The sequence below is a fragment of the Hermetia illucens genome, chromosome 4, assembly GCF_905115235.1.
Source record: "Hermetia illucens chromosome 4, iHerIll2.2.curated.20191125, whole genome shotgun sequence".
Lineage (NCBI taxonomy): Eukaryota > Metazoa > Arthropoda > Insecta > Diptera > Stratiomyidae > Hermetia > Hermetia illucens.
Genome location: NC_051852.1, coordinates 2,907,584 through 3,051,762, shown reverse-complemented (window position 1 = coordinate 3,051,762; position 144,179 = coordinate 2,907,584). Strand labels below are relative to the sequence as shown.

At 46.2% G+C, this 144,179-nt stretch overlaps 1 protein-coding gene across 1 annotated transcript; it reads left to right on the top strand.

Moving 5' to 3' along the window:
• Positions 1 to 24,240: 24,240 nt before the first annotated feature.
• Positions 24,241 to 141,462, top strand: LOC119655136 (UNC93-like protein). Its single transcript, XM_038060872.1, has 6 exons — positions 24,241 to 24,954; positions 127,962 to 128,427; positions 128,667 to 128,861; positions 139,302 to 140,576; positions 140,636 to 140,765; positions 140,831 to 141,462. Exons 2-6 carry the CDS (start codon positions 128,263 to 128,265, stop codon positions 141,190 to 141,192), a joined length of 2,127 nt encoding a protein of 708 aa, XP_037916800.1. The 5' UTR covers positions 24,241 to 24,954; positions 127,962 to 128,262; the 3' UTR covers positions 141,193 to 141,462.
• Positions 141,463 to 144,179: the final 2,717 nt, after the last annotated feature.

Below are 144,179 nucleotides of genomic sequence, written 5' to 3'. Positions count from 1 at the left end.
GATATTGTCAATTGTGCTTCCAAAATATCTGGTTTTATCCTACGTTCTTTCTCCGATATTACCTTACTCGATCTTTGAATATTACTAAATAATTTGGTCTTCCTTCGGTGAAATAAGGGTTGGTAAGTATAAGCGGCATCTCCGAAGATCACAATTTGCACAGTTGCGCGCTACTGTGATTCCAAAATTTTGTAGTATCGTGACTGCTGCACAACCAGGAGAATTCAGGAGATCTCAAAACAATTGTTTACCTGGTGTCCGGAGCCTAGATCTAGCTAAAGATTCGCAAATACAAAGAAACTGCTTAAGAGGTCGCTTGAGACGTATACAGTTCCATTCGGTTCGGCTCGTTTTCGGCTGTGTTTCGGTCGCTATCCACAAGTGTTAGACGGTATTTCGGCTTCTATTCAGTATTAATCCTAATATTTAAGCCAAATTGTATCGAATAATCTCCCGACACGAATAGCTTTCATCAGGTTTCAATACGGTTCGAATTCTTATCAAGAGCACGGAAAGCAATCAAGGCTTTCCAAAATGGACAGTTCAGTTTCGGTTTTGATTTCATAGGGAATCCATTTCTTCCATAAAGAACATCAAGGCAACGAATTGACTTATCTTCTGACTCCTGCCCACTGTTCACTGTTGGCCGGGAATCCAGAGGATGGTGGTTTTGAGTGTATAGCTGACACTGTTGCTTATCTAGACTGCCTCAGCAGCTTTTAAGATCTCAAACTTTAATGTACACTTGGTTCATTGTTCATGTCCGAGCCATGGATAGGTTTCTAGTGTCGCTAGTTCTTACGTTTCGAATATAATGGCGTACCTAAGACGAACGTAAGATTCGGTTGCATGTGCGTATCCAGAATCATTCCGCAATGACTGACTGACAGACCATCTTTGATTCATCAGTAAAGAGTACTTTGCCGTAACATCGAAACAAATCACTGGTTTTCTACACTGCCCTGGTTGGAAGTGCACACCGAAATTGTTTAGCCCGGCTTGTGTGTGACGTAGTCCCTTGAGAATGCTCAGAGTTCCTACGGTACTAAGATGTAACTATGTAACTAACCACAGACTTCACTGTCAGCATCCAAGCTAATAGGGTGCACTGCACGATAAACCGTATTTAATATGTAGATAGAGGAGGAGGGGGTATGCTGAGCCAGCGCTGATATATTCAAGGTCGCTAGTTTGGTTCTTAAACCCCAAACATTCTGACGGAACACGGATCCTGTTACATTGCTCGGCGAGGCAGGCGGGCTGTCCTGAAATTTACCCACGAATTGGGGCACTTGCGTGGCTTGATGGATACAACTTCAAACCAGAAAGAGGGGTTGCCGAGGACGTCAAATTCGTTAGGATAAGTGACCTTGAAAGACGCAATCACCCGGGCGATGCTGTTGTCTTTGACAGTTTGGCACTGGACAGAGGAGAAAGTAAACCAACTTTGTTCTTGATGTACCCCAGTATATTAGTCTGTAGAAGTTCTAGTTTTAGCCTGGAACTAAATAGCTGTTTGAATGGGGACGCCACCTTCAGCCCGGGGTCGCTGGTGTGGGTGGGTGAAGTGCCAGGGTATATAGTAGCGGCGTGAAGTGGAGCTTCGTTGGCGACGGGAACCTCTCAAAAAGTGGTGTGAATAAGTTCCGATTCGTGACCTGTTAAGGAGGTTGCAGGTATTGTCCCGTTGAAGGTGCGATGGAGCGAGACAGGATCGGAAGCTCGGTGAACCGCAACTCGTCGTAGAGGGGCCGCTGAATTAGGGATGTAAATTGTAGCCCGCAGTCATCCCTTTTCCAATGCATTCTCCATAATTTCACTCAGAATCGCTGAAAACGTCCCTGACACCAATATCACTAAGTCGCTAGCAATCAGAGCACCGGAGAGGTGATGTCACATTGGCGTGTTAATTTTCTCTTAGCTCTAGTCAAGTGGCTACATTCAAATTGAATTATACCGGTTGTTAGCACTATGTAAGACACCCCCCAGTCCTATTCTTTATTGAATGCTGACTTTGTATCCAACAAGAGAATTAAGGTATGCTGCTTGTGATATAACGGCTTTGAAGGTACAGAAGTGAGAAGGCTTTTGTGTCTCCCTTCTGCACCAACCAAAGTTTGCTCAAAATATTCTGCAGTGACTTTATGCCCTTAGGAAGATTTGATACAACAAAAAAGAGAGTTAATACTCACGTGGTCACAGGCAAGCTGAACTTCACGAGAAACTTTGCTGTGGACCTTCCAACCAGGGCAAAGTGGAAGACCGGCGGCGTGTTACAAGACTATAACACGGTATTCTTTACGGACGGATCAAAGATGGCCTATGGAGTCGGCGCGGGGGTTTTCTCGAATACACACGGTGTATCCAAGTCGTATGGTCTCCCAGGTTTCGCCAGTGTATTCCAGGTGGAAGTACTGGCGATATTGGAAGTCTGTCGATGGCTGGAGCGTGATTCGAGCCCCAAGCGTAACATAGCCATTCTGACCGACAGCCAAGTGGCCATCAAGGCCTTGCACTCAACGACGACATCTTCTCGGCTGATGGGACAGTGCAGAGACGCATTCAACCATCTGGGCGGCACGCTCAAAGTCACTCTCCTCTGAGTTCCCGGGCATAGGAACATAGAGGGGAATGAGCGAGCTGACGGATTGGCCAGGCAAGGCTCAGCTCTTGGCAGTCCCACGGCGAATACAGTCGGTGTTCCGCTGGCGGCTGTCGGGGGCCGAGTCTACTCACACTACCTAGCAGCCGCGGGCCTGAGATGGCGAAGGCTTACAAGCTGCGCCAAGTCATGGAGAATTTGGCCTGCTTATAACATAGCCCGATCATGAGAGCTCCTGTGCCAGACGCGTGCAATTCATTCAAGATTATGGGGATCTGCACGGGGCACTGGCATTGCCGAAGCTGTGGAGAAGGAAGGGAAACCCTCATGCACTTTCTCTGCGATTGCCCAGCTCTGGCTAGAGTCAGGCTGCGGACACTGGGTAAACCATTCTTTGGGGACCTCAGAGAGATTTCTAGCTGCAGATCCGAGCCGGCTGAACTCTGCCTCCCTGCTCCCATAACAACAGTCACGGTCTTGGGAGTTTGTGGCATCAAGACGGCGCACCAAAGCGCTAATTGGGCTCCTCGGAGCGGCCACTGATACCTACCTACTTACCCTACTCACGTGGAATTATACTGTTTAGATCGTGACATTTATTTCACCGAAACGTCCGAAAACTGTTAAGGATTCCAGAATAAGAACAAGTAAGGAACTCATTTAAACTTTCTCAAATTTCATTTGAAAGAAACAATTTACAAAACATTTTGAGGATTCATAGTAACCTCAAGGACCTTCTCCGTTTTAGAAACAATAACTACCCTGAATAATCCCAAGAAATTTCAAATACAATTACCGCGAAAGTGCTTTTGTCTACTCCTGTAATGATATCCTTCCCATTCACTTCCTGTCGAGAATTTAAACAGTTTCATGAAATTCTCAACTCTCACCAGTGTACACTTGCCAACAATTACTCCAACCAAAGCTCTATCCTCCATTGTTCCATTTCTCCGGTAATACCTTGCAATCGTTTCGCGTACTTTCCTGAATGTTATCATAAAATTTTAATTGAAACTTCTCGACAGTGTGATGCTCACCAACTACCCTGGACTGGATCGCCCCCGTGGTGCTCTGAATTTCAAATGTGATTGCTACATAAATGAATTGGAATTCGCGGAACATTGGTTTTCCATGATTCTCCTCATATCCATCAAGTGCTTTTCATTAAAATTATACAACCTCATATTGGCCAGTATGAAAACTTCGTCCCAGAACGGAAGTGCCCTGGAAACGGGGACTATAAAAAGTTGAACGCTCATAACGAAATCGTTTTGAACCCTCTAAATCATGCATATCTCTAGAAACCTTTTTTAAAAAGAGCGCTCAGGAATGAACGAGCGAATAAATGAATTTACATAAGAGGAGGGTGATCCCTTCATTCAACCGAAAATCCTCCCGTTAAAATCGGTTTTTCATCTCTGCCCGCATTTTTTTCCTTTCGAATTTTGAGCCCTGCTGTATAAGTTTTTCTTGTCGTCCTTGTATTTTCCTTGGGTAACGAGTCACTACTGCTCCTTTCGCTCAGTTGGTCTGCCTTAGCTCCAATACCGTTCGCTGAATGCTGGTCTCGTGGCGGAGGGGACAACAAAGGAGCGAATCCTTTAAACCACGTAAATACTTAATAGAGGAAAAACTACCTCTGTTTTCCTGTTGGCTTGCTCTGTGATTTTACATCGCCGATTCGTATAAATAAATGAATTTGTAACGTGGTAAAAATTTGATTACAAGCATTCGTTCCTGCCTGAGAAGGCTGATTGTCGAAGGGGCGGTGGGACTGGGGGGATGTAAAGGTTTCATCTCAGGTCGGCCTGGATCGAAATAAAGCTTTTAAGCAAATTGCAGGTTTGGCGCGACGGCGATTTAACATTTTCCTTTTTCAATTCTCATCGGCTTGATTCGAGCGCAAAAATGCGTACTTCTGTCAGCCCCAAAAATAGCAGGGTCGAACCCGGTCTATGAACAAACGGAAAGAAAGGACTAACCAGTTGGAGTTCCCGAGTTGAACAAAAATAATTACCGCCTTCGTGACGAATAACTCTCCAAAATGGGGTCAAACGTAGGCGAACAAAGCGGTGTCTGTAATCATTATTCCAAAAAGTCCTTTCGAGGGGGTGGTCCTTTTCCAATTATTTTATTTTCTTAAGCAATTATGAAAGCTGCAGGAGCTCGAATGTATGCTACTCAATTCAACTTGGAAATCCAAGTACTGATTTTCAGTCACGTTACCTCATAAACCCTCACTTCTTCACTTAATTTTCTCTCAACTCCAAACGACAACCCGTCTGTCAACCCCCTCCCAGGCCGCAATGTTGTTCATTCGGATAGTGCACGCTTATTTCTATTTGAACTGAGAAAAAAAAACATCCCTACCATGACTCGGCTGATTTATGTCGCACCAAGACCTAAACTCGAAGCAAGAAGATGGTTTACGTCTGAGAAATGGCAAAGGGACTTTAACCTCTGTCGCACACTTTCCTGGACTTGAAGATATTTAAGAAAATACCAGAAAGAGAAAGTTTCAATTTCTACTTTATCACCGAAAATGAGTTTTTCTTTCCATTTTTCCATCGGGAACGAGAGAATCCTTAGAAACTCCCTCTATTCTTTGTGGGACCGACAAACAATAAGGATCCGGTTCACTACCTCGACGTGGGGTCGCTAGCCCCGGACTCCTCTACAAATTTATATTATGAGAAGCATCACCAGAAAGTGATTTCAGTTTTTATTACATTGTTTCTAGTTGTTCCTGAGAACCATTTCTATAATTTATGATATGATTATGGAGGTATGTATTCTGTTATTCATCATTGAAGGACGTGGTGAAATGGTGGATTCGTCCGAGACTTTTCCACGAATACCTGACATTCTAGTGAATTCGCAAAAAGACGCTTCTCGGGACCTTTTCAAATTTTTTTGTCGAAATGTTGAATCTCTTCCGCGTCTTCCAGATACAACTGGAGCTTTCTATATTTATTGCTAAGATTGTTTCACGGACATTCGTCCTTTTTTATGAGTCGTAACTTCGATAAGATATTTTTGAATTCTGGCCTAATTTTTCGGTAAGAGTTTCCTTCCTAAAATGATGTAGCAACATTAGAGAGAAATGAAAGTGATTAATGCCTGGAAAATGAAAATGTCCCAGTATAGCACCCACTTCAAGCAGGAAAATAGAGCAGTTATTAATTGATATTTGTTATTTAGGTTGGGGAGGAAAATTGTTAAGTGTTTTTGTTCAATTGGCCTACCCTAAACAAAGTTGATGAGCAGAGACTCAATATAAATCCTCTAAATTGAAAAGCGTTCGAAGAGAGTGACTGATGTCTACGAAGGGACAATTTCGGAATTCGGTGATTAGAGAATCAAACGCTTTCTCCTTCTCAACGTACGCTGAATGCATCCCATCCTTGAGTTGACCGAATCTCAATCCTATTCCTCCTCGCAAAGGAGCACCTTTTACATTAGACTTTCGGGTACCCATATTTTATCGTGTCTGCCATACTAGGGTAATGAAGTTCGCATAGAATAGCCAGTCAGGGAGTTGCATAGGATAGCCAGTCAGGAAGTTGTCCTCCCTTCTAAAAGTGGTGGTCCGAGAAGGAGGAGGAAGACAGGACAATAACACTGTTAGTTCAATACCAAATGGCAAAAAAAAAAACCTCTTGCAATGAAACCTCACTAGAAATTATCTGGTACCATGGGAACCGGGATGGCCTTTTAGGAAAATATGTCTCAGGAGAATTCTTGGCAGCTGTGTTCTCGGCCCGGTTATTTGCGGTTGGCCCCTTGGAGGAGTTTCATGAAGGTTGTGGTTGTTCCCATATCGCAGGTAAATATCCTTGTGGGCTCAAGCATGGAGTTGCGTTACACAACTCAGGCGCTGTGTCCCTCAGTTTCAGTAAAGTGTTAGCTACACTTCGCATCGTTGAGCCTCACCTAGTATACACCGGTAGTGCTGCGCCAGTCACAGCAGGGCTCTGATTGTAGTTTGCAAATCAATCCGTGTCAGAAGAGAACCTCCTGGTACGGCAGGTATTCACCTAAAGCCACCATGGCTTAGCTCCCTTCTATAATAAAATGTGACCTATTCACATCGCAATTCCGATACTTAATCAACTTCTTAACTGGTACCTGACCCGTATGTCGCAGCACATCTTCATTTGGGCCAAAATATCCCGTTAATACCATGGATGCAGATGTTAACGGCGGCTTAGAGTTTCTAGATAACACGCAGAGGGGGGGGGGGGGGGGGGGGGGTGAACTACGATGTTCGGTAACGTTTTCGATATCGCTTTGCCCGGAAGACGTGGAAAACTTCAATGGACGGAAAGATGCCATTTCCTCAATCACAGTGGATATAATGATGAAATCTGTTTGCTCTCCCCATCATGGACTTCGTCCAAATAACTTTTGTAGTACTCATAAGCTAAAAGCCTTCGCTAGCGGGTGTCTAAGACGTATTGTCCAGGAACCGGTAGATGTTTTAATTAAAGTTGATGTGGCAGTTGATAGGTCACATTTTAAGATGATTAATTAGATTTGGGATGACAGTTAGTTGGTTTAATTTTAAGAAAGGGTGGCGTTTGCGAGACAAGTTAACCTGCTGAAACAAATAGTGTTGCTACGCATTAGCGAAGTCAACGACGTTCGTGACTGTCTTCGAAAATTTATTGAGGCTGTTTATAGAGGTTGTGATGCGAGAGTGTCAATACCGGATGGTCTGCTGTTGATATTGCTCTATAGAGGGGCATCCTACACAATGCACCTGAGCAACAACATTGCCCACCTTCAAGGGAGCGGTGACATCAGGAGCGAATTAGAATTAGAAACGGTGGTGGAAGACCTCAACACAATCGTCATTGACGCATACGAGGCCATCTGTCCGGCCAAGACAGTCAAGTCATCAAGGGATGTACCATGGTGGAACAGAAACTTAGCCAGAATGAGAACGGAGGTACGAAAACTCTTTAACCGGGCAAAACGAACCGGGGACTGGCGGAGGTATAAAAATGCACTGACTGCGTATAGCAACGCCATCAGGGAAGCGAAACGGAACAGCTTTAGGGAATTCTGTGAAGGGATTGAACAGATCACAGAAGCAACCAGGCTGTACAAGGCTGTAGCGAAAGACGGGAGAATATCCTCTGTCTGCTTGAAAAAGGAAGATGGGACATTCACTGAGAATGAGGAGGACAGGGTACACCTGCTTCTCAGAACTCATTTCCCAGGGTCCTACCCCTCGGCGGCAGGTGACAATAATCTGCCTGACACCCCAGCAACGAATAAAAGGGGAAGGAAAGAGAGCTGGAAACTAGCAAAAGAGGTATGCTCAGAAGCTAGGCTAAGATGGGCAGTGGGAACCTTTCAACCAATGAAATCTCCCGGAGCAGATGGCATTTTCCCAGCACTTATCCAGAGAGGCCTAGGAATTATCTTAGAGTCTCTTCTGAGGGTGATAAGGGGGAGCATAGCACTGGGTTACATACCAAGGGCATGGAGACGGACAAAAGTGGTCTTTATTCCGAAAGCGGAAAGCACTCTAAATCTTTCAGACCAATCTGCCTAACATCGTTCGTACTCAAAACGGTGGAAAAGGTTATAGACAACTATATTAGAACTAACGTTCTAAAGCGTAATCCCCTACATCACTGTCAACACGCTTACCGGACAGGACGGTCAACTGAAACTGCTCTGTATCAGCTGACAGAGGTACTACGGGATGCCACAGAAACAAAAGAAATTGCACTGTGCGCGTTTTTGGATATCGAAGGAGCATTCGACAACACATCGCACACAGAGATACAGGATGCCCTGAGGCGCAAAGGAGTGGGAAGCACCCTGGCACTCTGGTTGGGCAAAATGCTAGAAAGCAGACAAATAGAGGTACAAACAGGTACAAATTCTATTATCATGAACACCACTCAAGGCTGTCCACAGGGTGGAGTACTATCGCCGCTGATGTGGAGTATGGTAGTGGATGAACTCCTGGACGTGTTAACTAATACTGGAATACAAGTCCAGGGCTACGCGGACGACATTGTTCTAATCTGTAGGGGCAAATATGAAGATACCCTATGTGATAGAATTCAAACGGGATTAAGGGTTACTAGTGCCTGGTGCAGGAAGGTGGGACTGCGGATCAACCCAACCAAAACCACCATAGTACCATTCACTAGGAGGCGTAAGCTAGATCACCTGAAAGCCATAACATTACATGATATGGAGGTGAAACGAGAAACAGAGGTCAAATACTTGGGAATCACGCTAGACCAAAAATTACTCTGGAAGACACATGTCGGAAACACTTGTCGGAAAGCCACGAGGGCTCTGATGACTTGCAGATCCATAGCAGGAAAAAAATGGGGTTGTAGCCCGAAGATACTACTTTGGATATATACTGCAATAGTAAGACCAATGATTACCTATGGAGCGGTAATCTGGGCAGAAAGAACCCAACTCAGCACACAAGCCAGGGAATTACATAAGCTCCAAAGGCTGGCTTGCGTGTGTATCAGTGGGGCAATGAGGACATGCCCAACGGCATCCCTGGAGGTCCTTCTGGGATTAACCCCTCTCCATCTGCACATACAGATGCAGGCAAGGAGATCAATATTCAGGATGGCCGGTAGCATGAGTGAGGCGGGGAGCTGCCTAAATCGAAGGAAGATTGATATCCTTTCTAGGCGGTATCCCGAATTACTGATACCGAGGGATAACATGACAACGAGGTTTCACTTCGATAAGAAGTTTGAAACACGTTGGAGTAACAAGGCAAACTGGGAGAGCGTGGCTGCGACATACGGCTTAAACCAGCAACTGATTACTTGGTACACTGACGGATCCCTCAAAGCAGAGGGAGCGGGTGCCGGTGTCATTGGTCCAAGGAAAATGTACTTTGAGCCAATGGGCAGGTACACTAGCATATTCCAGGCGGAAATTTACGCCATAGACAAATGTGCCTCCTTTAATCTGCAAAGGAACTACAGGGGGCAGAACATAGCTATTCTCACCGATAGCCAAGCAGCGATCAAGGCACTTAGGTCCAACCAGGTGAACTCTAAACTGATATGGGAATGCCTTGAGAGACTGAATACACTCGGCTCATCCAACAAGGTCTGGATACTTTGGGTTCCAGGCCATGCTGGGCTGGAAGGCAATGAGGCAGCGGATGAATTAGCCAAGAAGGGAGCAGGGATGCCTTTATACGGGCCAGAACCCTTCTGTGGAATCGGAAACGGTTTCATGGCTATGAATCTAAGAAACGAAGAAAAACGGTTGAGGGAACTGTATTGGGCGGGCCTACCAGGGATGGAGCAGTCCAGGGTGCTTATTGGGGGATACGAACCCATGCGCACAAAGGATTGCTTAAACCTCACCAAAAAGAACCTCCGAATCATAGTGGGAATTCTCACTGGTCATTGTCGGCTGAACTACCACCTAGGAAAGCTAGGGATATCTACGGACACTGCCTGCAGGTTCTGTGAGGAGGAGGATGAAACCTCTATGCACGTCCTGGGACAGTGTCCAGCACTTGTGCAAAGTAGGTCGATACATCTGGGAGAACACTTAATACCAGATGCAAAGCTGAAACTTCTGGAAGTGGGGAACATACTAAAGTTCCTAACGGTTACTGGCCTGCTTGAGATACTATGATCAACAGGTACACTATAACCAGTAAAAGGGGCACAATAGTTCTTCAAGAACGCGGTGCGACTTTCCCTTAACAGAATAATAATAATAATCGAGGGGCATCGACAATTTTCGTATCAATGGAATACGGTTCGATTTCTACGGTGAATTCCAGGAGCTAAAAAACAGTGGTCAAGACGCAAAATAGCAAAAAGGAAGGGAATATGTCAACGTTAGATTTGATCACAAGCTAAGAAGACTGACGATCCCCAATGACCTGAGCGAAAAACCGCACCTTATTTGAAATAACCCAGTGTCTATTGATCCACTTTAGGCTCCTTCTTTTGAGTATAAACCACATCAGAATGCTTGTTTTCGAGTATTTTAAGCCAAAAATAGCGAAATTACATGGTATTAGTCCACTGAGGGTCGTAATAAAAGTTCTCCAACTGCGGGACGTGTACTGACTCCAATTTTTATCTGAAATTAAAAAAAGTTTTAGCATTCCTTGACGAACTTATTTTTCAAGGATATAAATCAAAATTAGAAATTTTTCCGGGGATTCTAAAAATCTTTGAATTTTCAACATTTTTTCACTAATTATGCAAGAAGAAGGCTCCTTAAAAATATTATATCGTCCCAAAATATTGGTTCATAATCGTAATCTTGCAAGGAATCGTACCCCCAAATTTCATAATGATCAGTTCATCACTTTTTGATTTAGAATTCCCGCAAACGGGGAAAAGCGTCATTTTGAGAAAAACGCATTTGAAAAAGAAAATGTTTTGAAAAGTTCCCTTTCTTATATGAAGACATTCCTCACTCCTGATTACGAACAAAATACAGTTGCAGTAAATACAAATGAACTCGTAGATGGGCGTGTCACCAAGTATTCATAAATACACTATTTACATAGCACAACAGGATTGCATATCTTCTAGGTGCTCTAGCCCGAGCCTTCCGCTTTGAAATCTCTATAGCGTATTCTGGGGTGCTTTGTTGACGATCGGCCAACTGTACACGACGATGAGAGAATTCGGTATCCCGACGAAACTAATAAGACTGACTAGGCTGACTCTGACCAATGTGCGAGGCCAGATAAAAGCAGCAGGATCACTCTCAACACCATTCGACATCAACAACGGTCTACGACAAGTGGATGCCCTATCATGCGTCCTCTTTAACCTGGCCCTCGAGAAAGTGATCCGTGATGCTGAGGTAAATGCAAGAGGTACGATCCTCTTTAAGTCCACCCAACTACTGGCCTATGCTGACGATATCGACATCATAGGAAGAACCACCCGAGACGTACAAACTGCCTGCATCCAGATCGAGCAGGCGGCGCGAGATCTTGGGCTGCACATCAATGAAGGCAAGACAAATTATGGTGGCAACGTCAGCACCGAAGACGAATCAACCAACAACATCAAACCGCACTGGTCAAACACAAACACGAACAAGAATAAGGATAGGAGAATACAACTTTGAGACCGTTGACAATTTCTCCTATCTAGGGTCGAAAACCACAACCGATAACAGCTACGATGATGAAATCCGCACACGGTTGTTGTCAGCCAACAGAGCCTATTTCGGCTTACAAAGACTGTTCCGCTCGAAACGTCTCACCATAGGGTCAAAGCTCTTACTGTACAAGACTATGATCTTGCCAGTCCTCATGTATTCCTCGGAAACTTGGATTGTTAGCAAGAAAAATTGCGAACTCTTGGCCGCGTTCGAGAGAAGAATCCTCCGAAGAATTTTTGGCCCCCTACATGAGGATGGACGATTCCGTAGCCTACACAATGACGAAATCTATGAGCGATACCATGATCGTCCGATTGTGGATAAAATCCGGCTCAATAGGTTACGGTGGGCGGGTCACTTAATCCGTATGGACGAGGATGATCCCACCCGGAAAGTCTATAAGGGCATTATTTATGGTAGAAAAAGAAGACGAGGCAGACCCTGCCTAAGATGGAGCGATCGCGTAGGCCAGGACGCCAGACAGCTTTTAGGGATATCGAATTGGTGGACCTCGGCGCAAAACCGGGATGTCTGGAGTTCAGGCAGGCTTAGACCGGATACCGGTTGTTGCACCGTTGATGATGATGATAATGATGAGTTGACGATCGACCTAATATAAAAAAACAAATTCTGGAAAGTTATTTTTCGTATAGTGCAACTGTGGGAGTTAGCACGCGTGGAATTTCTAAGTGGTTTGTACCATTACCAGTGTTAGTGAGAAGGCGTGTCTTACTATTATGTCGAAGCGCAATGTGGACGATAGGTCCCTGTCACCCCTGAAATTGGATCCTGGCCCTAAAAGGATCCACCCTATTGGGAACAGTGCGGATGACGCTCGTTGAAGCGTTACGAGGAGCTCTGGTACGGTCTTCTACAGAAACGGTTCTAAAATCGAACCTGACCTCTCGGAGGAAGAAGAAGAAGTCGGTGCGTTGAAGGGATAAGTCCACGACTTCACTAGAGTCCTAAAGAAAAAGTTGGCCTGAAAGGCCGTCGACGGCGAACGCGGAAAGAAAGAGCGGTGCGAAGCGACGAAAATAAACGGCAATTGCCAAAAAATAGAACGACTTGCCGAGGCGAATACCCATCATTCAAATGGACCAACAGCCCACCTCGTTCATCAAAACTCATCCGCTAAACAATCTACAATTCACCTCCGTCAACCATTACCAATATCCATTCATTCAATCACTTTCTTCCTACACCCCCAATTAACAACCAATCACACCTCAAATATCCAGTCAAAGCCAACAAAAAAAAAAAAATTCAAACGGGGCAAGTCAGTAAAAAATTCTTATAACCGCATTTGAGATTTCTAGAAAACTTAATTACCCCTGAAGGCATCCAACTAGACCCGATCAAAGTGGAAGTGATTCCGAGCTTCCCGCTTCAAAAAACAGTTAAAGACCTGCTTTTAGCGTCGTTACTTGCTTAAGGACTCCCACAATTAATCAACCCTTAACACTTACCTCTCTGGGCCAAAGACCAAAGATTACCGCCTGATTGCACTGCAAGGGAAATTGAAGAAGCCATTTTATCCATGTGGAACAAAAAAGTACTTGGAGTGGAAATGGTTTTAGAGCGGGGTAATCCAAAATTGATGCGGTTGAAGATGTGAGGCACCAGCGCCATATTCCTGGATATCTTCCGAATATAGAGGAATTATTTAAAGGACTGCACCCTGGTGTGTGAGACCCGGAAAGAACAGCGTAGAATGGAGGTTACAGTCCTAGTCTAAACCTTTAGAATACCTGGTACAATTGTCTGCTACGACTCGCGATGCCTGATGAATTGCATCTTGTCAGATACGCGGATGTTGTTCCGGCACTGGTTGCCGCACTTATGGTCAAACCAGGTTAGGTCCCCCCTGGGAATTGTAATGCAGTTAACAACCAGATAGATGACTGAGAATGGATTTACTCTGGCTCCGGAGAAAAGTGATGTGGTGGACCGGTCACCGTTGTTTTGGCAGCCCTTTTGGTCGCTTACCATCGACTTCGATGATCAGACCATACTTGATGAATGAATTCCTGTTGGCGCGAATTAAGTGACCATACCATCGACGACGCCCCTTTCGCAATTATTCCACGGTCAGTGCAAAACCATATCGACCACGGGTGTGACCAAGAAATTTACGGGGGAGTTATGATCATAAATTATAAGCCACGCATCTTGCAATAAAATATTTCCGGCATTCCCTTGAAGGCTCATGGACCCTGTACCACTCACCTTCGCTTTGAAACAGAAGTCCGACAAAACATCCTCTCGCCAACTTCGGCCCTTGAGCTTTATCAACTAGCACACTTCCGACATTCAGCATGCATCTGAAAAGGATAACAAAGTTGCCGACGCTTTGCTACGCATTCCAGAGTTGAAGATCCCCGGATCCGTCAATTTTCCGGCAAATGTGGAAGCGCAGGAAGACGACGCAGTTCTTCACAGCCTCGGGACCAATTTCACATACATATTCATGGATTTTTCTATGTTTGGCTCAACGTCCAGTTTATACTACGACACTTCAAGGAATAAGGGATCAAGGCAACATATTCTGCACCCAACTCATGCCCTAGCACACCCAGGCATCCGAAAAACGAATCGGTTAAACTCTGCAAAATATTTCTGGCCGTGCATGATCAAGGATATTAATTCTTAGGTCAGACAAGGTAGGGATGTTCTCAACGGTACACCAAACGTTTTCACACGATCCACCTCCAAATAATCAGCCCTTTGCAAGGCTTGTACGGTTTGAGACATTGCCTGACAATCATCGATAGGTTCACTCGGTAGCCTGAGGCGATACTTCTGAAAGACATTACTGTACAAGCTCAAGTCGAGAATGCACTCTACCCTTTTTTGTGCCCGCCAGTATAATCAGCGACCAGTGAATGCAGTTGAAGGTGTCGCTTCAAATATCACCGGACAACCGGATACCACCCGCAGTCCAATGGAAGACAGGACGCTGGAAGTCGCTACAATGACACAAAATTATCCTTCTACGCCACAAGTCCAGCCAGTTTTCTTACTTGACCTGCAGGCAGCCACTCAAGAGGAAGTTTCCGCATGTCCCCGCGAAGCTGGTATTATAGAGCTCACCACTCTAGCTATAAGCAGTCAGTCTCATCTTTGGCCCCGCCAGCAACTTGGACGTTGAGGACATCATTTTACATGATGTTCCACAATAGCAGTCTTAGAACAGAGCCCTGTGCAACACCGACGGAGACAATGTATTCTTTGGTTCCATTGTCTGTGTCGTACCAGAGCCTTCTATCTATTAAATAGCTGTCGACTAACCCAGTTAAGTAACTGGGTACAACAATCGCCACTAATGACCTCCTTATACGCTTCCAATTGGCCGAGTTGAATGTATTTTGCACATCAAAGATAATTACAGGCCAGGACTTGCTAGTGCTACACCTTCCGTGCATTGCATTTTCATCTTAACCAGTGACCAGTTGAAAGGCGTCGTCGGTTGATTTGGCTGTACGAAGCCAAATTGTCGGTCTGATAAGCATCCCAGACCATTTGTAACCGGGAGCAATGTATTGTAGATTACCCGCTCCAACATTTCCCCATAGTGTCCATATAGGTCTGTAGGAATATGGTTCACCAGGAGGCTTACCAAAATTAGGTAACAACATAAACCTTCATAACGTCTGAATTTAGCGTCTTTTTAAATTTAGGACACTTGCCGCTTTCGAGTATATGTCCACTGTTTAGGTCCCCTTTTTCATCACAAAATGTACATCTGTGGTCCTTGTTACATTCCTGAGCATTTCTCTCTCCCCACAACGTATGCATCGTTCAGGCTGATCAACCACACTTGTGTCCAAGCAAGAGACCAAGTGTCCCTAAGACGAAATTTGCTCTCTAAGGCGATAGACTATCTATCCTATGCGGACGTCCAGCAGTTTGCTCCTTGCCTCAGCTGGTAACCATATGGTCGCCGTCTGTGTATTTCCCTACGCCTTCCTGAAGCTTACAATGGATGCCTCTAAGAAGTCGTGCAGCTTGAATTGCTCCGCTAAGCAGTGCAGATATCTGCCTTAGAAATGACCTCATCAAGGTCCTTGCACTGTATAGCGACCTCACGCTTTTAAACACACACAGTAGCACTTTCTTTGGTATGTAGCTTGAAATGATGATACCTCGGGACGGATCCTTCTTGCTTTTGGCCTTTTTTTGGTCAAACCTTAGTCCAACCGTCGTTTATCTTTTGAGACTTGGGTTTCCGTGGTAGCACTAGTGCTTTAGGCACTATTTTCCCACCTACCGAGATTTCAGGCCTTTTCCTCAAAGGGCGATGATACGTCCTTTTGCTTTTTGGGAACCTGCTCATCTCCTAAATGTTCAACTTCCTTTTCTCGAACTCTCTTTATCCTCTGCCCATCCACCATTGTACGGGTGGGTGTCGCCTGCGTTTAGGGCTGTCCTTCGATTCCCTCGCATCTTCTCGCGATTTGATATATAGAAACCACCCCCCCCCCCTCTCAATTTGCTTAATTGCTTGGTGAACGTTGTGTTTATCTTTGATAAATTCCGACAACTCAACAATTTTTGCTCCAAGTAAAATGAAGCATGACTCTTCCAGCTCGGACTTCTGTTCCACAGCATCCATTTTTCTTTCCGCAAATTTTCTGGCCAGAAAGGGATTCCTTTGGCTCAGGTCTTTTTCCGCCTTGGATATTGGACGAGATCTCATAATCGTTGAGCATCTCCTAAACAGATACGGATCTCGATACTGAGGAGCCTCCCCTAACTCGTTACACTCGGATACGGTTGGTGTCCTTGCGGCTTTTGACGACCACGGTTCCCCTTTGAGCATATCATTCTGTGCTGGCTGGCGACCCTCGACGTTTACGCACGTCGCAACAAAATACTTCCGGCATTCTCTTGAAGGCAGATTGTTCAATAGGTCCACGGATCATAAGCCCGATAAAACGTGGTTACGTCAACTTCGGCCCCTGAGCTTTATCAGCTAGTAAACTTCTAACATTCAGCATGTGCATGGAAGGGATAGCGTAGTTGCTGGCGCTTTGCTAAGAATTTCAGAGGTCAAGATCCCCGGAACCGTTGACTTTCCAGCAATCACGGAAGCGCAGAAAGACGACGCAGTTCTTCAGAGCATCGTGACCAACTCCAAATGTATATTCAGAGATTTTCCTATGTTTGGGTCAACGTCCAGTTTATACCACGTCACTTCAAAGAATAAGGGATCAAGGCAATATATTCCGCTCGATTTTCAAAAAGGAATATTACACTCAACTCAAGATTTAGCACACCCAGGCATCCGAACAACGAATCGGTTAAAGACCGCAAAATATTTCTGGCCGTCCACGAGCAAGGATATTAATTTTTAGGTCAGACAAGGTAGGGATGTTCTCAATGGTACACCAAACGTTTTCACACGACCCATCTCGAAATAATCAGCCCGTTGCAAGGCTTGTACGGTTTCTGGCATTGCCTGACAATCATCGATAGGTTCACCCGGTGGTCTGAGGCGACACTTCTGAAAGACATTACTGCACAAGCTCAAGTCAAGAATGCACTCTATGCTTTGGTGTGCCGGCAAGTATAATCAGCGACCAATGAAGGCAGTTGAAGTTGTCGCTTTTCTCGGGGTTTGGCTTCAAATATCACTGAACAACCGGATACCACCCGCAGTCTAATGGAAGACAGGACGCTGGAAGTCGCTACAATGACATAAAATGACTCTTTTACGTCACAAGTCCTGCGAATAGTCTGACATAGCCTATAAACAACCACTGAAGAGGAATTTTTCTCAAGTCCCGCGAAGCTGGTATTCAAGGAGAACCAGAGACTCACCAGCGACCCCGTAATTACGGTCATTACGTCGGGGTTTTTTTTTTTGGGAGTAGGGTAGTCGAATGCGTTTACGCACAGAGTGTTGGACTCCCGCAACAGCACGCTGGCAGACTACCAACTAAACACCTCCCTGTCATCAGAGAACTAGCCTGGAACCGTTTGATACATTACTTCGGGCTAGCCCTCCCGCTCTCCCGGCTTTGGGAGCCTTCAAGTCAGGGAATTCCTTTCACCAACGAGAGGGGAGGGGAAGAAGGGAGTTGTTGTTAATTCAGGGAATCCCTTACCGTCCGATCCCTCTGCCGGTCGAGTTCAATCTTCTTCGTAGTAAGAAGAGCCCGAACATAATGCGCAATACGATTCCAGCTGCCAGCGCTCTTCAGCATCTTTCTGACAATGTTGTCTGGAGAGAGCTCCCCTGTGTCTGCATAAAGCTGCTGGCGGAGGCCGTCCCACCTCTCGCAAGAGAAAAAGGTGTGTTCAGCGTCATCTGCCACTCTATTGCAGAACACACAATCAGGAGATCGCGCCTTCCCAACCCTGTGCAGGTAAAACTGAAAACCTCCATGCCCACTTAGAAGTTGGGTAAGGAAGTAATCAATCTCACCGTGCGTTCTGTTCAACCATGGGTCTAATTTGTCGATGAGCCACGCAGTCCACTTGCCGCTTGGCTCATTTTGCCACGAAAGTTCCCACTAGCTAAGGGTGCGTTGACGTTCTTCACGGGCAAGGTATTTAATCGCTGGTTTTGACTCTGTAGTCAACTCGCTGATCGATATGGGACGCAAGGTAGGGATTCTCCTTCTGGTCAAGATGACTACTTCGGTTTTTTCCAGCGCAAGGTTGAAACCGTGAGCAGTCAGCCATCCGCTTACCCGTCGCATCAATATGCCAAGTCTGCTTTGCGCCTGTTCAACAGTGCGTCCGGCAACAAGTGCCGCAACGTCGTCTGAATAACCGACCAGGCGCGACTCTTCGGGCATATCGAATCTGAGCAGACTATCGTAGGAAGCGTTCCAGAGGTCTGGCCCTAGGATGGATTCCTGCGCTACTCCCGACGTGATTTCCATCCTCCTCTGGCCCTTTAGCGTCTCATAGAGCAAGGAACGGTCTTTCAGATAATCCCTCAATATTCGCAAGAGATAGCTTGGCTCGTGAAAGGAGTTCTCTAGTCTGCCTAGCATATCTGTCCATCTTACGGAATTGAAGGCATTTCTGACATCAAGCGTTATGAGGAGCACTATCCGTCGAGATCGACGGCTGTGTGCCCCGGCTCGATTAAACGCATCTACGACCTCCATAACAGCATCCACTGTAGATTTCCCTGTTCTAAACCCGAACTGCTTTGCGGATAAGTCCCCGGCAGCACGGATCGCTTCAGCGAGTCTACCTCTGATGAGCTTCTCGAGCACTTTTCCGGTCGTGTCAAGCATACACAGCGGTCGGTATGCAGACGGGAGCTCCGGGTCTCCTTTACCCTTACTGATCAACGCGAGTCTGGCCACTTTCCAGCGACAAGGAAAAATGCCCTCCTTCAAGCACGCGTTGAACGCTTCGAGCAGCAATTCTGGCCGTTGGCGGAACACCAGTTTGTGAACTTCCCCCTTCCTGTTTTTCATAGTGAGAACCGCTTCTTCGAGTTCTCCTATTGTGAAAAGGGGGCAATCTACGACGCTTTCCGCGCTATTTATAATACATCAACCCGTACAGGGTGTCTGGGGAAATATGTCCATCTGGTCGGTGCTCAATATGCAGGGCTTCCGCAGAGCCCCGATTTTCCGAGTGACAAGCTTATAGCCAAGTCCCCACGGGTCATCATTCACCTCATTAACAAGATTTTGCCAGCCGCGAGATTTGCTTTTATTTATAGCGCTGCTGAGTCTCCTTTTTGCTGATCTATATTGTGCCTTTATGGCACATGCCTCCTCGTTGGCGTACAAACGTTGTGCCAAACAGCGGAGCTTATGACACTCCTTCCGTAGGTCGGCAATTTCTGCCGTCGACCAGTACATAGAAGGCTTGTCGCGCCTGGGGCCTCTCCGGGGCATGGAAGCCTCACACGCCGTCGTTATCAGATTCATGACTGAATTTACGACGGTGTCAGCTGCGACACCACCACCCCCCGAAGTGCCCCCCAGCGCGGCCCTACCTGTTCCAAGAGCTTCGACGAACTTTCCGATGTTCACCCTCGGGACATTCCACACGCAGGAGGAACGTCGTGTTGCTGCTCGCCGGTAAGTAGCGTCAAACACTCCGAACGCAATGTACTGATGATCACTTGCCGGGAAGTCTTCTAGGACTCGCCACCCGTCCACCGATGATGCCAGAGATTCCGACGCAAAAGTGATGTCAGGAATGCTTCCTTCACAACCTGGGCGCCGAAAAGTTGGCGTGGATCCGGTGTTTAAAACTACGAGCCCGGTTCTCGCCGCCATTTCCAGAATCCGTTTCCTTCTGGAGTCTGATTGAGGCATGCCCCATTCAAGAGCCCTGACATTAAAATCACCGCCAACCAGGATTCGTCCCTGCGTGCTCGAAACGGCGTCCTCCAGAGCATCAAGCCGGCGCTGAAAGTCCGGAATCGACTCATTCGGCGTCAGGTAAACGCTAAAAAACGTTATCCCTAAACACCGGATCCAGACAAACCCGTCCCCTCGGGCTTCGGCAAGAACACGAAGTCGAACGTCTTCCCGAACCCAGATGGCAGTGGTGCCCGATAAGTCGAGATACCATGAGGACGGGTCCTTGTTTCGGTATTGCTCGCTAATCAGCATTAGATCAGCATTTACTTCCGCAGCGAACTGTGCTAGCAATTGGTGAGCGATTGCACTCCGGTGCATGTTAATTTGCAAAATGCGGATCATGGCGTTCGCACCCTAGCCCTCTCCAATTCCGCCCTGAAGATCGGACACCATCCCGAGCCCGCAGTGTGTGCGACGCTTTCGCCAGACGCGCCACGATACCTGCAGAGAACACAACTCTCGCTTTTCTTGCAAGTCTTCGCTTGATGACCCACTTGGCCGCATCTCCGGCATGCTGTCCTCCTGTCCGGACCCTTGCAAGCTGCTGACGTGTGTCCATAGTCCAGACATCTGTAGCACTTGGTGGGGACTATCCGCATTCGTACCCTGCGCCTTTAGCGCCTCCTCTACTTCGGCCTTTTCTGTGAGGCAGTCAAGATCCCGTATTTCTAGAGAGCACATGGGTTCTAGGCTGGAAACAAGAGCTTTCTCCTCAATAGCCCCTTGACCGCTTCGCAGAACGTGCTCTTGTTGGTCGTCTTTGGGCCCAGTTCGACAAGAACTCCACCACTCCTCGTTTTCCATATCGAAGACACCTCTGCTCCGTTCTCCTCGGGTTTCATCCTGTAGCGGATTTCACTAAGGACTTCCGCAAATGTCTTGCATTCCGTCGGCTTAATGAGCAGAGCTGACGGTCTAGTCCTTCTTCGTTTCCTCGTTTTTTCCGTTACTGGCTTTTGGTTGGCAGCCTCCTTGTTTTTGGACAGATGTGTCTCTGGCGAAGGAGTCCGTTGTTTCTTTTTATCCCTTTTTGCCTTCTTTTTTTGGGTCTTGGAGGCTACTTCGATAAAGTTTCCTTCAGGTACGTCGTCTTCTTTCCGCTTTTTCCTCAGTTCACTTTGCAGAGGGTTATCTGCGGTCCGTTTGACGCAAGCAGCATTCTCAGCGGGGAGTGCGACTGTTTCTGCTCTACAATCGTCTTCCGCTGTTCTCCACGTTCGTCTATAAAAGGAAATGCGGTCCAGTAGTTCCTCCAGTTCCATCAGCCCGTTTTTGACGCCTTTGCTGACGTTCCTTTGAAGGAACGTTGCTGACCGCATACGTTTCACCACTGCTGCGCACTTTCTGATGAGCTTTTCCTCTTCGGCTCTAGCGAGGACGGTCAAATGCACTTCCACTCGATTTGTGTCCAAATTCATCTGCTCAGGACTAGCGTTTCTCACTGAGCTTACTTCCAGAACAGGGGCACTGCAAGGTAATGGAGTTGCCATCTCCGCACGGTCAGTCGCGCCACTTGATGAGGCTTCCTCTTTATTTGGGCACCGCGGTGTCTCATCGGGTATGTCAGCCCTCGTTGGCTCTTTCACTGATCGCTGCGGTGAACGACGCATTTTTATGCTCCGCCCAAACGCACTCAGCTCTTCCTCCTTGTCTGTAGTTTCGTCGTTTTTTTATAAGTTTCTGAATATTCTCCATGAAAAAGTAATCAGCGCATCGTATGCAAGGGAGCAGGCCGCAATAGTCAAGAGCGGGTATACCCTCGGGGACACAGCCCCTACCCCAGTTCCCTGAGGCCTGACCTACGCTTAGCTAATCCCGGAATTCACGGACGGATCAGCGCTCGCTCGGGGAAACGCGGTCTACTAACACCGGTTCAATGCACACTTCCCGACCAAGGTCATGAAGGGGCTGGCTCCTGATACACGTCGCAACTACCACCTTCGCAGAGCTACGCTCACATCACCCCGTCGACGTCGAAAGAGAGTTGTCGACGGCTCCGGAGACTCCCAGTGTGCCCCGACGTGTACTGGTCATTCGCGGTTCGCTCTTCACCGAGAAGTTTTCTCGAGGCTACTACCTAGGACGCAGGTATGCTGCCAGCTAGGGGACAGAACTACTTACTCGGGCACCTCCGGGACGTCACACCCCGTATCGTAAGCGACCCGTTAAAAGTCGCTAACGACCCCTGAGGGGGTTTAAAGGTCTCCGGATTGTATCGTCTGCTCAAGGAGACAGAGCTGAAGCCGCCACTACCCGCTAGCCACGTCAAAAACGTGGCCGAAGTGCAAAGGTAGTTCGAATGAATTCCTGGTTGTGTTGGAATAGAGGATCGTCAACTTTCCAAACTTTACATGACAAAGAGGCATTATTCCATCCATGCCAAGTCAATTATGTACCAAAGCGGTGCTTTCATTTTCTGTCATCAAGAGGCCAAAGCTTAATTGCAATCCACCTCTCTAATATCGCTTACCTCTTGAATGACAGGACCCTCTTGAAATTAATTTTAAAATTGCCTTTTTTTCGAAGGTGCAGTGCACCCCCAGTCAATACTATTGTCTCGTGGGCAACCCCATTCACCCCCACCATAAAAATGAAAAAAGTTATTTTCTCCCGACAGTGCATCAGTGAAAACTATTTCGGGAAAATGCACAGCTTGTCTGCTGCCAGTGAATTACGTGTGTAGGACGTAACATGCATCCGAACATATCTCCTGTTGAATGAGATGATACCTTAGCTGCCAAACACACTGAACCGCCTGATCCTGTAACTCCAGGAACAGCCGAGTTGAAGCATGCTCTCACCCATCCGATAATCAACCCCCTCCATTTATTAAGGACTTTCGTAATAAATCACAAAGACATATGTCCGCTCCGTCTTTTTTCGACATTGTGTATTAAACCGGAGTGCCAGGATGCTAAGAATGTAACAGACTCAACATGAAATAGTTGCGAAGCAGAATGACAATCTTTTTTCATATTTTTTTTTTTTTCAAGTCTCAATCATTCTATCTCCGTGTATAGCGACTATATCGAAGGTATCCTCTGCGGTTCAATTGGAGAGAAGGAAAAGAGGATAGCGACTCGGGAAAGAGGAAAATGAGAAGTCTGGTCTGAATGAAGATTTACGACATTTCATCGTCATGTCTACAGTGACGTCAGAAAGCATCGGGAACACGCAATCAGGATCCAGACCATCCAGGGGTTGTTATTGTCTTTATTTCCGTTTGTGACTATGAAAAATTAGTTCCACCGGTTAAAATTTTCTCAAGGAGAGAACGAAGGTTTCTGTGTTTTATGGGCGCCATTGGTCGTAATGGAAATGTGGATCTACATTGAGGCATCAGATGTGGAGGAGAATTGCTGGTAATTTGGTTAGCTTTTTGCTAAGACAAGCAGAGCATACCATATACAAAATGGGGTGTCATAACGCTTCTAGCCTAACACGAGTTCCTAACGCGTTCTTGAAGTTCTTTGAGGTCCAAATTTAACTTCGCTGCCGATGGGGGGAGAGAGAGAGCTACCGGCAAGGCAAAGACTCATCTTTAGCCGGAATCCTCGAAGAACCGTATATAAGGACATCTAATTTCTTTCACGCACTGTATATTCAAAGGCCTACATATCTCCAGCCATTCATTCCTTTCCACCTATTCATCCATTGCCAACAAGATCCACCAACGGCTACCTCGAATGACGACAAAAACCAAGTTTAACGTACGCAAGGAATGAAGAATGCGAAAGTGTGAAAAATAAAATCAAAAATTATCTGGATGTGATGAAAAGAAAAGAAAGGATAAGATCCTCATTCCCACCATGGACCGGAGCAGTCTCAGCCCTGGCGAGTGATGCAAGGAGCGTCTCCTATCAAACAGTGATACTACAGAATAGTGTAGTGTGCCGTCGTTGTTATCATCATCATGCTACCGTCACAAGTTCACCCCTGTTTCCGTCCGCCACCCCTTTCCATCCCAGATTGAATTCATTCTGTGTATCCCAAGATACAGGACATGCGCCTGCCTCTGTCACATACAATATCTCTCCCGATAGATTTTCGAATTCATATCCTTCTCCGAAATATGTATCCTGTAACCATATCTGGCGAGAGATTCAGTTTCAGTGCAAATATTGACGTTCTCCTGTTCGCGAGGGTGAATTCAAAATCGAGCTTTTCAGTTAGTTCTGCATAAGAAGCGACTCATCAGGATTCTGTCGTTGTTATCAGAAATCTCTGATCTCTAAAGAGAAAGACAATGAAAGAGGATTCTGAATGGTATATCCACCGGGCAAGTGCAGCAAATTGTTCCTGCCAATTTTCCAGACTAATTTTTCCATGCGTACGAAAGTCGGCCCGCAAACAATAGTTTCAGGTGGATAGGAAAATTCGTCAATTGATCAAGCGGATTCTGTGAAGGATAAAAACCCTCTGCTTCGCCCTTCGCGTCGTCTGTTTGGTGTTCGATGTGCGTGTGTCCTCTATTATCCTACCGACTGAATTTTAATCACTAGCTTCCTCTGCCCAATAATCCAGTGCCTAATTGTTAACGTAGTGACTAGTGGAATAAAATTAATTAAATGTCGTTAATTAACTCTAACCATGAGAACAGATTGTGTCCTTAGTTGTGCTCCTGTGAGAGTGTACGACCTGCTTTAGGAGGAAACTCTCATTATACCTCGGAACAAAGCTGAAAGCCGCTATTCAAAGAACCTATTATCTCAAGAGCATCGCCAGATCCATTGCTCTGATATTGTTTACTACAAAGGAATCAATCGCAGGACTCAATAAGCCAACGCTGATAGCAGCAGCAAGGTCGAGAGGACTTCAGAGAATCGCTTCAAGGATGACAAAGCTGTTACGTTCAAGGTAATGGACAAATTGCCAGTTCAATTCAATCCAGTTCGATAATTAAATCCGCCCTGCCGCTTTCCGTGTCGCATTGTCCTAGTCCTTGGTCGCGGGGCGGGAGGGAGGGTTTGCACTTTATCCTCCTGTAATTTATCGTTCAAGTGTTTACATGATATTTGTTGTGCTTTTCGGGCTTATTAAAAGCTAATCATTTGCCTCAGATACATGTGGTGACATCTGTCGATAAGATTGATTTGAGGGTGGTTTCGACGAGTTGATTTATGTTTTCGGGTGTATTGGACAAGTTTCGTGGTGTTTGCTTTTCGGCTTTGATTTAGTGTCTTTTGGAAATCGCTTATGCTTGCCGAACCATTTGACGTAATTCAAGATCAGAAACCATATTTGATGTAAGCATGAATAATGTGTGGGTACCATATCCACTTCAGGACTATAGATGGGAAGTAATAGACATACAGTCAGAGGGAGGTATTCAAACATGGTTCTGTTTTTAGAGCATCTGATAGAGTACTGACAACAAAATTAAAAACTGTAGCTCATCCCACTTTGATATTTTCCCTTTTTAGAATATCTTTATTATGAGAAAGGACATCTTCAAAAGATTCTGGCCTGGGTGCGTCAGAGTGTAGGAGTTTTACCCACTAAAACAACCACCGACTCCCCCCAACCCCGTAGAACTATCTTTAGGTAATACATCACAGGGCGAAGTTACCTACTATAGCTCCTCCTTCCGTCTACCCGCGAGGTTCGTAACCGCGCCTTCCTCACTTTTTTTGGTTTTCACAGCTTATCCTGGATTGCTACGATCATGGAATTGTTCCCATCCCAATCCTCTTGGCAAGGTACAATTCTCCAGACAAAATTTTCTGGTAATACCCCGTCACCTAGATTTTCCTCTAAGTTCCTCCTTTCTTCCACGAACCTGGGATATTGCAACAATACGTGCACTTGGTCCTCTGGGACCCCGTCATAGTTTGGACAATTCGCTGAGGTATCCAATTTAAACCTGCATAGGGATTGACGGTTTCCTCCATGGCCGGTGAGAAACTGGGTGAGATTATAGTTTATCTCCTCATGCTTTCCCTCCAGGCACTCCCCGATGGAAGGAATCAAACTATAAGTCGAATGGCCCTTTTCTGACTGGTCCCATTGCTGTTGGCATATGGTCAGGGACCTCTTTCTTTCGTCTTTTTTCATCTGCAATAAAGGAGAGATGGGCCTGGTGTTATATATTTTCATCATCTCAGATGCCAGGATGGAAATCGGCATCATTCCAGAGATGACGAATGCCGCATCACCCGCGACAGTCCTGAAAGCAGGACGCAGCCTTAAGATTGTTTTTCTGTGGACCGCACTTAGTTTATGTGCATTACCTAAAACATGCAGCGCTCTTCCCCAAACTGGGACTGCATACAGCAAGATAGAACTCACCACCCTGGGTATGAGCAGCCTGCATGTATGCCGACGTTCGGCATCATCCTTGCCAGGGCCACACTCCTGGTGGATGCTTTTACACAAGTATGCTCTATGTCTTGCCCAGAATTGAGTTTTCCGCTTATCATCATCATCATCATCAACGGCGCAACAACCGGTATCCGGTCTAGGCCTGCCTTAACAAGGAACTCCAGACATTCCGGTTTTGTGCCGAGGTCCACCAATTCGATATCCCTAAAAGCTGTCTGGCGTCCTGACCCACGCCATCGCTCCATCTTAGGCAGGGTCTGCCTCGTCTTCTTTTTCTTCCATAGATATTGCCCTTATAGACTTTCCGGGTGGGATCATCCTCTTCCATACGGATTAAGTGACCCGCCCACCGTAACCTATTGAGCCGAATTTTATCCACAACCGGACGGTCATGGTATCGTTCATAGATTTCATCATTGTGTAGGCTACGGAATCGTCCATCCTCATGTAGGGGGCCAAACATTCTTCGGAGGATTCTTCTCTCGAACGCGGCCAAGAGTTCGCAATTTTTCTTGCTAAGAACCCAAGTTTCCGAGGAATACATGAGGACTGGCAAGATCATAGTCTTGTACAGTAAGAGCTTTGACCCGATGGTGAGACGTTTCGAGCGGAACAGTCTTTGTAAGCTGAAATAGGCTCTGTTGGCTGACAACAACCGTGCGCGGATTTCATCATCGTAGCTGTTATCGGTTGTGATTTTCGACCCTAGATAGGAGAAACTGTCAACGGTCTAAAAGTTGTATTCTCCTATCCTTATTCTTGTTCGTGTTTGTCTTTGACCAGTGCGGTTTGATGTTGTTGGTTGATTCGTCTTCGGTGCTGACGTTGCCACCATATATTTTGTCTTGCCTTCATTGATGTGCAGCCCAAAATCTCGCGCCAATTGCCGCCTGCTCGATCTGGATGAAGGCAGTTTGTACGTCTCGGGTGGTTCTTCCCATGATGTCGATATCGTCAGCATAGGCCAGTAGTTGGGTGGACTTGAAGAGGATCGTACCTCTTGCATTCACCTCAGCATCACGGATCACTTTCTCCAGGGCCAGGTTAAAGAGGACGCATAATAGCGCATCCCCTTGTCGTAGACCGTTGTTGATGTTGAATGGCCTTGAGAGTGATCCTGCTGCTTTTATCTGGCCTCGCACATTGATCAGGGTCAGCCTAGTCAGTCTTATTAATTTCGTCGGGATACCGAATTCTCCCATGGCTGTGTACAGTTTTACCCTGGCTATGCTATCATAGGCGGCTTTAAAGTCGATGAACAGATGGTGCAACATATATTCCAACAGTTTTTCCATCGCTTGCCGCAGAGAGAAAATCTGATCTGTTGCTGATTTGCCTGGAGTAAAGCCTCTTTGGTATGGGCCAATGATGTTCTGGGCGTATGAGGCTATCCGGCCTAGCAAGATAGCGGAGAATATCTTATAGATGGTACTCAGCAACGTGATACCTCTATAGTTGCTGCACTGTGTGATATCTCCCTTTTTATGTATGAGACAGATAATGCCTCGTTGCCAATCGTCAGGCATTGATTCGCTGTCCCATACCTTGAGCACAAGTTGATGAACCACTTGGAGTTACTGGTTGCCTCCATATTAAACCAATTCGGCTGTAATTCCATCGGCTCCTGGGGACTTATGATTTGTAAGCCGATGAATTGCACGGACTGTTTCTCCTAAACTTGGTGGTGGCAGTATTTGTCCGTCGTCTTCAGTTGGCGGGACCTCCAACTCGCCGATGTTCTGGTTGTTCAGTAGCTCATCAAAGTACTCAACCCATCGCTCAAATATGCCCATTCTGTCGGAAATCAGATTTCCCTCTTTGTCTCGGCAGGATGAGCATCGAGGTGTATAAGGTTTCATCCTGCTGACTTGTTGGTAAAACTCCCGCGCCTGGTGCGGTTGCTCCCGATACTTTTCTAGTTGACAGACTTGTTGGTTCTCCCAGGCTTCCTTTTTCCGCCTGTAAAGTCGCTTCTCCACTCCTCGGAGTTCGTGATAAGTCTCTGCGCGTGCCCGCGTTCTTTGAGAATGCAACATTACTCGGTATGCGGCATTCTTCCGTTCCGTTGCTAGTTTACATTCATCGTCAAACCAGCCGTTCCGACTCTTTTTGCGGCTGGGGCCAAGTATGTTTGTGGCCGTATCCATGATAACGTTCTTCAGATGATTGTGAAGATCATTTGTTGATGCTTCATCTCCAGGTCCTCTGTTGATTGCGGTTATTGCGGCATCCATTTCCCTCTTATAGGTGTCGCGGAGGGTTGTGTTGTGGATGGCTTCAGTGTTCACTCTCACCTGATTGTCAGAGGGGGTTCTAGGTGGTATTGTTATTCGAGCTCGGAGCACCATGCCAACGAGATAGTGATCCGAGTCTATATTGGCCCCCCTATATGTTCTGACATTCATCAAGGCTGAGAGGTGGCGGCGTTCGATCAACACGTGGTCAATTTGGTTGAAAGTGGTCCCGTCTGGAGAGGCCCACGTATGTTTGTGGACCGCTTTCCGCGCAAACCAGGTACTTCCAACAACCATTTCGTGTGACCCTGCTAATTGAATAGTCCGCAGTCCGTTATCATTTGTTTTTTCGTGTAAGCTATGGGAGCCAACGTATCGCCTGAATACGGGCTCCTTCCCTACTTGGCTGTTAAAATCCCCAAGTATGATTTTGATATTATATCTGGGACAGGCTTCGAGGGTTCGTTCTACTGCCTCGTAGAAGGTATCCTTCTCCGACTCTGCAGTCTCCTCTGTAGGGGCGTGAACGTTTATGAGGCTTATATTTCTAAACTTGCCTCGCAAGCGCAGAGTGCATAGCCGTTCGCTTATGTTTTCAAAGCCGATAACAGCAGGTTTCATTTTTTGGCTGACTAAGAAACCTACTCCGAGCACATGGTTTACTGGATGACCGCTTTAATATATGGTGTAGTGGCTCTTCTCCAAGAAACCGGTCCCTGTCCATCGCATCTCTTGTAACGCTGTTATATCAGCCCTATATTGGGACAGGGTATCGGCTAGCTGCTCGTCAGCTTCATCTCTGTACAGGGAGCGCACGTTCCATGAGAAAATGCGCAAATCGTTATTCCGTGTTCGTTGCCGGGTCCGTCGTTTTAAAATCCGTCCTGTCCGAGGCTCCTGTTGTGGCTTCGTAACAAGTTGTTTTCCATGTAGGGTTGTCAGCCCTACCCAACCCCCAACCTGGAGGACCAGTTGGTACAATTTGTCCCGTTTTTAGGCGCGGGAGACTCGCCTTCATCCTTCTCCGTCTGCAGCTTTTCGTTAAGAAAGAGCTCCCAGCGGTCACCACGTGGAGGTGGAGATAGGGTTTGGTAGTAGAGCTGTTGGTGTTGGTTCAGCAGGCATTTCCCAGGTTTTATGCTCCATCGTGGGTACCAATCCGCGTTTCGCCCTGGGACCTATACTACCCTTTGACCACTTTCAGGACTATAGATGGGAATTAAATACATACAGGGAGGTATCCAAACATGATTGTCCTTTTGGAGCAACTTTACTGACGACAAAATTCAAAACCTTTGATATTCTCCCCTCCTAGAAAGAAGAACATCTTTTTTAATTTGCTAGACTACTTTTTATATATTGACGTGTAACAATACAGAAGCCTTAAAAATCTTGCTTTATAGGGTTTGTTTATCATACGATTATGTTCAGGGCATTAAACTGTGGCAACAGAAGGGCGCGATTCAAATCTCACTGGTAACTAGGGGTCGGTGAAACCAAATTAGATTGTTGTGTCATGCTCCCCATCAATCACAACGATCAAAAGCACCTTCAATTCTTTACATTCATTGATCTACTTTCATGATTGAGCGATCAGCCAGATCTTGGGTCTCCCCTTCGGGACGTGGCCGACGACCTAAGTAGAACCCGAGGAAAAAACGTTTTTAATAGTGACTCAACACTGAGAGAAGCAGTGGGCGCAATACGCAAGCAAAGGTACCCTGCGATTAGATGATGATTCCGCTGATATCAGTGCCTCTCTTGTTACGCAAATCCATTAATACCCCAGCTCTGGTAGTAGTAGCAGAGGTCTACCAAGTAATCCTCTATATCGCTAACTGCCTTGCCTGGGCGAAAATTAGAGGAGTAGACTAGTGTGTCGTCGGCATACTGCATAAGTTCTGTACCGACCTCAGAGGAGGGGACATCAGCAGTGAAAATGTTGTATAAAGTAGGACCAGAAATGGATCCCTGCGGCACCCCAGAAGTAACCGGCAAGAGATCGAAAATCTCATTTCTAACACTGACGTAAAAATGTCTATCCTCGAAGAAACCGATGGCAAGTCTGATCGTCGGGATTGGGAATTCGTATTTGATCAATTTATAGATTAGGCCGTTTATCCAGACGGAATCAAAGGCCTTTTCTAAATCCAGAGCGCAAGCTACCGTGGGTTTGTTATTGACGTTAAGTCTGCCGGCCACAGTATCGTGGAGGTAGCTCAGGGCGTGCTGTGTTCCGTGTTTAGCACGGAAACCGAACTGAGTGAGTGAGTGTTGGACCAGCCCTACGGTCCATGCTCTCTCAAAAAGCTTCCCTAGGTTAGATAGAAATGAAACGGGTCTGAAGTTACCAGGTTCACAGGAGACACCTCCTTTCCGAATGGCTATAATTGTTTTTTTTGGTGAGGACAGTTTGAGATTGACCGCAAAATGGTCGGACATGCCTGGTAAGGTATCGCATGATATTACCTGAAAGCTTTGCTTCATTTCCATAGACAGAAGGAAGTAGTCTAATATAGATTGACTACTGGGCCTTGACGGAGAATTCGGCAAGACCATCACGAGATTGGTAGGCGAGAAAGGGTCGTGGATCCATTTGAGCAGGGTTTTCCCATTACAGTTAATGGCCGTATCGCCCCAGTGAGTGTGCCTGCAGTTAAAGTCGCCTCCAAAGACAAGGTAATTAGATTTCAACTGGAGATCGCTCAAGACTTTTAAGTCATGGCCCAGTTCCTCATTTCTAGATTGGCACCTAATATAAACGTTTTAATGAAAGCCACCGCGGCGGTTAGCAGGTTGTCTATGGCGACTTCCTCGAATTTATAATCTTTTTGATTAATTGGGCGGAGCCGGTGTTGTTATCGTCCCGGATGGTATTATATTCGGTGAAGTTCACGTTATGCCTGCTTTTAAGATGGGTCTCCGAAACGCAATAAATGTCTGCTTTCAGTAGTCGATCAACACCTGGGCAGTGGCACGTTTGGCGTGAGATACAAGGGACGCGGAGTTAAAAGTAACGATACTTAACTCCATAAATTAAGAATAAGTTTAATGGCAGCGAATTGCCGTTGTTCATTCGTGCTGGCTGAGATGAGGGCTCCAACCAATTCACGGAATGCAGCCGGCTGGTTTGGAAGAGACTTTGTTGGAGGTGGAGGTGCAGGGGCCACCCGGGGCAGTGATTGTTTCATGGCTTGGGCGTAAGATATGCCTGGTTTGGCAAAACTTTGCGATAGTTGTGCTACTGCCTGTTTGGTCTGCTGTGCTTCTTTAGATTTGCGGACTTTGGCAGCTTCTTTTCGAGCCAGCATATCTTTATATGCTGGGCAACCGCGGAAGCTGGTGGGGTGTCCGACTTTGCCGCAGTTGCAGCATTGCAACACCTCCGTTGAGGGGCGTGGGCAATCGCCACGCGGATGTTTTGTGGTGCACTTAACGCACCGATGTACAATTGTACAATTTTGAGCAACGTGCCCGAAATTTTGACAATTGAAACATTGAATCTGTCCCAACGGTATTATTTTTTCTAAGGTAACCTTCTGGTGTAGAATATATTTCACCTTGAAGGCGTCGTTGAGCTCTTGAAAGGGCTCGAAGGTCACTATAAAAAGTCCCGATTGAGACTTCATTGGGAGAGAAGGATTCCCCTTATGTAGAGCTTTGTCCTGATTTGTCAGGAAGTTGGTTACAGACCGGAATTTGAGCTGCGGATGCTTATCTTTGAGCTCCGTCAGAATTTCTACAGCATCGGTTTCCCGATGTAATCCTCGAATAATGAGGGACTGCTTCCTCAGGGATTGAGGGGTCCTCGTTATGGCATTTAAGCCTGGCTTTTTGATGAGAGCGAAGATTTTACCGTGATCCTCGATGGATTCGGCGAAAATTAAGGAGTCTTATCCGCCCTCGTGTTCTTGAACGTTGCCTTTATCCCTTTTGCCTTAAGGGACTTTAGCAGAACAGGAACATTTAATGAATATGCAGTAATTACCGGTATCTTTTGCTTCTTTGGTTTCTGAGCGGGGGTTGGGGTAATATTTGCCTGGGGAGTACTTTCACTAATTTTAACACTTTTGGCACTAACCTTACTCCTTTTTGGCTTACGTCTTGTGACGAAGTTGAATAGGTCTTCGTCCTCCGATGTTGCAGCAGTGATGTTGCTCGTTACGGTCTTGTTGGCTCCAACGTTGTTGGCTTCAATATTACCGGCTACGATGTTGCTGGCTTCTAAGTTGGTCGGCTCTCCCGAGACATCTCCGGCGAAAGCAGACGCACATCCGACGATGTCGTCCACTTCAATCCATTGTCCGGCTTGCAGGTTTTCCTTCTCCTGCCGTTTTTCTCGTTCTGCTCTGAGCTCTGCCCGGAGCTCCGCGATCTCCTCTTTCAGCATCTTAATTATCTCGAGCAGATTTGCTCGATTCTCGTCTCCGGGGCTCGGGCCCCCTCTTCGTCAAAGGGGCCCCCGATCTTCGCCCTCTTGGCGGACATTTTGTCCCCAAGCCCGTCCTGCGTGGATGTCAGGAATTGGGTTCACTAAAAGAAAACAGAAAAAAACAATCGCATGTAAATTATACTTTAATATACGGTGTCTCAATAATATTGAGATCCACTGTATATTGTTAACAGAACGATACTTCCTTTGTTTAATTGCTCTACAGAGCACTCCGCTTAACACTTCCGTCACTTTTGCCACTTTTTAATTTTCCGTTCCTAGAAAACTTGGATTGCTCCGCAACACGCCCGTTCACTACGAGATCTCGAAGCGAACCCGATCTATAAGATCGTATTTCCCCATTACACCTCCGGGTAAGATGTTGTCAGAGCGCATCCTTTTTTTAAAGGAAGTGGACATCTTCAAAAACTCTGGTCTGGGAACGCCAGAGTGTAGGACTTTTACCCATTACAACCACCACCGACTTTCCCCTACTCCGTGGAAACTCCTTTAGGTATTACATCACGGGGCGGAGTTGCCTAATATAGCTCCTCTTTTCGTCTAGCCGCGAGGTTCGTAATCGCGCCTTCCACACTTTTTCTGGTTTTCACATGCCAATTCTCTTGGCAAGATACAATTCTCTGGACAACATTTTCTAGTGATAGCTCTTTACCTAGATTTTCCTCTAGGTTCCTGGTATTCTGGAAGAATACGTGCACTTGGTCCTTTGGGACCCCGTCATAGTTTGGACAATTGAGTGAGGTATCCAATTTAAACCTGTACAGGAATTGACGGTTTCCTCCATGACCGGTGAGAAATTGGGTGAGATTATAATTTATCTTCACATTCTTTCTCTTCAGCCACTCCCCGATGGAAGAAATCAACCTGTAAGCCCAACGACCCTTTTGTAACTGGTTCCATCGCTGTTGCCATATGGTCAAGGATCTCTCCCTTTCGTCTTTTTTCATCTGCAATAAAGGAGAGGTTTACCTGTTGTTATATATGTTCATCATCTCGGTTGCCAGGATGTAAATCGGCATCATTCAACAGATGTTGAACGCCGCATCATCTGAGACGGTCCTGAAGGCAGAACACAGCCTTAAGGTTGTTCTTTTGTGGACCGCACTTAGTTTATGTGCATTGCCTAAAACATGCAGCGTTTTTCCTCAAACTGGGACTGCATACAAGAAGATCGAACTCACCACCTTGGCCTGAAAGAATGCCGCAGTCCTCCTACTTTCGGCATCATCCTTGCCAGGGCCATACTCGTGGTGGATGCTTTCACGCAAGTATGTTTTATGTGTTTCTCAAAATTGAGTTTTCCACCTATCATCACTCCCACTCTGACTTGGAAGTGATTATACGATTCCAGATTCTAATGCAGGCGTAATTTCTCTTCCAGTGCTTAGTGATAAGGATCGCTTCAGTCTTCTCCTCCGCAAGTCTTAGTCCAGTAGTTTCTAACCAAGCCTTAACACCACTGATTGCTTGGCTTGAATACAACTTAACATCTTCGAGATGCTTTGCGATCACAACCAGTGCTATGTCGTCAGCGTAACCCACCATCGTGGCTGATGATGTCCTTTGCAGAGTTGTGCTTCGTTTGAACACCTCCTTCCCCAAATCTAAAACACTTGTGGCATTAGATGCCACTGTGGCCAATCTCTTCACCATCGAGGCACTGCGGTCGAGGGATATAGGCGGCCAGGAGCCCGCTTGCTCACCCATAAAAGCTGCCGGTACTGGGGTTCTGAATCCCTGCACCGAAACGTTCTTTTTTTTTTCTTTATTTCTTCTTCTTTTATTTTCTGGGTATCCTTCCCATAGCTATTTTGGTCCATGCACCAGAGATGAGCAAACACCAGCCCATGCACAGTCAGAAAAGAAAAGTGGATGAACACGTGTTTACGCATTAGTAGGAATGCTCCTATCCGCACCTAGGGTCGCGCCTGATAGGAGATCAGGCAAATCCTCACAGATTAGAGCACATCTTGACATTCAGATCAAAATATCATCTGTAGGAATCACCTCTTGAACTATGTTCAATTCTTCATACAAAGCCTTCAACTATTCTGCTATAGAAATCTTCGTTCGTGTTGCCCATTCTGGGTCGAATTTTGCAGTCAATATCCTGCCCAAAACCGGCTCCCAAGCAATTAGGGCAGAGAAAAGCAAATATTCTCGTGGCCCTCAATAGCGGGGGGCGTGTCCTGCTAGGCAAAAGTCGCTACTGGTGTGTCTGTCCTTATCCATATGAATGACAATTCTGTGTTGCGAAGCGACACTTTGTCCCACAGTATCCACTCCAGTTTCCTGTCCTGAGCTAATGACGGCTTGTCTTCGACCTCCCTCCTAGGATTTTGCCAATCCTAGCCTTGATATTAAAATCGGGGTCAGTTTGCTGTAGGCTTGCACTCTATATTGGTTTACGTAACAAAGCCCTTTAAGTTGATGCCTTTTCAAGCCCAACTTGTTAGTGACTTTCAATTTCATAAAAGATTTTTGGGGTTCTAAATCAATTAAGACCCCTTAAACTATGGAAAAGTTGATGTAAATGACTTGGATTCTTCAAAGTTGCGTAGGGTCTCGTTGTCGAACTTTCTCACGACACGCAACTTGAGTTACGCAGGCTCCGCAATTTAACAGACAATTGCGAATAGTACTGTAGATTGACACCTCGTCGTTTACAGACTTGTAGTCAACTTTTTAATGTCAATGATCGCGTCCAGATATTGCAATTCTGCTCGTCGAGTGCTTCCAAACCGCGCCCTAATATGGTCAAGGCTGCATCGCAGATAGTACTTCTTAGATCAAAGTGAACTACAGCATCCTTTGTGGCCCCTTTTAAATATCCTAGCAGGTACTATAATTTCTGAATATTGTCCAAGGACCGATTTTTTTTAATCATGGCCTGAACAATTCAATGGCTCCATTCTCTACATTTGCCAGTATAAACTGGTATTAGAACTGGTGGCAATTTTTTCAATTCCTGGCAGGTAGAAAATGGCATGTCGATGTCAATTGGACTCTCTGAAGTACAGGAAGATCCAAAATGGAAGGCCCCTCCCTTTTTACGTTCTTACTCCATCCATGTGGGTCAATTTCCCTTGACGCGCTTCAGCATGATTTCCCAATTCTAATCATTTCAATCAAGACAGGTGCCGTTTTTTTCGAATCTTAACGATCATCTTCTTCTTTCACCTATTGGGAAAAATTTCAGGTCTGGTGAGATTGTGCTTCAGCTTCATTAACATCGTACTTCATGCTCTGCAGGTGAGATCAGCACAATACACACACAGCATGACAACTGCTATTCGCGGCGAGATTGATAGGCTGACGTTTAACCTCCTCAATCATCGCGCCGTCAATCTATGGTGTCAGAATGAATGGTGCAAATAATTTCGCCTTTGTTGGAGAAGTCCAAATTTGCATATTACGTTGGGTTGCCATATCATCCACAAAATGTTCAACTTCATCAGATGTTCTACAGTTCAAAATTGTGATAAAATGGTGGTTCCACCTTTTCGATGACTCATTATTGTGGATGAGAAACCTAATGACCACCTGCAAGCTCCATCGTGGTGTGGTATAGAGCAGCGAAGTCGTTGCTATTTGTGGCAGTTTCCGCTTCCCCACCAATGCAATGGTAGAATTCTTCTTGGGACGGCGCAGCCTACGTTCCAGTTCTTGTATTTATTTTATGGTAGTGGAGCCCTGATACGCTGTGTTTAGCCCTGTTCACACCCATTACAAGAGTTGTCAGTTCCTAACGTTCACCGATCAGCATTCTTTGGCCTACAATATCGATGTGGAAGGGCCTGTACACATTCGGGAAACTAACCATTTTCCCTTTCTCGATAGGCAAAGGTTTGCAGAACATACCTCGTCTTAAAATATTTTCCTTTTATAGCCTCGTTTTTAAAATTGTTTCTTGCTATGAAACCAATTAATGTGCTAAGTCGAAATATTCCTGTATTATAGATATAACCTCAATGGATAGGGCCACATGCTTCTAGGCTCAAATCGGTGCAGTTCTAGTAGTCTTAGGTGCTTTCAGTTAAAGCAACCTGCTCTCTGAGGTGAGGCAGCGTCTGATTAGATTGCCTCTGCCATGAGGCCGAAGTCGTCAGACAGCAAAATACTTTTTAATAGCAAGAGCTTTTACCAAATATTTGGTTTCACTAAGGCAACAAAGAATTTTCCTTGAAGTCTAAGTACGAGGGCGGTCCGATAAGTACTTAGCCTTACCGCCTGTTAGCGCCACTATAGAAAAAAATTCACTATCGTGTAGTACATTCTCGTAGACGCCCACTGTCATTGTAGCCGAATCCGACTTCTAGTTTGGTTTAGACCGCGTATAGAAGCGGGTGTGTCCGCGGATTTTTGAAAAATGGAAAAAGAGCTAAATGGCGAAACCGATCGCGACGACCCGACCCCGCTTGTGAACGGGACAAAGGCTGAAGAAAAAGAAGAAGAAAGAAAAAAAGAGCAATATCGGGAGGCGATTCGATTCATGTTTTTGGAAGGGAAATTGGGCAGCGAAATCAAAGAGCGCTCGGATTCTGTGTACAGTGATTTTGCTCTTACGATAACGACCGTAGAAAATTGTCTTAAAGAGTTGCAACTTGGCCGCAGATCAGACACATCAGTGCCAAGAATATGCAAAAGTTCCTCTACGTCGGTCAAATTTTGAGATATGATGTTGATGTCAACTGCGTATGCTAACAATTGTATCGAGCGTCCTATTGGTGTTGCTATTGCTAGCGTATTCCAATGCTAGGTTGAAGAGCATCGGCGCCAATCCGTCGCTCTGCTTCAATAATTAGGGGATTGGAATGGGGAAGGGGTTGAGCGTGAAAAAAGTGGCGATCACTCCTTGTCTAAACATCTGAATGTTGTAGTCAGACCGCAAAACAGAAGATGGTAGTCTGTTCAACATTCATATAGTTCGAGATAAAAAGGGTTTGTGGCATTTTACGGTGCGGCTAGCACTGACCTTTAGAGTATGGGGAGAGGAGGGGCTACTTCGTCGTTTGTTGCGTTTGGGAGAGGCTCTACAAGGGATAAGACTTGATATTTCCTGGGAGCAGTGACCGTTACAATAATAATAGAGGAGAGAAAGACATGCAACATTTCGTCTGTGCTCAAAGCAGCAGCGAACAAGGCTGCAGCTATAGTTTCAGCATTAAGTGGGACTAATGGCAAATATTGACAGTCTTATGTCTAGCAGACGACGTCTCCCGATGAGTTCAAACCTAAGGAGCGTCAAGGGATATACAAGCGCAAGGGAGAAGAGCCAAGGGAGGTGGTTACTTGTGAAGAATGGCAACGCATCCTGGAGGAGTGGCAACTCTCCTTTTAAAATGAAACTAGAGGCTGAATCGGAAGTGCGGTGAGACTGACTATTTCCTAACCCAGTTCTTGAGTGACCATGGAAGTTTTCAGTCTTACTTGCCCAAGATTGGAAAAGCATGATCTACGGATTTTGTGTTTTGCAATGGAGTTGTAAACAAGGCCCAGCATATCTTTTTTTCTTATGGAAGATGGGATCGGATTCATCAGCAGCTCTATTTGAACATAGCGGATCTCTCCCCAGACAACATTGCGGAGTTGATGCTGAGGAGCACTGAAATTTGGAGCCATGTTGCCTATTACGTTCGAGTCCTACTCGTTGCAAAGAAGATAGAGTTTGAAGGCGATGGCCGGATGGCAGGGGGTTCCTTAAACTCACAGCTCCCTTCCTCCGTTCTCGTTCCGTTGGCGAGAAGGATTCCCTGATTTGAAGGTTCCGCAAGGCGGGAAAATTCGGGGACTAGCCCGAATTAATGTGACAAACGGTTCCAGGCTAGCTCTCTGACAATGGGGAGATATTTAGTTCGGAGCCCGGTGACGTATTGTTGAGGGTGTCTAACGCTCTGTGCGTAAATGCATTCACCTACCCTACCCCAACAAAAAATAAAGGCTGGTCGTCTTGCGAAGAAGCTGAAATCGACTCTCAAGTTAAGAGAGTAGAGAGAAAGTAGAGAGAGAGAGTAGTCATCAGCAACGGTCCGGGCGGGATTTTAAAATTGCTTCTTGCTGTAACTTTGGGCATTTTTGACATAAAACACGCTTTATTGAAACCAATTAATATGCTAAGTCGAAGTATTCCTGCATTTTAGATATAAGCTCAATGGATAGGGCCAAAATCCTTCTTGGCTAAATAGGTCAAATTATTAGATGACGTTTAGGTGCTTTCAGTTGATGAAATCTGCTCTCCGAGGTGAGACGGCATCTAATGAATTTGCCTCTACCATGCGATTAAAGGCGTCAGACACCAAAAAACCTTCTTTCTATAAGAAAAAAAATAAAGCAACAATGAATTTTCCTTCAAATTTAAAGGGCGCCACTGTCAAAAAAAAAACTATCTTGTAGTACATTCTGGTACACGCCCAGTGTCAAAATTGTCGTCGTTTTGCTTTGACTGCGTACGGAACCGAGTGTGTCCACAGGTTTTAGAAAAATGGAAAAAGGGCAATATCGGGAGGCGATTCGATTCATATTTTCGAAAGGAAATTGGGCAGCGAAATCAAAGAGCGCTTGGATTCTGTGTACGGTGACTTTGCTTCTAAGATGGCGACCGTAGAAAATTGGCTTAACGAGTTGATAAATTTTTTATCAGTCACACTCAGGTGTCCCGAAAATGGAAACCACGGGGGATAACGTGACAAAATACAGGATCTCGGATTGAGAGACCGCCGATTAAATCTGCGCGAAATAGCTGAGACAGTAGGCATCTCAGAAGACCGCGTGGGTCATATCCTGCATGAAATTTTATGGATAAGAAATCTGTCTGCACGAGTGGTACCGTATTTGCTCACTCCGGACAAGAAGCGTAACCCTGAAACCACTTGAGAGCAGCGTTTGACGCTATTTAAGCGCAATCCGAAGAAGTTTCTGCTCGGTTTCGTGACCGCCGGTACACCAGAGGCCAAGGAACAGTGGAAATAGTGGACTTCAGCCGGGGAATGTGCTCCGAAGGGGGGGAAGACTGTCCTATCGGCCGGAAAAGTGATGGCCATCGTTTCCTGGGATACACAAGGTGTGATCTGAATCGGCAACCTCTAGACGGGCAAATAGGCCACAGAGCTCAACTATGGTAAACTATTGGGCCGATTCTACGTGACATCTCTGTGCTTTGAGTTGAGACCTAATCCCACGGTCTTTTTAAGACACGGATTTATTTTGTGACCACAATCAGAGCCCCGCTGCAGCACCCTACAACGGTACCAGTCTATACCGAATGCATGGCTCAGCATTCATACTGGTGGACACAAGGCTTACCTAAATTTCTACCGAACTAAGGAGTACGCCACCCGTGTTCAAACGCAACACCACGCCGAGGCCCGAAGGTCTCTGTTCGCTTGAATGTAACTAACAACCCCCATGAAGCTCCCGCTAGGGGCCAACCGCAACAACCGAGCTGTACGCACATATAGTAGGAATTCTCCTGAAGTATGTGAATTAAGGGGTACCAGTATACCTGACCTATTGCCACTTCAGATGAGTTCCCGTGCAAACTCGGGTCTGATCGCCCTAATTAGGCCTTTGGAGTATACGCCCACTGCATCACGGCCTGCAAACCAATGTGATAGAGCGTCTCCCGGTGCCATCACTATGAAGGTTCTCTTCAGCCAAATGGTTTTGGTTCGGCCAGCAGGATTGCCGCCTCGTCTTCCTCACCGCCAATTCGACGCGGAATTGCAGAAAAAAAGCCCCATTTGGCAAAGAAGAAAATGTTCTTCCACCATGACCACGCACCTGCTTACACCTTCGTGGCCGCCACGTCCAAATTGGTCGAATTGGACTACAAACTGCTACCACGTCAACCGTATTCTTGAGATTTGGCTCCGTGCGATTTCTTTTTGTTTACAAACTTTGAAAATTAATGAGGAAGTCATGTCACCACGGAGGCCTATTTTACAGACCTCGAGAAAACATATTTTTCAGTCGGGTTAAAGAAGTTGAAGCATCGCTGGGTCAAGTGAATCGAGCTAAGAGGAGACTATTTTGAGAAATAAATCGCCACTGTTAAAAAATTCTCATTTTTCTTTTGTAGGCTAAGTACTTATCGGACCGCCCTCGTAGATAACAAGTCGGGATATGGGAAGCCGGGCGCTTTGGGTATAAAGGGTTTGTGTTGATCTGAGATGTGAGGAACTCTCTATGCACGATTTTTCATTTGTACATAGCTAAGAATATGAAATACTCCCTCATATTTTGCCAAACATACACATACACATATGTGCCTTGGTTACCATAAATTTACTTGTTAATAATATTCGGAGTGCCTTCAAACTTTCCACAATTATGTCCTATATTATCGTCTGTGCTGGTGTTTGTGCTCCTGGAATGGATTTTAGGAGGGGTTTCCCCGTAAAATTCTAAAACATGGTAATATGCTATTATTAAATTTATTTGTGCAGATATCAGAATGGGATGTATTTTGAGGCCTAAATTTCCTATAGCTGCATCACTGTGATTTTTTGGGATTTTTCGGTCGGGTAGGTTCTGAGAACGAGACCTGTTTCACTTTTTGGGGTTCAGATTTTGGGTCCTATCCCCCCTATTTGACACCCAGTAACAGATCAGTTTCGAAAAGTACGAATGGAGCCCTTTCATTTGTTACCTCAGATGACCATGTTCCGTGAAATAAAAAGGTACACCCTCTTTTCGCATATGTGGGGAGCCCTCTTAAAATTCAACACAAAATGGCTCCCCTCGCTGAATGTAAAAGGACATATTGACCACATGTTCTCCCCAAATTGTGCAAGAGTAGGTTTAGTCCTTTTCGTGCAAATCCGGTGTGACAGGCAGACAGACGGACACACAGTCATTGAAGCGATTATAATAAGGTTTTGTTTCACACAAAATCTTGATAAAGACGAGGACAACTAAAAGGATTGATCTGAATTCACAGGTGAATTTCTGGCTCGTGAAATATTCATTTCCTGGTCTAATTTTAGAAATCGTGAAACCTGAAGTCCTTAAAATCAAATAAAAAATATGTAGGAAGTACTTAGAACCCAGTAAACAGAAAAAGTAATCCGAATAAATTAACATTTCGAAATTAGAATTCGAAAATCCTATATTTAGCCTAATCCAATAAACGAATTCATTCTAATCTAAATTCCTTGGATCCGCCCCAAACCCTTTCCGTATTCATCGCTTATTCAAAAGGGAAGATCCCAATCATTGTTTTATATAAATAAACGAATCATCCCTCTACATGCTATTACTGCGATATTAAGTTAGTGACTATCCGTAAAGAAAGTTGAAGAACAGTCCGACTTGGTACTCCCCAGTCCGTGAGCACAGGCAAACAACCGAAAGGATTCCTTCGATGGATTGCTTTCATTTCTGATTTCCATATACAAATCTGTTTTGCTTTTTAATGTAAATATGCCTAAAGATTTTTCTGTTTGTTCTGTAATGGTCTTTTCTTCAATATTTCCGTTGTTGTTGCTGGTCTCCGTTTGCTCCGCTGTTGCTCGTGTTTTCGTAATAAATCTAACGAACCAGAAAAGGTCAGAATCCTTAGCTCCACCATAGTATGACCTTGCCGCCCAGTTTCGTTCCAGTGTTTTGCGTGAGATTTACGTAAATAAGCGGCGAAATTGTTCCTTTTTGTGAATGTGTTTTGCAAGTACAACTTCGGGTTTTTTTTCGGTGTTACGCACGTTTCCTAATTCATGAGTAAAGAGTGATTTACAGTGAACGCTTGTGGAAGGGAGGAAATTTTTGAATTGGTTTCAGCACAATTTAGGGTGGTGGCATCGACGCTCATGTACAATCGACCCGCATTGTCCTCCCTCAGCAATTCAAATCCTATTCGGGTTCATCCTCGCAGGACTTGTGTTTGCGCTGTTTTTGAAACCGCCTAAGGGAAGCAGGAGAAGCTGTGTTGGAACATTTTTGTCAGTATCCACATTACATTTTTAAGGTTTTGCGTGAAACAAAACCTTGTTAGAATCGAGCGGATGTCTGTTTTTTTTTTTTTTTTGAAGAGGTGGAAATCTTCAAAAGACACTAGTCTTGACACACCAGCGTCTGGGATTTTTACCCACTAAAACCACCCCCGACTCCCTCCCTGCCCCGCGGAAACACCATAAGGTATTACATCATTTCCCTCTGCGTTTATAGATATTCGGGCTAAATTTTCACCTAACGTTACCTATCGTTGTAACGCCTGCTACGGTACCACGCTATCGGATGCCATTCAGCTACTGCATCAACACACGGCGACTTTGGCGTCGATTCAACTTGCAGTTTCAATATCGCCGACAATTCTGCCCCCACAAGCTGCTGCTTTATGGAGTACCAGCGTAGTCTCAGCGACTGCAGCCAACAAAACTGGCGCCATACCTAAGTCGCCCCGGTCGACTAATTCTAATTCTCTGCCTCTGCCAGTGTGTCCATAAAAGATGGTATCAACCCGATGACGTCCGCTAGCCTACTGAAAAATCCTCCATCCGAGGGACAAGTTCCCTACGCAACATCGGATGCGCTACGAAGTTCTGGCATTTATCCTACAGTCGCTACATTAGCACCACCGCGCGCTTCTTCCTGTGTATCATCCACGCCCGCCACCGCTGAACCGCAGGCCTTTCCGACTTCATGTCGTCCGAGCGGCCTCCAATTGAACATTGCCTCGCCACCGAAACAGCTGTTCGTGTCAAGGCTAGCGTACTCCACTACGCCCGACGAAATTCTGGCCTATATCAGAAGCAAAACCAACTCAACTTTGTCACCTCTTTTCTGTGTGAAGCTGACTACAGATGGCTCTCCTGACCGAGTGATAGCTTCCTTCAAAGTGACATATCCCCATGACTTCGATGCTATTGTCCAATCCTCCTTTTGGCCACAGGAGGTCTTCGTTAAGCCTTATCAGAGGTCTAAGCTTCGTGAAAATTTCCGGCCCGCCCGCCTGCCTCGTCGAACTTGAATGATTCCAATAACTATACGCTATTTTATCAGAATGTAAGGGGTCTAAGGACCAAGCTGCCGGATTTCAAACTGTCTGCCTTAGCATTCCAACATCATATCATCTGCATTTCTGAAACCTGGCTGGTTGACAGGATTTTAGATTCTGAGCTCCTCGAAGGTTACTCTGTCTTTTGTTGTGACAGAGACTGCGTTGCGCCTTGGCAAGACAACTGGCGGAGGTGCCCTAATAGCTGTTAAGTCCCCTCTCCGTGCTGAAATCATCTTTTCCTCCTCCTCCTTCTCCTACGATTCTGTTACCATACGTGTTCTTCCGCCAAACGTATGTCCCTTTATCATATCGTGTGTATATTTTCCCTGCCTAAGCCCGCCTTCTCTGTACGAGGATTTCTTCGACAGTTTATCAGAGACCCTAACCATTTTGTTTCTGTCGCTTCCTTTCATCTTCTGTGGTGACTTTAATATTCCTATGCTCTCCTGGCCCGTTACTCCTGGCCTTCCATCCCTCCCTAATAACTCGACCCACCCTTCCGTTCCTCTATCCACTTTCATGTACACCTGTGGCGCCCTCCAATTTAACCTTTCTAGAAATCACTTAGATCGCACTCTTGACCTTGTTTTCTCTAACCTTCCTATACGTTATCTTTCCCAATCCCTTCATGCTCCGTCTTACGTTGCCCCTGACGCCCATCATCCTGCTCTCGAGTTCGATGTTCAGATATCCCGACTTCACTCTCCTGTCGCTCGCAAGCCTACCAAGTTCAACTTTCGTAAGGCGAACTTCGAAGGTCTGAACTCAGCCCTGGCGTCAATCAAATGGGTCCCCCTGCTCTCTCCATTTACATGTGACCAAGCACTCAACACTTCCTATACCATTTTATCTGATCTTCTTCCTTGTTACATTCCCTCCTCTCCTAAGTGCTTACGCTCTTACCCCGTCTGGTTCACCACTGAAATTCACAAAAAAACTACGTCAAAAACAGACTGTTAGAAAGAAGTTTTCTAGAAACGTTGTTGACTTAATTTTTTTCAAATCCCTTCGTTCCTCGGTTAAATCCTTAATATGTAAGTCCAGAAACGAATATTTGACCAGTGTGGAAGACTCACTAAAGCGCGGAAATCTGAAACCTTTCTGGTCCCACATTCGCAACTCCCGCTGCCCTGCCCAGTTATCCCCTCCGTCCATTAAATTCTCTGGCTTCTCAGCTAACTCCCCCCAATTATCTTGTGATTTACTCTGCCGCTACTTTTCGTCAGTCTATGTTCCTCCCCCTTCCTCCGAATCCCTCCCGATAGTAGATGTAGCCTGCCCCGCATCGCCGATCATTCCCTTTCTTACCCCTATCCTTGTCGAATACCTCATTGGCGAACTTGATGCCAAGGTCGGACCTGGCTACGATGGTCTTCGAAACCTCTTTTTGATCAAAACTGGTAAGTCCATCTCCCTTCCCCTATCTCTTATTTTCAACAAAAGCCAGTTTGTGGAAAAAGGCTGTCATTATCCCCATTCACAAAAGTGGCGATCGTTCGCTTGCCGAGAATTACCGTCCCATTTCCCTCCTCTCTTCCTGTTCCAAAATCCTGGAAAGATATGTCAGCGACTGGTTGTCCGCCCACTTTGGCCAACACATAGTGAAAGAACAACACGGCTTCGTTAAACGTAGGTCCACTGCCTCCAACCTGCTTGACTTTATCAACTTTATCGCCAAATGTCTAAATTCCCGGCAAGAAGTGCATACCATTTACACTGACTTCGCGAAAGCCTTCGACACTGTAAATCACAAGATACTTCTATCCAAACTCTCGTCCCTAAACGTTCCCATACCACTTGTTTTATGGCTTGCCTCTTACCTTTCCAACCGATCCTGCCGCGTCTCTTTTGACGGCTGTACTTCCCGCTCCTTCTCCCTCTTCTGGCGTCCCACAGGGGTCTATTCTGGGTCCTTTGCTATTTTTATTTTTTATTAACGACCTTCCTCCCCTCCTTACTTGTCCCCGTTTGCTCTATGCAGACGACCTTAAGCTGTTTTCCGCTATATCGTCGCCTATGGACTGTGTTTCCCTTCAGAATAACCTGGACACTCTGGTTCGTTGGTGCTCGGCTAATGGTTTAGCGCTAAACGTCAAAATGTGTCACTCTATGTGCTACTCCCTAAAATTAGTCACCCATTTCTTTCTCCTACTCTCTTAACGGACATTCCTTATCCTGTTTAAATTCCACTCAAGACCTCGGAGACACTTTCGACAATAAGCTCCGCTTTGACACCCATTGCCTCGATGTCATCAATCGAGCAGCAAAATTGTCAGGCTTTATTCTTCGCTCCTCCTCTGATTTTGACTCCATCCAACCCTATTTAGCTCTCTTCAATTCCCTCGTGAGGAGTACCCTCGAGTATTGCTCCGTGATCTGGTCTCCCTCCCGTAACTGTGATTGTCTTGTGATTGTCTTGCCCTTGAAAATGTGCGGCGCACGCGACCGCGCTTTTCTCCTCTCCTCTGCCTTTCGCAGTTTGGTTTGGATAGATGCAATCATGGAATTGACCGCATCCCAATTTTCTTGATGTGGTAGCATTTTCGGCACCAGATTTTCTGGTACCAGCACTTCTCCTAGAGTGTCCTCTAGTTTCCTCCTTTCTTCCACAAATCTCGGACAGTGGAAGAATACATGCTGTGGGTCCTCTGGGACTCCATCGCAATTTGGACAGTCGGGTGAGGTCTCCAATTTAAACCTGTGCAGGTATTGGCGATATCCACCATGCCCCGTGAGAAACTGGATGAGATTATAATTAATCTCACCGTGTCGTCTCTCCAACCACTCCTTGATGGCAGGAATGAGCCTGTAAGTCCACCGACCTTTTCCCGAGCGTTCCCACCGCTCTTGCCATCTATTTATGGATCTCTCCCGTTCAGCGTTCTTTGTCTGTAATAAGGAAGAAATTGGCTTCGCGTTGTATATATTCGCCATCTCATCTGCCAAGATGTCAACCGGCATCATTCTAGATATGACAGTCCTGAAGGCGGAGCATACCCTCCTGTATACTGCACTCAGTTTGTTAGTGTTAAGTGACATCTGCAATGCCCCCCTTCAAACTGGGGTTGCATAGAGCATGATTGAGGCCACCACCCTGGCTATAAGCAACCTAGAGGTATGCCATGGCCCTCCCACGTTCGGCATCACCCTCGCCAGGGCCATATTAGCAGTGGACGATCTATCGCAAACATACTGCACATGTTGCTTATAACTGAGCTTCCCGTCTATCACCACCTCCAAGTATTTGATGGTCGGCTTGGAAGTGATGATATGATTCCCGATTCTTATACAGGCGTAGTTTTTCTTCCGGCGTGATGAGGACCGCTCCTGTTTTTTCCTCAGCCAGTGTCAGACCTGAGCTCTCTAGCTTTTCTATCTTTTAACAGCACTGATTACCTCGCTTGAGTATAACTCAGCATCTTCGAGATGCTTTGCGACAACACCCTGTGCTATGTCGTCAGCGTAAACCACCACTATGGCTTCCTCCGGAAGGGGAAGATTAAGTACATCGTTGTACATGATGTTCCACAGTAGTGGGCCCAAAACGGAGCCCTGCGGAACACCGGCTGAAACGACGTACTCCTGCGGTCCGTCATCAGTGTCGTACCAGTGCCTCCTTTCAGTTAAATAACTATCGACAATTGCGGCGAGATAAGCGGGAATACCAACCTTCGCTGGGGATTTGCGTATTAGATTTCAATTGGCCGAATTGAATGTATTTTTCACATTCAGGGTTACTATCACGCAATATTTGCTGGTACTACCCTTTCCGTGGATTGCATCTTCGGCCAAGCCAGTAACCGATTTGATGGCATCAATGGTTGATCTGGCTTTACGGAACCCATACTGCCGATCTGAAAGGCCGCCTTGACTCTCAACGACCGGGAGTAATCTATTATAGATTACCCGCTCTAACATTTTCCCCACCGTGTCCAGAAGACATATGGGTCGGTATGAGGATGGTTCACTTGGAGGTTTACCAGGCTTAGGCAGAAGTACCAATTTCTGCCGCTTCCATAGCGCTGGAAATATTCCCTCGGACATGCACGCTTCGAATAATTCTGCGAACATGTCCGGTCTGGATTTCACGGCAAGCTTTAGGGCCCTATTCGGAACGCCATCCAGACCCGGTGCTTTATTGTTTCCTATTCTTGCGCAAATTTCCAGCAGGTCGTCTCTGGTGACTGGAGGTGTCGGTGCTCTCCTTTTGCTGTGGGAATAACCCCTGGATAATTTTCAGCAAGAGGGTGGGACACGTGATCTGCGGAGAGGAACGGCTTCTGAATCGTCCCATCACGATTCACAACCCCACGGGTTTATGTTGGCTTCTGAGCAGAGCTCCTTAAGCATTTTCTCTTGCTTCGCTGGATGGCGAGCTTGAGGGTTTTGCGGGTTGCCTTATAGGCGCACTCTTTTTGCCCCTGATCGACTCTACCTACCGCCCTCTGAGCCGCTCTTCTGGCTCGGTGGCAGGCTGATCGAAGGCCGGTCAGTTCATCATTCCACGAGTAGTTTGGTCTTCTACTGGAGAATGAGCACCTCCTAGGCATGGACGTGTCACATGCTTTGGCGATGCATTGAGCTAGATGGACGGCTCTTTCCGTTGAGGCGCCTGCTTTATCATGTTGATCCAACCACACGTCTATGAAGGTCTGCTCATCCAAAGATTTTGCAGACCAGCCTGAAATCTTTTTCGGTTTCAGGCATGACAGCTCTTTGCCCTGTGGCTCGACACATGTCTCAAAGAAGATTGTCTGGTGATCGCTGTGGGTGTAGCGTTCGCTGACGCACCAGGACATACCACGTGCCAACACAGAGCTCTACAACCGAGCCTGACTCCCCTTTCTGAAAGGTGTTTGCTGCACCTTCGTTAGCCAAAACCATGTCCATGTGCGCAAAAGCTTCTAATAAACTGCGCCCCCTAACATTTGATTATCTGCTGCCCCACTCTAGGGCCCAAGCATTGAAATCACCAGTAATCACCTTTGGACTTCGTCTCCTTGCGTCGAGAACAAGATTATCAAGCATTTCCTCGAATTCAGACAATGTTAAACTTGGTGGGGAGTAGCAGCTGTATATGTTACATATACACCACTTATTTTAGCCCACACAAAGCCACTGGCTGCCTGACTTGCAGTACATTGTATGGCCTGTCGACCGCAAGCCCATATCGCCGCTCCACCAGTCGAATCTGTGACCCGTATGCCACCATCACGGTTTCTATACGGTTCACTTATGATGGCAACTTCCATCTCAGATTCGAACGTGGTCTGCTCAAGTAAATCCTGATAGACCCTGCAATGATTCAGGTTTATTTGAATAAACCTCATTTTCTCATTGCAGTGAGCGCCTTCCTAAATTCCGGACATTTGCCACTTCCGGCACTGTGTCGGCCCTCTTTTGCTTCGCACAATAGGCATTTGGGCTCCCTATTGCACTCTCTGGCAATATGGTCTTTCTCTCCACACCTCCTGCATCGATCGGATCGATCAATGCTGCTGGTGCATGCCTCCGCGAAGTGCCCAAACATGAGGCATTTAAGGCACATCTTTAGTGAAGTTTGTTCTCTTAAACGGCAGACAACCCATCCAATCCGAACCCTTCCGGCAGCTAACAAAATCTGCGCTGCCTCCGCTGGTACTCGTATTGTGGCCGTTTGAGTGCCACCATAGGCTTTTCGTAGGCCCACAACAGACTCCTCTAAAAATTTCGCCTTTCGATGTGACTTATACCCGAAGCGCGAGCTTCCGGTATTCCGACTTGTTTTCGTATAAACAAACGATTCAAAATAACTTCCAGCAATTTACATTTAAACAAACCTTTCGAGGAGCACTAATCCTTTCCCCAAACTTCGGACTGTTTTAAGTTTCGCTTTAAACTGTATACAAGCGTAAAAAAGTGTCCCGTCCAGAATATCGATGCCCCGCGTGTTTTAGCCATTCATTGATCCTTGAAACTTTCCAAGGATTCGTGAACTACCATAAGATCTGTCAATAAAAGGATTGTGCTTCTTTTGTATTCTCAGCACCGTCTCTCAACATTCCCATGTACAGTATGTGTGTTCATACGAAAAAGGCACCCCCAATAAATCCTCCGCTTTGTTTCGTCCATCGGCTAGCGGAAACTTTTTATGCTCCTTTTAGTGTTCAAGTTTACGGTCAATAAGTATTATAGCAAAGTTTCAGCATAAAAGTTTGCTTGAGCTGCTCGAATGGGTTAATTCGATCGGGATATACATATGTATGGTTGCGTACTTGCTTCTCCTTGAAGGACAAAGGACAATGGCTGTATCGTGGTGAATGTGTTCAGGTCCATTGAAGATAGTTCCTCTACATCAACATCACTTCACACGAGTTATGAATAGAGAAAGGTCAAACCTGTCCATCCCTTCCCATTGTCCTACATTTCTTTCGGATCCTTGATGATTTCGGTCTGTTGGAGCATTTTCCACCCACTAAATTTCTGATTATATCAAATAGATTGTTGCCATCTACATAATTGCGGATCATCAAAATAGACAAAATGATGACGACAACGACACGGGAAACTACACAATACGAAAAATCCTTTTTAATGTAATTAAGTACCTGACGAGAATATGATTATGGCAGGAGTAAGGCATGTGGAAAAGAGTGGACTCAAGAGAAGATTGATGTATGTGCCAGAAAGCTGAGTGAAGGGATGATAAATCTGAGAGGAAAAGTGAACTTTAAGAGTTTTCCTAATTTCGTTAAATTCAGGGAAATATTGAAACTCTCCCGAAAAAGTTGAGAAATGTTCTTGTTCAGTACCAATAGTACGCTCACCCCTAAACGGGTCTTCAATCCTTCTAGTTGTCGACTAATATTACGAGAGCCGAGAGCACATAACACGCCTGCAGACATGAGTACCACTCTAACCCCGGTAAAGTGTGTTACAATATTTCTGGACTTCCATCCCGAGGAGCTCGAAATTTGGTTCGAAATAATGGAGGCAATCTTTCTGAGATGTAACACAACAGACCCACAACGGCAATATTTCCAAGTCATAGCAGGGCTACCACCGTGGTATGTCACCAAATTCCGCGACATAATTTTAGAGTCCGTGACAGATAACTCATATAGCCGCTTACGCCCACAATTAATAAAGCAGTTGAGTGCCACCCAGGAGGAAAAAATAAGGCAGCTCACGGAAAGCAGTTCCATGGATGACAAGGAACCGAGTTCCTCCGTCGACTGTAGTGCCTCGGCGGTACCAAAGTTCCTGAGCCGTCTTTGGGCTAGACGCCCACCATCTACTCTTCAACCTATTATGACCACGGTTGATAACCAGCCATTTCAAACCACAGCCGACGTAACTGACAAGGTATACGCCGCACTTTTTCCAACACCACGCCTCGCAGAAGCTATATAAGCACCATCACCTTCAGCAACAGAAACACGCTCAATGCAGCTAGTTCAGCCATTGTTAAGTCAACTCGCGGAGGTATGCGCAGTTAAAAAGCAAATTCACTCCATGAATTCATCCAGGCGCAAAGCTCGATGTTTTTAATCGCGTAAACAGCGTAGTTCCAAATATCATCCCCTTTCGCGTTGGTACCATTAGAGGTTCCATTTCGAGGCCACCAAATACGCGGAACCATGTAATTGGGCTTCAGAAAGTGCTAATGGCCTCATTTCATTCCCATCACAGGAACGGGGCCGACAGGAGCATTTATCCCCAAGGTAGCCACGCAACGATCACGTGACCAATTGCAAGCAGTGGTGTCAATATTTCAGCAAAAGATTTACCAAAGCATATTTCAAAATGAATGCAAAAACAGCGCTGCTATCTTGAGTTTGGTAAACAAGACTCCTACGGCAATGGCTTGCAACATCGATGGACTTGAATGTTCCTACGCGATGCCCAACAACATCCAAGGAAACCCGATCTCGAACTAACACCGGGTTCAAGGTTCTGTATTGGGACCGCTGCTGTGGAACATAATGTACGATGGAGTGCTTGGCCTTCGCGTGCCAGAGGAGACAACGCTGATTGGTTTTGCAGACGACCTGGCGGTAGTTGCAATTGCAAAGCATCCCGAAGACGTGGAGCTTTATGCAAATGAAGCCATTCATACCATCAAGTCATGGTTACAAATGGCCAAGCTGGACCTGGCGGACGAAAAGACGGAGGCGGTCCTCATTACCAACCGTAGGAAGAACAACACGGTTACCATCCGGGTTGGTAATCATGAGGTCGTCTCAAAATCGGTTGTCGGTGATGATCGATGCCAAGCTGAGTTTCAAGGGACACTTGGATTATGCGCGAGAGAAGGCAGCAAATGCCAGCTCATCCCTTGCAAGGATGATGCCTAACGTAGGAGGGCCGAAGTATAGTCGCAGGCTACTCATCGCAGGAGTGGTGAGGTCGATCCTGCTGTACGCGGCCCCTATCTGGGCGGGAGCGTTGAACCACGCTGTCAACCGGAGGAAGATAAGTTCGGCATACCGGCCAATTGCAGGGTGTGCAGCGCATTTAGGACGGCGTTGACGGAGGCACACTGGCTCTACGAAAAACGGAAGGCAAATCCAGCCAAGGTAAATGTGGATTTCCGAAAAGCCATCAGGAGAGAGTTGTGTGGCAACGGTGGAATAACTCCGACAAGGGCCGGTGGACCCATACATTGATCCCATGTATCGAGAAATGGGTCAACCGAAAGCACGGAGAATTGAATTACCACCTGACACAGTTCCTTACGGGACACGGTGGCTATAGGAAGTACTTGCATCGCTTCGAGTTGGACGAGTCTCCCAACTGTCCTGAATGCGGTGCTACACCCGACGACCCGGAGCACGTTATGTTCCATTGTCCCAGATTTCAGCAGCAGAAAAGGAGGTTGAACAGCATCTTAGGGGCGGACATCGAGCCCTCGAACCTGGTGGAAGAGATGCTGAAGTCGGAGGAACACTGGATGGCGGTAAATGAGGCAGTAGCCGTGGTGCAGACAAAACTCCAGGAGTTGGATCGAGCTCGGAAGGTGCCGCGACATGGACGAGCTGGTATAGCGGACCAGAGTCTCTCCCGCGAAGTAATACTTCACAGTGGTCCCGCGGGTAGGGGTGGAAGAGTGGGGGTGGTTTTAGTGGGTGCGAATTCCACACACTGCTGAAACTTGGCGCAGCAGCATCTTTCTAAGATTCCCACCTCCATCCATAAAAAAAAAAACAAAAAAAAAAACTAACACCGAGAAGCCATCGTGACAATACACGTTCCCGGGAGAGACATCCCGAAAACCGGCTATACCCCCGTTCAACAACCTACAGTGGCAAACCCATCGAAATTGAACAGACCAGTTAGATTTGCCGATTGTTACCCGTAAGGACTTCACTACTTTAGTAGCCAACCAGCAGTTAAACAATAACAACACCACAAATCGACAGCTGGCGTCACAACACGGCCAGTTAAATTATCGTAAATTCCTTGTACTTAATCACTGGCAGGGGAGTGCTGTGGCGGTGCTAATTACTTCCTAGAAGTTGCCTGGAGTTGGAATTTTTAATTACCTTTCTTTTCTATCCAAGTGATTTACTCCCTCAAACTTAACTAAATGCTAGAGGGTTAAGTAGAGGAGTCACTCGGTAGAAGAGGCAGTCTATTCACAGCTCTCACTTTGTGAACACCACAATGAGAATCATTTTTATGTCAAGAATATAAGCATAGCTTTCATTGAACTTAGGCTATCAACCACCAACCTCACCTCTCTTCTTCCGCTTCTAATTAGACGACCTCACACACCCTGTCCTTCGGAATTTGTCTTGGGTTTACGTGGATTTCTGCTTAGTTTTTGCAATTCGTTTTTAACTCCTTCAAAGCCATAGCTAGTCCGGATAGCTGAGTGGTTAGAGCATAAGGCTGTCGTACGGAAGGTCGCGGTTCAAATCTCGCTGGCGGCAGTGGGATTTGTATCGTGATTTGACGTCGGATACCAGTCGACTCAGCTGTGAATGAGTACCTGAGTCAAATCAGGGTAATAATCTCGGGCGGGCGTAATGCTGACCACATTGCCTCCTACAGTGCTCTGTAGTGTACCGTTACGGTCTTGAATGAAGTGCTCTAACACACTTCAAGGCCCTGATCCAATATGGATTGTTGTGCCAACGATTATTATTATAAAGCCATAAAGATCCTGGGAGGTTAGCGAGAATACTAGCCCCACAGGGATAATTCCACGGTACTCTTCAATCACGCATTAATTTGGCGACCAGAACCAGATCCTCACCATCACTGGGAAAACTCACATTATTGGATACTAGACCGCAATTAAGTGGTTTAGCTCTGAGTTGGAAAGTGTAGCCCCACGGACTGAGTCTGCCCACGGGGAGGGCGGAACCAAAACCGCCATGGAATTCCACACAAAGGTGCCGATCGCAAATAACCAGATGATGCCATTCCCGTGATATCTGGCAACTTCCGGTCAGGTTTCATGGTAAGAGCCACTTCAGATGAGCATCTTGCAAACTCGGGTTCTCCAAGAATACGTGGGAACGGCACTCCCACATGGCTTGACTAGCATCAGTCTCTTACGCAGAAGCGCTACGAAGCCGTCCCACCAATCATACACCGCTTCGCGTACAAAATAATACATAAAACATCCCAGGAAAACATTAACACAAAACCCATGGATCAGGTGGCTGTCCACGATGGCCAATAGCCCACGATACTGCAGATGAAGTAGCTTAAAAGACACTGGCTAACATCAAAGATATCGTTCACTACGTCAATACCCATGTCGACAAGATTACGGATGTCACAGGGAGTATGTAACCAGTCCTCCAAATCTTGTAGTATCCGTGGCTTAGCGATGGGAGCGGTGTTCCATTCGCCTTATCCTGGGCCAGTTTAACCAAATAATGCATTCAAAAATGTGCAATGTAATGTGTGTAGTCTCTTTATCCTCATTTTTTTTCTACCCCGTTAGCGGCCCGAATTATCCTTCTTTATTTTCCAGTTAACATCCCCACTTTCATTTAAATACAACACTTAAAACTTCAACTAATTAAATTTTCTTATTTTTTAAACAATTCAACAACTGGTCCCTTTCCCTTAAATTTTATAGTCCAATTTCAATTAAACCATTTCAAATTGTATTTTTTTGAAAACTTGCACATTATTGGATGCAGGGCGGCGATCGTGGCTGAGGGAAATGACCTGTTGTACACTTCGACAACAGCGTATGTTGCTGTTGACGCCGAGCCGGTATAGACTTTTAAGTTCAAGGCCTTGGACGGGGAACAAAATTAGCGGGACAAAGACCGGCTGATCGTTTGACAGCGGATTAGCTCAATCGGAGCGTTGTTTAAAGGCCACGGTGGAGATGAGCATTCAGTCCAAGTGGTTCGATTTTGTTTCTGGCTTTAGGACGACCTAGGATTTTAGTGTACTGCTGTCCTTTTGCATCGTGTGAGGCTGGGAGGTTTATCTGATAAGAACACTCCTTTCCTGTGAGAAAAGTCGAATTTGTGGGAAATTTGTCTGGGTGAAAGTTTCTGACGGATGATCTAAATTTGGGGTTTTGAACTGAAAATTTCGTGTGTGTTGTTACTGTGGGATCGCGACTGATCGACAGATGGATGCGTTTTCCTCCGCCCGGTGTCTTGTTTCGCTTGCTTGGTAAGAGAGTTGTTGACAATTCGTTGAAGTTCTCTATATCTGGTGTTCGCTGTGAAGCTAATTTTTGAATTGCCTCTAACTGAACGCTTGCATCGATCGGCAGGACTCCAGCAGCGCCCGCTCTTTTGTGACGGCCCAGGACGTCCTGGTGCTGCTATTTGCGCGGTAGATGTGATCCGTTGTGGATCCTCCCTTTCGGTCACAGCATTCAAGTCCGGAGTTACGCGGGTCCTCATACGCGGTCGAGCCCATCCCCATACTTGTATATTTTTTTGGATCTGATGCAGACCCACGCACCAGAAAATATACGCGAATTGTTGTGAAGCCTGGCCTGGCGGGCCTTCACGTTCAACTTCGCCACATTTTTAGGTTTTTGAGTTAGCTCTGCCCTTTTGTTCGTCTCCGGCTACTAAGCATCGTCTTTTGACCTAAGGTCCTAAGGACCTAAGAGAAATTCATACAAGCTACTATGCCCCATTAGGTGGAAATCCATCCCGAGCCCAAAGTCCACAACGTCCCTCTGGTAGACATACACTCATATGTGACTCTCTGCCACTTACATGTTACACCCCCTTCAAAAAACTTTCTGAGCACAAGTGGTTTCAAACTCTCCTCCTCACTATTCTAGGACTCCCTTGATTCTGCAGGGCGTGGCACGGAGAACTATCTATCAATCAAGAAGAGAAACATCCAACATACCTGCATAGAATCGGATGAAACCGTACGACAGGTAGGAAGACACGCTAACAACGTCGATCCTTGACAAGGGTAGAGCAGTTTGCTGCCCAGCACTGTCACCGGAAACTCCCTAAACATTCGACCTAACCAATGGCGGACGATATAAGTAAACTCTCAACAATATCACGACGGTTTTTTGGATGAGACTGAGCCACCGACCTTATGTATGCACTCAGTATCCCAATGCTCAAGCTCCAGCCGGATATTCCGCTCATTTTGGGACGAGGAGGTCATCAAGGGTCTACGCGGCACCACATTCAACCGCTGTTCTTCCATCATCGCCTTGCTAATGGACCTGTTGGAGATCCCTGTGGGCAGCCGCACTCGAAATTCATCCACCCATACTCATTGGCGCCTTGAATGAATGGTTTCCTAAGTGCAAAGATTTCAAGGATGTATTTCCTAACGCAAAGGACAACGAAGTTTTTCAAATAAATAAAGGTGTCGTCGGTAGACCTGCCAATTTGAAAACCGTACTCTCTTTCCGAAGTCAGATGGGATTATCGCATTTCAGAGCCTTGGCAAACCCTAGACGATCGAACAAATTAGGGAAAATTCCAACAAACTCCTTGATCCGTAGGCATGAAGTGCAGTGATGGCATAGAAACTCTTCGTCAATCAACTGCGCTCTTTTTTTGGCGAAGCACGTTTTGATAGAAATTCCCCCTTACCACATCGTCTTTGGGAGAAGTATGGTCACCGATGGGAGTACTTACCCTCTTTCACGACAACTGAACGCCTGCCTGATGTGAACTTAGTAGTCTGCCTTCAGAAAAACTGATCATGAAAGGACAGGAGGTCAAGGAGAAGGGTTTCAACTTGCGTCTCAAGCTCGTGAATTTTAACTCGGAGATATTGTGCAACGGTCGTAATTGGGTGATCTGCAGATATTCCCTCCCGATCACGGTTCTTGGGTCTCGAGTATTTTCTTATATGCCGTTTTAGTTCGGTTGTGTTTTTCGGTTCTCAGTGCCTTCCCATGCATCGGTTAAAGGACACGTAACTAACACATGAGTGACAAAACACATGAGTGACAGAAGTTTGCAAAAGAACCCTTCGGTTGTCGAGCCTAGTTAGCACAAAGGAGTGACACTTCAGTGAGACTTCAATATTTGCGGGTGGACCTTCACCACCAATTTCGCCAACTTTTTAAATTTTTGGTCGACTTCGTCTAACTAGAATAATTTACTGACTATCATCCTCCGTGGGGCCGGACAGCAGTCTGAAATTTCTACTCTTTTTCCTTGTCAAATGCGTTGGTGTTTTCAAATTCCACAAACACTGCAAAGTTCCTTAAAGTTCCTAAAGATATTCTTGATCAAAAAATATCTAGTCTGAATCAACATGTTATTGTCAATAACTTATGCAAGAGCCAATGCTTCTCCATTCAAAGATGCTTCTCGCTTTCCCGCCACCATCATATTACGTTTGTCTGCCCCATTAATAAAAAGCAAACAAACACTAGTCCTTGTCCGTGTTTATCTGACGTAGTTCCACCTTTGCTTCACATATTTTTCTGCTAAGAATTTACGAAACATGACACGATTGTGGGGGGGGGGGGGGGGGTGTCACGGGTCGTCCTGCACTATTCGCTCCACCGGATCCTCCTGCCTTGCAATGTCTTATTTGAATTCTAAACTTTCTCGCATTTATTTTCTGTTTTCCTTTTTCTGCTTCAAAGTATTTTGCCTTGATCTAAATTTTATATACTCAAACGATGCGACGGCGAAGTTCAAAGCCAAACAACAACAACCGAACCGAAGCGTGTATCCTTGCCATTTGTCCCTCTGAGACGTGCATACCAGTAGCCGACGAGCTCATTATGCATGACAACGGTAGCCTCTGTTTACCCGAATAATGCATGAAGAGACATCGCATGCATGCACTACTGCCTCAGATACAGAATTTATATCAACCCTGAGTATCTGGAAATCATTTATCCTGGACAGTAAAGTGTCACTTTCTCATCCACCCTTTCAGTCTCCTTTCAGTCTCCTTTCAGCCTGCGCGACCTCTTATCATAAGCTCCTTGGACGGTATTCTTCCACACATTCACACATGTAAAAAGTGTCCACTTAGTCATTTCAAGGATGCGACGACTTTCTTTATTATCTCCCCCCACCCCCCTTGCGCGATGTGTGTGTAACACTGAAATTTGAATTGCAGAATGAAATGATGGCATGTACTCGGGGCAGCAACCATGACAACGGAAATTTAATATAAAAGTTGAAAAGGATGCTTTATCTTGATGAAGGATATCACCACGTAGCGCACAGGTATACAGGCTTTCCAGATCGTATAGACACTCCCCGAAATCTCTCGCCTGGATGAGTTGGGCGCACGATGCTGTTCAGACAATGTAACTATCATACGTATCTGGATGTAACTTAATTTAAGAAAATTTCTATTCGGTCGTAATTTCGTGGAGACATTCGCGGCAAGTTCAAGTTTTGAATCCTTGCAGGCTTCAAAAGGACGACACTTGAGAAAATTATTGCTATCACATTCCACCTTGTCTTTGCTCAGGAGATGTGTAGAGTTGCCAAGTGGAAGATGGGTTGGTTTTTGGGGTATCCTGTCTTTACGCACTTATGATATGAAAGTGCAACCTGTTTGTGGGAAGTTTGACGCTAGTTAAAACAGATGCAAACCAATGGAGAAGTAAACTGTTAGCCATTAGTAAGTTTTGATACTGTCAAATATGAGTCTTACTTTACAGAACAATTTTTTTGCCCAACTGGGTAGGAGGAAGACTGAAGTCGAACTAAAGGGGGAATAATAAAAATGTTGTGCAGATGTTTGACTACAAAAGGCTTTATTATGAATTTGTGAAACATATACATATATGATTACCCTTCACTCCTTGGTGGGGTGCGTCATCACCATCGCTCGCGGTTACCTGGAATATCTTTCAACTTCCCCACGACTTCCTGCGACGCTAACACTCGTCCTCTGTTGTTCTGCGCTAAGTGCCCTTGGGGCCGAGGTGTTGAAAGAAAGATCTCATCGTCCATTGAATTCATCCCTGTCCTCTAGACAAGGCATCATAAGGAACGTCACCGATAACAAGAAGAAATAATATCTGTGACAGGACGCAACCCTAGCGGACTCCGCTTTGAACCTCAAATTCCTCCGAAATTTTACATCAGTACAGTACGTGACACTTTGTGCCACCATATCGTTTTGATAATAACTATTAGTTTCTTCGGAATGCCCCTCCTACGTAGAGTACTCTAGATACACAGATGCTGATGTCGTCAATGCATTAGGATCCGGGGCGGAAACCAGCAGGCTCTGTGTCGATCAAACCTTCGAGATGCTCTTTAATACGTTCCAGGATTACTTCAGCTATTATCCTTACAACGACAGAGAGCAAACATATACCACTGCAATTGTCACGTTCAAAACGGGTGCCCTTCTTTGGGGTTTTGACGATCATCCCCCTCTTCCACTCTCTGGGAAAGGTCTCGGATTTCCAAGGTTTCTGTACGAGTGAGAGCAGCATATCTGCTGGAGGAATACTGACTGCCATTGCATCCACAATAGGGGGAACTTCTCCGGATGTAATACGATCAACCGCGGTGAAATGTTCTTTCTACTTGTTCAGTTGCCCCTCTTAATGGATGAGAAGTCATCTCTAGCGCCCTTTACAGGACCATCGAAATATTTCAAATGGAAGTTCTTTCGTGGTGAGGTGTACGCTTCTGAAATTATTGCCTTCTGCGGCATCTTTTCTCCCCTGACCAGCGCATTAGCAAATCCCCTTTTGTCACGGCGCTCACTACACTGAAATTCTCGGCATTTCGCTTTGTATCGGAGTACGGGCATGTCACAGCCGCCATCACTTGCAGCGGTTAATAGAATATCCCAAAATTTCCGTTCATCGATCCGCATCCACGATTTACCGTACAACCCTAGGAAAGAGCACTTTTAATGGCATCCCAATCGATATTTTCATGCAGGTTACCCAGTGTATCTTCCGTCCGACCAGCAAGATGGCTCTCCCACTGTCAAGCGAACAGCTGGGTCATACAAGCGGTCGATATTGGATTCGGCAAGTTGGTATCCAGCCCTGCGAGAAGTTGCAGACGCAAAATACAAACGAACATTAAATAGTGATCTCTTTCGAGGCCGATATTAGCATCAACACCGAATTCGCCTCTGCTTCCACCTGGCTTCCCGCAGTACAAAAACACACTGCCGTAAGCATGGTACTACAAAATTCAATGAGAAACGTTGCCTTCCCTAAATGCGTCTTACCCAAAGCCTACCGATTGGTTCTCGCCCCTTTAATGAATGGGATAATATATTTTCAGGGTTATCTGCTGCAGTGGCAACCATGATAATGTTAACCTTGAGGTTTCGACAGTTGCAAATGAAGCAATAGGAAAGATCCAAGGTTTGCTTGAAGCCGTCCTAATAAAAAGCCCGAAAAATGTGGAATACATCGAAGCACGGTTTGGAAACTAGACCGTAAAACACAAGGAGTCGGTCAAATCCATGATAATCCACTAATGTTTGAAGTGTATGTGGAATATGCAGAGAAAAAGGCATATCTGCTACAGGAAGGTGGACCTGGATACGTCAACAGAGTATCCAGTACGGTCTTTAGCTTGGATTTGATCTATGCCACTCCTGTACCAACTGCAGCAGTAACGACCAAGGAAAACAAAAAAGCATGTCGCGCTCATATAAGATCTGTTCCTTGAGGGTGATTAATGCCCTTCGAACGTCCTTCAGCGACGCAGCATTGGTCGTAATCGGTTTGCTGCCAGTAGGCACCCTGGCTAAGGAGATGTCACAAATTTTGGCCAGGGGAATGACAACTGAAGACGACGTGAAAACTTGTATGACCGAAAAATGGGCACTGGAATAGCTTAAGGAAAAGCCGACAATCTCATCATGGACAGATGGGTGATTCGTCGCCATGGACATGGCAGTTACCAATTTGCGCATCTGGCGATGACTATCTTAAGTACCTATGCAAGCTCAAGCACGATGAGACATCAGCAAGTCCAATTTATGTAGAGGACCAATCTTTACAGCGAACGTTTCTTAGTAGATTACATAGAACAGAAGGAGGACAGATGATAGGTTGTAGTGGCGTTGGTAACAAAAAGAACACTCAGCATTGTGAAAGAGGAGAAGTGCGAAATAGCCACACAAGAATAGCCTCGAAAATTAATATCTAACGGGGATTTGGCGGGGTGAGCGGTTGAAGTACGCAGGCGTGGATCTTCGGTCCGAACATTTCCTCATCTCTACACAAAGGAAGCGTTTAATATGGAATCTGGTACCTCCATACAAGGGTTCCTGGATATGCTTAAAAACCTCCAGGGAAAATTCCAACTACTTTTCAGGCAAGTGCAAGGTATACTCTCTGGAAAGACTGTTCAGAGATACAATAAATTGAAGTGGTAACGTCCCTGAAATAAGATCGATTTCACAAGATCAAAGTTTCCAAAAAAAGTTAACGCTACATGGATCTTGTTCAATGAGGGAATCAATAACAGAAGACAGTCGAACAGCATCTGGATATAAGTATAATAGAAAGCAGGGTCCGGCATATAAAGTGCAAGATCACTTCATCATCATCATCAACGGCGCAACAACCGGTATCCGGTCTAGGCCTGCCTTAATAAGGAACTTCAGACATCCCGGTTTTGCGCCGAGGTCCACCAATTCGATATCCCTAATGGCTGTCTGGCGTCCTGACCTACGCCATCGCTCCATCTTAGGCGGGGTCTGCCTCGCCTTCTTTTTCTACCATAGATATTGCCCTTATAGACTTTCCGGGTGGGATCACTCATATCCATACGGATTAAGTGACCCGCCCACCGTAACCTATTGAGCCGGATTTTATCCACAACTGGACGGTCATGGTATCGCTCATAGATTTCGTCATTGTGTAGACTACGGAATAGTCCATCCTTATGTAGCAAGATCACTTGGAGAATAAAAATCAGAATGAACCAAGGATGGAACCTGTAATCCTTTCGAAATTCGACCTAAGAGACTCCATTCTTGGTTGACTTACTAACAATCTAGATAATTGGTCGGCACAACTGCGCCTCCAAAAGAAATAACATTTTCCGTGTAGGTGTGAAGAATGACTTAGAAACCTAGAATGTCTTATGATTATTAGGCTTTTCTTGTAGAGGTGTCACCCTATTTACCGGGTGTAAACGACCAAAAGGCTGACCGAAACAACGACGATATGTTAGATGGTAATTTGAGAGCCTCTTGACTTCACCGAGATCAGGCGTATAAAAGAGCATAATGGCGCAGACAATCAAGAAGGGACATCCCCGCGTCTGAAGAGGACAAAGGCTGAAGGCTTCCTTATTTGTCTTTTATAGATTTTGAAACCGCAAATAATTAGATATTCAACTATCCCGTTTCCTAGCTGTAAGGACTGCGTCCACGCAAGGCATTAAGCTTTGCTTTGAGTGGGTAGGTGTATACCGTAAAATGTTACGGCTGAACTTTGCCGACGAAGACACGAACGAGTGGCTTAGGCAGCACTGCTCCTCCCTTAACGATGTGCGGGAGGGTGCGCGACTAACCTTGAAAAGGGTCTCTGAGCTTCCATCGATCAAAAAGTGCTTTCTCTGGCTTCCAGAAGAAGAGCGAAATGGCGTTGGGGTTCTGGAACAACTTGGTGTACAGAATAACCTTAACACTTCCACCTGGTTGCTGCTAGGCAGCAAAACGGGAGAGAGAACCGATAGGCCGGGAACTTTTCTCACTATCGGCGTTCCCGAACCTGATGTTAAGAAGGCTCGGGAAAAATCGGGTTGCCGGCTCTACTATGGGCTGGGGACCGTCACGTTACAAGTGCCGGCTCCTAAAACCATTGAAGGGGACATGCAGCCCCCGGCATCTACACTTGAAACGTAGATGAGGTGGCACATTTCCCAAGTAAATTTGCAGCATTGTAAAGCTGCAAGATTTATATACCTCATACAAGAACCGTGGGTTGTTGGTGGGGCAGTCAGGGGCCTAAACTTCCAACATGCTGACCTATTGTATGCCAATGGAAGCGATCTACCCCGCACCTGCATGGTAGTCTCCAAAGACTTCCAGGCTAACCTGGTTAACGACCTATGTGATAGCGACACCACATCGACTAAGCTAACCGCAAAAAATCAACAGTGAGATAAAGAGATACTATGGTGCTCTGCATATTTTCCCTACGACGCAGAAAACGTTCCCAGTGGAATATTCATCAGAGCTATCCAATATGCCAAAAGTAGAGGCATGGGGGTAGTAGCAGGATGTGATGTCAACGCTCACCACATATGCTGGGGAAGTTCGAACATCAATGCAAGAGAATCGAGACTACTGGAGTATCTAGTAGGAACCGATTTGCAGATCCTAAATGTCAGTAATGAACCCACTTTCTTCAACGTGGTCAGGCGAGAGGTCATCGACATCACGGTGGCATCTCCTGATATCGCGGCTCTGATCGGAGAGTGGAGCGTATCAAACGATATCACACTCTCGGATCACAGACGCATTGATTTCGTTATGGGCATGGATCCACCTCCACCCACTCCATTTCGGAATCCGAGGAAGACAGATTGGGTAATGTATCAAACAGAATTGAGCGCCCGAATCACGATCCCTGGGAAGCGCATCAAATCCATTACTGGAATTGAGAAGGCAACCTAGGTGATCACAACTAGCATGAGAGAAACTTTCGAAGAAAGCTGTCCACTCAAGATGCCAAAGAAGAGTAAAACACCATGGTGGAACTCGGATTTGGCAAAACAGAGGAGAACGACAAGGATGCTCCTCAATCGTGCTCTGAAGGGTGAATCAAGCACTAGCTGGAATCACTATAAAGAGGCACAGAAGGCTCTAAAGAAGAGCACAAGTTCGGCCAAACGATCATCTTGGAGACGCTTTTGCGAAGAGACTAACTCTCTTGAGGCAACCTCAAAGCTGAAGCGGATTCTGGTCAAAGAACGTAGCCAGAAACTGGGTTATTTACGTTTACAGAATTGGAAGTACACAGAAAGCGATGAAGAAACGGCAAATCATTTGCTTGAAGTACACTTCCCAGGCAGCATCCAAAATCTAATCTCGGGGCCAACAGGTGCATACAGCCCTCAACTGAGAGACTGGAATCTGTCATGCAAAGTAGTATCACTGGAGCGACTGAAATGGGCATTTAGCTCGTTCCATAGATACAAGTCTGCAGGTCCGGATGGCATCATCCCTGCGCTAGTAATAGAAGGAATGGATGCCATGGGTCTACATATTCGGAATATATATCGCGCATGCCTAGCACACGCTTATATTCCTATTAAATGACGGGATGTGAAAGTGTTGTTCATTCCCAAACCAGGAAAACCCACCTACACAGACGCAAAAACCTTTCGACCGATCAGCCTAACGTCCTTTTTGCTAAAAGGACTAGAAAGGCTAGTAGATCGGTTCATAAGGGATACACACATTCCTAAGTGGCCACTTCACCATAGGCAACACGCCTACCAGAAAGACAAATCCACGGAGACAGCACTCCAGGAACTTACGGCAAAAATTGAAAAGGCGATGTCCGAAATAGAAAACGCTTTAGGCGCATTCATGGACATCGAAGACGCCTTTAATTATGCCTCATTCGCGGCAATTTGTGATGCGGCAAGACAGCATGGAATCGAACCGCTGCTAATCAGTTGGATCCTTCACATGCTAGAGTGGAGAAAAATCCACATATCGGTCGGCCAGAAGTCTATTGAAGCAGGACGTCTCAGGTGCTGCCCACAGGGAGGGGTTCTCTCTCCACTGTTATGGCTCTTGGTGATGGATACCCTGCTGTGGCTCCTGGAGGACAAAAAAGTCTTCGCGCAAGCATTTGCGGACGACCTAGCCGTAATAATTACCGAGTACATTTCGACTCCAAGTTAACGTGGAAGCATCATATCCAGGAACAATACCAGAAATCCTGCAGATTACTCTGGTGCTGTAAGAATGCGATAGGTAAGACCTGGGGACTTTCACCTAAATGGATATATTGGATGTATACATCCATAATAAAACCCATTTTGATGTATGCATGCATCGTCTGGTGGCCAAGACTGAACTTTGCTAAGAGCAGGAAGCTGCTAACGCAGATTCAGAGACTTGGTTGCCTAAGTATTACTGGAGCAATGAGTACTACGCCGACTGCGGCACTTGAAGCTATCCTAAATTTACCCCCCATTCACTTGGAGGTGAAACGGAAAGCGGCCAACGAAGCATATAGGCTCGATACCATTGGGGCGTGGGAAGGCGGTCAATCCAACGGGCATGCGTCTACCTGGAAATTCCTTGGAAAACATCCATGGTTTCGAGATTCGTCTTTGAAAAGACATACACTGTCGTAATCACCGAAAGAGAAGAATGGTCGACAAGTGGCCATGTGTCTTTTCAGATTACAGACCTAATAATCTTCACCGACGGGTCAGTCATGGAGGATGGATCAGGTGCGGGGGTGTTCTCGGAGAATTCGATTACAGAACTGGCCCGACCTCTCGGAAAAATGACGACCATATTCCAGGCGGAGATATATGCCATTTCATTGGCAGCAGAAGAATGTCTACGACAAAAATGAAGGGGTCGCATCATTCGAATCTGTTTCGACAGTCGGGCGGCATTATCAGCACTAAATGGCAACAACATATCAAGCAAGTTGGTGTGGAGTTGTCATCAGGTGCTGCTGAAACTTGGCCGACTGAACGAAACATTCCTGATGTGAGTGCCGGGGCACTCTAACATCGCCGGCAATGAGGAGGCTGACAGACTAGCTCGCCGAGGGTCTGGATCGACAATGGTGGGACCAGAACCAGCTCTTGGAATCCGACCATCTACTGTCACGTCTACTCTGAAGGGTGAAATTGCAAGGATTCACGCAACCGAGTGGAAAAATTTGGACTCTTACCGGCAAGCGAAAATCCTTGTGAAGGAGCCTAGGGCCACTAGAGCGGCATTTTTGTTGTCCCTTAAGAAGTGGGACATGAAAACGCTAGTAGGGCTTTTGACGGGACACTACCCCTTAAACTACCATATGGAAAAGATTGGGGTAGTGGTTTCGGCTGTGTGCAGCCAATGTGAGGAGGAGGAGGAGACGGCCCTGCACTTTTTATGCAGCTGCCCGGCATCCTCAGATCTCAGACGAAGACGCCTTGGCAAGGTTTATTTCAATGAAGAATCTGCACACTCTCTGCCTCTTGAGAATGTTCTCAAATTCGCTAAAGCCTGCGAACACCGTAGGCGGAAAGCCATTGAATAGACAACTACGGGGAGAGTACAATGGGCCTAATAATGGCCTGAGTGCTCGGAGCTGCGGCTCCCCCCAGTTAACTAAACTAACTAACTAACTATCCCGTTTCCAGGTCAAAGTGGAAAAGACAAAGCAGACGTTTTATCATGCAATATCTCCCATGGAATTTAATGCGGGGGGGGGGGGGATTTCCAAGGAAGCCTAAATTCCCAAGAAGTTTCTATAAAAGTTTCCATATAATAGATCTAAGTAGGGATTTCCTCTATTATATTTCAAATTGATTCACCATCAAAATAAATCTTACACCTAAAAGCTTTTAACGACGCTTTTAGAACTGAATCTGAAACCCAGTAGTCCTCGCCCCGTCCGTTGTCTCCCTGATACGATAAGATTGTTCTAATGTCAGGTAAACTTGATAAGACACTTTCTAACTTGAAATGTTGAACAGGAAATTGACAAGATACAACTGAATTCTATCATGTGAACTTGGTGTGTCTATCTCCCTTCTCAGAATTTCGACGGACACTTGAAAGTCAATGGATCCTGTGAATATTTCATCGTGTAATTTTCAAACGTTTCTTATCCTTGAAATCTTGTTAAGAATTCATTCGCTCTGTCTCTCAAGACAGAAAACTTATAACCATATTCAGAAAATAGAAATGAGCATTGGAGTAATCCATGTGGGAAACATACCTTCGTCATATACTACAATTACCTGCACAACAGCAAGGAGCCGGAGTAACAGTGAGTGAAACCTCCCCTGGGTCAATAGCATATTTATAAGTTGGAGTGTATGACCTGCAAAATATTTCATTTGAAGTTTCTTAATATGCAATGGGTATTCCATTGGAGAAAGGTATACGCTTCTTGCCTACCTCGTCAATTGCAGCTCTCAACCAGGTGAACAAGGGCTCATGTTCCGCAGTTTATTCAAGTTTGCACGAAAGTCGCAGGACCATGGAAGGGACATAATAAATTCACAAGACAACTCTTTGAAGTAGAGTAATATGAATATATGCGAATGCTGGAACTGGAAATGTTCCCAAAAGGAGTAATATTCCTGGCAATCTTCATTATTAATAAATCTCGTCTGAGAGTTCCATTTTGGCAAGCCTCGACGCTGAATGAATCACGGAAGGGATTCAAAGAAAAATTGCGCAATATTGAGAGGGTAAACTTTCGTAAGTGAATTTGCTTCAATTTATCTGTTTTTTAGAGAAGTCCCAATAGAATGTATTTACCTTGCATCGAATCCAAGAGGTCATGCATTATTATTATTCTGTTAAGGGAAAGTCGCACCGCGTCCTTGAAGAACTATCATCATAGTATCTCAAGCAGGCCTATAACCGTCAGGAACTTTAGTATGTTTCCTACTTCCAGATTTTTCAGCTTTGCGTCTAGCATTAAGTGCTCTCCCAAATGCCTCGACCTACTTTGCACAAGTGCCGGACACTCTCCCAGGACGTGTACAGAGGTTTCGTCATCCTCTTCACAAAACCTGCAGGCAGTGTCCGTAGATATCCCTAGCTTCCCTAGGTGATAGTTCAGCCGGCAATGACCAGTGAGAATTCCCACTATGATTCGGAGGTTCTTCTTGGTGAGGTTTAAGCAATCCTTTGTACGCATGCTTTCGTATCCCCCAATAAGCACCCTGAACTGCTCCATCCCTATAGGCCCGCCCAGTATAGTTCCCTCAATCGTTCCTCTTCATTTCTTAGATTCATAGCCATGAAACCGTTTCCGATTCCATAGAAGGATTCTGGCCCGTGTAAAGGCATCTCTGCTCCCTTCTTGGCTAGTTCATCCGCTGCCTCGTTGCCTTCCAACCCAGCATGGTCTGGAACTCAAAGTATCCAGACCTTCTTGGACGAGCCGAGTATATTCAGTCTCTCAAGGCATTCCCATACCAGCTTAGAGTTCACCTGGTTGGACCTAAGTGCCTTGATCGCTGCTTGGCTATCGGTGAGAATAGCTATGTTCTGCCCCCTGTAGTTCCTTCGAAGATTAAAGGAGGCACGTTTGCCTATGACGTATATTTCCGCCTGGAATATGCTAGTGAACCTGCCCATTGACTCAAAGAGCCATCCGGCCCCTCCACCGGTCGAGCTCTATTTCCTTTGCAACGAGAAGAATCCAAACATAATGCGCAACGGGGCCCGACCTGTCAACGCTTCTCAGCATGTGGACCGACAATATTGCTTGGGGTGAGACCCCCTGTGTTTAAAAAGAGCTGCTGACGAATCGCATCCCACTCTTCAACAAGAAAAAAAGCTGTGATGGGCGTCCTCTACAACTCCATTGAAAAACACACAAACAGAGGGGATCGTGCCATTCCAATCTAGTATGGGTAGGACTGATAACTTCCATACCCACTTAAGAACTAGGTAAGGAAGCAGTCAATCTCACCATGCTTCCGACTTAGCCACACATCTAAGTTGCCAATGAGCCGCCCAGTCCATCCTACTAGGCCCAAAGTCTCCAATATTTGCCATTAGCCGACTTAAGGTCGAAACTCGAGCTGCATCCTTGTTCGCTGCTGCTATGATTTGCTCATCTTTGAGTCAAAATCCAATCCAAGGCGCTTTATCGTTGGTTTTAACTCGATTATTGACTCGTCAATCGATATGGCACGCACGGTCGGAATTCTCTTTTTAGATAGAATAAATACTTTGGTTTTTTCCAGTGCGAGGTTGAAACCATGAGCAGTCGCCCATCCGCTTAGCCGTCGCATCAATACACCAAGTCTGCTATGCGCCCATTCGACAGTGTGTCCGGCAACAAGCGCTGCGACATCAGCTGCATAACAAACCAGGCGCAGCTCTTCTGGTATGTGCAATTTAAGTAGACTATCATAGGAAGCATTCCAGAAGTCCGGCCCTAGGATGGATCCCTGTGCTACCTCGGACGTGACCTCCATCCTCCTCTGATCCTCTAGTGTTTCATAGAGCAGGGAACGGTTCCTCAGATAATTCCTCATTATCCATAGATAGATAGTTTAGCACTTGGAAATTACTGTCTAGTATGTCTAGAATGTCTTTCCATCTCACGGAAATAAAGGCGTTTCTAACGTCAAGTGTTACGAAGAGCACCACTCGCCAAGTTCGGCAGCTATATGCCTCCGCGCGACGAACGGGATGCAGGACTTGCATGTCAGCAACAACTGCGGATCTCCTTGCTCTAAACCAAACTGTCGTGAGGATAAGTCTCCGCAGCACGTATCGCTTCAGCGAGCCAACATCTGATCACCTTTTGGAGCAGTGTCCGCAGTGTCAAACATACGAAGTGAACGGTATGAAAACGACAACTCAGGTTTGTATTTCCCTTTGCTGATAAGCGCAAGCCTCACCACCTTCCAATGAGATGGGAAAATGCTATCTTTCAGGCAAGCGTTGGTTTGGCCGATGTTGGAAGGCGAGTTGGTATACCTCTGGTAAAATACCAACGGGCTTTAACCTTTTCTTGCTTTTGATAGGGAGGACTGCCTCTTCAAACTCTTTTACAGAGAAAAGTTAACAGTTCTCGGCGCTCTCCGTGCTGCCGTGATCCGGCGAATAGTGCCCGTACCGGCCCATCTGCCGCCCTTAAATGATTAGAGTTTTCACGGAGCCCCGATTTTTTAGGTTACCAGGAATGAGGTAGGTATGCCGCAGCAACGCTCTCCCAGTTTTCCTTGTTACTCCAACGTGTTTCAAACTTCTTATCGAAGTGGAACCTCGTTATCATGTTGTCCCTCGGTATCAGTAATTCGGGATACCGCCTAGAAAGGATATCAATCTTCCTTCGATTTAGGCAGCTCCCCGCCTCACCCATACTACCGGCCATCCTGAAGATTGCCCTCCTTGCCTGCATCTGTATGTGCAGATGGAAAGGGGTTAATTCCAGAAGGACCTTCAGGGATGCCATTGGACATGTCCTCATTGCCCCACTGATACACACGCAAGCCAGCCTTTGGAGCTTATGTAATTCCCTGGATTATGTACCGAGTTCGGTTCTTTCTGCCCAGATTACCGCTCCATAGGTAATCATTGGCCTTACTATTGCAGTATACATCCAAAGTAGTAACTTCAGGCTGCAACCCCATTTTTTTGCTGATATGGATCTGCAAGTCATCAGAACCCTCGTGGCTTTCCGACAAGTGTTTCCGACATGTGTCTTCTAGAGTAATTTTTGGTCTAGCGCAATTCCCAAATATTTTACCTCTGTTTCTCGTTTCACCTCCATGCCCTTGATATGTATCCCAGTGCTATGCTCCCCCTTACCACCCTCAGAAGAAACTCTAAGATAATTCCTAGGCCTCTCTGGATAAATGCTGGGAAAATGCCATCTACTCCGGGAGATTTCAGTGGTTTAAAAGTTCCCACTGTCCATCTTAGCCTAGCTTCTGAGCATACCTCTTTTGCTAGTTTCCAGTTCTCCTTCCTCCCCTTTTTATTCGTCGTTGGGGTGTCAGGCAGACTGTTGTCACCTGCCACCGTGGGGTAGGACGCCGGGAAATGAGTTCTGAGAAGCAGATGTACCCTGTCCTCCTCATTCTCGGTAAATGTCCCATCTTCCTTTTTCAAGCAGACAGAGGATATTCCCCGTCTTTGGCTACACAGCCTTATACAGCCTGTTTGCTTCTGTAATCTGTTCGATCCCTTCACAGAATTCCCTGAAGCTGTTCCGTTTCGCTTCCCTGATCGCGTTGCTATACACAGTCAGTGAATTTTTATACCTCTGCCAATCCTCTGTTTGTTTTGCCCGGTTGAAGAGTGTTCGTGCCTCTGTTCTAATTCTGGCTAGGTTCTTGTTCCACCATGGTACATCCCTTGATGACTTAACTGTCTTAGCCGAACAGCTGGTCTCATATGCGTCAATGACAATTGTGTTGAGGTTTTCCGAGAGCGTTTCTAGTTCCAGTTCGCTCCTGATGTCACCGCCCCCTTGAAGGTGGGCAATGTTGTTGCTCAAGTACGTTGCATAGGATCCCCAATCCGTTCTCCTGGGATTCCTAATTATTCTTTCTATTTCGGAGTTACCCTCAATGTCGAATCTGATTATCCTATGATCAGACATAGAGGGTTCATCCGACATCCTCCAATTCCTGACCATTCCGTTCATTAGGGTATTTCCTAGAGTTACATCCAGTACCTCCTGTCTGGTGCTGGTCACAAATGTTGGAGTGTTCCCTGCGTTGTATATTTCTAACTTATTGCTAAGAATAAATTCAAGAAGGTACTCACCTCTACGATTGGTGTCGCTGCTCCCCAGACTTCGTGATGAGCGTTGGCATCGCAACCGAGATGAAGTGGTAACGCTCTCTTCTCGCAATACTTCGTCAGTTTTGCGACTTGTTCCGGTGGAGATCGGATTTCGTCTCCTGGGAAGTATCCTGATACCATAACTGCCTCTCGAGTGCTCCTCCCGGCTTCCAATGAGACTTGGATAGCCACATGGTCCCCGGTTAAGAACTCTGAAAGACATATGTATTTTAAATTACGTTTAAAAATTATGCAAGCTCTTGGTTTTTCACAAGAGGAATCCCAAATTACTTTCATGCTTCCTCCTTGCAGACCGCGAATCTGCCCCCGGTACAACCAGAGCTCCTGAGCCAGCACTATTCCAATGTTCTCCTTGGAACTTGCCCTTGCAATCACCGCCGATGCAGCTTTCGTATGGTGGAGGTTTATCTGGGTTATCTTAGTGCTGGTCATTGCCTCCGTTATTCTTTGGAGCTCTTCTCCACTGTCGGAGTGTCACCCTCCTCCTCCGACATCGCGCTTTCCTGCACATCGATGTCCTCCCTGAGCCTAATCGTCCAGCTTCTGCTCTTCACTGGGCAGCAGGTCTACTTCCCTCGTTGATCCAGTCCTTTCCGGCTCTATAGCTTTCGAGATTTCTTCAGGGACATAGGTATGTTTTTCAGCCAGTATCTCCTCTGAGGTATCTTTCCTCGGCTTTTCCCTATGCACATGCACGGGTATGTTGCCAAATCGGTAGTTGATATGGCAACTCCGACGTTTAATTGCCTCCAGGGATCGGTCAACTATCCCGATCGTGAGGAGTTTACCCTTGCCCTCCACCTTGTTTCTGAAGACTCTCCATAGTCGGGTATGGAGATCTTCATTCTGAGCTATTAGGAGACCCATAAGGCCTTCCGTTTCTATTGCCGCGGCTTTTGGCAGAAAAACTGTCACTATGTGGGCTCCAAGTATATCATCCCCAGCATATGTTGACAGTTCCACCCCTTTTCAGCCTGGAAATCTAGGAACTATGGTTCTAATCCATTCTGCGGTGTTTTCCGTCGCGCAGTCCACCTGTATAAGGCCTGGTCGAAAGCGTATGCCGGTGAACACCAGTTTCGAAGTCCAACCCTTGATCATCTGACTGACGACAAGGTCTTCAATGATTTCCTCCTGCGAGTGAGTATTTGCTCGGGAAACATTTTTGGCAGTATGGCCAGTCGAATGGCCTTGACCGTACTAGCATAGCTAATGGCGGGTTTCCTAGGTCCAGCCTTCACTCCTGACCTGCCTGGGTTTTCTCCCCCTTGGGTTCAGGTTTGGTAGAGATGGCTTAGGTCTGTCCTGAGCGGCGCCACTGAGACCTGTCTCCTTCCTGACGTCGGTTATATTTATCTCAGACGTGCTTTTGCTGGACCCTGCTCTTTGAGCAGTGGTGTTCGTTGGCTGTTGTCCACGCAGTATACCAATGTTAACCTTGAATCCACTGCTTGACCTCCCAACTTCTCCCTTCTTGGGCGTAATCACCTGGCTACCAGTAATTCGGAGATGTGCCTCCGCCTGATTAATCAGTTTTTGTGCGGTACGGCGCCCCGCTTGTTTGGTTTTCGTTTTCTTTTCTTTTTTTTGTACTCATTAAATTCGCACGAGTATGGGGGTTAGTAGGTCCGCAGTGTCATAGCCCTCTGTAGCACGGTAAGGTCTAACTTACTTACTGAGGCGACCAGGTATCAGTGAGGCTCCGTTCGAATACAGTCAGTTACCCCCGACTGCAAACTATCCAATGGACACGGTTCGCGTAACACCCTGAATTGTGGGAGGTGTTTTTCGACTCCCCAGGCTAGATCCGTAGCGTTTTGTTAATAGTAGGATCACCTCGTACAAGGTGTGCCTATCACCACTCGCTAACGGTCTTGGTAGACGAGAGGCTTGGCCCCTGAAAAGCCACGCACCGTTCCAGGGGAGAGACAGCCCATCCTCAGAGAGAGATAGGTTGGCCTTAGGGAGCTATGTTCCACGTCAGTCTATCCTGCAGTGCACTGCTTGACCCCTACCTCGTCAATTGCAGCTCTCAACCGGGTGAACAGGGGCTGATGTTCCGCAGTTTATTCAAGTTTGCACGAAAGTCGCAGGGCCATTAAAAGGGTAAACTTTCGTAAGTGAATTTGCTTCAATTTATCTGTTTTTAGAGAAGTCCCAATGGAATTTATTAGTAATCACGTTGCATCGAATCCAAAAAGTCATGCATGCATTCCGTCCTTATTGAAAAATTTGAATAAAGGATGCCAATTCGCGGATGAAAATTTACGCTTGGCTACCCAAATTCGATGGTAATAAAAGGCTTTAGTTTGCTCTAAACCTTTGCAGCAGAAAATTAATTTCTGAGAACGCCAAGACACGTACAGATAATCAAAGGCTCGTACATTATCCTTCCAATTAAATTATCGGATTACCAACGCAAGCGTGAAACACTGCCAACATCAAATTTCGCTATCAGTTCCTCCGTGTTCATTGAATATCACTCGTTTTATCTTTGCGTCAATCGACTGATTCGTTCTCATTTCCTATTATCCTTTAGCAGCTTCTACTCCGCAAAACCCAACAAACGTATATGCAAAACGAGGGAGGGAAAGTTAATAACGAGCTTAATTTCGACCTCCCCGCTCGCATACGCTTTTCGGGGTGGAGCTGAAAAATTCTGCCAGGACCCGATTGTAGGAGCCAGACGTAAAGGGATTTTAATGCTTCACATAATTCAGGCTCATTGTTTTCCTTTAGACTTTGTCAATTTCGCGAAGGCGTATGAATCAAACGGAGTCGCGATAAAACACGGCTGCCATTCTAAATTAACGCCAGACATGTTAGCATTAATTCACACAGAAAAGAAACAAAACGATGGAAAGAAAGTCTGGATTTTGGGGTTGGAAACAGGAGGCACAATGCCATGATTTAAATTTTTAAAGGACATCATAACTCCTATTGTTCTTGGTTGGGGTATAGCTTTGGAGCCCTATAAATATGCACATATGTAATATATGGGAATGGAGACACAAAATTTTTCTTATATGTTTCCTTGACTTTTTATATTGAGGTATAACCATTACTCCTTCGTCCTTTTCTTTCCGGATGTCATATTAAGTGATGAATAAGGGTAAGGTTTTCCAGGTTCTCAAGGCGTATGTACAGAATTTGGTCCTTTTATAAAATAATTCAATAGTAGACCTTGCATAGTTGTGAATCCCCGGGAGCTAACATTTACCCTAGCACTGCAAGGTAAGGGGACCATTCTTGTTCTGTTGCCTATTTATTTCGGACCTTTTTTCTAGGTATTGTAATTCTCTAACCTTGAGCCCTTCAGCATATATATGTTGCCATTATTCCGCCGGTTTGAAATGTTTAACAGAACTGGAAGAATGGCAATATGTAAAAGAGGTTGTAGGCGTATTGTCAAACGCATTTCGTCAATGAGGATAAGAAGGAGTGATAATCGTGAGCGGAACTGTCCTGGGGCTATGAAAAGTTCCTAGTAGTATTCAGATACATACGAGATAGATGGAAAAGTAGATCAGCTTCTAGCTCAATTAGGTTACTAAAAAGACACTAGCCAAGATATACTTGTTTGTCTACTTTTTGACAGCTGAAACGACCCCTTCCTTCACGTAGAAGACCTTCCTTGTCTCATCCACTCTCGTCCTTTTCTCGGTTTACATTAGCTAAAACCGCTCGTGGTAGTAAGCGCATCACAACCCTCCAGACATCTGAGCATTCTTTTCACTGATTTTCCATCTCCAGTTCCTTCTAGCTCCTTCTTTCATTCAGGGTTTCTGGGCGCTGATTTTATATATATATCCAGCGTCCTCCCAAAATAGCAAAACTATAAGAACAGAACAGATGGAGTTTCCGGTGGTATCTTCCATCATATTGGTTGCCTCTCACCCCTTGGCTACAGCGCGTCAACTAAACCCTATGCGCCATCGCTCGCGGTTACCTCAAATGCGCTTCAGCTCCCCCACGACTTTCCGAGACGCTCGCACTAATCTACTATCTACTGCTCTGCGCCAAGTGCCCTTAGAGTATCTTGGGAGAGTGGACTCCACTGCATTGCATAGCTTGCAACACCCTCGTTAATGTGTGACCTATCCACTGTCACTCCCGTCTTCCTATCACATCGCATGCGAGTGCCAAGCCTACGCGGATCAAGTTCTTTATTTCAGATAGTGTCAAGAAAGCGCACTCCGATGATACTACGCAGACAGGTATTAACGAAAGGTCAAAGCTTTTAAGTTACAGTGGAGCTCACCATCCACTCTCATATGGCAACACAAAAAGAACACTAGCACAGAACAATCTCCACTTGATCATAGTGTTAAGATTACTGCATTTTCAGATTTTAGACAGGGCAGCGAAGGAGGATCTAGCGCTGTTAATGCGTCGGGCAACATCTAGTTCGGTGCCGCCATCGGCAGAAACCACGCTTCCTAGATATACGATTAGATCGACGCTTTCGATGCTCTGTCCAATAATGTTGGTAGGGAGAGTGCGATGACCCGCCAGATTGAGAACCTTGGCTTTGTTCGTGTTTTTCTTCGGTCCAACTCTACTTGCCTCTTATTCCAAATCCAAAAACATTTCACCAAGGTCCATGACCTAGTGAGAGAGCAAGCAGATGTCATCTGCGTAGTCGAGGAATTTGAGGAAAGAGAAAAGTCATTGTCCATTGAATTGTTCCACGTTCCACGTCCCTGGCACGGCACCATGAAGAACGTCACCGAGAACAAGAGGAAATAATATCTGCGGCAAAATGCAACCCTTGCGAACTCCAATTTGGACCTCAAAACCCTTCAAGATTTTACCTCGATGTAGCACATGACATTTTGCGCCAAAATATTTTTTTTTGTTCATACACGGAGGTGGAAAATCTTAGAAAGACACGTCCGCTGCACAAACGACAGAATTACAGCGGGTATGTGTGGGATTCGCACCCAATAAAATCCAGACCCGGTCTTCCCAGCCCCAGCCGCGCGGGACCACCATTTAAATATTACTTCGCGGGCTAGGCTTACCCTTAGGTGCTCGTCCTTCTCCTACTTGTGGCGTTTCGTTCCTTCTGCAACTCATCCTGTATTTGCACGATTGCTGAACAAACCGTAAACCAGTTCTCCTCGGACTTTAGCATCTCCGCAACTAAGTTCTCCGGACTAACGCTCCTGCCCTACAATTGGTTTAGGTTCCTCTTCTCCATTGCAAATCTTGCGCAGTGAAACATCACATGCTCTGGATCCTCTGGTATACCACCATATCTAGGACAATTCGGAGAACCATCCAACCCAAAACAGTGCAGATACTGCCTGTAGCAATCACCGTGTCCCGTAAGAAACTGGGTAATGTAGTAGTTGGTCTCCCCATGTTTCCGCTCAAGCCACACTCCATTGTTGAAAATCAGCCTGTGCGTCCACTGACCTTTCGTAGACTCATCCCATCTGCTGTGTCGGAGATCATGCGACTCTGACCTTGCCGCATTTCTACGCTTTGTGTGCCCCTCCATACGTCTTCCATGGTACAACACACTCATTTCTTTAACCAGAATGCCGAGAGGCATCATGCTACCTCATTCGATGTGCACTGCAAAGCCATCAGCCGGCAAACCGAGTTCATCTGCTTCCGTTTGGCTGCCTTTTGGCATGCAATTTCTAGGTGTTCTCTAAAGCTCAATTTGGTGCTAATTATCACCTCCAGGTATTTGAAAGTCGGCTTTGATACGACAGTATATCCACCGACCTCCATTTTCACAACGTTATTTTTCCTGCGGTTTGCTATTAAAACCAATTCCATTTTCGCGTCCGCGAAGGTCAACCCGGTCCTTTCCACAAAGAACTTTACCGCTCTTACTTACTTACCATCGCGTAGAGCTCTACATCTTCTGAGTGTTTTGCTGTAACAACCACAGCTACGTTATCAGCAAAGCCAACAATCGTAGTCCCCTCTGGGACGGGAAGAGCAAACACCATATTATACATTATATTCCACAGGAGACCATGTACCGATCCCAGTACCCCGGCTATGACAATGTACTCATTGGGGCCCTCATCGGTTCCGTACCAGAGAGTCCACTCTGAAAGGTAGTTTTCCACCAAATTCGCTAAATACCCGGAGACACATATGTCAGCCAACGTCCTTTTAATTTTGTACCACTTGATCGAGTTGAATGTATTTTTGACATCCAGCGCCAACACGGCACAGGAGCCGCCAAAAATCAGTGCACCTTTTGCCAGGTTTACTACCATGCTAATTATGTCCAACGTAGAGCAGGCACGTCGGGAACCAAACTGGCGTTCCGACAAGCTATTGCCGGCTTCGACGGTAGGAGTCTGTTGTAGATAACTCTCTCCATCATCCAGCATATCCAGCACTCAGATAGGACTATACGATGCTGCGTTTCCAGGTGGCTTGCCAAGTTTCGGAAGCAACACCAACTTTTGCTTTTTCCACTGGATAGGGAATATTCTTCCTTTTAGGTACGCCTCGAAGGAATTGGCGAAAAGGTCGGGCCTAGTCTTCACTGCCTGTTTCAAAGCTCAGCTGGGGATGCCATCTAAACCTAAGGTCTTGTAGTCACCAATCCTACCACATATTCCCCGCAGCTCCTCAACTGTTACTGGAGGCATTATGTCCTCATTAACTGGACAACTAGTTGCCTTCCCTATTTGCGTAGTGAGGGAACAGAATGGTAACAATTTGTTTCAGGAGGACCGTCAACATATGTCGTTCTGATAAAAGCTATTAGTTTCTCCAGAATGCCCCTTCTGCGTAGAGCATTTTACGCTTTCTCGAAATCAATGAAGAGCAGGTGCAGCCCTAAACCCTACACAATGATCCAAAATGATCCGCAGGGTGTTAATGTGGTCAGTTGAGGAGGATCCGGTGCGAAACCCTGCCTGCTCTCTGTCGATCAAGCTTTCAAGGTGTTCTTTGGTGCATTCCAGGATTCTTTTAGCTATTATGTTTTCGGCAGCAAGGAGCACACAGATACCCCTCCAATTGTCATACTCAAAATGGGTGCCTTTTATCAATCATGCCCTTCTTGCACTCTCTGGGAAAGCTCTCGGATTCCCAAGAATTCTGTATGAGTGAATGCAGCAGATCTGCAGTAGCTGCAGACGTAGCATACCGGCTTGATTTCTCTTCAGCTTGGAGGAACAGTCCGTATACGTATGTTAACCATTTTATCCATAAGAGGAGGAACCTCACGGGATGATGTACGGTTAAGAACCATGGTGAAGGGTTCTTTCCATCTCTTCAGTTGTTCGTCATCGTAGATGAGAAGTCGACCGGTGACGTCCTTCACTGGACCATCGAAAGATTTGCGATCACATACAAGCTCTTTCGTGATGCAGAATACAGTTCTGAAATCATTGCGATCTGCGGCATCTTCCGCTTCACTCACTCTTTGCGAAAAAGCAACACGACTCTGTGAAATATTGTTAGTCGTGCGCCCACCGCAGTGGTTGAGGTTGATGCCCATCACCCTCATTTGCGATTTGCGTTGATAGTTCCATTCTACTCAGGGCATCAGCAGCGTCACCTGCGCCGACACACAGACTCTCCTCACTCCCCCTGCAACCAACAGTCTGATTGATGGCTCCGCTGGTAGGTTGATTATGGTGGTCGGTGTTCCATCGTATACCTTTCTTAGCGCTTTTAGCGCTGACTCTTAAAGTTCAATTAGGTGGAACTCCTTTTCCAAGGCTACGCAAACTTCCTCTTTCTTAGAGCCCAGACAAAGCATTTTCTTTTATCAGGATTCAGTGGGCCCTGCCCTACGGAGTTGCTTAAAGCACTTCTTCTTGAGAGTCCTAGATCCTGCTAGATGTATATCTTCTAGGGAGCAGCGAATTATGCAGTTAGTTCTCCATGCAAAGGGACTTAAGATAACAAGCTGGATCTGTATCTCTTTACGATACATACCACTGTCTTTGAGACGCGCACGAATGGTTTTCATACCGAAATCGAGCAGACGCGGCTGTGAGTCAACGAAAGACTTTCGACCAATCAGTCTCACCGCTTTCGTATTGTAGACCCTAGAGCGCGGCCTGGACATTCACTTAAGGATAATTAAGGAGAGAACGCCTATCTCCAAGTCTCAGCATGCCTATCTCAAAATAAATCCAAAGAGATCGTTCTCCACGAGGTAATTAGCACGATTGAGTGGCCACTGCACTACAAGCACTGCACCCCAGTTGCCTTCTTGGATAAAGAGGGAGCAGCCAATAATGTTAGTACCAACGCCTTGAAAGAAGCCTTGAAAAGAATTGGATTGGAGGGATATCTTACGCATTCCATGCTAAGAACCAGGATAATCCTGTCGGATCTGGGAGGCAACTACTTGACCAGAACTGTAAACAGAGGCACGCCTCACGATGGCCCCATCTTTCGGGTGCTCTGGTTAATACTGATGGTCAAAATTTTACAAATATTGAACAGGAGCCGGATGAAGGGCGTGTCGTATGCCAACAATTTGGTGATATTAGTCTCAGAGATGTTTCCCTAGATTATGAGTGACATCGTGGAAGGAGCATTGCGAATGGTATTCAATATGCGGACTCGGCATAAACTCAGCCTAAGCGGAACGGATACTATTCACCACCAAGACAATGGTACCTGAATTTTACCTCCCGAGGCTAAATGAACGAAGATTAGTTCTTTCCTCCAATGTAAAGTAACTGGATGTAATGTTGGATTCAAAACTAAATTGGAGATTGAGCATAGAACTGAAGGTTAAGAAGGCCTATATAGCCTTCTTGGCCTGCAAGAGAACCTTTGCAAAGAAATGGGGTCTTCGGCTGAAGATGGTTACTAGATGTATACAGATGTGGTGCGTCTCACCCTAACGTACGGTTCTATTGTGTGGTGGCAGGGTTTAAGCAAAAAGCACAATATAATGAAGCTTAATAGGATTCAAAAACTCCTGCCCGGCAGATACTCTCAACGTACTTCTACATGTCTTCCTCTAGACTTACACATTAGATACATTGTAGGATGCAGTTCCGACAGACTATGTGTGTCCAGATGCTGGACAGCGAAGCCCTACGGCCATAGTAACATAATAGATTAAGTACCTGGGGGAAATCTCGGCATTCCCCACGAACTATGCCACACGCAATATGAACTTCACGAGAAAATTTGCCCCAGGCTGGTGCGGCAGTGCAGGAATGCGCTGAACAGTCTGGGCGGCGCGCTTAAGGTCAACCTCCTCTGGGTTCCCGGCCGTAGAAGCATAGAGCGGAATGAGTGGGCTGGCGGATTAGTTAAGCAGGGCTCTGCTCTTGGCAGTCCTTCGGTGGTTAGCAGCCGGGGACCTCAGATGGCACAGACTTACCACCTGTGCCAAGTCAAGGAAGGTTTGACCCATTTATATCAAAACCCAAACACGAGAGTTCATGTGCTAGACGCGATGGTCTACACGGGACGTTGGCCCATAGGAGATCATGCCGTCAGACTCGGCGTACCCTACAATTCGCATTGCCGAAGCTGCGGAAAAGAGGACGCTTCCTTTGCGATTACCCCGCTCTAGCTAGAGTCAGGCTATGGACACTGGGTAAACCACTCTTTGGGGAACTCAGAGAGATTTCTAGGGTCGGAGAGCTGCTTTCCTTCGTGAATGCTACGAGTTGACTCTGAGGGGCAGTCAGGGGCCTAAACTTCCAACATGCTGACCTATTGTATGCCAATGGAAGCGATCGACCCCGCACCTGCATGGTAGTCTCCAAAGACTTCCAAGCTAACCTGGTTAACGATCTATATGATGGCGACACCACATCGGCTAAGCTAACCATAAAAAGTCAACAGGGAGATAAAGAGATACTATGGTGCTCTGCATATTTCCCCTACGACGCAGAAGATGTTCCCAGTGGAACATTCATCAGAGCTATCCAATATGCCAAAAGTAGAGGCATGGGGGTAATAGCAGGATGTGATGTCAACGCTCACCACATATGCTGGGGAAGTTCGAACATCAATGCAAGAGGATCGAGACTACTGGAGTATCTAGTAGGAACCGATTTGCAGATCCTAAATGTGGGTAATGAACCCACTTTCTTCCACGTGGTCAGGCGAGAGGTCATCGACATTACGGTGGCATCTCCTGACATCGCGGCTCTGATCGGAGAGTGGAGAGTATCAAACGATATCACACTCTCGGATCACAGACGTTATGGGCATGGATCTACCTCCACCCACTCCATTTCGGAATCCGAGGAAGACAGATTGGGTAATATATCAAACAGAATTGAACGCCCGAGTCACGATCCCTGGGAGGCGCATCAAATCCATTGCTGGAATTGAGAAGACAACCCAGATGATCACAACTAGCATGAGAGAAGCTTTCGAAGAAAGCTGTCCACTCAAGATGCCAAAGAAGGGTAAAACACCATGGTGGAACTCGGATTTGGCAAAACAGAGGAGAACGACAAGGATGCTCCTTAATCGTGCTCTGAATGCGAATCAAGCACAAGCTGGAATCGCTATAAAGAGGCACAGAAGGCTCTAAAGAAGAGCATAAGATCGGCCAAACGATCATCTTAGAGACGCTTTTGCGAAGAGACTAACTCTCTCGAGGCAACCTCAAAGCTGAAGCGGATTCTGGTCAAAGAACGTAGCCAGAAACTGGGTTACTTACGTTTACAGAATGGGAAGTACACAGAAAGCGATGAAGAAACGGCAAATCATTTGCTTGAAGTACACTTCCCAGGCAGCATCCAAAATCTAATCTCGGGGCCAACAGGTGCATACGGCCCTCAACCGAGAGACTGGAATCTGGCATGCAAAGTAGTATCACTGGAGCGAGTGAAATGGGCATTTAGCTCGTTCCATAGATACAAGTCTGCAGGTCCGGATGGCATCATCCCTGCGCTAGTAATAGAAGGAATGGATGCCATGGGTCTACATATTCGGAATATATATCGCGCATGCCTAGCACACGCTTATATTCCTATTAAATGACGGGATGTGAAAGTGTTGTTCATTCCCAAACCAGGAAAACCCACCTACACAGACGCAAAAACCTTTCGACCGATCAGCCTAACGTCCTTTTTGCTAAAAGGACTAGAAAGACTAGTATATCGGTTCATAAGGGATACACACATTCCTAAGTGGCCACTTCACCATAGGCAACACGCCTACCAGAAAGGCAAATCCACGGAGACAGCACTCCATGAACTTACGGCAAAAATTGAAAAGGCGATGTCCGAAAAAGAATACGCCTTAGGCGTATTCATGGACATCGAAGGTGCCTTCAATTATGCCTCATTCGCGGCAATTTGTGATGCGGCAGGACAGCATGGAATCGAACCGCTGCTAATCAGTTGGATCCTTCACATGCTAGAGTGGAGAAAAATCCACATATCGGTCGGCCAGAAATCTATTGAAGCAGGATGTCTCAGGGGCTGCCCACAGGGAGGGGTTCTCTCTCCACTGTTATGGCTCTTGGTGATGGATACCCTGCTGTGGCTCCTGGAGGACAAAAAAGTCTTCGCGCAAGCATTTGCGGACGACCTAGCCGTAATAATTACCGGCAAGTTTGCGGACACAGTATGTGACCGCTTGAATGCAACTCTGCATGTAATCCACAGCTGGTGCCTCCGCAATGGACTCACGGTGAAGGCTAGAAAGACTGGACTAGTTATGTTCACTAAAAACGTCAGGTGGGGCAGCTATACGCTACCCACCTTAGCAGGGGCGGAAATCCAACTGGCACAAACAGTCAAGTACTTAGGAGTACATTTCGACTCCAAATTAACGTGGCAGCATAATATTCAGGAACAATACCAGAAATCCTGCAGATTGCTCTGGTGCTGTAAGAATGCGATAGGTAAGACCTAGGGACTTTCTCCTAAACGGATATACTGGATGTATACATCCATAATAAAACCCATTTTGATGTATGCATGCATCGTCTGGTGGCCAAGACTGAACTTTGCTAACAGCAGGAAGCTGCTGACGCAGATTCAGAGACTTGGTTGCCTAAGTATTACTGGAGTAATGAGTACTACGCCGACTGCGGCACTTGAAGCCATCCTAAATTTACCCCCCATCTACTTGGAGGTGAAACGAAAAGCAGCCAACGACGCATATAGGCTCGATACCATTGGGGCGTGGAAAGGCGGCCAATCCAACGGGCATGCGTCTATATGGAAATTCCTTGAAAAACATCCGGTAGCCCTGATGCCGACCGATCATATGGTTTCCAGATTCGTCTTTGAAAAGACATACACTGTCGTAATCACCGAAAGAGAAGAATGGTCGACAAGTGGCCATGAGTCTTTTCAGATTACAGACCTAATAATCTTCACCGACGGGTCAGTCACGGAGGATGGATCGGGTGCAGGCGTGTTCTCGGAGAATCCGATTATAGAACTGGCCCGACCTCTCGAAAAAATGACGACCATATTCCAGGCGGAGATATATGCCATTTCATTGGCAGCAGAAGAATGTCTGCGACAAAAATGGAGGGGTCGCACCATTCGAATCTGTTCCGACAGTCGGGCGGCATTATCAGCACTAAATGGCAACAACATATCAAGAAAGTTGGTGTCGAGTTGTCATCAGGTGCTGCTGAAACTTGGCCGACTGAACGAAACATTCCTGAAGTGGGTGCCGGGGCACTCTAACATCGCCGGTAATGAGGGGGCTGATAGACTGGCTCGCCGAGGGTCTGGATCCACAATGGTGGGGCCAGAACCAGCTCTTGGAATCCGACCATCTACTGTCAAGTCTACTCTGAAAGGTGAAATTGCAAGGATTCACGCAACCGAGTGGAGAAATTTGGACTCTTGCCGGCAAGCGAAAATCCTTGTGAAGGAGCCTAGGGCCACTAGAGCGGCATTTTTGTTGTCCCTTAAGAAGTGGGACATGAAAACCCTAGTAGGGCTTTTGACGGGGCACTGCCCCTTAAACTACCATATGGAAAAGATTGGGGTAGTGGTTTCGGCTGTGTGCAGCCAATGTGAGGAGGAGGAGGAGACAGCCCTGCACTTTTTATGCAGCTGCCCGGCATCCTCAGATCTCAGACGAAGACACCTTGGCTAGGTTTTCTTCAATGAAGAATCTGCACACTCTCTGCCTCTTGAGAATGTTCTCAGATTCGCTAAAGCCTGCGAACACCGTAGGCGGGAAGCCATTGAATAGGCAACTACGGGGATAGTACAATGGGCCTAATAATGGCCTGAGTGTTCGGAGCTGCGGCTCCCCCCATTTAACTAAACTAAACTAAACTGACTCTGAGGATCTGAGCGGGCTGGACTCTGCCTCCCTTCTCTCATAACAGCTGTCAGGATCTTAGGAGTTTGTGGCATCAGAGCGGCCCACCACAACGCTAATTGAACTCCTCGGTGCGGCCACTGATACCTACTTACCTAACGAGCTCGACTAAGCACAATTGCAATAGCTGTAAATCAATTCAAGGCTATTAAGCAATTTTGTTGATAAGTCATATATGTATGTCCATATACACATAGTTTGCAAATTCTCTTTGCAAATTTAAAATGCTCTCCTAAAACACATACAGTTCCTCCTCTAATAGTACTAAATATGCTCATGAATTAAAGTGACTGGAAAAATCCTCCTGCTCATTCTATGTATTTATTGTTAAGCTAGCACATCCTGCACCGCATCCTCCAAACACACACCTGAATAAGGTAGCTAACTACGTTGAAAACGTACAGGAAAAAAGCATGTCGCATCGCCACTGAAGCCAGCCATGTCGCATGAATGGTGGTTAGTTCTTTCATTTTGAAAAATACATGAAGTAAAACAGGATCCGTCTACATCGCCGTCGCTACCACATACCATATAGCTGGTTACGGCAAGTGAAGTGGGAACGGTGAAATGTGGTTATTTGTTTTGGTGTGTTAACGCCAAGGATTAATGGAAATGGAAGGAGTACAGGGGACTTTGCTCTCGTTACAGCCATCAATGGAACCCGCTCCTTGGATGTACCCATTCTAGCGCTAGGACATGACCAACCTTGTTATACTTTGCGTGGTTTATTTCTTCACGAATTCCATCTTGGGTAAAAACTCAGGATATTGATATTACATTTGGAGTACATTTATTAAGGGATGCTTTTAGCATTAAGTGTCTAAGTTACTTCTAGTGGGTTTAAGTTCCGCGTGGAAGGATCGGTGCGCCAGAAACATGGCACTAAATGAGCAAGCAAATGGAAAAGGGATATTCTAGCAGAGAAAAATTTTTGAGTTCATTCAAGAGTATCACTTGCAAAAAGGACGACGGAAAAATCTGGAATGTGTCCTAATTTATTCCAACTAGATAGTATATCTTCGACTTAAAAGTATTTCATTTACTATGAAGTTGATAATGGTTGATCTGGTTCCATTTGACATGCCGAGGATTTCGCTCCTCCTACTCGATGTCATTCAATTCTCCCTGAGACGGAATAGTTCAAATCTTTCCGAAAACAAGTTGAAAATTAAATCACTGAGAAGTTAGGCCAACAACGTTACTTAGCAGCCAATCAATGTCTTGATTCAAGTTAATCAAAGACCCTTCAGAAAGCAATTAGTGTCAGCACTCTTCAGATATTTCCACGGAGGATATTCAGCCGCAGTAATCCAGTGCAAGGAACTTTTACCTCCAAATATACTCCAGCTAACAATGTGGGAACATTATTAGCTTTTGCCGACGGCTACCTTTCCCTCCCTCTTCCAAACGCAAATATTGTCTGATTTTAGTATCTCATAAAAGCTGAGAACTGTGTGAGCAACACCCTTAAGGGATGAAATTAGTAAAGAAAAAAAAAACAAAAAGTTTGCTATATTGAAAACATTCCCCGGTAGAAAACCATCCGGAGCTCACTAGCACTAATTGGGTATTCAATATTAACTCGGTTAATCTTTAATTCTGGAAAATTATTCACAGAGCTCATCCCCTGAATGGGATTTGTTATAATTTACCTTCTGCCTCCTGTGGGAAATGTTTTACGATGAATGTTGGAAAGTTCTAATGAGCACTGGAAAAAGGATCAGCAGCACTCATATTATAGTGATGTAAAATGCTAATTAATTGTTGATGGTGGAAACAGGTGAATAGAAATTCATTTTGATTTTCATCTCGGGGGTAGTTCATATAATCTTTCTGATCGCTAATAGGGTGAGAGCTGGGATTAGTACGTTCTTATTAAGATAGATAACATCAAAATTGATTTTCAGCTTCGTTGACGTTGCTTACCAACGTCTATATATGTTTTCCAATACTAATCCCAGGAATACCATTGTCTGAGAAAACGGGACTTTTACTCACCACTTTTTGTTAAGTCACAGTTAAGATTCTCCCCATTCAGCAGCTTCCCTTCCATATTTCGACTCACATTAGTATCGGAAACTATTGTCCACCCCCCACATTGGCTTGCTTTACTGTGTAACTCATTGCTCCTCATAAACCTTAGTCCTTCGCCAGTTTGTTCTCTATGACAATAAGACGTTCGACTTGGCTTTGTTCAACCATTTCAAAGGAGTCCTTTTTGTTGACCTCACTAACGGTTTGTATTCGCAGGTCCCTATGAGATCTCCATTTTGAATGTCCCAGAGAGCATCTGCTATACTTCTTAGCACTTTCTAATGACCCGAGTAAGTAGTTCTGCCCCCTAGCTGGCAGCATACCTGCGTCCTAGGTAGTAGCCTCGAGAAAGCTTGTCGGTGAAGAGCGAACCGCGAATGACCGGTACACGTCGGGACACACTGGGAGTCTCCGGAGCCGTCGACAACTCTCTGTCGGCGTCGACGGGGTGATGTGAGCGTAGCTCTGCCAAGGTGGTAGTTGCGACGTGTATCAGGAGCCAGCCCCTTCGGGACCCTGGTCGGGAAGTGTGCATTGAACCGGTGTGAGTAGACCGCGTTGCCCCGAGCGAGCGCTGATCCGTCCGTGAATTCCGGGATCGGCTAAGCGTAGGTCAGGCCTCAGGGAACTGGGGTAGGGGCTGTGTCCCCGAGGGTATACCCGTTCTTGACTATTGCGGCCCGCTCCCTTGCACATGATGCGCTTGTACCTTTTTCATGGAGAATATTCTGAAAATTATAAAAAAAAACGACGAAACAACAGACAAGGAGGAAGAGCTGGGTGCGTTTGGGCGGAGCACAAAAATGCGTCGTTCACCGCAGCGATCAGTGAAAGAGGCAACGAGGGCTGATATACCCGATGAGACACCGGGGCGCCCAAATAAAGAGGAAGCCTCATCAAGTGGGGCGACTGACCGTGCGGAGATGGCAACTCCATTACCTTACAGTGCCCCTGTTTTGGAAGTAAGCTCAGTGAGAAACGTTAGTCCTGAGCAGATAGATTTGGACACAAATCGAGTGGAAGTGCATTCGACTGTCCTCGCTAGAGCCGAAGAGGAAAGGCTCATCAGAAAGTGCGCAGCAGTGGTGAAACGTATGCGGTCAGCAACGTTCCTTCAGAGAAACATCAGCAAAGGCGTCAAAAACGGGCTGATGGAACTGGAGGAACTACTGGATCGCATTTCCTTTTATAGACGCACATGGAGAGCAGCGGAAGACGATTGTAGAGCAGAAACAGTCGCACTCCCCGCTGAGAATGCTGCTTGCGTCAAACGGACTGCAGATAGCCCTCTGCAAAGTGAACAGGGGAAAAAGCGGAAAGAGGACGACATGCCTGAAGGGGACTTTATCGAAGTAGTCTCCAAGGCCCAAAAAAAGAAGGCGAAAAAGGATAAAAAGAAACAACGGACTCCGTCGCCAGAGACACGTCTGTCCAAAAACAAGGAGGCTGCCAACCCAAAGCCAGTAGCGGAAAAAACGAGGAAACGAAGAAGGACTAGACCGTCGGCTCTGCTCATTAAGCCGACGGAAGGCAAGACATTTGCGGAAGTCCTTAGTGAAATCCGCTACAGGATGAAACCCGAGGAGAACGGAGCAGAGATGTCTTCGATACGGAAAACGAGGAGTGGTGGAGTTCTCGTCGAACTGGGCCCAAAGACGACCAGCAAGAGCACGTTCTGCGAAGCGGTCAAGGGGCTATTGGGGGAGAAGGCTCTTGTTTCCAGCCTAGAACCCATGTGCTCTCTAGAAATACGGGATCTTGACTGCCTCACAGAAAAGGTCGAAGTAGAGGAGGCGCTAAAGCGTGAATGTCCAGAGGTGACCAATGCCCGGGTAGGTATTACCTCTGTAAATGCTCGAGGCCAAAAACTTGCCGTGGTGGATGTCCCCGAGCAATATGCGAGGAAACTCCTTAACAGCGGGAGAATCAAAATGGGATGGGTAGTATGCAGGGTACGAATGCGGATAGTCCCCCACCAAGTGCTACAGGTGTCTAGACTGTGGACACACGTCAGCAGCTTGCAAGGGTCCGGACAGGAGGACAGCATGCCGGAGATGCGGCCAAGCGGGTCATCAAGCGAAGACTTGCAAGGAAAGCGAGAGTTGTGTTCTCTGCAGGGATCGTGGCGCGTCTGGCGAAAGCATCGCACACACTGCGGGCTCGGGACGGTGTCCGATCTTCAGGGCATGATCCGCATTTTGCAAATTAACATGCACCGGAATGCAACCGCTCACCAGTTGCTAGCACAGTTCGCTGCGGAAGTAAATACTGATCTAGTGCTGATTAGCGAGCAATACCGAAACAAGGACCCGTCCTCATGGTATCTCGACTTATCGGGCACCACTGCCATCCGGGTTCGGGACGACGTTCGACTTCGTGTTCTTGCCGAAGGCCGGGGGGACGGATTTGTCTGGATCCGGGGTTTAGGGATAACGTTTTTTAGCGTTTAGCTGACGCCGAATGAATCGATTCCGGACTTTCAGCGCCGGCTTGATGCTCTGGAGGACGCCGTTTCGAGCACGGAGGGACGAATCCTGACTGGCGGTGATTTTAACGCCAGGGCTCTTGAGTGGGGCATGCCTCAATCAGACTCCATAGGGAAACGGATTCTGGAAATGGCGGCGAGAACCGTGCTCGTAATTTTAAACACCGGATCCACGCCAACGTTTCGGCGAAGGAAGCATTCCTGACATCACTTTTGCGTCGGAATCCTGGCATCATCGGTGGACGGGTGGCGAGTCCTAGAAGACTTCTCGGCAAGTGATCATCAGTACATTGCGTTCGAGGTGTTTGACGCTACTTGCCAGCGAACACCAACACGACGTTCCCCCTGCGTGTGGAATGTCGCGAGGGTGAACATCGGAAAGTTCGTCGAAGCTCTTGGAGCAGGTAGGGCCGCGCTGGGGGGCACTCCGGGGGGTGGTGGTGTCGCAGCTGACACCGTCGTAAATTCAGTGATGAATCTGATAACGACGGCGTGTGAGGCTTCCATGCCCCGGAGAGGCCCCAGGCGCGACAAGCCTTCTATGTACTGGCGGACGGTGGAAATTGCCGACCTACGGAAGGAGTGTCATAAGCTCCGCCGTTTGGCACAACGTTTGTACGCCAACGAGGAGGCATGTGCCATAAAGGCACAATATAGATCAGCAAAAAGGAGACTCAGCAGCGCTATAAATAAAAGCAAAGCTCGCGTGGAGACTTGGCTATAAGCTTGTCACTCAGAAAATCGGGGCTCTGCGGAAGCCCTGTATATTGAGCACCGACCAGATGGACCGCATTGTGCGGGCATTGTTCCCCAGACACCCTGTACGGGTTGATGTAAATAGCGCGAAAAGCGTCGTGGATTGCCCCCTTTTCACAATGGGAGAACTCGAAGAAGCGGTTCTCACTATGAAAAACAGGAAGGCGCCAGGTCCTGATGGCATCCCGGTGGAAGCTACAAACTGGTGTTCCGCCAACGGCCAGAATTGCTGCTCGAAGCGTTCAACGCATGCTTGAAGGAGGGCATTTTTCCTTGTCGTTGGACAGTGGCCAGACTCGGGTTGATCAGTAAGGGTAAAGGAGACCCGGAGCTCCCGTCTGCATACCGACCGCTGTGTATGCTTGACACGGCCGGAAAAGTGCTCGAGAAGCTCATCAGGGGTAGACTCGCTGAAGCGATTCGTGCTGCTTGGACTTATCTGGAAGGCAGTTCGGGTTTAGAACAGGGAAATCTACAGTGGATGCTGTTATGGAGGTCGTAGATGCGTTTAATCGAGTCGGGGCACACAGCCGCCGATCTCGACGGATAGTGCTCCTCATAACGTTTGATGTCAGAAATGCCTTCAATTCCGTAAGATGGACAGATATGCTAGGCTCACTAGAGAACTCCTTTCACGTGCCAAGCTATCTCTTGCGGATATTGAGGGATTATCTGAAAGACCGCTCCCTATTCTATGAGACGCTAGAGGGCCAGACGAGGATGGAAATCACATCGGGAGTAGCGCAGGGATCCATCCTAGGGCCGGACCTCTGGAACGCTTCCTACGATAGTCTGCTGAGACTCGATATGCCTGAAGAGTCGCGCCTGGTCGGTTATGCAGACGACGTTGCGGCACTTGTTGCCGGACGCACTGTTGAACAGGCGCAAAACAGACTTGGCATATTGATGCGACGGGTAAGCGGATGGATGACTGCTCACGGTTTCAACCTTGCGCTGGAAAAAACCGAAGTAGTCATCCTGACCAGAAGGAGAATCCCGACCTTGCGTCCCATATCGATCGGCGAGTTGACTATAGAATCAAAACCAGCGATTAAATATCTTGGTTTAATGCTCGACTCGAAGATGAGCTTCTTCGAGCAAATCAAAGCAGCCGCGGACAGGGCTGCAGCAGGAATCGCGGCCTTGAGTCGGCTAATGGCGAATGTCGGCGGCCCCTATATCAACTAGGAGACGTCTCCTCATGGGAGCAACGCAGTCCGTCCTTCTCTATGGTGCGGAGGTATGGGCTGATGCCCTTGACAAGGAGGTGCATCGTAAACGCCTCGCTCAAGTGCAGAGGCGGGGAGCTTTGCGTGTGGCGTCTGCTTATTGCACCGTCTCCGAACCGGCTGTGATGGTGAGTGCGGGAGTGATCCCCATTGCCCTCCTTGTCAAGGAGCGCAAAGCTATCTATCGCCGTAAGGGTGAAAACTTAAGAGAAGTGGTTGCCCGTGAAGAACGTCAACACACCCTTAGCGAGTGGCAACTTTCTTGGCAAAATGAGTCAAGGGGCAAGTGGATTGCGCAGCTCATCGACATATTAGACCCATGGTTGAACAGAACGCACGGTGAGATTGATTACTTTCTTAACCAACTTCTAAGTGGGCATGGAGGTTTTCAGTCTTACCTGCACAGGATTGGGAAGGCGTGATCTCCTGATTGTGTTCTGCAATAGAGTGGCGGATGACGCTGAACACACCTTTTTCGCTTGCGAGAGGTGGAACGGCCTCCGCCAGCAGCTTTATGCAGACACAGGGGAGCTCTCTCCAGACAACATTGTCAGAGAGATACTGAAGAGCGCTGGCAGCTGGAATCGTATTGTGCATTATGTTCGGGCTCTTCTTACTACGAAGAAGATTGAACTCGACCGGCAGAGGGATCGGACGGTAAGGGGTTCCCTGAACTAACAACTCCCTTTTTCCCCTTCTCTCCGTTGGTGAAAGGAATTCCCTGACTTGAAGACTCCCAAAGCCGGGAGAGCGGGGGGACTAGCCCGAAGTAATGTGTCAAACGGTTCCAGGCTAGTTCTCTGATGACAGGGAGGTGTTTAGTTGGTAGTCCGCCAGCGTGCTGTTGCGGGAGTCCAACACTCTGTGCGTAAACGCATTCACCTACCCTACTCCAAAAAAAAAAGTCCATTCTCCTGAGAAAGAAATGGAAAAAATTATTAGGAATCAGACAGGTTGGCTATGCTATGCGATGCTGCTTTAGAATCCATTCGCAGCAGTTTGGCTGGTGTCCCTTTCCTCGAAATACGCTCTACATAACCCAAAGTCAAGCACGATTTAAATAACAACAAAGTTCACGCCTCCTCTAGTAAGAATTTCAGCAAAAAGTAGCACTTCATCCAACTACACCAGTACATTTACAGTACATAGGCCTTCCAGTAACCTAAAATTTTTCAATAACAAAATGGGTAAAAGCAAACATCCCCCGAACCAATCAATATCCCTTGGGTAAATGTAAATTTCTTCAACCAAAAATCGCTGGAGCAATATCTGGTGTCGGCGATTCAAGCCTCGTAGGGTTGAGTTGTTTATATCCAAATGCGAATCCGATAGACAGTATTAAGGACGTGTCGACCGCCATCATCCCAAGGCAGTGGGAAATTGAAATTTTAGACTGGGAAGTTTTCATGGTTGCAGGAATGGGTTCGTCTACTATTGTTCGCCCACTTTTACCATTTCAACCGCTCGCCAAACTTATTGACTAGACTGTCAGAGTAATTGCTGGTCGAATGATGGTCGAAATTTAGTTTCAGAAAGGCTTCTACACGTCAACTTGCCACCCCGTTCTTCTCTCCTCTGCATTAGATATTCCATTAGAATGAGAAGCAGGGTTGGGATCCGATGTACGGTCCCTGGAGATTAGTGTGATATGACTGAATCCAAGATCCCGTCTCCATCCCAGCTACGCAAATCTCATTAAGTATCGACTATTATGTTGACCAAATTATTCATAGCCTAGATAAGTGGTATCGCTCATAGCTAGCCAAATTTCGTCCTCTCCTTCTCGTCCCATTTTCTTGTCCCCATCATTGGGATCATCCGATTGAATAACTCGGGCTGCAGACAAGGATATCTGTATACAAACAAATAAACATGCAGGACTCTGTTGCCAAGGCAGACTCGCGTGTACAAGGATTTTTTAACCCTTCACCGCAGCCAAACTTAATCGAACAAGGATGGACCTTTCTTTACAAATTAAAGGTTAACTTAGTCGCCCTATCATGGTTCGGAATACACTTTGTAGCGTGTAATTAATTCTGTGATTTAATGAACCTCAAAAGAGGACGACGATGGAAACTTTTCTCCATGAAGGAGAAATTATATTTTGCATATTTTCTAGTCTATGCGGGCGAGGATACAGGTTGGGGATGGAAGGAATGATGTAAAGAAGAGGATTCTATTTTGCTATAATGGCGCGATTGTAATGGATTTTGTAATTTATTTTGAGAACAACAACAGGAAAAGTTGGGAGAATAGAAAACTTTTTGCGGATGGAAATTTTTAATGATGGCGCGAAGCTCTGGTTCTTCCATGTATATAGGGAAGGAAATGGAAAAACAATTTGAGTACTAGTCAGCGCCCAAGAAGTTGTTAACACAGTAATGAGTTCTGTTCGCAGCACGCTAAACTTGGCATTCATATTTGTGAGCCATTTCATTCAGAGTGGTCGTCATGGTTAATCCTGCTGAGCGAGCAATGTTGCATGGGACGAGAGTCCTGATAAGCTTCCTCCGTTCAAATGTTCAACTAAAACGTAATATCCTCTTCACAGGACAACACGCTTATGAATCTTGATGTCAGTAGGGGACTTGGGATGAACACAGAGATTGAAACTCATTATAATCTACAACAATGCGCACAATGGCCGTTGTAAAAGTATCTGAGACCATCACGTGTCCGCTTCTTACTCACTCCTTCTTTCCTTGTATACACTATAACTCAATTCATCCCCTTGGTTACTTCCGTAAAACAAAAACCACATCACATACCCTTTAGCACGCAACATACATTCTCCTGTCACCGCAAAAACTTATTTCCAAAGGTAGTTGGAAGTTGATACTCCATTCGCACCAGGCGAAAAAACAAACTATGATACTTACAGCCCAGGCAAGCGGAATGGGTACTCAAGAATCATATCATCTAAAGTGTGACATGAAGCAAAGGCGGGGTAAGCTGTTGAAAAGGAAATGAATGAAAGCTATCACGTACGACTACGTGGTCATCCTAATGGGCAAGGTGTAGACATATACAGACGTGGATAGATATAGCATATCCGGTGGGTTATTGTGACCGGGTTCTACAGGACGAAATGATGATAAGAATGATAAGCCTTGAGTGATGTAATAATGTGCTGCGAGTGGTGGGATCCCACTTTCTTTTGGAAGCAATTTATGTGCAAACTCAGTGTATCCTTTTTACCATTTTAGAATTGAGTGTTTACATTGGGAGTCGATTTTCACTTGACATGTACCATTTGGTCATAATTTAGACGAGGAAAATGCTGACTAGTCGGATACGTTGTTAAATAGATAGACTACTGTGAAGAATCATCCTAATAATTTTCCTGGAAATCACCTCTCCAGCACTATCGCCCAGTTTCGGTTTTCCTAGTAAGATATTTTTTTGGAGGAGGGGGGTGTAATGCTATTACGCACAAAAGCCTTTCAGACAGACTACCGGCTAAAACACCCCCTTGGAGCGTTCTGGGATCTGACACGGAACCATTTGACACATTACCTCAGGCCGGGCCTATACAGGATAGGAGCAGAACCCCGTGGATTCAAGGAGTCTCAGTCACCCTGGCATCTCTACCATCCATCCCCTCTCTTTTTCGCCTTAAGGAAGCCTTGAGAGTAACATGCCACTTGGCTCCACGTGTCTTCGCTCTGCAGCATGGTCTTAATTCTGGTTCCGGGGACCTAAGACACCCTTCCATTGAATGGTGACGGCGATGGCGACAGCGTTCCCACCTTCTGCAGAAGAAAAAGATGTGGCAGCTATCATCCATCACGTGCTTGTAATAAATACAGTCGAACGACCGTGCTTTCCCGGTTTTGTGCGGATAATTGAAAATACCCGCGTCCGCTGAGCAACTGGATTAGGTAATAGTCAACCTCACCGTGCTTTCAGTTGAACCACGGCCGTCTTTTATGAGATGCGCGGTCCATCTACCTCTTGATTCTCTTCCTCGAGATTGCTGCCATGCGGAGAAAGTACGGGCTCTTTCTTCACAAGCGACAGCTTCCTTATTTCCCTCGCGGTATATACGCCTCGGCTCGGGAGCATGAAGAGCGATCAGAATAACTCCCTTTATTACGATTACAACTAGCTCCGAGACAGTACGATAATAATAATAATAATCGTTGGGGCAACAATCCACATTAGATCAGGGCCTAGAAGTGTGCTAGAGCTGTTCATTCAAGACCGTAACGGTACACTACACTATACTGTAGGAGGCAATGTGGTCAGCATTGCGCTCGCTCGCGATTATTACCCTGGTTTGACTCACTCATTCATAGCTGAGTCGACTGGTATCCGACATCCAGTCACGATAACAAATCTCTTTACCATCATTGAGATTTGAACCACGAGACGGTACGATAGGCAGACGCAATTTGCAGAGCTAGGCGCTTACAGTACATTTCCTTAATCTGACCTTCATCATCAACGGCGCAACAACCGGTATCCGGTCTAGGCCTGCCTTAATAAGGAACTTCAGACATCCCGGTTTTGCGCCGAGGTCCACCAATTCGATATTCCTAGCTGGAGGCCTTCAATTTATCCGCGCTGGCTCAGCAACACCATGCCATCTGTATCTCCGAAACCTGGCTAGACGATGCCATATTATGCTCCGAGCTCCCCGAAGGGTACTCCACTTTCCGCTGTGACAGGGACCGGGATGCTTCTCGTAAGTCCACTGGCGGTGGAGTCCTAATTGCTATAAAAGATTCACTCCCCGCTGAACTCGTCTTCTCCTCCTCTGGCTTTCCTTTTGATTGTGTTGCTCTTCGTGTCTCCCCGCCCAACTTCCTCCCGTTCATTGTTTCTTGTGTATATGTCCCCTGTGCTAGCCCTTCTCACCTGTATGAAGAATTGTTTGACAGTTTGTCTGAACTCCTTACCGTCAGATTCCCTTCCCTCCCTTTCTTCCTTTGTGGAGATTTCAACTTCCACATGCTCAACTGGCCTAATCATCCTAGCCTTCCAATTCCTTCCAACAACCTCTCCCATTCTTCCCTCCCACTTTCTTCCTTTATGTATACTTGCTCTGCCCTGAATTTCAATACCACCAAAAACTCCTTGGGCCGCACTCTCGATCTCTTCCTTTCCAACCTCCCCGAGCGCTACCTCTCTTTATTTCCTGATACATCCCCGTATGTAAAAACCGACGCTCACCATCCCGCGGTTGAATTTGAAGCGGAGCTCCTTCGTTCAAAACCCAAAACCAAGCGTAAACCCACTAAGTTCAACTTCCGCAAAGCCAATTTTGACGGTCTGAACTCAGCTTTAGCGTCTTTCAACTGGGTACATATATTTAGTAATTCATCGTGTGATCAAGCTCTTAACACCTTCTACAATATCCTCTCTGATCTCCTCTCCTGTTATGTCCCTTCTCCCCCTCCCTGCCTACGTTCGTACCCAACTTGGTTCACAACGAAACTTCATATTAACATTCGCTTGAAACATACACTGCGGAAGAAGTTTCGGGCTTCTAAAAATGACGCCGACCTTGCTCACTTTAAGGCTATACGATCTACTGTGAAGTCAATGGTCAGAAAAGCGCGTAAAAGGTACCTATTAAGCGTCGAAGCCGCCCTTGCCCGCGGTAACTTAGAACCCTTTTGGTCTCACGCTCGCAACTCTCCTAATCCAACTCAATCTGTCCCTTCTTCTATCAGCTTCGCTGACTCCACTGCCAACTCCCCCCAACAATCCTGCGACCTTCTCTGCACCTACTTCTCTTCAGTGTTTTCTCCCTCGAGCCCTTCACCCTCCACACCTTTCATAACCACAGATTCCTCTGAATCACTAGCCATTCCTCTCCTTACACCTTCCTTGGTTGAGTTCTTCATTGGTAACCTTGACCCCAATGTCGGACCTGGCCCCGATGGGCTTCCTCATCTCTTCCTCCTTAACTGTAGAAAACACATTTCCCTCCCCCTGTGTATAATCTACAACAAAAGTCTAGACGAATGCTACTTTCCCCGTCTCTGGAAAGAGGCCCTTATCATTCCTATCCTCAAGAGCGGAGACCCTTCCCTTGCTGTGAACTACCGCCCCATTTCTCTTCTCTCCTCTTGTTCTAAAATCCTAGGTCAACGACTGGTTGACCGCGCACTTCGGTCACCTCATTGTCAAAGAGCAGCATGGTTTCGTGAAACATAGATCAAGGACTTCAAATCTTCTGGTCTTTACCAACTTTGTTGCTAAACGCTTGAATTCATGACAGGAGGTACATGCTGTCTATACTGATTTCTCCAAAGCCTTTGACACCGTTGACCATAACATTCTCCTCTCTAAACTTTCTTCGCTAGACTTCCCTCCCTCAGTCATCTCCTGGCTTTCCTCCTATCTCTCATACCGTTCCTGCAAAGTTTCTTTTCATGGTCACTCATCTGGTTCCTTCTCTCCTTCCTCTGGTGTTCCCCAAGGCTCTATACTTGGCCCCCTACTCTTCCTGTTTTTTATCAATGACCTCGCTTCCATCCTCACCTGTCCGTATTTGCTTTACGCAGACGACCTTAAATTGTTTGCCTCTGTTTCGTCTCCATTGGACTGTGCTCTCTTACAATCCAACCTTGATAATTTAGCCCGTTGATGTTCGGTCAACAAGCTAACACTGAATGTCAACAAATGCCACTGGATGCGCTATTCCCTTAAACCCTCTCCATCATCCTTTTCCTATTCTCTCAGTGGTCAACCCTTTTCACTACTGACCTCCTTCAAAGACCTGGGTGTAATATTCGACGATAAACTTCGTTTCAATTCCCACTTCGTTGACATCATCAATAGAGCTTCCAAAATGTCTGGTTTTGTCCTACGTTCCTCGTCCGACTTTACCTGAATCCAGCCCTCCTTAACACTCTTCAATTCCCTTGTCAAAAACATCCTTGAATATTGCTGTGTAGTCTGGTCCCTCTACCGCATCCGTGACGGCCGCGCTTTTGAAGCTGTACAACGCAAATTCACCCGGTCCCTCTTTTATAAAAAGAACCGTCCACGGGTTGATTATCCGTCACGACTCCGCACCCTCAATCTCCCCTCCCTACAGCAACGCCGTATCTTCCTTGATATGTGTACTCTTTTCAAACTCTGCAATGGTCTGATGGACTGCTCCGCCAACTCGGATATTACTTTCCGTATCGCCTCGTCTCATAACACACGTAACGCGGACATTTTTGATGTGCCCTTCGCCGAGCTCGAGATTTACTTTCACTCTCCGATCCCGAGGTTTTGCCGGTCCTACAATGCCCTACAGCTTGGTTCCTTTGACTCTATGTCCCTCTCTAGCTTTAAGCGCAAAATATGCCATTTACTTGCTCCTCCCTCTGAGGACAATATGTAATAAGAAATTTGCTTTCTGTGTATTGTCCTCATTAAATAAATAAATAAATAAATAAATCCCTAAAAGCTGTGTGGCGTCCTGACCTACGCCATCGCTCCATCTCAGCAGGGTCTGCCTCGTCTTCTTTTTCTACCATAGATATTGCCCTTATAGACTTTTCGGGCGGGATCATCCTCATCCATACGTATTAAATGACCCGCCCACCGTAACCTATTGAGCCGGATTTTATCCACAACCGGACGGTCATGGTATCGCTCATAGATTTCGTCATTGTGTAGGCTACGGAACCGTCCAACCTGACCTTACTTACCGTTAAGGAGATGGACTAAACCGCGCTCATAAGCAAACGACGCCTGCTATATAAGGGACCTCCTTCGTCAGACATCAGCCGGTAAATCCCAAACATTCTAGCCGCAGCCTTGTCTGCAGTGTAGCGAATTTGTTCGAAGAAGCCCATCTTCGTATCTATCATGATGCCCAGGTTCAAAAAAACCATGGTTTCACCAATTTGAATAAGGGGGGCTGTGAAAACCTTCTCCTTGGTCAGAACAATGAGTTCTGTTTTCTCCGTAGTTAGAAAGAATCCACGCTCAGCCATCCATCTACTGACTCGCTGCAACACCATTCCCAGTGTGCGCCGAGCTTGCTCAACGATTCGTACGGTACCTAGCGCAGCAATTTCGTCCCCGTATCCGACTAAATGCGATTCATCAAGCATCTCTGGTCGTAGAAAACTATCGTGTAAGGCATTCCAAAGATCCGGACCAAGAATAGATCCCAGAGTCGCCTCTAATGTTGCCTTCATTTTGCGCGGTCCTTCTCGGGTTTCGTAGGGTAGGGCACGGCCCTTTAAATAATCCCTTAACATCCACAGTAAGTCGTCTGAAGTATGGCAACGATTTTCCTATGCCTCAAGCATACCGCAACACCTCCCACATTTAAAAGCGTTTCTTACGTCGAGGGTCAAAAGGGTTCTACGATCGCTGACAATGGTGACTATGTACCTCAACCAGTTTCAGCGCTTGGACCAGTTCCTTAATGGCATCAATTGTGGATTGTCCCGATTTAAAATCAAATTCTGTTGGTGAGTAGTTTCCCGCAGCAAATATTGCGTCAACCAGTCGTGGCTTGATGAGTTTCTCAAGCAGATTTCCCGTTGTGTATAGCATACTGAGTGGACGATACGCTGACAGCACCTTTGGGTCGCCTTTGCCCTTCCTTATCAAGTCTCACAATCTTTCAGGGGAAGGGAAAACATCTGCTGTCAAACATGCGTTGTATGCGAGTAGCAAGTTCAGCTTCTGTTTACATACGGGTTTCAACACTTCGTCAAAAATACCGTCCGGTCCTGGTGCTTTTTGTCCTTCATAGGCAAGATTACCTCCTCCAGTTTGCAGTGAAGAGCAGACCTTTCCCAGTGCTCACTCCTTCATGAACAGCGTCTGCCTGCACTATTTCTTCCATCTTCGCTGCTTCCATAGAGCAAGGCGACCAATGAACATCGAGTTATTGGGAAACCAACTTATACCTGATGCCCCATGGCTCTCTATTTACCTCGTTGAATCGCTTCTGCCAGCAGCGTGTCTTCTGCCTGTTGATTTAATAGTAGAGTTCCTTTTTGTCACCCTTATACTCTCCGGTTGTAACTGTCAGCTCGTCTTGGCCTCTAGAGCACTTGACAATCCGCACAAATCTGAGGCAAATCCTTCGAAGGCTCACAATTTCAGCCGTTCTCCAATACACGGGTAATTTCCCGGGACGCTATTTCCTTTTGGGGGTCAATGCATTACAAGCTAATAAAAATAAGGCTCATTGTTGAATGGAACTGGCGATTCAGTGGTAGTTCCTGTGTCTACGCCTGGGTGCACTGCTAATTTACCGCTCTTGAGAGAGCTTCGACAAATTTTGCCACGTCTATTTTCCCGATGTCCCATCCAGTAGGTGTTTGCCGGACGGGAGAACATTGGAAAGAGTTGTTTGTCACTTCGAAGGAAATGAACTGATGATAATGGCCGTGAAATCTATCAGCACCTTCCATCATTAGACCAGTGGCACTAAGGACTCCATAGTAAAAGTAACGTCAGCGATAGTGCCCTCGCAACCAGGCCGTCGGAATGCTTAAGTGCTATCGGTATTTAGGACAATAAGCCCTGCTGTGGCATTAAAGTATCCTCCGACTAGAATTCTCCTTTCTGTTCCCTATTTTTGAATGCTTGGGTGCTATACCCAAAACCAGGGAACCGTGGACCAAAAAACGTGGGAGTGAGTTGCTCCCCATTTGGTCCGGTCCAACATGTGGAGGTGGACTTAGATCCCTCATTATTCAAAACAATAATCTCCTTTCCATGTTTCTAATCACGTCCTCCAAGGTTTCGAGCCTATCCCAAAAACTTGTATAGATTCGTTCGGTGTAAGGTAAACGCTGAAAAATGTCTTTTCCGCAGATCGAACTCAAACGAAGCCGTCCCCTTGACCATGCGACCGCTCTTGTAAGTTAACCGTGTCTCTCACCTAAGAGGCAGCAGTGCCACATATATCGGCATACCATGATGGTGAGCTCCTATCTCGGTACGGTTCGCTGAGAAGCAACAAGTCAACTCTTCTTTCTTGCACAATCTCCCCCATCCCCCATCAGGTCGTGAGAAGTTGCATTCCTATGAATGTTTGCTTGCAGGATGTGAATCATGAAACTTGACTTTCCGCTTTCTGTAACTCTTCCTTGAAGACCTGGTAATGCCCAGAACCGGGAGCATGAGCCACATCTTCCTTTTGCAGGCCGTGCTCTTTGTAAAGGTCACACCACTTTCTCGCAACACACTTGCAACAGTGTTTCTGTCCTGCCCCTTGCAAGCCCCTGTTATATGTCCTTACGTCCAGCACTTAAAACAGCGGGTTGGAAGTGCCCTTCACCTTACTCTGCAAATAATCCATCCGATTTTTATTTACCCACAAGGGAAAAGTTGGTTCGCTGTCTTCTCAGGGACAGTTTTTGTTCTCTAGAGTTGGAAGATGCAACTCCCACCTTAAGATTGCCCACATTTAGGCAATCCCTTTTTGTCGCCTCCTTTTCCATATTCGTAAGACAATCCACATCCCTTATTTTAAGGGTGCACATGGGTTCTTGGCTGGAAACTGCTGCTTTCGTGCCCAAAATGCTCTGGACTGTCTCGCAGAAGGTACTCTTCTTTTCGATCTTCGACTCAAGCTCTACAAGCATAGCGGCAGTTCGATTTCAGATCCACTCCAGCCTCTTTTTTGGTTTGACGTTGACGAACTTCCGCGAAAGATCTCCCTTCGTTCGGCTTAATGGCCTCTGACCGTGGTTTACCCTTTCTCTTTTTCTTTCACGCTGATGTTCTAGTCGACTGCGACCTTGCTACAGTGGGGACACTGCTGTCGCCATTCAACTTAGGTTATTGTTGCTGAATTTTCTCTCCTGTTTACGAGACTGCTTGGTCCGCTTGGTAAACCACCTTGCGGAATTCTTTTTGCTACATTCTCGTCGGCAGATCCCCGCTATTTTCCCCTCCTTCTGTCGATTTTTTGTTCCCCCTTTTACGAGCTGAGGCCACTGCGTTTTGCGGGACTAGAGGCTGCACTAGCGATGTGATTTTTCCTCAGCTCCTCTTCGGCTGTCATCTAGAAGTTCCGCTGGTGAACAATAAAATCCAGCAGTTCTTCCATCTCCATTATTCCATTTTTGACATCCATGGAGACGTTTCGCTGGTTGATGGTGGTAGCCTTCATTTTCCGTAGGACCACCCCGCATCTGTTGAGTAGCCCTTCTTCAACTAGTTTTGTATTTCGGAAGAGGTCCAAGTCATCTCACTGGAAAGAAATCCGGTAAGATAACTTGCATTTCCTCTGATTGGAGGGCTCATCACACTTTTTTCTCGACAAAGGGGCGTCACGCGGCTCGAAGTTTCCCATTTTTTCTCGTCACCCCTTTTTCGAACTTGAATTCGATGGCCTCTCTCCTTTTTGGTAGCCAGGACTCTTAGCCTCTACGGTGTCACTCCCTTTTTCACTCCCAGACGCCTTCATCTTTGGAACAGGGGGCTTTTCTACTTTTGCAGTAGTTTTCCGTCGTAACTTGATACTTTTTGTAAAGAGATTTTTAGTGGGATCTCCAATTTTAAGTGCCAGAAACGGTGAGCGGCTATTGCCAGTTGTACCGTCGTGTGCGTTATTGCTGTTGTCATTTTAATTTCGATCCCAGTTGCAAGCTACTGTTTCTGGTAGAAAGTGCAGCCGCCTTAAATGATCCCCATGTCCATTCGAGCAGTGAGGTCACGCACACAAATCCTTATGGGAGTTTGTGTTCAAAGCCTTGATCAGGCGCTAGTTAGGAGTCCATCTCAACAAGGACTTCACTGCCAACTTAATGGTGTGATAGCTTTGAACGCACTTGCAGTTCTGCCAAGATTATTATTTATTTATTTTTATTTATTTAATTAACGAACAACAAACAGAGAGAATTCCAATTAATTATTGTCCTCAGGAGGAGGAGAAAGCAAAAAACTTATCCTACGTTTAAAACTACTTAAAGTAGGGAAGTTAAAAGGACCAAGCTGTTTTGCATTATAATATCGGCAGAGCCTGGGAGTCGGGGAATGAAAATAGACTTCAAGCTCCGCGAAGGGCACGTTGAAAATATCTGCGTTACGTGTGTTATAAGACGCAGGACGGCAGGTGATCTCGTCAGCGGCGGAGCAGTCCATCAGGCCCGAGGAAAGTTTAAAGAATGTGCATAGATCCAGATAGGATCTACGCTGTTGTAGGAAGGGAAGGTTCAGAAAGCGGAGGCGGGAGGGGTAATCCACACGAGGGAAGCTTTTCTTAAAAAAGAGAGAACGGGTGAATTTACGTTGCACATTTTCAAGGGCAAGACAATCACAGTTACGAGTGGGTGACCAGATCACGGAGCAATACTCGAGGGTATTCCTCACGAGGGAATTGAAGAGAGCTAAGGAGGGTTGGATGGAGTCAAAATCAGAGGTGGAGCGAAGAATAAAGCCTGACAATTTTGCTGCTCGATTGGGTGTCAAAACGGAGCTTATTGTCGAAAGTGACTCCGAGGTCTTGAGTGGAATTTAAGCAGGATAAGGAATGTCCGTTAAGCGAGTAGGAGAAAGAAATGGGTGAGGATTTTAGGGAGTAGCACATAGAGTGACACTTTCTGACGTTTAGCGCTAAACCATTAGTCGAGCACCAACGAACCAGAGTGTCCAGGTTATTCTGAAGAAAAACACAGTCCATAGGCGACGATATAGCGGAAAACAGCTTAAGGTCGTCTGCATAGAGCAAACAGGGCCAAGTAAGGAGGGGAGGAAGGTCGTTAACAAAAAATAAAAATTGCAAAGGACCCAGAATAGACCCCTGTGGGACGCCCGAAGAGAGGGGAGAAGGAGCGGAAAGTACAGCCGTCAAAAGAGACACGGCAGGATCGGTTGGAAAGGTAAGAGACAAGCCATAAAACAAGTGGTATGGGAACGTTTAGGGACGAGAGTTTGGATAGAAGTATCTTGTGATTTACAGTGTCGAAGGCTTTCGCGAAGTCAGTGTAAATGGTATGCACTTCTTGCCGTGAATTTAGACATTTGGCGACAAAGTTGGTAAAGTCAAGTAGGTTGGAGGCAGTGGACCTACGTTTAACGAAGCCGTGTTGTTCTTTCACTATGTGTTGGCCAAAGTGGGCGGACAACCAATCGCTGACATATCTTTCCAGGATTTTGGAACAGGAGGAGAGGAGGGAAATGGGACGGTAATTCTCGGCAAGGGAACGATCGCCACTTTTGTGAATGGGGATAATGAGAGCCTCTTTCCACAAGCTGTGAAAGCCTGGCAAAGCCTTCAAGAGAATTTCAAGGCTTTTGTTGAAAATAAGAGATAGGGGAAGGGAGATGGACTTACCAGTTTTGATCAAAAAGAGGTTTGGAAGACCATCGTAGCCAGATCCAACCTTGGCGTCAAGTTCGCCAATGAGGTATTCGACAAGGATAGGAGTAAGAAAGGGAATGGTAGGCGATGCGGGGCAGGCTACATCTACTATCGGGAGGGATTCGGAGGAAGGAGGAGGAACATAGACTGACGAAAAGTAGCGGCAGAGTAAATCACAAGATCGTTGGGGGGAGTTAGCTGAGAAGCCAGAGAATTTAATGGACGGAGGGGATAACTGGGCGGGGCAGCGGGAGTTGCGAATGTGGGACCAGAAATGTTTCCGATTTCCGCGCTTTAGTGAGTCTTCCAGGCTGGACAAATATTCGTGTCTGGACTTACGTATTAAAGATTTGACCGGGGAACGAAGGGATTTGAAAAAAAACTAAGTCAGCAACGTTTCCAGAAGACAGGAACTACTTTCTCGCAGTTTTTGACGTAGTTTTTTATGAATTTCAGTGGTGAACCAGACGGGGTAAGAGCGTAAGCACTTAGGAGAGGAGGGAACGTAACAAGGAAGAAAATCAGATAAAATGGTATAGAAAGTGTTGAGTGCTTGGTCACAAGTAAATGGGGAGAGCAGGGGGACCCAGTTGATTGACGCCAGGGCTGAGTTCAAACCTTCGAAGTTCGCCTTACGAAAGTTGATCTTGGTAGGCTTGCGAGCGACAGGAGAGTGGAGTCGGGATATCTGAACTTCGAACTCGAGAGCAGGATGATGGGCGTCAGGGGCAACGTAAGAGGGAGCATGAAGGGATTGGGAAAGATAAGGTACAGGAAGGTTAGAGAGGACAAGGTCAAGAGTGCGATCTAAGTGGTTTCTAGAAAGGTTAAATTGGAGGGCCCCACAGGTGTACATGAAAGTAGATAGAGAACGGGAAGAGTGGGCCGAGTTATTAGGGAGGGAGGGAAGGCCAGGTGTAACGGGCCAGGAGAGCATAGGAAGATTAAAGTCACCACAGAGGATGAAAGGAAGTGACGGAAACAAAACGGTTAGGGCTTCTGATAATCTGTCGAAGGAATCCTCGTACAGAGAAGGCGGGCTTAGGCAGGGAAAATATACACACGGTATTATAAAGGAACATACGTTTGGCGGAAGGACACGTATGGTAACAGAATCGTAGGAGGAGGAGGAGGAGGAAAAGATGATTTCAGCACGGAGAGGGGACTTAACAGCTATTAGGGCACCTCCGCCAGTTGTCATGCCAAGCGCAACGCAGTCTCTGTCACAACGAAAGACAGAGTAACCTTCGAGGAGCTCAGAATCTAAAATCCTGTCATCCAACCAGGTTTCAGAAATGCAGATGACATGATGTTGGAATGCTAAGGCAGACAGTTTGAAATCCGACAGTTTGGTCCTTAGACCCCTTACATTTTGATAAAATAGCGTATAGTTATTGGAATCATTCAAGTTCGGCGAGGCAGGCGAGCGGGCCGGAAATTTTCACAAATCTTAGACCTCTGATAAGGCTTAACGAAGACGCCCTGTGGCCTAAAGGAGGATTGGACGATAGCATCGAAGTCATGGGGATATGTCACTTTGAAGGAAGCTATCACTCGGTCAGGAGAGCCATCCTTCGTCAGCTTCACACAAGAAGGAGGTGACAAAGTTAAGTTGGTTTTGCTTCTGATATTGGCCAGAATTTCGTCGGGCGTAGTGGAGTACGCTAGCCTTGACACGAACAGCTGTTATCTGGACGGGAGCAGCTGTAACATAAGCCTGAAAGCCGTTTCCACGAGAAGTCACTCTCGTGTACTAAGGTAACAGGATGTCAGCTCATGTGGAATCTATTCCGAATTATTTGCTAAATCATAAGTCAATGCCTTTCCAGGTACTTGTCGCGTCGTTACCGCCGCTCACGTTACTTCATTGCCAGGTTGACTAGTAGTTATTCGGGGCTACCAACTGGTACGTGTGAGTCGACTTGCAAGGATCGTTGACAGCTTTGCCTTGTCTGTACTAGTAAGATGCAACCAACATAATAGCAGTTAATTTATCAAGTTCTCCTGTCCCACGAACCACGTCTCTTTACAAAACCACTTACGTGTCGGTAAATATTCCCGCATTCTTGACACGATTCGAGTATTAATACAATGGCTGGCGTCTTTCCTTTCACCCCGAAGACCCCACTCCCACAATGTATCCCCCACCGTTCATATTCATAATATTTTATCAATATTTACCCAGTTTTAGCAATCATCGCAGCCTGCAGAAGATGGTATCCAGTAGCCAAATTTCCATCAAGCCTGAAATGGGGCCATAGATCATGGGGAGGCAAGTCATATGCATAAATTACTTATACCACGGAGGCAAAACACCATTCACTTGGACTGGTCTGAACTTCATCAAGTGCATTGGAATTCCGCCCTTGATGTTGATTAATCAAGAGAGAAATTGACAGTCAGCTCATTTCGTCTGGTGAGCTCAAAGGACTCGCTTTCATGTTCATTTATTATATTAGGGCCCCGGTGAACGATTCTGGGAACTGTCTAGGGAGTAGTCCTACCATGTGATTGACTCCCCAGCTAACGCAATGCATATTCTCTCATCTCTAGACACACACGTACGAGCACATAAATCCTCACATAAGTGTATCTATGTACATCTAGCAACTCTGAAAGTCGAAAATGTCGAGCCAAAGTCCTTTTTTTTTGCATTTTTTCCTGTAACACATGTTTAAGGATTTATGTCCTCTTTAGGCCATGCTGGGTTGATACTCTTTTTTTTTGCGTTTCCATTTTCAATTTATCGCACCCGAAGAAAATAATTTTGTCATCATCATGGCACTCGATTGTTCCCAGGAATCCTCAAGGGATGATGCGGTTAGGTTTCTTCATTTGCTAGATCCTTTTTTATCCCATATCACTATTGGAATCGGTTTTTTATTTCTGTGATTTCAGGCTTGAGTAGTTGATTGATTTCTGTTGGACTCGTGACTATGATTTGATGGAACTTTCGGCTTTTCTTTGCCTTTGTAAATCGCATTAGGGACACGGTTAGAATGGGAAAAAGGAGGAAGCGGATTAGTAGATTAGTTTTGAGAAATGAAAGATGTTTTGGGAAAGATGGTGAGAATTTCTAAATAATGAAAAGTTTTTCCATGAAAGCAAAAGTTGTTTGAGGTTCGATTGATGTGTGAAAGAAGTGAGGATTACAAAAAGGATAGGCTTTAAGGATACCTGCCATGTGGTTTGATGGAATGAAATTCCATATGGTATTTTGTCATTGAAAGGAACAAGGGTAACTTTCCATCCCCTTTTTTATTTGAAAGCTTCGAAGGGGTAGACTACTTCGAATTTAAAGAATTTGTGAGATCTTACACTACAATTAACTCTAAAACACTCACTTTAAAGACACGTGCAGACACATTCCCTTTCACTCAGACTTCAGACCCCGGGTTAACCATATTTAGTGCAGAAGCACATACCTCGTGTTTAAGGCAGGCTCAAATACACCGCCGCCCCTCCTACCCATCGACTTCTCTTTCCTCACTCTGTAACATAGAATCAATTAGGGTATCCGGCGAAACTTGGCGCCCTTCCGCCGGCAGGCGATAACGATGGTGGTCCCATCTTCTGCAGAATTAGAAAGTGTGGTAAGCCTCGTCTAACACATCATCCTTGCAGTAAATGTAAATTCGTTAACTCCTCAATTGCCTTTTCCAAGATTGATACCACACACTGAGAGTGTGCTGAAAGACATTACGGCGCAATCATGTGCCGAAGCTCTCTGTCGAGAGTGGATACCTCGCTTTGGCGTCCCTGTAGTGGTCATCACTGACCAGGGAATGCAATTTGAGTCCACCCTTTTCTCGGAGTTAGGCAAACTCCTAGGGTTTAAACGCCAGCGGACTACTGCATACCACCCGCAATCCAATGGGATGCTAGAACATTCCCTCAGCAAGAGGAGGGCATAGACAGCTTTCAGCGACCTCTGAACGACACGGCAATACCGTCAGTCACCAGTGACGAGCTGCTGGAGATCTGCACTAGAATAGGAGATAATAAAGCTCCGGGTCTGGATGGCGTGCCGAATAAGGCCCTTAAGCTTACCGTGAAATTCAGACCGGACATGTTCGCTGAGTTGTTCGAAGCGTGCATGTCCGAGGGGATATTTCCTGCATCATGGAAACGACAGAAGTTGGTGCTACTGCCTAAGGCTGGCAAACCTCCAGGTGAGCCAACCTCCTACAGACCTATTTGTCTTTTGGACACTGTGGGCAAAATGCTAGAGCGAGTAATCTATAATAGATTACTCCCGGTTGTTGAGAGCCAGAGGAGAGACTTCTCAGATCGGCCGTATGGGTTCCGTTAAGCCAGATCAACCATTGATGCCATCAAAATGGTTACTGGCTTGGCCGAAGATGCAATCCACGGAAGGGGCAGTACTAGCAAATATTGCATAGTGGTGACCCTGGATGTGAGAAATGTATTCAATTCGGCCAATTGGAACCTAATACGGGAATCTCTGGCGAAGATTGGTGTTCCCGCTTATCTTGCAGCTATTGTCAACAGCTATTTACAAGAACGGAGGCTTTGGTATGACACCGATGACGGACCCCAAGAGTACGTTGTCTCTGCGAATGTCCCGCAGGGTTCCGTACTGGGCCCACTGCTGTGGAACATCATGTACAACGATGTTCTTAATCTTCCCCTTCCGGAGGAAGCCACGGTGGTGGGCTACGCCGATGATATAGCGGTGGTTGTTGTCGCAAGGCATCTCGAAGATGCTGAGTTATACTCATGCGAAGCGATCAGTGCTGTTAAGGGTTGGCTTGAGACTTCTGGTCTGACACTTGCGGAGGAAAAAACGGAAGCGGTCCTTATCACCAAACGCCGTAAAGGAAATTTTGCCCGTATTCAAATTGGGAATCATATCATCACTTCTTGGGAGTGATGATAGATGGGAAGCTTAGCTATAAAGCACACGGGCAGTATGTCTATGACAAAGCATCCACTGCGAGTGTGGCCCTGGCAAGAATGATATCGAACGTGGGAGGGCCACGGCATGCTTCCAGGTTGCTTATAGCTAGCGTAGTGAGCTTGATCCTGCTCTATGCAGCTCCAGTTTGGGGAAAGGCATTGCAGGTTACATTTAACGGTAACCAACTGAGTTCAGTCTACAGAAGAACAGCCTAAGAGTGTGCTCGGCATTCAGGACTATCTCAGATGATGCAGCATTCGTCATTTCTGGAATGATGCCCATTGACATCTTGGCAGATGAGATGACGAATATATATAATTCGAAGTCTATCTCTCCTTTATGGCAAACGAAGAACGCCGAAAGGGAGAGATCGCTAAATAGATGGCAAGAGCGTTGGGAACGCTCGGGAAAGGATCGGTGGACACACAGGCTCATCCCTGCCATCAAGGAGTGGTTGGACAGACGGCACGGTGAGATTATTTATAATTTTACTCAGTTTCTCACGGGGCATGGAGGATATCGCCAGTACCTGTTCAGATTTAAACTGGATACCTCACCCGACTGTCCAAACTGCGATGAAGTCCCAGAGGACCCAGAGCATGTATTCTTCCACTGTCCAAGGTTTGTGGAGGAAAGGAAGAACCTAGAGGAGACTCTAGGAGAGGTGCTTGTACCAGAGAATCTGGTGCGAAGAATGCTAACATGTCAGGAAGACTGGGATGCGATCAACTCCATGGTCGTATCTATCCAGAGCAAAGTGCGAAAGGCAGAGGAGATCAGAAAAGCGCGGTTACGTACGGTTATGTAGAGACGAAAGGGGACCAAGCTAAAATGAGCTGACTCCGCCCCGTGATGTAATACCGTACGGTGGTTCCACGGGACTTAGAGGGAGTCGGGGGTGGTTTTAGTGGGTAAGAATCCCACACGCTGGCGTGTCCAAGCCAGTGTTTTTTGAAAATTTCCACCTCCTCACAAAAAAAAAAAGAACGTTGGCACCGGACGCCGAAAGCCGCCATTATGGTACGCGACGATCCGTCCTGGACCCAAGTCTTGCCTCTCGTCCTACTCGCCCTACGTACTACACGCCGAGAGGAATTTGCTGCCAGCCCCGCGGAGCTGGTATACGGAGAGAACCCGAGACTTTCAAGTGATCCGGTCTTCGACAAGAGATCGGGTCTCACAGAATCGGGGTTGGTGCGTCTGCTGAGAGACAATCTCCGATGCATCAAGGCCACTCCTCCCACCCAACACTCGTCCGCACCTGTCTGTGCGCCCAAGGAACTGGACACGTGTACGCACGTCCTGGTCAGGACTGATGCCGTCCGGAAGCCGCTGCAGCCTCCTTATGAAGGCCCGTACCGCGTTCTCGAGTGGGGAGAACATTTCTTCCAGCTCGAGATCGGTGGACGCAAAAAGGCGGTCTCCCTGTCCAGGCTAAAGCCCATGTGCATCCCTAAACAACGGCGCGTTCGGTCGGATTCGGCCGCTGAAACCCCTCGGTTTCATCTGGGGGCGGAGTGTTGTGGCGCGGCAGGATTCGCGGCATTCAAAATTTATTTCGAATGTCGTGAATACCAGCGGACAGATGACGTCACCGGCGCTCTCCGCTCAGTTCAGACCTCGCTACAAGAGTGAAGAGCGGAGTAGGTGACGAGAAACGTCAGATAAAAAAATAATATTAATAAGAAAAAAGACAGTTCGCAGCCATTGTGAGAAGAACGAGTTTCGTGCAGAAAGAAAACAGTTACAGACGAAAATCAGTATAATTTCTAATATCTCGGAGTTATAATAAAAGTACTTTATTGAAATTGTGTATTGAACTTATATAAAATGCACATAAACTTGATGAAAGGAAAAGAGGAAAAGCTCCTAAAACAGTGTGCACGGCGAGGTATTCTAAAGATCCAAGTCGAGAATATATCCCTGAATAGATATGGACCTCATTATACGCTGTCCTTCCTGGGTCTTGTAGAGCAAGGCGGGCCCTTTAAGTAGTCCTTCAATATCCGCAGAAGGGAGCTTGAAATATCGAAACAAGTTTCCAGCACCTTAAGTATGTCCCACCGTCTCGCAGAATTGAAGGTGTTTTTGACATCTAGCGCCCTAAGGAACACATTCGACAACAGTGTCGACTATCTACTTCAGCCAGTATCACCAATTGTATCATTTCCTCAACCGCAAGAGTTGTGGATCGCCTGACTATAAAACCATATTGTTTTGGTGAGGGATTTCCCACAGCGCATTGCATCAGCCCAGTCAAGCAATTTCCCTTGGCGTCGAACATAATGGCGCCTTGGGATCGCCTTTTTTATCACCGCGAACCTCTCTAGCTTAAAGCGCTCAAGCGCTGATAGCAAGCCCAGTTTATACTTGAATAAAAGTTTCAGCACTTTTCTGGGAATACCATATATGTCGTGTGCTTTTTCTATTCAACAGAAAATACTGCCACTTCCAGTTCCTTTTCAGTGAAAAATGGGTATTCCTCAGTACTCCTCCATTTTTCGACCACTTCCTCTCGGATGGGGTGGACAGGAAAAAGTACGACCTTTTCAATCTACAGAAAGATCGACGAACACAGTTTATTGACAACCAACTTATACCCTAGGCGCCATGGGATCCTATCAACTAAATCTTCCCTGAAGCGATTGATTTAGTGATGGAGTTTCTTGTCGTTTTTTTTTTGTATTCTACGAATCTAGGGACCACCTTGACCTCTTGCGTGCTATTCAATCTGCAGTTGCTTCGTAGGCTTGAAATGTCAAACTCCGACCAGTACACAGGTGATTCTCCGTAATAGAATCACCTTTTTGGCGCCAATGGAACCCAATCTGCAGTGAGAAGGTTCAGTAACGATTCGGTCGTAGTTCTTCTATCCACTTCTGTGCTTTGCGGCTCATGAAAGAACTTCGAAAAATTTGGCAGCGTTGATTTTCCCGATGTTCCTCCTAGTAGGTATGTACCGAAGTTCGGAACACTGGGAGGAGCTGTTTGTCACTTAGAAGAAGATGTACTGATGATACTGACAGTCAAATCTTCCAGTGCCTTTCATTGTTGCACCACTAGCACTAAGGACTCCATAGCAAAAGTCACACCATGGATGTGTCTGAGTCAGGGCATTGGAAGAGTTGTTTCCCCGTAGATCCAATCGAATTAGTCTCTGAGCTGCCCCCATTGCAGCGTCATATAGTGTGCTCATAATAATAATCGTTGGCGCATATTGGTGTTAGAACCCTTCATTCAAAACTATAACGGCACACTTCAGTACACTGTAGGTACTTAGGTACTCAATCACAGCTGAGTCGACTGGTATCCGACTTTCAGGTACGATAATTAATCCGTCTGTCATCAGTGAGATTTGAAGCGCGACCTTCTGCTGCGACAGCCCAGCGCTCTAACCACTTGAGCCATCCGGAAGTCCTCATGAAACCGGCAATACCCAGATAAACAGTCCTTCGCAGTGCGGTTAGTTCACAGTGAAAACTCACCTTAAGCTACCACACTACATGCATAAGCGACTCTTTGGTTCAGTTCAAATCATCATCATCATCATCAACGGCGCAACAAGCGGTATCCAGTCTAGGCCTGCCTTAATAAGGAATTCCAGACATCCCGGTTTTGCGCCGAGGTCCACCAATTCAATATCCCCAAAAGCTGTCTTGCGTCCGGGCCTACGCCATCGCTCCATGTTAGGCAGGGTCTACGGCACTACGGAATCGTCCATCCTCATTTCGGGGGCCAAAAATTCTTCGGAGGATTCTTCTCTCGAACGCGGTTCGAATACCAGCCTGAACCCCTCCATGTATGTAGATTGGTCCTTCCTGTCATTCATGAACTTTACGCTCCAGTTTGTGAAGTCCATGCTCGGGTTCTGTTCATCCAACATGTGGATGATATCCCCTTCCTGGAGGGTCAGGTATCCAATATCCGACATGTTCTGTCCAGTGCAACTCAGTATTCACCAAAATGAACTCTCTTGACAGAGAGTAGGCACCCTACGGATTATTTTTGGAACAGTGCGCGGAGTTTAGATCTTCGCTGCACCTGCTCTTCGTCGATTTTGAGAAAGCTTTCGATTACGTGAACACGAAGTGTATCGGCAGTGCTCTACGCAGGAAGGGTATTTCAGAGAAACTAATAGTTACTATCGGAGCAACATTAAATGGTGCAAAATGTCACGTGCTGCACGGAGGCGGAATTTCGGAGGATTTTGAGGTCCATAGCAGAGGCCGCCAGGGTTGAATCCTGTCACGAATATTACTTCTTCTTGTTATCGGTGACGTTCTTCCTCCTGCCTTGTCTGGAGGATGTGGAGGAATTCAATGGACGATGACATCTTTGGTCAAACCCATCCACCACATAGATGTTATCTGTTTGTTTTCTTGCCGGGACATGGAACTTGGCCAAATGGTTCTGGACTTTCCAAATCAGAGAAGTGGCAGCGGATAGGTCACACATTGAAGGGAGCCAGCAATAGCATTGCAGACTACGCTATGTAGTGGAATCCACACAGCGATGACGCGTATGAGTAGGTGATGTATTATACCCCCCCCCCCCCATAGCGATAGCACTTTGCTTTAGGTCTAATACGGGCAACCAGGGCAATTTTTGACTATCCCCAATCACACTTGTCATTGTAAAGGACAAGCAAGAATGTTGGCCATCGGAAGTCAGCGAAAAAACATCGGACTGCTTGGGACCTACTCAGTAGCCAATACCAGATTCCAAAGAATAAGGTCGCTGGTACTCTCGACGAGTGGGATGAAAAGAACCTCGCTAAATACCAGATAATTGCCGGGAAATACTTCAATGGACTTCTGAAAAAACAGCAGGAGCAGAAACCTACCGCATTCAAAAGCAATCCAACTCAAGATGAGATTTAATTAAAAAACAAAAGGAACGGAGTATTCATGGGCTCCACAGTAAAGCCACCTTTGCAAGTAGAAAAACAGGAAGGGCCGGCCGGCAAGACATGCACTGCGAACACTTCACCAACGTGAAGGGGGGTTATTTACGAGTGGCGTTGGCGGATTCCTTCGAAGAGATTCCCAGGAGACCACTCGCATCTGGTTGCCATAAATTGACGTAGATAAACACAAGCTTGCCCAATCTTTGAGTCTTCGAAACCCTAGACTTCCATGGACGATGCTTCCATGGACGACTGGGAGTAATCACTGAGAAGAGGCGTCAACTACCCTTTGCTACTCCACATAAATGGAATGTGCCTGGAGGCGCTGAAAAGGAAAATCACAAAATGCGTTGCGGAGTCAGAAACCCAAAGGTATTTGGCTCCGGAAAACCGAACGACAATATTTATAACATCTGTTACCGGAACAAGGACTACCTGAACAGACATGTGTCTGCCGTCAAAATTGCCAGAAAATGGTCCTGGCTAGGCTATAGTCAAAACATTGAAAGTATTAACGAATCTGTGAGACTGAGTAAGATCCTGACCAAGGCGCATAAGAGTCCATCTTTCTTAAAAAGTCGGAAGGGTGCCACCAGGAAAATTATTATATATGAAAAATATGTTGGCCGTACGCTTCTTGTACTGATTGCCGATGACAGAAGAGCCTAGCGCACCCAGTGTGGGTCTCAGCAGTTTTACCAGTTTGTCCTAACTTTCTGCAAAAAATTCCTTTCCCTTGTCTTCAATTTCTGTGTGGCATTACAACCACGGCCATGTCCTCACTCCCAAAGTGGTTCACCCTCTTTCGCAGTGCCTTCCTTAGTCGCCGGCTGGGAACTTTCCCAGGTTCACGGTGTTCGGGCCGCTTGGCTACATAGTCACACACCGGAGTTAAATCAGTAGCATTCATGTCACCAGCTTCCCTTTCTACCGCCTTTCCTGGTAAGGGTGAAGGAGAAGGTTATGACAGGCAAGATTCAGCCTGAAATCCCCTCTCCTTAGTGACTGAAGTTCCCTTCCACCAAGTCTTCTTCTTCCGCTTGCGGGTGTTTTCAGTTTCAGTCCATAAGGAAGAGTTGCCTTATTTTCGTTTCTGACGACACCATAGGCACTAAATGCAAGCTTTCCATTGAGTTGGAAAGCATGCCTTCTATAGATTTCTCCCGAAGGGGGACATGAATTTAGTGAGATCTCCTAAATCCGCTGGTCATAATCGCATGTGGATTCGAAATCTGTGGGTTCTTACCAGTTGGAGAGTGAAAAATCATGGTTTCCGCATTCATGTTTTTGGAAACCTTTACTGGTAACTACTACAGGCTCCAAACAGGGTGGTGTCCGAGAAGAGGCCCCTCCTCATACTTTACAATTCGTATTGTAGAAGTTGCTGAGAGAAGCGCTTTTACAATTGTTTAGCGATTGCCAACTCTAGTTAGAGCCGGAGCCGAATGAGGACACTTGGTAAATAATTCATTGGGGACCTTAAAGGGATCTCTGCTTACAGTGTAAGAAGCTGCCATCTTTCGTAAATGTTGAAGATTTGAGCCGACTGCTTCTACTCCCTGTGCCCTTCCTACTGTATTCGGTAGGAATTGGGAGTTTGTGACTCTTAGGAGTTTTCACTCATACCACAAACAAACACAACAACCGATTTCTCTGGAAATTTAAATGTTCCGATTTTAAAACAATTGACTTTTACCAAAGACGCTTAAGGAAACCAATACTCCACCTTCCCGACCTGGCTAGCAAAGGAAGGAGCAAACGTTTCCTGGTTGTGGAGTATTTTTCAGCCATTATATGGTTGTTGCAAATGAAATGTCGGATATTTGAGTAAAATTTCAAAAAACTATAACTTTTATGAAAATTAATTTTATTAGTCAAAATAAGAACCAGCAGCTTCAATGCACTTCTCCCAACGAGATACAAGGGCATTTATTCCAGTTTCGTAAAAGTCTGGGTTTCTAGAGCTAAGAAATTCTTCAAAGGCACTTTTGACAGCTACTTCATTGCCGAATTGTTTCCCCGCCAAAAAATGATCCAAATGCTTAAAAAAGTGGTAGTCGGTTGGCGAGAGGTCGGGTGAATATGGTGGATGAGTAAGAGTCTCATATCGTAATTCATTTAATTTTTGGACCGTCATTCTGGAAACATGAGGTCGGGCGTTATCATGGAGCAGTATCACTCCATCTCTGTTGACCAATCTAGGCCGCTGAACACGTAATTTCTCGTGCATTTCATCAAGTTGGGCACAATATTTCTCTGCATTAATTGTTTCACCACGCTCCAAAAACGAATAATGAATATTTCCAGATGCAGACCACCAAACAGTTACCATTACCTTCTTCGGGTGAAGGCTCGGTTTTGGCATGTGTTGTGAAGGCTGATCGGCATCTAGCCATTGCGCTGATCTGCGACGGTTGTCGTACAATATCCACTTTTCATCGCGTGTCACTATTCTGCGCAAAAAGGGATTGTTCCTGTTGCGGTTGAGTAGAGAACTGGATATTTCCATTCGCAGCGCCATGTTTTGCTCGTTGAGTTCATGCGGAACCCACTTATCAAGCTTCTTCACCTTTCCAAGCTGTTGTAAGTGCCGAGATACTGTCGAATAGTGTACGCCTATTTTCTCTGCAATGTCACGAATCGATGATCGGGGATCAGATTCCACTATCAAACGCAACTCGTCGTTGTCGATCGATGGTCCTGGGTGTCCACGAGGTTCACTTTGTCATGTCGCCTGATCGGAATTTTTCGAACCACCGCTGTGTCGTTCGTTCATTTGCTGCGTCAGCTCCAAATGCTCTGCAAATGTTTCTGGTTGCCTCCGCTGCGTTGTGACCAAGTTTAAATTCATATAGAAAAAGTAGACGTTTTTGACTCCCTTCCATGCTTTTTTCTTTGAGTTTTACTTGGAACTTCGATGACGATTGAAACTGAAATGACTCCTCGATCGAACGAACGACTATTTATACTCAATTATCCCATACCACCAGAGTCACCTTGCGGCAGTTTTAAACATTAAAATCATAACTAACTTCACTTCATTGAAAAATCCGACATTTCATTTGCAACAACCTAATATTTTCGAAGTGTTTAAAACCCTTATGTCTTCCTCTTTTAGTATAGTTCTGGCAAAAGCTACATCCTTTTTCAAATAAATAAAAATGTACAAATCCCGTGAGTCTACTACCGCCTAACCGAAACCTCTTTCGCCTGATAAGAGCACGAGACCAGAAATATGTAAATCCAGTTGCCTCATACGAGAAGCAAACCTTCCTCAAAAACCATCGGAATTAATCTAGGATATATTCAAATGTCGTCGTTTTTTACGGAACAATACACACATGAATCCTCGCAGAGTCATCAGCTGACGGAAGATAAAGGACGAACGGAGTCATTTCATTTAAAAACCTTCTAATCCATATACAACCGCATTCTGTGCGCCTCTTCATTTAGTGGTTTTGGCATAACGCCTGCTTTCAAAATCCCAGACATCAGTCGACATACTTTCGAATCCATTTCACAGGACCATAACGATGTTTGTGCCACAATAAACCACGAGAAACTCTCCCAAGTGGAGGATTATGGAGCCATCAAACGGGGGAGGAGTGTCTGACTGTTAGCCAACTGTAAAACTCATTCGGGCTCCTCGCATAGTCAGACAGAAGAAAACAACAAGAAGGACTGTAACGAGTTCAGCGGAAACGACTTTGTCCAGCATTTTTAGAATTTCACCAGAGCGTGGAAAACCCATTGTATACAGAAAAATAAGAATCATGGAAATGAATGCCGCCTCTAGTGCTAGGCCAAGAAGTTCCTTCTGTTCTTACCCTCTTCGGGGTTGTTTACAGGCAGGATTCGTTGCTGTCGACGTCGTTTTGCTCAAGGAAAAACTGTTTTGTAATGGACGGCACGTGTGTATGTGTTGAAGATTCGAATTTCGAACTAGGAAAATTATTTAATTGGAAAAGTTGCCAAGAAGTAGTTACGACCGAGTAGTATTAGCAAAGACAATGCGCAGTAAGAACTTGGCGAATTTTTTTTATGGTACATCCAAAGGATATTTCTCGAATGGACACTTGAGTCAACGTAATGGAAATTGTTGGTCGAATGTCCTTTGCTGGACGTGCCTGAAATAAGAATTCCTTCATCTAATCATGCTAGAGCTGAGACAGTGTCACCTGAATTTTATCGCTCTTGTGGAAGGATTCAACCCTGCAATGCGGTAAACACAGACCTTCACAAGGGAAAAGAAAAAGAAACGCAATTATTCCTCTAATAATATTTTTTTTTTTGGTCCTCAAATATTATATGTCCTTGTTAGATTGTCATCCCCATGGATTCAACTCTTGTTAGGTTTCAGCAATGGCCCCATTCATGATGCGAAACCTGTCCACCGAGCCCGGTACACTGCCCCTTCATATCGAACCGAACATCCCCCGAATTTAGCCCCAATTATACGTTTCCATTTACTTCATTTTCCACGATATAAACACTTCAGTGATATCAGATCCGTCTTATTGTCGTTCGTTTCTAAATTTCGGACGAATCGCTTAATAGGCATAAATCCTACGCAAATTTCTTGCTTCCTTCCGTTTTTATATTACATCCACCTAGGATAAGGTAGTGCTTTCAGGTCGTTCAAATGGCGTCTATGCCGGGAATCCCTCAAGATTGATGAAGTATAAACATGTCTAAGATTTTGGACCCTTGAGGTAGCTCCTGATTATCCCCCCTTCTACGGAGCTGTAATAATATTCATCGTAAATGTTTAATGCCGTGACGTTGATGAATTCACCCTTGGGAATGTGGGCATCGCATCAGTATTTCAGCTATTTTGCTCGAATTTAATGTGAAAATTGACATAGCGGAGCCTGGGGTTGCAGTCTGACAATCAAAAATGAATAATTTTCCCCACTTTATTGAGTTAAAGAAAATGATTGATGGGATTATCGCCAGGTTTCGATTTGTGGCAATAATAGTGACTAAGCAACTCAATAATGATATTATTATTATCCTATTAAGGGAAAATCGCACCGCGTCCTTGAGGAACTATTGTGCCCTTTTACTGGTTATAGTGCACCTGTTGGTCATAGTATCTCAAGCAGGTCTGTAACCGTTAGGAACCTTAGTATGTTCCCCACTTCCAGATGTTTCAGCTTTGCATCTGGTATTAAGTGTTCTCCCAGATGTATCGACCTCGGTGGATGCGTCTGGCAACGCCGCAATCTGGGCGTGCGGAAGACAGGCCATTCAGGAAGTCATGGCCCCCCCCCCCCCCCCGGCAGCCGGTTTTATAAGGACGAAGGTCAACGGTGTCCATATTTACAGCTGCTACGCTCCTCCTAGTGCAACCTTAGCACAATATGAGGAGATGTTAGACAGTCTGGTGTTGGACGCTAGAGACGGTAGCCCCAAAATCATTGCGGGCGATTTCAACGCGTGGGCCCTGGAGTGGGGAAGCCGATCGACGAACACCAGAGGTCAAATTCTGTTGGAGTCATTTGCGGAGCTGGACATCGTGCTGGCCAACGTTGGATGCGTGTCTACCTTTCGAGGAAGAGAGTCGGGTTCGATCGTTGACCTGACATTTGTTAGCACTTCACTGGTGAGGGAGATGGTTTGGCAAGTGAGTGAGCACTACACCCACAGTGACCACCAGGCCATCTTCCTCCGCATCGGGAACCGGGGAAGCAGTCAACGACGCTCTAGAGGTGGAAAGGCTAAGGCAGTTGGCTGGTCTATTGGAGCTTTCGACGAGGAGACATTCCTGGCCGCATTAGAGGGAGCCCATGATCCGGATGGAACAGCGGTGGAAAGGGTCACACAGCTGTCTCAGCGTGTAACCGAAGCATGCGACGCTACGATGCCACGACGACGTTTGCACCACGGCAAGAGGCCAAACTACTGGTGGAACACGGAGATCGCTGCCTTGAGATCCTCTTGTCTCCGAACGAGGAGACTTTCCCACAGGACAAGGGGAAGGCCGGAGCACCAGGAGCGTGAGGAGGAATACAGGGATCTGCGAAGCAACCTTAAGAAGGCAATTCGGAGAAGCAAGCGGGAATGCTACCAGAAGCTCTGCATGGAGGCTAATACGAATCCGTGGGGTACAGCCTACCAAGTTGTAATGAAGAAGATCCGCGGGCGAAAATCACCTCAGGTGACATGCCCACGGCTCTTGTTGCAAATAATTACAACTCTTTTCCCGCGGCAGGAGCAGGACGAAAGAGAACCCAAACTGGCAGCTCAGCAGGACGTCTTCTCGATCCCTGATGTTACCGAAGAGGAACTTTGGGAAATCTGCAGACGTATTGGGGACAGCAAGGCCCCGGGATTGGACGAAATTCCGAACAGGGCTCTGAACGTAGCGGTCAAGGCCAGACCAAGGTGGTTCGCAAGCACATTCGAATCGTGCATGGCGGAAGGAGTGTTTCCCGCCCAGTGGAAGAGGCAGAAGCTGGTCTTGCTACAGAAGCCCCGAAAACCACCCAGCGTGCCCTCTTCATATCGCCCTATTTGTCTCTTAGACACCATGGGGAAGATGTTGAAGAGGGTGATATACAACAGGCTGCTCCCGTTCATCGAGCTTGCGGGTGATCTTTCAGAGCGGCAATATGGGTTTCGGCGAGCCCGTTCTACGGTCGATGCAGTAGCAAAGGTCGTGGAATTGGCTCGAAATGCAATGGCCATGGGCAAATGCTGTGCTCTGGTGACGCTGGACGTCAAAAATGCTTTTAACCCAGCCAACTGGGGCTGGATTAAGGGCGCTTTGGCCAAACTAGGTGTTCCTAGCTACTTGGGTCGGCTCATCGAGAGTCACTTTTCGGACAGACTTCTCTGGTACGAGACGGACGACGGGCCGAAGGAGTACATTGTGACAGCAGGTGTGCCTCAAGGTTCTGTATTGGGACCGCTGCTGTGGAACATAATGTACGACGGAGTGCTTGGCCTTCGCGTGCCGGAGGAGACAACGCTGATTGGTTTTGCGGACGACTTGGCGGTAGTTGTAATTGCAAAGCATCCCGAGGACGTGGAGCTTTATGCAAATGAAGCCATTCATACCATCAAGTCATGGTTACGAATGGTCAAGCTGGACCTGGTGGACGAAAAGACGGAGGCGGTCCTCATTACCAACCGTAGGAAGAACAACACGGTTGTTGTTATTTTGTTAAGGGAAAGTCGCACCGCGTCCTTGAAGAACTATTGTGCCCCTTTTACTGGTTATAGTGTACCTGTTGATCATAGTATCTCAAGCAGGCCAGTAGCCGTTAGGAACTTTAGTATGTTCCCCACTTCCAGAAGTTTCAGCTTTGCATCTGGTATTAAGTGTTCTCCCAGATGTATCGACCTACTTTGCACAAGTGCTGGACACTGTCCCAGGACGTGCATAGAGGTTTCGTCCTCCTCCTCACAGAACCTGCAGGCAGTGTCCGTAGATATCCCTAGCTTCCCTAGGTGGTAGTTCAGCCGACAATGACCAGTGAGAATTCCCACTATGATTCGGAGGTTCTTTTTGGTGAGGTTTAAGCAATCCTTTGTGCGCATGGGTTCGTATCCCCCAATAAGCACCCTGGACTGCTCCATCCCTGGTAGGCCCGACCAATATAGTTCCCTCAACCGTTTTTCTTCGTTTCTTAGATTCATAGCCATGAAACCGTTTCCGATTCCACAGAAGGGTTCTGGCCCGTATAAAGGCATCCCTGCTCCCTTCTTGGCTAGTTCATCCGCTGCCTCATTGCCTTCCAGCCCAGCATGGCCTGGAACCCAAAGTATCCAGACCTTGTTGGACGAGCCGAGTGTATTCAGTCTCTCAAGGCATTCCCATACCAGTTTAGAGTTCACCTGGTTGGACCTAAGTGCCTTGATCGCTGCTTGGTTACCATCCAGGTTGGTAATCGTGAGATCGTCTCAAAATCGGTTGTCAAATGCCTGGGGGTGATGATCGATGCCAAGCTGAGTTTCAAGGGACACTTGGATTATGCGCGAAAGAAGGCAGCAAATGCCAGCTCATCCCTTGCAAGGATGATGCCTAACGTGGGAGGGCCGAAGTATAGTCGCAGGCTACTCATCGCGGGAGTGGTGAGGTCGATCCTGCTATACGCGGCCCCTGTGTGGGCGGGAACGTTGAACCACGCTGTCAACCGGAGGAAGATATGTTCGGCATACCGGCCAATTGCGCTAAGGGTGTGCAGCGCATTTAGGACGGCGTTGACGGAGGCAGTGTGTGTTATCGCAGGAATGATCCCTATAGATCTTCTAGCGAGCGAGGCACACTGGCTCTATGAAAAACGGATGGCAAATCCAGCCGAGGTGAATGCGGATTTCCGAAAAGCCATCAGGAGAGAGTTGTGTGGCAAGTGGCAACAACGATGGGATAACTCCGACAAGGGCAGGTGGACCCATACATTGATCCCGTGTATCGAGAAATGGGTCCCGGGAGAATTGAATTACCACCTGATACAGTTCCTTACGGGACACGGTGGCTATAGGAAGTACTTGCATCGCTTCGAGTTGGACGAGTCTCCCAACTGTTCTGAATGCGGTGCTACACTCGAGGACCCGGAGCACGTTATGTTCCATTGTCCCAGATTTCAGCAGCAGAAAAGGAGGTTGAATAGCATCTTAGGGGCGGACATCGAGCCCTCCAACCTGGTGGAAGAGATGTTGAAGTCGGAGGAAAACTGGATGGCGGTAAATGAGGCAGTAGCCGTGATGCAGACAAAACTCCTTGAGTTGGATCGAGCTCGGAAGCCGGCGCGACGAAGACGTGACATGGACAAACTGGTATAGCGAACCAGAGCCTCCCTCGCGAAGTAATACTTCACGGTGGTCCCGCGGGGAGGGGCGGAAAAGTGGGGGTGGTTTTAGTGGGTGTGAATCCCACACACAGCTGCAACCTGGCGCAGCAGCGTCTTTCTAAGATTTCCACCTCCATCCATAAAAAAAAAAAGATGTATCGACCTACTTTGCACAAGTGCCGGACACTGTTCCAGGACGTGTATAGAGGTTTCGTCCTCCTCCTCACAAAACCTGCAGGCAGTGTCCGTAGATATCCCTAGCTTCCCTAGGTGGTAGTTCAGCCGACAATGACCAGTGAGAATTCCCACTATGATTAGGAGGTTCTTCTTGGTGAGGTTTAAGCAATCCTTTGTACGCATGGGTTCGTATCCCCCAATAAGCACCCTGGACTGCTCCATCCCTGGTAGGCCCGACCAATATAGTTCCCTCAACCGTTTCCCCTTGTTTCTTAGATTCATAACCATGAAACCGTTTCCGACTCCACAGAAGGGTTCTGGCCCGTGTAAAGGCATCCCTGCTCCCTTCTTGGCTAGTTCATCCGCTACCTCGTTGCCTTCCAACCCAGCATGGCCTGGAACCCAAAGTATCCAGACCTTGTTGGACGAGCCGAATGTATTCAGTCTCTCAAGGCATTCCCATACCAGTTTAGAGTTCACCTGGTTGGACCTAAGTGCCTTGATCGCTGCTTGGCTATCGGTGAGAATAGCTATGTTCTGCCCCCTACAGTTCCTTTCCAGATTAAAGGAGGCGCATTTGTCTATGGCGTATATTTCCGCCTGGAATATGCTAGTGTACCTGCCAATTGGCTCAAAGAGCCAACCGGCCCCTCCACCGGTCGAGCTCTATTTCCTTTGCAACGAGAAGAATCCAAACATAATGCGCAACGGGGCCCCACCTGTCAACGCTCCTCAGCATGTGGACCGACAATATTGCTTGGGGTGAGACCCCCTGTGTTTAAAAAGAGCTGCTGACGGGAACGGTTCCTCAGGTAATTCCTCATTATCCATAGATAGATAGTTTAGCACTTGGAAATTACTATCTAGTAAGTCTAGAATGTCTTTCCATCTTACGGAAATAAAGGCGTTTCTAACGTCAAGCATTACGAAGAGCACTACCCGCCAAGTTCGGTAGCTATATGCCTATGCACGACGAATGGGATGCAGGACTTGCATGCCAGCATCAACTGCGGATGTCCTTGCTCTAAAACAAAACTGTCGTGAGGATAAGTCTCCGCAGTACGTATCGCTTCAGCGAGCCAACATCTGATCACCTTTTGGAGCAGTGTCCGCAGTGTCAAACATACGAAGTGAACGGTGTGAAAACGACAACTCAGGTTTGTATTTCCCTTTGCTGATAAGCGCAAGCCTCACAACCTTCCAATGAGATGGGAAAATGCTATCTTTCAGGCAAGCGTTGGTCTGGCCGATGTTGGAAGACCAGTTGGTATACCTCTGGTAAAATACCATCGGGCTTTAACCTTCTCTTGCTTTTCATAGGGAAGACTGCCTCTTCAAACTCTTTTACAGGGAAAAGTTAACAGTTCTCGGCGCTTCCCGTGCTGCCGTGATCCGGTGAATAGTGCCCGTACCAGCCCATCTGCTGCCCTTAAATGAACAGAGTTTTCACGGAGCCCCGATTTTTTAGGTTACCAGGAGTGAGGGATCCGTCAGTGTACCAAGTTGCTGGTTTAAGCCGTATGTCGCAGCCACGCTCTCCCAGTTTGCCTTGTTACTCCAACGTGTTTCAAACTTCTTATCGAAGTGAAACCTCGTTGTCATGTTATCCCTTGGTATCAGTAATTCGGGATACTGCCTAGAAAGGATATCAATCTTCCTTCGATTTAGGCAGATCCCCGCCTCACTCATACTACCGGCCATCCTGAATATTGATCTCCTTGCCTGCATCTGTATGTGCAGATGCAGAGGGGTTAATCCCAGAAAGACCTCCAGGGATGCTGTCGGGTATGTCCTCATTGCCCCACTGAAACCCACGCAAGCCAGCCTTTGGAGCTTATGTAATTGCCTGGCTTATGTGCTGAGTTGGGTTCTTTCTGCCCAGATTACCGCTCCATAGGTAATCATTGGCCTTACTATTGCAGTATATATCCAAAGTAGTATCTTCGGGCTGCAATCCCATTTTTTTCCTGCTATGGATCTGCAAGTCATCACAGCCCTCGAGCCTTTCCGACAAGTGTTTCTGACATGTGTCTTCCAGAGTAATTTTTTGTCTAGCGTGATTCCCAAATATTTTACCTCTGTTTCTCGTTTCACTTCCATATCATGTAATGTTATGGCTTTCAGGTGATCCAGCTTACGCCTCCTAGTGAATGATACTATGGTGGTTTTCGTGGGGTCGATCCGCAGTCTTACCTTCCTGCACCAGGCACTAGTAACCCTTAATCCAGTTTGGATTCTATGACATAGGGTATCTTCATATTTGCCCCTAGAGATAAAAACAATGTCGTCCGCGTAGCCCTGGACTTGTATTCCAGTATTTGTTAACACGTCCAGGAGTTCATCCACTACCATACTCCACATCAGCGGCGATAGTACTCCACACTGTGGACAGCCTTGAGTTGTGTTCATGATACTAGAATTTGTCTGTTTGTCTGCTTTTTAGTATTTTGCCCATCCAGAGTGCCAGGGTGTTATCCACTTCTTTGCGCCTCAGGGCATCCTGTATCTCTGTGTGCGATGTGTTGTCGAATGCTCCTTCGATATCCAAAAACACGCACAGTGCAATTTCTTTTGTTTCTATGGCGTCCCGTAGTACCTCTGTCAGCTGATACAGAGCAGTTTCAGTTGACCGTCCTGCCCGGTAAGCGTGTTGGCAGTGATGTAGGGGATTACGCTTTAGAACGTTAGTTCTAATATAGTTGTCTATGACCTTCTCCACCGTTTTGAGTACGAACGATGTTAGGCAGATTGGTCTGAAAGATTTAAGGTGAAAAGGATCCTTTTTACCCGCTTTCGGAATAAAGACCACTTTTGCCCGTCTCCACGCCCTTGGTATGTAACCCAGTGCAATGCTCTCCCTTACCATCCTCAGAAGAGACTCTAAGATAATTCCTAGGCCTCTCTGGATAAGTGCTGGGAAAATGCCATCTACTCCGGGAGATTTCATGGGTTTAAAAGTTCCCACTGCCCATCTTAGCCTAGCTTCTGAGCATACCTCTTTTGCTAGTTTCCAGCTCCCTTTCCTTCCCCTTTTATTCGTTGTTGGGGTGTCAGGCAGATTGTTGTCGCCTGCCGCCGAGGGGTAGGACCCCGGGAAACGAGTTCTGAGAAGCAGGTGTATCCTGTGCTCCTCATTCTCGGTGAATGTCCCATCTTCCTTTTTCAAGCAGACAGAGGATATTCCCCCATCTTTGGCTACAGCCTTGTACAGCCTGATTGCTTCTGTGATCTGTTCAATCCCTTCACAGAATTCCCTAAAGCTGTTCCGTTTTTGCTTCCCTGATCGCGTTGCTATACGCAGTCAGTGCATTTTTATACCTCTGCCAGTCCCCGGTTTGTTTTGCCCGGTTAAAGAGTCTTCGTACCTCTGTTCTCATTGTGGCTTGGTTCTTGTTCCACCGTGGTACATCCCTTGATGACTTGACTGTCTTGACCGGACAGCTGGCCTCATATGCGTCAATGACGATTGTGTTGAGGTTTTCCACCACCATTTCTAATTCCAGTTCGCTCCTGATGTCACCGCCCCCTTGAAGGTGGGCAATGTTGTTGCTCAGGTGCGTTGTATAGGATTCCCAATCCGTTCTCTTGGGATTCCTTATTATTCTTTTTATTTCGGAGTTACCCTCAATGTCGAATCTGAAGGTACTCACTTCTAATTAATGGTAATCAAATGGTATATTATGCTGAGAGCTGCATTTGCCTTGACCTTGACTAAAAGTTTCTTTGTTTGACCCTCTGACAAAAACCAAAACGGAAAGCTTCGGTTTCCCTTCCATATCCCCGGCGCGATAGTGCGTATATACTTCTAAGAGCCAAATTCGAAATTCGACGAAGCCACCTATATCACATCTACGTCCGTATATGTGCACATACGCGTACATATATCGGAAAGCACGGTATGCCTGGATGGCAAATTAAATTGTTGCTTAGTTACGAAGTGAAATAGAATATCTTCTGACTGCCCCTCCCTTTTCCTTTATCTGCCTCAGCCAATAGATATTAAAACATCGTTTATTGCTCCGCACTTAAATCTTATGCAGACAATCCAACTCTCGATGGATCCTAATGTGTCTTATTCCGTATAATTTAACTCATTTCAGGATCTTTCTTTTGGGCAACCTGTCATACTCAGATGATGCCATTATCCTGCATTAAAGTCACCTTTGTGGAGTGTTTGCAGCAGGAAAAGGGGGTGCGTAAGCAATTGGAGGATAGCAGTGGGCACAGGCAGCAGGAGCTAGAAGAGCTCTTCAAGTACATCAACGTTGAATGTGTGTGACAGTCCCTGCAGGCTTCTGGTGGTGGCAACGCACTAGCTACCACGTAATAACGTAACACTGGCAACAACAACGTCGTTGAGAAGGACGACGTTCAACAGGTAAATCAACAACAAGCACGAAAATGGGAAGTTTACCAAATCTCCATGAACTGGAACGTGTACGGCGCACGCCTGAGCCTGAACATCCTGATGCCATTCATAGGGAACACCATCAGCAGTCACGAGCACGTGAATATCGTGAAACGAGCTGCGAGCGAGATACCCTTCCCGTGTTCCTTCATCCCCAGGTAAATATTCATTGGAACATTCTCGCCCCACCTGCGGGCCATGAAATGTAGTCGAACTTTTTTTTGCTGCTCCATTCGGGAGATGTGTTGGATGTTTGATTTGCAAAATGGAATTCAATGGAACTGTTTTAAGGTTCTGCATGGAGACAACATCCATCTTCAATTATGCAGCCACTTCTAACAAAGTTTCACATTAAAATTCATCTTATTGTCTGGTGAATACATTTTCCCTCCCACAGCTTTTAACGCAAACGTTGTCATCGGCGGTTGCAGGAGCGGCTATAGCGGGGCCATCAACAGCCATCGGAGGCAGCGGAGGGACTCCAGGACAAGTGCCGAAACACCATCATCGTCATTCGCTGACGACTAGACGTGTTCTTAGGACAAGAAGTTCAGGTGCTACTTACAATGTTTGGGATGATCCGATGATTGAAGTAAGTCCTTTTATTGATTTCTTAAACATATGAATGAATGCATGGGGGAAAGGGGCGTGAACAATGGTGATGTAAAGTAATTTGATATGTTAATTGAAAAGGATATGTTGATATCGTTCAAATAATATAGAATATAGAATTCCATAATTTTAAATAATAATAAAGATTAATTTATTTGAAGAATTCGGAGGAGATTAAGGCTATCTTAGGCGCGCTGTAATGGCTCCCGCTGTCCGATAATTTCCTAGAGAAAAATCTCAGCAGACGCCAGGTTCCATGACGGAATTACTTCTTGACGGAGGCGCCATAGTGGCCTTCAGTAACAAGAGGTGTTAGTCATGTCAGCGAGTGTTGTATTGTTGCATTGAAATTCAGCTTCTGTTTTGGGCGTCCAGATTAGGCATCATATCTTTGGTGGGAAGCCTCTTGAGAAGCTTGTCCAATGGAGTTAATATGCTAACATCCCTAAAAATCAACGGACTATAGCGGCTGCCTGTAACCTCGAAAAAACCTCGATGGCTTAGATTTTGCGTGTAGGGGTCCGATTCACTCAGAAGAGAGTCAAAGTATTCTACTTCGTTCCTGGCCAGGACGCATTTGTCCGGGTTAATACGCAGATGTCAGAGGTGTCAGTCATGGTTGTTCGAAGCGAAAAATATGTCGCCCCATTAGCACGGCGGGAACGGACAGTCCCGGAGAAAATGGTTTGTTGGAGCGGCAGTTGATTGCGACTATGAACTGTGCAAATATTCAGCGTCAGTCAAACGTAGAGGTATTTTACGACAGTCTTAGGAAGCAGTAAATTACCGAAATCTGAGTTGATCAGCAACCTAATTCGACTAATAAAGTCAAATACATTTAGGCGATTCCTTCCGCGAATAGTAGTTTCGACCTTTCCACCCGAGTGGCGGCTTTACCAATCTCCCTTGCTGTTGCTAAAACAGCGGGTGCCCTGCACTGCTGCGCCTGCGAGTTATACATTGGTGCTCCCCCTCGGACACCACCTTGTCGTGGTGGGGGAGCCTATAGTAGTTTACTACTACACTAAGGGTGTCCAAAAATATGAATATGGAAACGATGGATTTAAACTCTCCAAGTGGTAAGAAGTCACAGACTTCGAATCCACCCGCAACCATGAGCAATCATGTCGCGGCCGAGGCGCGGATTTTGGAGGCCTCACCACATTCATATTCGCCTACAGATCAATCTGTAGAAAGTACGCTTTCCGACTCAGTGGAAAGTTGGCACTTGGTGCCTACGGCGAAGTTAGCCAGAAAGGAAAGTACGGAAACTTTCAAATTGGGAGAAACTGGAAATCCGATCTGCTTCATCCTTACCAGGAAGAGCGGAAGAACGGGAAGCTGGTGACGTGGACGCTACTGGTTTAACGCCGGTGTGTGGAAATGAACCTGGAAAGGCCCGAAGCCGACGGCAGAAGAGAGCACTGCGAAGGAAGATGAAGCACCTTGGGAATAAGGACATGGACGTGGCTGTACCACTAGGCGCGGTAACGCCCAGAGAAATCGGACACAAGGAAGCGGAATCTCCGGCGGAAGGTGGCGATAAACTGGAAACCCCGGTAAGATCCACACTGGACGCACCAGACTCTTCTGTCAGCGACAATAGACTAAGTTTATGTCGAAAAACATAAAGATTGGTCAAACCAACCTGCAGCATGCCAAAGCTCCCTCCTACCTGTTGGCAGCGAGAATGACAAAGCTGCAGGATTTCCCCTATATCTTTCTGGTGCAAGAACCGTGGGTTCGATTTAACAGAATCTGTGGCATTTGATCAGTAAAGGGGGCTAGGATCTTCTACGACGAAAGATCCATAAGACCGAGAGCTTGTGTCCTGATGTCAAGACGGTTAGAGGCAACTATGCTGAGACAATATTGTTCCCAGGACTTAGCTACGGTCATCATACAATACCAAATAAATGGCGAGAGGAAAAACATCATAGTTGCCTCCGCTTATTTACCCTATGATTCTTTGTATCCTCCACCGACGCAAGAACTTAGGGATCTGGTGGCGTATGCAGAATCAAGTAGTCTCGAACTCTTAATAGGTTGCGATGCGAATGCTCAACATATTTGTTGGGGCAGTAGCAAATGCAATCCAAGAGGAGAGAAGCTATTTGATTTCATCACTTCAGCTGGTCTTACGATTGCAAATGTAGGGTGCGCCCCTACGTTCGTGGGACCGAGAAGAAGCGAAGTAATTGACCTAACAATCTGTACCCCACAATTGTTAGAGTTGATTACACACTGGCGAGTGCTAGACGAGGTCTCACTGTCAGATCACCGATATCTAGAATTCAATCTGACTATTGCGGGCGAACAGTCTGCAGTACAAAGACGGAACCCTAGGAAAACGGATTGGGCAAAGTTCAATGAACTTCTTGGCAATAAAGTACAGTTCCCTAGGCGACTAAGGACTCCTTTGGTGCTGGAAGATGAATTGAAAGCTCTGAACGGCACACTTTTAGAGTGCTATGAAGAGGCTTGTCCTCTTTCCCGAGTCCAAAGCGGTAAAACGGTTCCTTGGTGGAACCGAGAACTGCAAAAACTCAGGAAATCAACCAGGCGACTTCTAAATCGTGCTTGCAAAAGTAACAAGGACGAAGACTGGTTTAATTTCAGGAACTCACAACGTGAAAATAAGAGGCTCGTGAGGCGCTCGAAACGAGACTCCTTTAGAGCATACTGCGAGGAACTGGAAGGCGAAAGAAAGACTTCAAGGCTGTGCAGAGTCCTCAAAAGGGATGAGTCGGCCAAGTTGGACCCTCCTGGAAGTACACCACCCGGGAGAACGGGTGAGAGAAGTGGTAGGGGGAGAGTTGACGGTTCTTGCAACCCTTTCAACACGCAGGCGTTGCAAGGGGAACTGGAACACTGCGAAAGCGGTTGTTACCCATGAAAAGGTGAGAGCTGCTATACCTTTGAACATTTCAAAGCACCTGGCATGGATGGCATCTATCTGGCAATGCTAAAGGAGGGTATGGAGCATTTAGAGCGACCTCTAAGAAATATTTTTCGAGGATGTCTTGCTCTGGGCTACGTGCCTTCTTCTTGGCAACAGGTTAAGGTAGTTTTCATACCGAAACCTGGGAAAGATGACTATTCTAATCCAAAGAACTTCAGACAGATCAGCTTGACTTCATTCTTGCTGAAAGGTTTGGAGAGACTGGTGGAGCGTCATATTCGTGGAAACGCACTTAGGTCACACCCACTTAGTGAAAACCAACATGCTTACCAACGTGGAAAGTCCTGTGAGTCTGCTCTTCATTCTTTGGTCACAAAGATAGAGGATGCAACTTTGAATGGTGAGTACGCGATGGGGGTGTTCGTGGACATTGAAGGGGCTTTTGACTGTGCGCCTTTTCAAAAACTTTGTGATGCCGCCAGAGCGCATGGTGTTGATGATGCTTTAATTAAGTGGATCCATGCTATGCTAACGCAAAGGTTGTTGTGCGCTGAGGTAGGGGTCGATCGCTACCTGACTACAGAAGCGACGAAGGGCTGCCCCCAAGGAGGTGTGCTTTCGCCGCTTCTGTGGAGTATGCTGATCGACTCACTGCTTTGCGAACTGCAAAATTTACCAATACACGCTCAAGCTTATGCTGATGACGTGGCTGTACTTGCTGTTGATCGGGATCTTGGAACGGTGTGTAGGAACATACAGCGTGCGTGCCTTAGACATGGTTTGTCAGTTAATCCAAATAAAACCACAATGGTTTTATTCACACGAAGGAGAAAACTGGATGGACTTTGTCTCCCTGAGATGAGGGGTACTACCCTTCAACTCTCCGAAGAAGTGAAATATCTGGGGGTCACTCTAGATAAAAAACTTCTTTGGAACAAACATGCAGAGGTAAAGATGAAACGAGCTCTCACAGCTTATGGGCTGTGCAGACGGACCTTTGCCTCGACATGGGGACTCAGGCCTCATGTGGTAATGTGAATATACGTTGCCATCATTAGGCCGATGTTCGTATATGCATCCGTAGTGTGGTGGGTTAAGGTGAGACAAAAAGGTTTTCACCGTAAACTAGACGCACTGCAAAGAACTGTTTGTCTGGGTATCACTGGTGCCATGAGCACGACATCCGGCGCAGCTCTGAATGCATTACTCAATTTGCAGCCCCTGGATATATTTATTCAAAGCACTGCAATGAGAGCAGCTCATAGTCTAATTCGATTAGATCTATGGGAAAACAACGGATATGGGGGGCACAGAGCATTGGAAGAGTTACTGAGAGGACTGAATCCAGTTCTTACAATGCCTTCCGATTCTCGTGTCCCCATACATCTGTTTGGTAGAAGATATGAAGTTACCCTCAAGCGTAGAGAGGACTGGGAAAACCCAGAGGAATGCGTGGCGGGATATACGGAAGTCTTCTACACCGATGGCTCAAAAACAGAAGAAGGTTCTGGAGCCGGAGTCTACCTCTCGAATAAAAACGAGAAGTGGGCTTCTCCTTTGGGACAATATGCAACGGTTTTTCAAGCCGAAGTTTATGCGATCCTAAGGGTGGCAAACTGGGTGATTGACGAGCGGTTGAAGGGCAGGCACTGAGGGCATTGAGCAGTCCTTTGATCACCTCGAAAATCGTTCAGGAATGCAGAAACCGTTTGAACTCTATGTCTAGATTCAATACGGTGGAACTACTCTGGGTACCTGGTCACTGTGGCATAGAGGGAAATGAAATCTCAGACGCTTTAGCGAAAGAGGGGTCAATCTCCCCTATGCCGGGACCGGAGCCAGCAATTGGGGTATCAGTAGCATTGGCTAAATCTGTTTTTAAAAACTGGGAACAAGTTTCCCATAACGACAGGTGGCAGAGCTTAAATGCTGCTCGACACACCAAACTTTTCCTGCCAGAACCCAACATACATACCGCAAAGTTTATCCTGTCGAAAAGCAGGAGGACTTGCAGGTGTATTGTGGGCATTCTGACAGGCCATAATTCACTAGCTGGGCATATGTTCAGAATAGGAATTACCGAAGATGATACGTATCCCTCCTGTAATGAGGAAGCGGAATCCACGGAGCATTTCCTATGTGAATGCCCCGCCTATGGACGCATCAGGCATCAGATCTTTGGTGCCGATGTCCTCCAATTGCGACGGGTAGCATCACATCCACTAACGGAAATCCTGCGATACGTTAACGAATCCGGAATATTCCGTTAGACGGGGGAAGCGAGTACAATGGGCCAACGCGGCCTAAGTGCTCAGAAGCTGTAGCTTCTCCCTCACCACACACACACACACACTATACATTGGTGATACCAGCACCAGTATGAGTGATCAACAAGATCAATTGGGCCATGCTGAATGAAAGCTTCATCAATTATTTTGGGTCGGGTTCGATATCTACGGCAGAATCAGATGGGTGCGTCTGGCAGGTTCGAAAAAACGAGCTCGTCAGCCAAAATTGGTTCATTGAGACTAATGACTTTGCATTAAGGAGCAGCAGGTCCCGCCACTTCATAAGCCACTTATAAGCGTGCATCTACCAGAGAAGCGTCGAGGGCATTCTGCCGCCAAGCCCCGATTCGGTGAGCAGCTGCCACTTTGATGACGTTGTGAGACGGTCTTGTCCTTAAGATTAGAGTATCTACTTCTCTCTGGCAGTTTCGAGAGAAGGCCTTGACCTCAAGACGCTTCGAGTTTTTACTTCCGGCGAAAAATTGGAGTCAATGTTGGAGTCGTGACAGATCTTAAGCTATACTTTTAAAATTTAGACTAGTAATACTTAATATCTGCTAAATGGTATTATACCGCATTTGGAAAAAGATGGTGACAAAACTTCAGATGCCTGTTGTTGGTTTAAATCAGCAGAGGAGTGACGTGGGGAGAATTTGGGAGGCCTGGAATGAGGAATGGAAATAGAAAACGTGGACTAAAAACGACGTGGCAGAAGGGGAATACACTGAGTATGAGAGTAATGACCTGCATAGAGGTTGAAAAGACGATTATCATCATCTCTATATACGAGGGATTAATGTCCTGTCATTAAGAACCTACAAAAAATGTTTGTTTCAGTTGTTGACAACATTAGAGAACTCGGTTGCTCCTTATACCTTAGTTGCTCATGAAAAGAGTTTAATCTGCGTAGAATAGAATACAGACAGCACGAAGTTCCCCATTTCCCGTCCCCACAAAAATGACAAACATTTGTAGATATGTATGCTCATGTCTGACCGAAGAGTGACCATTAAATTTTTAGTTAAGATCTCAGAAATCGCATCTAGCGGCAACCAAAAACCTATCCAAAAATAATACACAATGAGCAAAAAAAAGCTACTTCAAATTACAAGAGCAAATGTGGAGAGCTTCTAGTTATGACAGTACCGATTTTTGTCTCCGCTCGTGACCAATGATGAAACATGAAACGAAGCCACCGCCGATGGTTTCGAAACGACTATCACGAACAAAGAGACAATTCAAACAGGTCGGAATGTCAGAAGCTGGACGCTTCAAGTATAAAGGTTTTGTATTCATCTTTTGTGAGTCCAGCCGATCTTTTCCTCAGTAATTACAGATTTGATAGCCTCGCACGACTGAGGTGACCGCAAACCCTCCAAGCAAGGCTCTGACTAACACTCCTCCTCGCTGGCAGAAAAGTGCATTTGAACCAGCAGCTCCAAGGTTTCATCAGAAGTTTCCGTCCAGGCACCTTCCGACTTTTTAAGAAAGAATTGGCTCTTATGTTCCTTGGACAGAATCTTGCTGAGACTGGCGGGTTTACTGGTGCTTTCAATGTTGTGACAATAGGCCGAGATCTAGACTGGAAAGTATCCAACTGTGATCTGAGGTCAGACACTCTCCAGTTCTCCACCCTAAGAATCTCATTGTCAGTTATTAGGGTAATATCAAGGACCCCCTCCCAACCGTCACAGTTCTCCTAGCTGGGGAAATGGGAAGTTGGTGTAGTGCCGCTGTTACACACCGATAGGTTTAAAGTGATAATAAAACCAATGAATAACTAACCTCTCGTTGATTTCCCAGCTGCCCCAAAGCGTATGCCTTGCATTGGCGTTGCAGCCTACAACAGGTAGGCCTTCTTTGTTGCTCTGGTATTTGTTAGATGTTTTAGCTCTTCTGGCGAAGCCATATAAACCGAGGAAATATATACGTTCTCTGCCTCCGCCTGCTCCAGCTTGACCATGACTAGGTCCCAGAAACTCAGGTCCGGACACAGAAAAGCGTGCAGACTCTTCCTTGCGACGATACGTGCTCTAGGTCTATCCTGATCAGCGTCTCCTGTGCTTTGGGATAAATTATTATATTTGCTTTGAATCCCTTTGAATGTTCGATTCCCTCCGACCCAAAGCTCCTGTTATAGTGCGATATCGATGTCTTCTTCTAGTAGAAATGCATGCAGATTAGCCGAGGCACACTTTGAGTACTGTAGATTTATCTGCGTTACCCTTAGCATGATCTGCTTGGGGATTCGTCAGTCTCCGTCTGATTGGCGATCCTCATCTCTTCTCCAACAGTTTGTTTGCGGCGTCGATTGGATCCTTCTCGTCGTCTGGTTTTGCAGAACGGGAGACTTTCACCTTTGTGCTCCTGACTCCGAACCGCACTTTATAATCTACCTTTTCCAGTGCCTTCAGGCGCTCTCCGTTTGTACGGGAATCCTTGGGTTTTGGAGGTGCAGGAAATGGAGGAGCTTGTCCTTATTCATGCGGATTTTCGGCAATCAGATCCGAGCGACCGGTCTCCAGGGAATCTCGTCGTAAGGGATGACATTGAGCTTTATGCCATCCCAAGAGCTGCCCAACTTAGCGACGCATGAACCGAGAATGTCCATAGAGAATTGGTCCTCGCAAGCTCTAACGGGGAACCCATGGACCACCTGAGAGGAATCAAAGCAGAAGATGAATCCGGTGTGTTTGCCTTCGGTGTCCAGGAGATGCTCAATAACCATCCGACAGCCTGGCCTCAAGACTGGTCCACAATTCCGGCGCTAGTTTGCGGCTAGCGAAATTACTTTCCGCCAGCGAATACGTAAGTGGCTCCTGACCACGTCGCTGAAGGGTTTCACAGTTTGTGGCTCGTCAGCTGACTGTTGCTGCGTACTTTTTTTTCAGATATTTCTTAGCTTCTGAGCTCTTACCCACTCTGCTTTGCTTGTGATCTTGCTGGTATTCAGCAAGGTCTTTTACATCGTGTTCGTCGACAGTACCAGCCTCTTTATTTTTAGCAATCTTGCTGAGAATATGCATGGCCTTCTGGTACTGCCTCTTGAGCAGGACACCAGTGGACCATCGCTTCTTAGTCGGTTTCTGATGACCGACGTTCTTGTCGGTTTTCACTTTTGAAGGATCTCCCGACATGGACGGTTTCGGGTTAGGAGTACTATATTTGGTACTCGCTACACCCAGTTTGACGGCGGGGGATTCCAGGCTATAAACCACTAGTCCGTCTGCCGCCTCACTCCGGGAGGTCCCTGCGGTTGGTTTCAGCATAGCGGTGCTACGCCTGGCACCGAGTGTACTGCTCTCGACGACTACAGTCTCCTGGCTGACTGCCAGCAGCTCGTCCACCGATGATGCTGTTCATCACCCCCTTTATTTCTATTGTCGGTTTATTTGTTTTTAAAACTGAGTAGTCTCGGAAGAGTGGCCACCCTGGCTAGCCCGACCACAAGGGTAAGGGACTTATTTGAAACTTAAGATGCCCAAGGTATTTCGAGTTCGCATACTAAAGACCAAGCTCCCCACTGGCCACGCAGCCCTCGGCGTATGCCGTTCCACCTTGGCTTGGGGTCCTATTAGCACCTTCTCCTGTGTAACGGGGACGATCCCCGGGCTATTACTTCGGCCCATCCCCCCGCCAGATCTACTTGCCGCTAACACATGACCAGCAGACAAGCAGATCCTCGTGAGTTGGATGAGCCTTCTCCCAGCCCGGCCTGCACACTCTTGGTCCTCTCGAAGACGGTTTCCAGGGTCATCACGAGGAGGCCGTATGAGGACTTGTCGGATTGTGTAACTTTAACCAGAAGCATAAGCAGAGCAGGCCGCCCAAAAGAGAGTATAATATAATAATATATAAAGACCAAATTTATCTACAGTCTTTGGTGGTTACTGTTGTATCCGAAAAGTTCATTCCATGTTTCAGCTTTCAAAGCACTGCTTGGTACTCTACGATATTCTCCTCATCAACTGTTCAGTACAAAAATTCGTCAAGAACAAAGAATTCCCCTAATCACTGTATCACCCCAAGGACATTACCGGTTGACATATTCTGCTCCTACATATTGACTTGAATATCTAAACATTTTCGCAATACGGCCAACTTTTTTGAACGACAAGTGTACTTAGATTCACATCTCTTATTTGCACACTTGCATAATTTATGTTTGTTTGTTTGCAAAGGATATGCATATGTGCTGTATGTTCACATGTATGTCGACATTGGAGGACGAAATAAAGAAAGAACATCCTCGGAAATTATACACTTTGCTCGGTTTATTTGCTTATCTGGAAATGGAAAGGAAAACATGGTGGAGGGGGATGTCACGTTCATGTCAGTTGAGTTGTATCGAACTCAAAGAATTCTGTTTGCTTCATTAAATCATTTGATGTCGGGTAAATGCAAAAATTGATGTATCTTTGGTGCTTTTGGTGGAGTTTACATTTTTCTGGGTTCAAGGATTGCAAGGAAATATTGTATGTGCGTACTTAGGTAGGTAGGTATCAATGGCCGCTCCGAGGAGCCCAATTAGCGCTTTGGTGCGCCGTTTTGATGCCACAAACTCCTAAGATCTTGACTGTTGTTATGGGAGCAGGGAGGCAGAGTCCAGCCGGCTCGGATCTTCAGAGACAACCCGTAGCATTCACGAAGGAAAGCAGCTCTCCAACCCTGCAGCTAGAAATCTTTCTGAGGTCCCCAAAGAATGGTTTACCCAGTGTCCGCAGCCTGACTCTATCCAGAGCTAGGCAATCGCACAGAAAGTACATGAGGGTTTCCCTTCCTTCTCCGCAGCTTCGGTAATACGAGTTGTAGGGTATGCCGAGTCTAGCGGCATGGTCCCCTATGCGCCAGTGCCCCGTGCAGGCCGCTGTAATCTTCAATGCATTTGCACGCGTCTGACACAGGAGTTTTCGTGATCGGGCTATGTTATAAGCGGACCAAATTCTCCTTGACTTGGCACAGTTTGCAAGCTTTCGCCATCTTAGGCTCGCGGCTGCTAGGTAGTGCGAGTAGACTCGGTCCCCGACAGCCGCCAGCCCAACACCGACTGTATTCGCCGAGGGACTGCCAAGAGCAGAGCCTTGCCTGGCCAATCCGTCAGCCCGTTGTATATGCGTAGAGGCAGTGAAAAATTTAGGAAGGTTGGTTGCGGTACAGATTTGGGGGTCACAGGATCATTATTTAAAATGTTGGGTACGAGTATTTTCATCCCCATTCCCTTTATTTGCAGCACATGGCAGCCTACTCCCCAATATCAACGCGATCGCATCGTATCAATGTTCTTCCATCATATCAGGGTGTGCATCCACTATCAGCGAGTAGACGCCGGGACTCCATAAACAGTTCAATAGGTGCCAATTCGATAAGACGTCTCCTAACCATCAACAACAGAACTTGTCGTCACAAAGTACCGTCCCACGTACGCAGTAAAGTTTGCAAGAATTTCACTTTGCTTGCAATCGCACACGGTCTAATATCCGCCATACTTATTCCAATTGTGGGCCTGCAGGCATCCAATTCAATCTGGCATCACAAGGAGCAATGGATTCACGTCGGACCAAATATAGGATCCATGCTGTTGAGCATATCATTTCTAATATCGTCAGGAATGTGTTTCCTAACTACACGCCTTATTCGAAAGCTGGGTCATACGTTCCTAATTGCATCTAGCTACACAGGCATGTGTTTCTTCCTTGTGTGTCACTTGGTTCCATCCATATATACGTTGATTCCAGCCTATGTGGTTCTTGGTATAACACTAGGACCAGCTTGGGTTGGAAAATTCGCGCTGATAGTGTTCTATGCAAACAAACTGAGTTGTACCCAACATGAATGCAATCTCAGCAACGCAGCGGATACATTGGATGAGCACAAGGTCTTCTGCAACAGGGATCAGAAGGTTAGGCGCTTGGGACGCCTTTTCCATGCAGCCCAGGATCTCGGTATAATATTCGGCGCTTCAATGGCAGCAATTATTCTTTCCTGCGCCTCAATGCAATCAGTTTGTTTCCCAATAAAAAGTGAAGTCATCCCAACTACCGAAGTCTACAGTCAAAGCAACTTTACCAACCAAACAGCAGTGAATCTTCCCAGTCCAACTAATTTTAACAAAACCCTAGCTGGGTTGACACATAGCTGGTTATCGTTATCCACTCAACATCCAACCGACGAAATTATTTTAGATGAACTATATAACCACAATGAGCACGGAGAAAGGATATGTGGAGCAGATTTATGTCCAGTCTGGAGTAGCACAATTGAACACAATGCCAGCTTCTATGAGGACTTTCTTGATACGTCAAGCAGTTATGGTGAAGTAGCCTTAATCCTTTTATATTTATCATTCGCTACAATCTCGGTGAGCTTAACCTGCTTATCGGGACGAGGGGAGAAATCATTTCGTATAGAAAAGGTAAAAGGAATGACGGACACTTTGCTTTTTGCTGGACCGATGGCGTATTTTATTGGAACGGAGCAAGGTTATATGCTGGGTGACTTTACAAGGGTAAGAAGGGACTTCTCCAAAACGTTATTCTCGGAATTGACTTGCATTTGATTTTCCAGGCTTATGTATCATGTTCGTTGGGTGTCCCAATGGTTGCTGGAGCACTGGTCGGGATGGGAATCATGCAGGCTATTGTGTCGTGCACGCTGAGCATGCTATTGAGACATACGAAGCGTCTGGTCGTTCTAGGTAAAGCCATTATTTGAATGTCGTTAATTTTCCAGCATTATCGCCTCCCTCTGTTTTCATTTCAGCTGCTGGTTTCTTCTTCCACTCCTGCCTCCTTCTGGTCGTCTCGCGATGGAAACCGTCCAGCGATGACAGTGCCCTTTTCTACGTAATCGCTGCTGGGTGGGGCGCATGTAACGCCATGTGGGAGACCCTCCTTTTTGCTTTGGTCACGCTGACTCACACAAATCATGTTGCCGAAATCATCTCACCGTTACAAGGTTTGAAATTTCTAGGACTCGGTATCACGTTCGCTGCACATGGATTCCTTTGTGAAAATCCAAAGATTTTAATATTAGTCATAGTTCTAGTGCTTAGTGTGCCTCCGTATGCAATGCTGGAAATACGCTTGGAATCACAACGCAAAGCGCAAATGGTATCATTATGACGAACAATATTTAGCTAGTTACAGGATTTTTCAGGTATATAGAGAAAATATATACAGAATATTGTGCATTTTTAATTTTATATCTAGGAATATGATTCCAATTATATGCGAAATGTAATAGTGGATAATTGTTAAGTGAAATATTTCAAAATAGAAAAAAAAATAGTAAAATAAATTTTAAGAACATCAATCTTTTCGATATCAGGTCAATTTTACTTGACATTAAAATATAATGTAGGAAACAGAATATAGAAAATATATAACCTAAAATCCTAGATGCCAAAAGAATTAACAATCAAAATTTATGGATATTTATATGAACAAGTAAACCATTGAATATACGAGGGTCTTTACCCTTTGTATTGATTTGGGTGAAACATTGATCGGAATTGTTAAATATATTGGCCTAAACCATGTTGAAAGTCTAGTAGGAACTTGGAGGTGGAAGTAGCGAACCATATGAAACAAACTACACGGAAAAATATTATAAATATAGCAAAACATTAAAAAAATTCATTACCCTCAATGCCTCCATTCACATTTTAGAGCCGCTTATTATAGTTTCATTAAATCCCAATTCATTGATATTATTTTTACCTCCCTTCGCTAGAATATTCTGCACTCGAGATCAACTAAATGATTCCTCAATTGTTACTTTACATAAAAATGGTTTAATAATAATCCAAGGATATAATTATATTTTTATATAACAAAAAACAATACCAAAAAAAGAGATACTATTGTTGAATTAAATTAATTCATATCCTATCAAGAAGCTAACTATTATTTTTAAAAAGAATTATATTTTTACTGTTTATAATTTAGTTTTTATTATAATTAGAGAGGATCTACTATAGGTACCCACTATTTGTAAATATTATACAAGGAAAGAAAGATAGAATATTATATTCGTGTTAATTATAGATTTTCGGAGGCAAATGGAATTAAATTAATAATTACAAATTAACTTTCTTTTTCTTTGCTCTTCTACTGCTATTTTTTTTGTTTTTGAATATTAATTTAGTAGATTTGCTCTCAATAAATTTATTTTTATTATATATTGGGTGTATATACAAATAAGTCTGCTTGAATTCAATATAGAATTTTGATATGAAGATAGTTTTGAAACCCAAAAAAAACCATTGGATTTAGAATCAATTGATTGCATTGAGTAATATATAATATTAAACCACACATTTTTAATAATCAATCATATTATTTTATAATCTTTCAAATTATTAATTTGTTTCTAGTTCGAAAATAGCGGAAAAAAAAGTCAGCCTTTAACAAAAAGTTGTTGGTGACCATTCTCATTTAATAAAATATTACGGAAATGGACTTCAATGGTTTAAAATAGTAATCAAACTATCGGATTTGCCAACTCACGGAAAAAGCGTAAAACAGGATTTCTAGACAACGTCTTTAGAAAAGTTGAAAGTTTCGAAAGTAGTTATAATAATCGACAGCTTTTCATGTCCCTTAGAAAAAGCACTTCCAATTCACTGTCGACTGTTCCAGTATCAGATATTTTCACAAAGAGCAGCATTTTAGACGTCTTTACTGTGAGGCCAGTGGTATACCCTAAGAAAGCAACTAGTTCCGCTAGCAAAACATCTTTCGTTTACCAATTTCGAAGCCCGTTCCGAGCAAGACACATTACGTTTTGATACCTATGGGTCTCGCGGAGAACGGAATGCCTGAATTAAAAGGATTAGAGTGATAAGCAGTTTCTAGAGTGAAGAAAGCTCTGATAATTCTCAATCAGTCACTTGCTTTGTGAAAAGAGCGCCAAGTTTCGCCGATGGGATTGGAGGTAAGATTTTGAGGTACCAATTACGAATCAAGGGCAGCCAGCGCGAAGTTTTACACTAAGATTTGCACTGATCATCTAGTTAGTTAGTTTAGTTAAATGGGGGGAGCCGCAGCTCCGAGCACTCAGGCCATTATTAGGCCCATTGTACTATCCCCGTAAGTTGCCTATTCAATGGCTTCCCGCCTACGGTGTTCGCAGGCTTTAGCGAATCTGAGAACATTCTCAAGAGGCAGAGTGTGTGCAGATTCTTCATTGAAGAAAACCTTGCCAAGGTGTCTTCGTCTGAGGTCTGAGGATGCCGGGCAGCTGCATAAAAAGTGCAGGGCAGTTTCCTCCTCCTCCTCACATTGGCTGCACACAGCCGAAACCAATACCCCAATCTTTTCCATATGGTAGTTTAAGGGGCAGTGTCCCGTCAAAAGCCCTACTAGGGTTTTCATGTCCCCCTTCTTAAGGGACAACAAAAATGCCGCTCTAGTGGCCCTAGGCTCCTTCACAAGGATTTTCGCTTGCCGGCAAGAGTCCAAATTTCTCCACTCGGTTCCGTGAATCCTTGCAATTTCACCTTTCAGAGTAGACTTGACAGTAGATGGTCGGATTCCAAGAGCTGGTTCTGGGCCCACCATTGTGGATCCAGACCCTCGGCGAGCCAGTCTATCAGCCCCCTCATTACCGGCGATGTTAGAGTGCCCCCGCACCCACATCAGGAATGTTTCGTTCAGTCGGCCAAGTTTCAGCAGCACCTGATGACAACTCCACACCAACTGGCTTGATATGTTGTTGCCATCTAGTGCCGATAATGCCGCCCGACTGTCGCAACAGATTCGAATGGTGCGACCCCTCCATTTTTGTCGCAGACATTCTTCTGCTGCCAATGAAATGGCATATATCTCCGCCTGGAATATGGTCGTCATTTTTCCGAGGGGTCGGGCCAGTTCTATAATCGGATTCTCCGAGAACACGCCTGCACCCGATCCATCCTCCGTGACTGACCCGTCGGTGAAGATTATTAGGTCTGTAATCTGAAAAGACTCATGGCCACTTGTCGGCCATTCTTCTCTTTCGGTGATTACGTCAGTGTATGTCTTTTCAAAGACGAATCTGGAAACCATATGATCGGTCGGCATCAGGGCTACCGGATGTTTTTCAAGGAATTTCCATATAGACGCATGCC

Coding starts and splice junctions, on each gene's coding strand:
- LOC119655136 (XM_038060872.1), top strand. CDS start 128,263: ATGGGAAGTTTACCAAATCTCCATGAACTGGAACGTGTACGGCGCACG. Junction 128,428..128,666: donor CCGTGTTCCTTCATCCCCAG/GTAAATATTCAT, acceptor TCCCTCCCACAG/CTTTTAACGCAAACGTTGTC. Junction 140,766..140,830: donor GAAGCGTCTGGTCGTTCTAG/GTAAAGCCATTA, acceptor TTTTCATTTCAG/CTGCTGGTTTCTTCTTCCAC.